Below are 144,179 nucleotides of genomic sequence, written 5' to 3' on the forward strand. Positions count from 1 at the left end.
GTTTGTGCTCACCAGAGGGGAGAAAAAAAAAAGAAAAACTCATCATGATCGATCTTTGGTACGAGAGTCACCATGACCAGCATAAACAAAGACTTGGATAACAATGCTACAAAATCCTCATATAGATATATATATATATATATATATGTACAATAAATATGCAGGTATATATACATATATACAGTACATATATGTATACCATACAGAATGGTCAACAGATACAAACACAGATGCATAGTACAACATGGCGGACAATGGTGTAAAAACTACATAGAGCAAAGCTGTATATTGTTGTTGCTGCTGCTGCTGCTGCTGTACATTCATGTACTTCATCTTTCCCTGCATAAATGTATTTATGTTTAAAATCTATTTATATGTTTATAAAAAAGAGATATTTATAAATATGGATTTTATTTATGTAACATTTTGGAAATGGACGCAAACTGCAGGTCAATTCTGTTTGTTGCCTTTGTTTTTCCATTTGTCTCAAATAGTTGTAAATGTTTTCAAAAATGATAAAAGAACATTCCATGTGCACTTACATCTACGATCTCTGGGTCTTTGTGTTTCAGTGAAACTGGTAAATTCTAGTTAGTGAGCGTTTTCTGTCTGGCTTCTGGGGGGCTTCTCACACTATGAGAGAGCAAGCCTGAGTTTAATAGCTACTGATTATTTTATGCTGTTTAGATTTTGAAAATGGTTTTATTAGTGGATACTTTCCAGACTAAATTTCCCACATGTGAGATTGCAGTTAATATGTTTATATGCAATAATAAGGATTACTTGGGTGTTACATTTATACTCCTGCATTCAGCCTGCATCTCAAAAGGTTGAAGATTGATAAATCACTACCATGATAACTACAATTAATGATTATTTTTTTTACTTACTGTTTCTTACATTTTACTTACATTGTTTTTAACATATAACGCTATACCAAATAGTAGACCAGGCAGTTAAAATGTTAATGAGCACTTAATACCACAGATCTGGGTCACTTTTAAAATAATTTTCTTGCTTACTAAAGAAAAAACATTTACATTTTGCCCTGGCTATATTTAGAATTCACACAATAATGTTGTTATCTCCAAATAACCAATCACGTTAACCACTAATTAAATAGATGCCAGTTCCTCCTCATGTTCCATAGACCAATACCATCCAGTTAAATATAAATGATAAACATAATAAAGGCATAAAATAAAACAATCAAACAAGCAGACCAAGATTATAAGAAGGATTTTTTTAAGACAACAAAACTGTACTCATGAGAAACTACAAGGTTTTATGGTATAGTCACACAAAAGGGCGTGAGAGTCAGTAAAGTACAGAGAGAATACTGTACAGGCTAGTTAGTACAGTGAAGCCAATGTAAAGAGGTAAAAATCCTTTTAAGGATTTCCTTTCTCATACTGCCAAACATGACATTTATAATGTGAGTGCTGTGAGTGTGTGTCTAACTATGTGGTTAAGACCGATTTGCACAAATTTCCTTCCACACTAGAGGGAAGTATAGAGCTGAGAGAAACAAACAGAGTAGACACCTGTTGTGGAAACAATGAACCCCACCATTTACGAGTGATGATATCCTCTGTAAAGCTTAAGTTACTCGACTGCTGATTTTTTTTTCCTTTTTATGAAAACCTGAAAAATTTTGTCAGTTTAAGAAAATGGAGTATAATAATCATCACAATATAACAGCTTTTAACTCATACAAGGTCATAAACTAGATGTGCATGTCTCCTTTGGTGTGAACCCATGTCTTTGAATGTGGGAGGGTCATATTTATAGTGACACCACCTTAAACACACTCACACATTCACACACACAATTAACCTTGAGGTGACTGTTGTCCTGGATTGACGCTACATAAATAAAGCTGAATTAAACTCTATTATTAATTGAAAATAAAGGATCAGATATTCTGTACTTGTTCAGAACAGCGTGCTTACCCAACTGTTGCACAACAGGCTAAGTGCAAAATTCATACTGGAAAACACAAAGGCAACATGCCCACCTCATGTACCTGCTGCTCAAACTGCACAAGCATCAGTCACAAAAATCTCAGAAAAAAACAGAAGCAGAGGTGGGGATTATTATAAGACCTGCCAAAACAGATAAAAGCTTTTCACACCCGCCAGCAACAAAGAACATACTCTTAACAACAAGCAAGCAAGAACTAAATCAACACCGCTGTGTTAAATTCAGTGTGCTTTGTTGCAGTTCTGTAAAAGCTTTATTTGGCTCACATACAGTTCTCTCATAATTGTCTGGTCGATGAGTTGTCATATAAATCTGTGTTGTTATATTTGATCTAAGCATGCAAAATACACTCAATTTTTTAGATACGCCTTTTCAGCTGCTTGTTTACGCAATTATCTAATTATCTAGTCATGTGACATCAACTCAGTGCATTTAAGCATGCAGACATGGTCAAGACAACCTGCCGGAGTTCAAACCGAGCATCAGAATGGGAAGAAAGGTGATTTAAGTGATTTTGATTTTGATTTTGTTGCTGGTATCCAATAGGTTAGTCACAGTATTTCAGAATCTACTGGGATTTTCACACACAATCATCTCTAGGGTTTACAGAGGAAAAAAAAGATAAAATATATCCACTGAGCAGAAGTTCTCTGGATGAAAATGTTTTCTTGACAACAGAGGTCAGGGGAGAATGGCCAGACTGTTTCAAGCTGACAGGAAGGCAACAATAAATCAAATAAACATTTGCTACAACCAAGATATGCAGAAAAGCATCTCTGAACGTGCATCACGTCGAACCTTGAAGCAGATGGACTCAGCAGCAGCTCGGAACAGGAAACTGAGGCTACAGTTCACACGGGGTCAAAATTGGACAAAAGAAGACTGGAGAAATGTTGCCTGGTCTGATGAGTATTCATTCAGATGGTAGGTCAAAATAACATTGAAGCATGGATCCTTCTTGCTTTGTATCAGTGGTTCAGGTTTGTGGTGGTGTAATGCTGCGGGGGATATTTTTAGGGCATACTTTGGGCCCTTTAGTACCAACTGAGTATTCAAATAGTGAATGAAATACAAAGAATGGAAGGGCTCTACAGACAATGGGAAATTATACTCCCGGTTCCTTTGTGATTATGTATTCTTTTCATTTATCCATTCAGCTCATGCAGACAAGTTGCAGCAGTGAATAACTGGTACAGACTCAGATGTATGTACTGTCATTGTCGCTATACACTCTCTATCACTCTTTACGTGAAAACAAAATTTCAGTCATTTTGATGTGGTTTAAAACTCACCAACATTCAATCATAATATTCAACTGTAACGTTCAATCACAGTCAACCACAGTTGTGATCACTGGTCTGGAAATTCACAGGAAGCATAAGAAAAAGGGTAAAAGTCAGACAGAGAGCAAAATATTGTTCTGGCGACAATGACTATGCTGAGAGGTTTCTGGTCAAAAAATATATATATATTCAAGAAAATGGTCAAATTTTAAACACGTTTTATTTTTTTATTTTTTTTTTAGAAGAAAACTAATAAAGTTACATTACCTCTTCCAAAGGTAGCATTATTTCACTGAGACCAGGCTGTGAGAGAGATGTTAAATGCAATACTGCCTCTGTGTGGTGTTCAGGGTTAATTACTCAAATGTGCTCATCATGTTCCCCTGGGAATCAGTTGGCTGACTGTTGGATGAAATTTGTGTTCTTATTAACAATTACTTTGAACATTTATAGCACTGAAGTAAAATTATTGCTTTAGGTGAATGGATGTTTTTGCTACTTTATATTTTAAATAGCAAAATTGGTCTGACAAACAACAATACATAAATAATGATTAAAATATTCATCTGCAACATACATTCCCCTCAAACAGCATTGGAACAGTGAGGCTAATCCCTTTATTTTTTGCTGTAGACTGAAAACATTTGGGTTAGACATCACAAAACCAATATGGGACCAAAAAAAAAAACCATCTCAGCTTTTATTTCCAGGTTTTACATCTGGATCTGATACACAGTTGAGAAGATAGCACCTTTTGCGTAAACCCACCCATTTTTCTTGTGAGCAAACGCAGTGAAACAGATAAACTTTAAATAGGTGAAAGTGAATAAGACTTAATATTTTGTTGCAAATCCTTTGTTTGTAGTAATTGCATCAAGCCTGTGACCCACTGTCATCACTAAACTTTTGCATTCCTTAATAAAAGTTTGTCCCAGAGTTTCCTGAGGCTTGTCTCTGTACTTCTTGGCAAATTCCAGCCCAGCCTTCCTGTTCCTCTTGTTAATTAGTGGTTTGCATTTTCTGGTAAAGCCTCTGTATTTTTGTTCATGAAGTCTTCTGCGGACAGTAGATTGTGATACCTTCACTCCTGATTGTGCAATGTGACTAAAAGTTGTTTTAGAGTCTTTATTTACAGCACTTACAATGTTTCTGTCATCAACTGCTGTTGTTTTCCTTGGTCTACCTGTTTGACATCTGTTACTTATGCCTCTTTTCTATTAGTACCTACTCAGTGCGGCTCGACTCGACACGGTCTTGTTTTGTTTCTATTACAACTGAGTACCACCTCAACATGGGTGGAGTCGAGATAGCAACATGGGCAGTAGTCTCTTGACATAATTTGTATGCGACTCAAACACAACCCAACAATGTGTACACTGCTGTGTTGTGCGATAGTACCTGTGAGCAGCCATCAGCTCGGAGACTTCATGATAAACTTTCTCATTTAGCTTCCTCTGGATTCTCTTGGATCTGCCACCAAGCACAGAAATGTCTGCACCTCATTCAGCCATGGTATTCATTTGCATGCCTCCCTTTGCTTGCTGTTTTAAAAATGGCACGGTTGATTCTGATGAAGGAGTCGCGCTCATGACTCAGCTAGTGACGACACTCCCTGGCCAATCAGTGGCATACTGTTCTTCGACGTCACATTTTTGGATTGCCTCAGATCACTTGGAACCCCCGGCTGAGCGGGTACTAAAAAAGTACCTGGTACCAGGAACTAATGGAAAAGCCTACAAACCGTGCCGAGTCGAGTTGAGCTGTGCTGAGTAGGTACTAGTGGAAATGTGGCATTAAAACACAATGGTGAACTGTGTATTAAATCTGGATGTAAATACCTGGAAATAAGAGCTAAGATGTTGATCTTTTGTCTCATATTCATCTTTTAAAGCCAAACCCAAATGTTTTCAGTCTACAGCAAAAAAAAAACAAAACAAAACAAAAAAAAAAACAGGTATCGGCCTCTCTGTTCCAATACTTTGGAGGGGAGTGTAAGTGATAACTTAGTGGAAACTGAGGGGTACCCCTCATTGAGGAAAATTTTCATAGAGGAAAAAAAGCCAAATTAAATTATCAAAAATAACAAACAACTGCAGACATCCGCCAAAAAAATTATTATATTATAGCTATAGGTATTATAGCTATTGCTAAAAGTGGACAGAAATACTATGTATACCTCTGCTTAGAAGTACTTGAGTTGTGAAACTCAATGGCAGTGACTGTGAAAGTATATCATGTACCTCATGGTGGACTACACGTGCTATAATTTGGCAACTGGCCCTTACCACGTGGTTCATGTAAACAGCTGCATGGGATTATGTGACCATAGGCTGTATATGGCTTATGTAGCTTAAAGTGCGTGAAATTGCCGAAAATTCTAGTTTCCTTAACATTTTAACGTAAAATAAATAAATAAATAAAATGTATAGAAAAAATAAAATAATAATACAATAAAAATAATAATAATAATGATACAATAAAACTGACAAAGTATCTTGTTAAATATAGACTGTGACACCACTGCTTTTAAAGGTTAAATGGCAGCTTTAACAGTGCTACCTCGTATTTATATCATATTTTTGGTGATATAGTAAAACGACAGCAGTCATATTTCCCTTGAAGTACTAAATTTAATGTTGTGTGTGTGGGGAGCGGCGCGGGCACGATTGCAGATAGATTACCTTGTGATTGGTGGATACAGTCATGTGGGCGGGTCGGCGTGAGCGCGCGAAGAAGGGGAGTACCGAGTGCCTCTTCATCGTCTCAGTCTTTCCTGTCTAATGTCTCATCGTGCAGGCAGGTCACGTGCAGACGTTAGCTATTTTTTTTTATTTTTTAAAAGAAAAAGTCGTCTTTAAACGTCCAGTTTCCAGTGTTTCATTGAACACACAACAGCACAATGGTGAAGTTAGCAAAGGTAAGATTAAATGACGTCATTTGATTTTAAAATGGTGCGTGCCTGTGTGATAGAGGATTGTGTTTACGGACGAGGCCTTTAAGCAGAAGTATGTGCGTTTGAAAGAAAAAAAGGGGAACTTGCACTAGAAGAAAATGTCTGCTCAGGTATAGAAGCAAATGCCGTCTTTTCTTAAACTAGAGCGGTTCTTAAATTGTCAGCATGGTAATAGTGTTGCCGCACTTGCTGCGTCTTTTTTCGGTCGAGATCCGCCATGTTTGTGCCTCACTGCTAGGTCGCTGGCCTGCTAATCTAAACCGATGCTCGATGTGGCATTCGTGCGCGCTCTCGAATAAGTATAGAGTTCATAAAGACTTGTAATAAAAATAAGTTCAACGCCAGCCTGACTACCAACCTATACAACCATTTATTAGGAAACTAAAGAACAAAATCCTTGCACGCGGATAGCTTAACTAGCGTTAGCATATTCACAACCAGACTTTATTCTCATTTCCTTCGATTTGTGAAATGGTTTGGGTTCGTGGTGTTTACCTTTATACTATCGCAGTTTAACACCTTTCGTCGTTGAACCGCCTTTCTCGATAGCTATTCAGCATTTTTTTTTTTTTAACGCATGTCAGGTAATGGTAAAATTACACAGCATGCTAGCTGGCCGACCTCTAAAGCTCCACGTGGGTTCTGCGCCTGCTCTTAGTGACACACGAGGTGAGCAACCAAAACCGAGAAAACTCCTCAGCAGGCACAGTTATGAACGGAGCGACTTGTGTTAAACCCACGTAATCATTTGGTACAATGATTAAATCATCAGTGGCAGCAGCAGCCGGCCATTCCCGATTTATATTTTAATTTTGGTATGCCACATGGCCTGAAACTCCTCATGTTTGCGGTCATGCTGCAGCCAGGGTGCCATGATTGCTAGAGCGTTTAAGCGACCTGCGCTGGTGGTTTGCTAGATTCAGGCTGCATTATTATTGGATTTTTTTTTTTTTTTTTTTTTTTTTTTTTTCAATGTTAGTAAAAACTGTTTTTACTTTGTCATTTATTTTAAAGGCAGCAATAAGCAGCTCAGAAGAAAAAGGCTCCTCCACCCCTAAAGAAGTGGAGGAGGAATCCAGTGAAGAGGACAGCAGTGATGAGGAAGAAGAGGTACTGTACTTTGACTCTGTTATACTACAGTATTTTTATGGCCAGATGTCAAGTCATATCAATGTAGTAATGCGTTGTTTTGCTTTTTTAATCTTCTGCAGGCTCCTCCACCTAAAGTGGTGAAAAAAGCTACACAGCTAAAGCCACAAAAGTTGTTGGGAATGGCACTCCTGCTAAAAAAGCAGAAAGTGAAGATGAGATGATGATGATGGTAAACAATTGGGGGGGGGGGGGGGTAGACTGATTAAATAACTCAAGGATGAGTTAGTGTAATTTAGTCATGAGCTTTAAAAAAAAAAAAGGAAATCCACAATCTTTATTAAATGTTTGAACAAGCATCCAAATGTTATTCACACTAGCTTGACTTTATTAATGAATTACACATTAGTCAGTTATGATAAACAATGTGCTTAACAATGTGCTTTTGATGGGTAGTTTTAATATTCTTTAGAAAGATCATGGCTCAATTGCTGATGTTTTCAGTTACTGGGTGAATTATGTGTATCAATTAAATTCAGTTGCACAGTACACAAATTTGAATTTGGCTGACATCCTTCTCAAAATCAGCATATGTCTAAGACAATATTACAATTTATTATTTACAGAGGAGTCATCTGAGGAGGAGGCTCCCCCACCAAAGAAGACACCTGCAAAATCAACTCCAGCTAAACCAACACCAGCTAAGGCCGCTCCAGCAAAAGCAGAGGAGTCTGATGATGATGATGATGATGGTAAGTCCTCTGGTACTGCGTTACTGACAGTAATAGTGGTGCAGGTGTTTTAACCAAATGTTAATGGCTTTATTTTACTCTGAACCAAGCATTTATGCTTTAACAATCTGACAATTAAATGTGAGTCACAAAAGATCCTCCATTTCTTGGCATACATGTGTTGTTAGTACTCGTGTGTGTTATGTACGGAGGAAAAACAAAGGCAGCGCTATGTCTTCGGTACCGGTGGTGTTATTGTCTGCCGGTCCTATCCTCAACGCTGTTACAACCTTATGTTACGGCTTTTGGTGAACTCTAAAGAGGGTTTGTCTGCAATATCACAGATAAAGGGGACTTTATTTTTTTTTCTTTTCTGTCTAGATGAGTCAGAAGAGGAGGCCCCACCACCCAAGAAAGCAGCCAAGCCAGCAGCTAAACCAGCTGCTAAATCTGCAGCCAAGCCACCAGAGAAGGCTCCGCCTGCAAAGGAGCCCTCTGATGATGAGGATGACGACGACGATGAGGAAGATGATTCAGAAAGAGGAAGCCCCACCCCCAAAGAAGGCTACTCCAGCTAAACCAGCTGCAAAGCCTGCTGCCAAGCCAGCAGCAAAGGCTAAGCCTGCTTAAAGAGTCATCTGAAGAAGATGATGATGATGACGAAGATGGTAAGGCCCAAGCCTTGCGTTTGTTTTTGTTTTTTTGTTTTTTTTTTTTTGTTCTTGTTGTTTTTGAACATGTGAAGTATTAGTTTTGAAAGTAGTTACAGCTGAATGATGATCAACAAGGGACTTAATACTGATCATGTATGATGTCACCTTTTGAACTATCTGACACAGGGTAAATCTAGATGTTGATACATTTGAATTTGACCACAGTGACTGTAAGATTTACCTCCCTTGATGATAATTCTGCTTTTTAGACTCTGAAGAGGAAATGGACACTACTCCTGCTCCAGTAGCCACCAAGGCAAAAGAAAGCAGGCATGGTTAAGGCCAAGGAAGAGTCGGAGGAGGAGGAGGACGAGGACGAGGACGATGACGATGAGGAGGAGGAGGAAGACGAGGAAGAAGAAAGTAAGTTTAGGTTATAAATTTCTGTGGGTTTTTTTTTTTTTTTTTTTTTTTCTTTCCCATATCAAACTAAGATAAATAAATTTGACCCTCCCGGTGCTTAGAAATGGATGCATGTGCTTTTCAGAGCATTCATTGTGTACCCCCCAAAAATGTACAGTATGGTTTATGTAACTGATTTATGTGAACTTGTTTCATTTAAGCTTATTGTGAGGGTCTTTATTGATGTCCATAGCATATTTCCTGTGAAAACCAGACAGAATGTTTCTATGTGATGGGCAACCAGGACACGTCAGGTCTACGTGGTTAATGTTTCTGTCTTTATGCTCTAAACAGAAGCACCAGTCACACCTGGAAAGAGGAAGGCAGAGAGCCAAAAAGGACACTCCACTGCCAAAAGGCAAAGTCGGATGGACAGGGTAAGAGTAAAGCACAGACCCTTTAAAACTTGAACTTGATATGTAGATCAACAAGAGACTTGATGGTAATGGCGCCATGTCACCTATGTCACACATATTTACAAACTAATGCAGTTTTACACCAAAAGTAACTGGAACTGTTCTCCTGTTTGCCAGTGTTTTCTCTGTACGTCGGAAACTTGAACTCGAGCAAAGATTTTGACGAGATCAAAACTTCACTGAGGAAGTTTTTCTCCAAGAACAGCCTAGAGATCACTGACGTCCGGTTAGGAGGAACCAAGTAAGAACTGCGTTAAAAGCAGATTGTAAATTAAAACCCCTTCTGTGCAGATTCTTGGATGGTTGCGCGTGTGTGTGCGTGCACACATCTGTGTGGGCTTGCTTAATTAATTAGAGTATTACTGCAGTTGACACTTCTGTTTGACTTTATTTGTATCACTGTGATACAATTAAGGTCTAACCTCTGAAGACAGTTAAGCTGAATTAGGCAATTTACAGCAATATGTTAGTCATTTACTCAGTGATAACTGTCATCATGAGTAAATAATAAGTTAATAGATAACCTTAATTTGGCTGGTTATGGTATCCTGTCATTGTAAATTCAACACCCTGTTTGTTGGTTACATTGTTTAAAAAAAAAAAAAAATCTGTAAATGGCAACAAATACTTCAGTTTTGAACCCCTTGTGTAAATTAATTGAAGGAGGCCTGTCTGATGGGGCTTGCATTCTTCCCGTAACAGGAAATTTGGCTATGTGGACTTTGCGTCTGAGGAGGACCTGCAGAAGGGCCTGGAGCTCAGTGGCAAAAAGGTAATGGGCCAGGAGGTGAAACTGGAAAGGGCCCGGACCAAAGAAGGCTCACAAGACAGCAAAAAAGGTAATGGATGTCTCTCATTAACATTTCTCCACAGATGTGGAAAAGACTTGTTCAAGTACCTGTGCTGACACTGACACATGTCCCACAGAAAAGGATGCTCGGACACTGTTTGTAAAGAACCTTCCCTTCTCCGCGACGGCAGATGACCTGAGAGAGATCTTTAAAGATGCAGTAGAGATCCGGGTACCCCCTGGCCAGAATACTTCAAACAAAGGGTAAGAACAAGTTGGAATGTAATTGTTTTGGACATTAGTTTTTGGAAGAACTTTAATTCAGATCCTATAAGACTTGCCTGAGAATCCCTGATAAACTGACATAGCTACGGGCAATAGCCGTTGAAAATGTAACTGCTGACCACTCTTCATTGCCATCATTCAATTACTGTCTCCTTTTTCTAACTTTCTTTTTTGTTTTTTGCAGTATTGCCTACATAGAGTTCAAAACTGAGGCTGATGCAGAAAGGATGATGGAAGAGGCCCAGGGATCTGAAGTACAGGGGAGGTCATCATCATTGACTACACTGGAGGAGAAGAGCCATATGGGAGCCAGAGTTGCAGGTAAGCTCAAGACATTTTGTAAAATGTCTAAAAACACTGGTTTTTAGACTGCACGTAATGAGCAGTTACAATTATTTCAGTTATATAATGCACCAATATTGCATTCTAACATAAGTGCCTGTGTTTGCATGAATGTACCAGTTATTATGCAAATGTCATTAGCTTTTGTGAACATCTTTAAGATGACTGAAAAATGTTTTGTTTTTTTTCTCTTTTGTAGCATCTGAAGCAGTCAGCAAAAACTGGTCGTGAATAATCTCTCTTCAGCGCAACAGAGGATGTGCCTGCAGTCCACATTTGAGAAAGCCGTCTCTATTAGGGTTCCACAGAGAGATGGCAGACCCAAAGGGTAAGTGTCAGTATAGTAACTGGACTAGTAAAACGTCACGTTTAAGCCCAAGGAGGTTTTCCCATCACTAAAATGCAAACATGTCTAAAACTAGTGCAACTTCTCGAGCTCCTGTTAATCTTACTCATGATTCTGCTTGGATTTGCATGAGAAATAGAGCCAGTTCATACTTAGAACAGGCCTGCCCTACATACATATGGGTATTGCATATGTCTGCTGTGTAAGAAGTACACACAAAAAAAGATACTTGGCTTTAAACTACTCAACAAAATAAGTTTATAATGAAAAGAGGTTGACCCTTTCCTACTGTTGTGTTCTTTCCTTAGTTTTGCTTTTGTAGAGTTTGAGAACGCTGATGATGCTAAGGACGCTCTAGAAAACTTCAACAACACAGAAATTGAAGGCGATCAATCAGACTGAGTATAGCCAGAGCAGAGATTGGAACAGGGGAAACTCAGGTAGGTCTTGAAACTTGTTTGAAACAGTTTGTCTTGTTTGGTTATGATCCCAAATTGACTCTGCCAGCTGTGATGAAAACTTGACCTCCTGAAACTCAGTGAAGATTCAAGATAGTCAAGTCCTGAGCTGATTAGTTAGTTTAGTTTAAATGATTAGACTTCAGTTTGTTTAATCATTTAAGTTTGTCCTGATGATTATTATAGCGGTGGTTTAAATTATACTTCTTTCTACAAGGTCCAACAAAAACCCTGTTTGTTAAGGGTCTGTCTGAGGACACGACGGAAGAGACCCTCAAGGACGCCTTTGATTGTGCTGTAGCAGCCAGGATAGTTACAGACAGAGAAACAGGATCATCTAAAGGGTAAGTTCGGAGAGGTGCAACACTGTTAACTCTTCTCTTGAGCACCGCTCTGTCTAGCAATGACAGTGTACGGTTTCGTATGAGAAGAAGAGCAGAGTCACAGTTAACAGGCAGCTACCTCAGTGGCAGTTGCCCATGTCTGATGTGAAACAAACTCGATGTGGTATGCCTTCAACTATGTTCTTTCCTAGGTGTTAAGTATTGGAAAACCACTACTTAACCTAACCCTTGAAAATTTTAGTTGTAGGACATTAGCAGGGGATTTTATTTCTTAATTAAAATCAGTTGTTTCCATTATCTCTTCCCCTAATCTTACTGTGTCTGGCTCTGCAGCTTTGGCTTTGTCGACTTCAGCAATGAGGACGACTGCAAGCAGCTAAAGAGGCAATGGAGGATGGCGAGATTGATGGCAGCAAGGTGACTCTGGACTACGCCAAGCCTAAGGGTGACGGTGGCTTCCGCGGAGGTCGAGGTGGTGGAGGCTTTGGCGGAGGCTTTGGCGGGCGCGGTGGCGGCAGAGGAGGCCGTGGCGGTTTTGGTGGTCGTGGTGGAAGAGGAAGAGGAGGTCCTCGTGGAGGTGGACGCGGAGGCGGACGTGGTGGTTTTGGAGGTATTGGATTAAATTAAATGACAGTATTAGCCTTAGGTTTACCTAGATAACCATTTTACAGCTTAAAGCAGGATGTGTGTTTTACATTTTTGCTGTTCAAAAAGATTACTCAACACCAAGAAATATGTTGCCAAAAAAATTTACTTACTTTATTGTATATAAATATGACAGTTCAGTGCTTGGATCAGTATGTCCCCTATTTTTGGTTTGTGAAATAACTGATAATGCTGGCTGGTAAACCAAAGTTGTCCTTTTATCTTAGGTGGAAGAGGAGGCGGCGGTGGATTTGGAGGCAAACCCCAGGGGAAGAAATCAAGTTTGATGACTAAAGCTTTAGTCTTTTACATTTTGAAAGGACTCTGGTTGCATCCATTTCAGAGCTTTTGGACATTCCACAAAGCCGTCATTGGTATATATTTAACTCTTAATGGGCATTTTTGCCCTTTATTTAGACCCCTCAGACCTTCCACACCCATTTGTGCCAGAATGGTACTTCTGACCTTTTCAGCTTAATCGAGACGTGTGAGAGTACTGAATGTCCTGAATGCAAACCTGCACCTCTTGCCCTCCTAAAGTATGAGCATTATTTTGGGAGGAGTAAAATGGAATGGGTTGGGTTCGCTGTGAAAAATATGCTTGGTTTTTTTGTCAGATACATTGTGTAAATTTAAACAGTTTTATGATTTCATTTTACCTTTTTGTAAAAAGAAATACACTTGTGTCCACATGTCTTGTTCTTTTTTTTGTCATTTAGTTTACTTTAGATGCTAATTTTTACTGTAATGTGGAAAGCATATTTTGATAAGATATCCATGCTCATAAGCTGGTTGAAATGTTGAGAACGGCAAAAGTTCAGTCATGCTTGTTTGGGATGCTGTTGATGTCTGAGTTGCAGATGAAAGCGCTCTAATCTATGTAACATAAAATATTTGTAGTCATTGACTAATGCGATATTTTTTTTTCCCCCCATCAGATTTTCAGATGATTAAAACCTTGTATGTGGTGATTTTTAAACAACTCTTCTCCTTGCAATGATTTCATCCTCTAAATCATGTCTTAGATCCCTATCTTACAATCAGAGAAGCTGTATCGTTAATTAATGCTGCAGTTTAAAATATGATCATTTTATCTGTCAACAGGATATGTAACACTCTAGCTGACTTAGCTAATCATAGACCAATCTCCAACCTTCCTCTTATTTTAAACATTCTTTAACGACTAACTGATCATTTGCAGAGGAGTCCTGCTTCAGTCAGGATTTTAATGTTCATCAGGCAGAGAACGGCACCAGTGAAGGTTACGAATGATCTTATAGCCTCTGAAAAACAAATTTGAACATTAATTACTTCTGGCTATTATCAGGTGGTTCTAAGAGTTCTCTAAAAATCCTCCAGTTAAAGCAACATACTGCAGCAAGAGTGCCAACAGTGATGAGTTAAGTTCTCCTATATTAGCTTCTCTTCACAGGCTCCCTCTTGTCACAATGTGTTGCATTCTTTGAATGCTGCTTGTGATCTCAATATCAGCTGACAGGTGGAATGAGCAGTTTTTTTTTTTTTTTTTTTTTTTTTTTGTTCCCCCCCTTTCATTTTAAATTAGCTGTAGCCTACGCATTGACACTGGGGCAGTCACATTTTACATTTACATAGCAATCTCCAAAGCCACCTTTGGGCTTTCCATCATAAAACTAAAGTGTTGCAGACTTGATCTCAGAAAAGCTGTCTGTCCATATGAAAGGCTAGTGTGCATGTGGGCCCCTGGGTGGTTAGTGGTGAAGCCGGTGACCACATGCATATGTTGCGTTGTGGTGTGGACGGCACAGTTTGCCTGCATGTTTTCCCCCATTTCCTGTCTCTCTTCACTGCCATTAAAAAAAAAAAAAGCTGCTGTGGCCAAAAATGCAAAAAAAAAAAAAAAAAGGCTAGTGTGGCATGTCAACCTGTTCTCATGTTGCACATTGCCACTATGAAAATCAACAAGCTGCCATGATAAATATGATAAAGTCTAATTCACTGTGCCAGTAGTTTACCTGAGAGTCTGCAGGTCACCTGTTTGCATGTGCTTTTATAAAAAAAAATTTCTTTAATCCAAGCCACACAAACATAAGCTGAACATGTGATGGGAAAGTTACCTTATAAATATTTGTCTCCTAATGATTTGTATTAACTCTGCTCCTTCAAACATGAAGGGAGAGAATTGAGTGAATATTTATCGCTCCAGATACAAAAACAGGTTTGCGGTTGAACTGTTGATCATTATTAGTTTTACTCAGGTTTTGATCCTATAACAAGATCTTAGTGAAAATTAGAAGATTTATTGTTGTTAGTGTCATCATCCCACAGGAATGCGTTTTAATAAAAGTTGAGATTTTGCTATGTTACATAACTCAAGTCAACCACACGGTGTCGCTAAAGCTCAAGCTGACTGAAGCTGTGACGCAATCAAGCCTGATGCATTTGCATTCAATGCTGATTAAGTGGCCAAATGCACTTTGCCACAGAAGAAATGTATCTCTGATTTAAAGCAACAGTTTATACGTATTGCCACAATCATGTATTGTACAACAGGGGCTAACCGTTAAATCAGTGACAACACACAAAGTCATCAAGCAGTTCTGTCCAGGAAGGTAGGTGACAGGTTACAGTGCCTCCATAATTAAATGTATAATTATGTGGTGTGCAGGACATTACTGAGGACCTTTTTTAACATGGTGATGGGCTCTGCAGTCTTTTATGCAGTTGTCTGCTGGGGAGGTGGCAGCACTGAGAGGGACAGGAAACAACTTGGTATACTCCTGTAGAGGGCCAGTCTCTGTCCTGGCGGTCCCCCAGACTCCATAGAAAAGGTGGGTATTAGGAGGAGGATATTAGCCAAGCTAATGTCCATTATGGAAACACCTCTCACTCCCTGCATGAGACTGTGGAGGCCCTGAGCAGCTCCTTCAACAAGCTGTTGTAAGCTGTTACAGCCACTGTGTAGGACAGAGCGCTAATGCAGGTCCTTCATCCCAACAGCAGTCACACTGCACAATGTACACTTTAACTACATAATAAATTCTGTCAGGTGACTTCTAGTGTACTTTATATAGTAACCATTTGTACATACTATAAATTACTCTTGTATTTCTTGATTCTGCTTTTTTTGTATGCTGCTTTTTCTACTTTTCTTTTTCTAATATATCTCTATTTCACTTTTTCTTCCTGTCTCTTGTCCTGCTCTAACAAGTTAATCCCAGTATGGGATTAATAAAGTCTAAGCCTAAAGGTCAACCTACTGCGTTCTCTGTTTTTTTCACTTGTAAGAGGACTCGCTGTGACTTGACACCAGGGTGTCTTTTGTCAGTGACACCACTAGACAGGAGACAGCGGCATGCTGCCATCTGATGGCTTTGCTAGCTGAAGTGGGATCTTTGTTCAGGAAGGTGCCTGGGCAGGAGGCACTGATGATGGCACCACTGAATACCTCCATTGAGAGGCTTGTTGTCCCACCCCCAACTCCTACCTGCCTTTAACACTGACAGAGGTCACGCTGGCTTTTCTCTGTGGCCTTGTGACAGACGTCTGCTGTGACCTGTGTGCTCTCTTTTCTGTTTCAGTATTCACAGAGTTCTGGTTTAAGCATATGTGGACACACACAGGCAGACACATAAAGGCTGTTAGCTATACCATCTGATAAACAGCTGATCTAAATGAGCTCTTTCTAGTTTGAATGAACCTGATTTAGCAGATTAATGAAAATAATGATTTTATGTCCACAATTCTTTATCATTTTAGAGAAGAGAATGCACATTTTTGACAGGAAACGTGTAAGCTGAAGCTCTAACTTATTAACCTATATCCTTTTTATGTAGTGCTTTTTAGAAAAAAATATCTACAGGTTCATAACTAGAATTCACCAAAACAAAGAAAAAAAAAACAGAAGTGTGGTAACACTGATTATCTCTTCATCATGACACCTGTTAATGGGTGGGATATATTAGCCTAGCCAACTTTATTTATATAGCACTTTAAAACAGCATAAGCTGGCCAAAGTACTTAACATTAAGAACAAAATAAAAAATACAAAAAAATAAATAATTAATTAAAAATTAACTCACACTGTGGCCAATGAAAAGTGGTGGGTTTTAAGAAGTGACTTAAAAATGTGATATTATGGAGTAAGTGAACATTGTATCTACAAAGTTTATGATAGAAGCAGGAAAAATGACCAAATGTATGGATTTGAGTGAGTTTGACAAGAACTGGGTCAGAGCATCTGCAAAAGAGCAGCTCCTGTGGGTCAAGGAACCAACAGTGGTCGTCCGATCAACAGACAAGCTAAAAATGTTAAGCTGGTTCTGATAGAAAGGTGCAGTTGTGTATGGGCTGTTTAACCCGTGCTGACACCTGTAACCCACTGAAAGCACTAACAACAGACCACGGAGCAATGGAAGAAGGTGGTCTGGTCTGATAAATCACATTTTCTTTTACATCATGTGGATGACCAGGTTGTGTGGAACACCAGGATGCACTATGGGAAGAAAGCAAGCCAGTGGAGGCAGTGCAATGCTTCGGGTAATGTTCTGCTGGGAAACCTTGGGTCCTGCCATCCATGTGGATGTTACCTTGACACGTACAGCAGACCATGTACACCTTTTCATGGTTGATGGCTGTGGCCTCTTTCAGCAGGATAAAGTGCCCTGCCACAAAGCAAAAATGATTCAGGAATGGTTTGAGGAGCACAGCAATGAGTTTAAGGTGTTGACTTGGCCTCCACATTCCCCCCAACTCAATCTACTCAAGCATCTGTGGGATGTGCTGGACAAACAGATCCAATTCATGGAGGCCCCACCTCACAACTTACAGGACTTAAAGGATCTGTTGCTAACATCTTGGTGCCAGATACCACAGCACACCTTCAGGAGTTTAGTGGAGTCCATGCCTTTACAGATCAGGGCTGAGTGTGCATATGACTACAAATGTATCCTCTTTACATTTCCTGGATGTTTGTAATAGTGAAACGAATGTGCGGGATTTCATCAGTGCTCATTTCCATGCCTGTGTAAAGTTTTATAGCTGCTGTTTCATCCTTATCATCATAATAATTATTATTACCTTTATTTTACCAGGAAGTCCCATTGAGATTGCAATCTGTCTTACAAAAGTGACCTGGCCAAGATAGCAGCCCTATAAACTCAATAGATAAAGGCATGTTTAAATTTAGATCTTTCTGTACATTATTTAATGTCCAAGGTGCATAGTAAGAAAATGCTGTTTTCCCCAGATCTGTTCGAACTCTAGGTACATCAAAAAGCAACCATTTAGAGGAGTGTAGCTGGTAACTATTGGTACTAGGACAAAGAAGGGTACAGAGGTAAACTGGAAGTTTACCTCAAATGGCTTATAGTGTAGAGTATATTGTAAACTGGTTGTATAATCCTTATACAAACACTGTGGTTGCCTGCAGTCTCATAGATTAGGTGGTGATCATATATTTGTGTTTGAAAGGAAAAAAAATCAGCAGACAAAAGCATCACATTTGGACACCAGGTTGTTTGTAGGTGACACCGGTTCTGACGTGTGCCATGATATCCGTATCTGTATTTGCAACCTGTTGGCAGTGATGATAATTTAGTGACTGGTGATCACTGAGATAAAAGAATTTCCTGTGCTAACTGAATAGTTTCTTTGTGTGTCAAGGATACATCAGTTTACATATTTGAGAGAGACCAGGCAGCAGTTTTAATTTATAAATATACTTAAATATGATGGCATGCCTGTTTGGTATGTAATAGTATTGTCCTGATGCCAGACACTTTTTTTTTCAATTTCTAATGTTTCTGTTGATATATATATATATATATATGTATATATATATATATATATATATATATATATATATATATATATATATATATATATATATATATATATGTGTGTGTGTGTGTGTGTGTGTGTGTTGTACAATCACTACCATGTCTGTGCTGATACTCCAAAGGCCTTTGAAGAAAATAGAGGGTTAGTGTGAAGGTTTGCATCCCCATCCACTGACCCCTTGACCATGCAGACATCAAAGCTTCCTCCAATTAGTGTTAGCAAATATATGGCTCCTGCTCTACAGGCAGGCTGGAAAACTGGCTGCGTACTAAGCATACAGCACTCGTTTCCCAGCACAGTGATGATAGTCACTGTGCTGGGAAACTCACTTTACATTAGAGTAAATGTTGGCTGGTTGGCTATTAAGGCAGAGAGGTGCCTCCTCAAACATCTCCACTGACTTGGACTGTGTTGTACAATCACTATTTACTGGCATCTGCGTAACCTAGTTGTCACTGCCCATGCTGCCAGTATCTGACCCCTAATCTCATCCCCCCAAGAAACAGTGGAAATTAAAAGCTTAAAGCTGCTTCTTACTACTGCTGTGTTCCATTGTTCTGGTCAGATGATCTTGGCATATTCATGTAAATGAAAGGTTGACAGATATGTTGTCAGGTACACTGATACAGCAAACCCACAATAGAAATAATTCGGCTCATTTCCTTCACTGGTTTAACTTCCTATCACTCTACACTGTGCTTAACAAAGGGGAAAGAGATCAAGTTTGAGCTGTGCTTTCTGTGTTGGTAAGTGTGCCCTCATGAAACACTAGAAGATAGAAGATAGATTCTGTCTCTGCATGGCTTCTATTGTCTTTGCCCTGAAAGAGATTGTGGAAGACAAGAGGGTATTTGTTTATTTTGGCAATGCCCTCTTTATCTTTTTGGGACAGCTCAAAGTCCCCACAGTGTAACTGCAACAGCCTTAGCAAGCATACTTTTGAAAAGTCATGCAGTATTAAGAAGGGCACACTTAACAGAAACAGTGTGAAATGCCACACTTAGTGCATTTCTGAAGCCAAATGCAACACAGGAAGTAGAAGGACAAAGTTAAGTGAAAGCCTGAAATGTTTATATTTTTTGAGATCCTTTCCACCGTCTGCTGGGGACAGATCCCTTGGGGGTTGTGTCAGGAAGGGCATCCTACGTAAAAATCTGCCACATCAGATATGCGGAGCTACCTGCTATGGTGGTCCCTTGTGACTAAGGGAGCAGCCAAAAGTAACATTTTACCAGCATCCTCATAATCCAGCAGCATAATTTAATTAATGAATTAATTAAATTAGCATAATTTAATTAATGAAGTTATTTAAGTATAATTAAGTTATTTTACTGGAAATAGAAATGGATTGGGATTCATTTAGGGCTGTTCTTGCCTTACTGACCATTCAAAGTGCTTTGAACACAATGGTAGATGATCTAGGACAGATTTTGGAAACACAACTATATTGTCAAGATGTTTATTTACAAGTGGCATTCTCTGTACATGATGATTTTTACATAAATTTACATATCTAGACATAATCACCCGCCCTACCACAATCAGCTTATGGTCATTTTACATTCCTTTAATATCTTTACGTGTTTTAAATGAAACATAAAGCCCCCCCCCCCCCCCCCCCCCCCCCCCCCCCCCCCCCCCCCCCCCCCCCCCCCCCTTTTTCTTGGGAGACAATTAAATTAACATATCACATGGTCGTACCAGCAAGAATTTTAGTTCACAGTGTCATATTAAACCCCTCTACCAAATTCATGTCAAGTATATCAGCACATTCAAATCCAAGGACAGTGTGTGTAATAATGTGCAACAAGTGTTGTTGTTGTTGTTGTTGTTGTTGTTGTTTCCTCTGTAGGTTATGTCTATATGCAGTAGATGTCCAGATCAAGTCAGTAACATTTAAAGCAATGAGTGCAAGGACTTCTACAATACAGACAGTGAATAAAATTTTACTTTAGGAGCATTTACTGCATAGGAAGAAAAAGATACGATGTAATACAAAAGTGACAGTGAAGAAAGAGTTTCTGCCCAAATTACTGAGGTAGAGAGAGTTGCTTCTTCTTTGCATGGCATACGGATGCAAGTGAAAGCAATGTGCAACACTGCCAGAGTCTTAGTAGAACTGCAGGCTGTGCAACAAGTGTAGTGGCTTTCAGACCCCAGCATCCATTAATATTAACTGCCCTTATATTGTCGATATCCACCCAAGCAAACATGATTTCCCATGTTTAATAGAGTAAATAAAACATATTTTTTGTTCACCACTTGGCATCACAACAAATTTTCACATTAGTGGGTTCAGTATCATCTGTGATTTTGTGACAGATCACTGCCACAAGACTTGTCTTCTGCTTCATGAAACTTCGATCTATGAAACTATTAGATCGAGGCAGAATTATAAAGAGGAATAAGTCGCCTATCATTAAAAACTTTCTTTTTTTTTTACAAAAGAATAAAATACCATTAACTTAAAAACTGTCTTCCTTAGTATGCCCATCGGTTTAGAGTGTAATTTGGCTTTCTCAGAGTCTGTGTGCTGAGTGTGTTAGTCCTTAAAAATTCCAATATAAACACACAGTTCTAATTCAGTTTAAAGAAAATAATTTTATAATTTATGTCTGAGGGCACTCTTCCAAAAAATTGCACAACTGCTCAGAAAACTGCAAATTCAAATATTGTCCGGGCCCACACAATATAAACATCCTGGAATAGCTCATAGAGTTACCAGGAACTTCGGCGCTCAAGCGCCTCACTTCCTGTAAGCATTCACCAAGATAAAGCTCAGCTTGTTGGTGCCGGTATTTTCCTGGTGTTCTTGACAAGCTATAGGATCTTGAACCTTTGTGAGCAGACTAGGTCTCTGTTGACCAGATTCCACATGTGCAGGAGGTCTGACGGGAGCAGCTTGTGCACCACAATCATGTTCTTAAGAAGCAAGGTTCCCGGTTCAACTTGCTGCTCTTATTTTTCACCAGGCCAAACGTCTTAAAGGCGTTGTGTTTAATAGGAGTGATCTGAAGCACCTCCAGACACATGCCCAAAAAGACATCATCAATGGGTAAAGCTCCAGAATGTTTGCGGCCCAGTGAAGCCTACTCACAAGACTCCCACTCATCAGAAAACCCCCTCCACCTGCATATGGAGGGTAGTGTGTCTTACTATACAAAGCTTGGGGGACATAGTATTTGTTCTCCTTTTTACGAATGGGCTTAGCGTTGAAAATCACATCCCCAACAAATAGGTTCTTTCCATGCTTGGTGTTTTCCAAGTATTCAAAAATGTTATTCACACTGACAAATACATCATCATCCCCCTTGAAGACATAGTTCACGTTGGGGCAGTAAATATGGAACCACCTAAGGAAATGGGTCTCCTTGAGCGTCAGGTTGAAGAAGCTGTCTAAGAAGTCCCACTGGAGAATATCCTTGTAGATGAAGTCTTCATACTCCACAAGTTTCTGATGGTTTGCTCTTTCTGCCTCATTGGAGGGCTTACCGAGAAGGAAGAGGGTCTTTATCCTTTTGCCGTGCACTGCCTGCTCTTTGCCCCATGTTTTTCGGATGACCTCCCTGCGGTCGTGCTGAGTGGCCACTGATTTGATCACCATCAGCAGATTCACATCCCCTGCACACTTCTCTGGGTGGTTGAGGGTCATAGGGAAATATCGGCAATGTCGATAAAGCAAAAATTGCTTGAAATTTTCCTCCAAGTTCTTGAACCACCCCTGGCTAGAAAAGTTGAAATTGGCACTACAGTTGGAACTGGTTACATCCCAAGTTCTGGGACTCCCGTTTTCAGGGATTCTGAGCTCCCATGGGGCTGTCAGAGCTTTAGGCTGTGACTGATAGTTGCCAGACTTCCAGAAATTTTTTATCCCCTTGTATGAGTCAGTTTTCTCTCCAAGAGCAGCTATAAATCCTTCTCCCTGAGCAGCATTCATAAGAGTTTGCCTCTCCAGCTGAAAAGGAGCCCCATGCTGATGCTCCCTCTCTGGACAACAGTCAGCGCAACCACAGCCAGGAAAAACATGACACTCACCCCTTTATATACCTTCCAACGATCTCTGCTATTCATCCTTGGGGGAAGACAAAAATCACAGGATTCCAGTTAGAAACATTTAAACATTGTTATTGAAGATCATATCCAGTGATATCTCTGGATACAATGTATATCCAGTGATATACATTGTATCCTGAGAAGCCTTCAGGTTATTGTATCAGACAATGAGATTTTTTTTTTCTTGCATGAATTTGTGGATTAAAAAATGACAGATGTATATTTTGGATTATTGATTTAAAAAAAATGTATATTTAAGTATAAAAATTCTCCAAATTATTAAATAACACAGTTGAAATTTATCCACATTACCCACATAGAAAAAAAAAAGACTATCAGCATAACCACACACACATACAAGAGCTCCAGAGATGTATTTGTTGTTTTGTGTATAACCAAATATGGAAAATGTTGTGAAGAAAAGCTGACAGTATAAGCATAAATCCATTATATATCAAGTTTGGTTTCTCTGAAATTATTTGCATTTACAACGCTTTGTACAGCAGGTCAAATAACTCTAGCTGCGTGATAAAATGTAGATCTTCCCTCTTTTAAACCCGTGGAGGCGTCACCTTTATCTTTATTTTCTCGAAAACAAATAAATTCCAACATAGCTATGTACGCTGGTAGCGTGGTTTTAATAAAAGTAACAGTCATTAAAAAAAAGGTACAGTTAACCACCGTAAGTGTTTGTCTAGGTTGGGGAAGGGGGATACTTTGAGTACTTCAGATCTTATGCCATACTAAGGCTCCTCTTATTCAGTGAGACTGTACGAGCCCCTCTACCTTTGAAGAAGATCACACCCTCCCCTCACCCTCAGTCTCCTGGAACTGTAAGTGGACATACAGCTGGAAATTACAAACAGGTGTACATGTTGTTGTTGTTGTTATAATAATAATAATATTAATGTCTTTGAATCTTCATAATCTTCATTTAAAACAATTATGCGACTTGATAACCTCGCCGCGCTTTTACCCGCATCACCTTGAAACTAAACTAAATTAAACGCTTTGCTTTTCTTTTGTTTGGTTTTTTCAAAAGCCATTCCAAGCATTTTCTTAACTTAAACTCGTGCGCAGTAATTTCAAAAGCATTTTTTAAGTTGCCTGACGGGGTTAAATTAGACTATAAAGACACAGAGTCAGTCCAGTGAAAAACTGATACTAGTCTACAATAGTAAATTGTTAAATTATTATTTAAAAGGTGCCACTCACATTTTCCTCTTGTGTTCTGGACGCTCTGCGATTATCTGCGGTTAAAAAAAAGAAAGAAAAAAAAGTGGAACGACTTTGCTTACGTATCTTCCGCTTCTGGACAAAAAGTTAAAATAATCCTTTACAAGCGCCTTAAAGCATTAAGCGCTGTGTGAGGAGCGAGCTTAAAGGTTTTCAGGCACCGTGGGGCAGATGTGCGCTCTGTGATCTGTGTCGGAATCTGCGCTCAAACGCAGAGATCCGCTTTTAAAAGCTCAGCCGCTGTTACGTAGGCTAGACTACATACACAATAGTTAACGAATGAGCGGAGAGAGGGATGCATTGTGTGAGCTACAAAGGCGCGACAGACTACTCAATCGTCAGTCGACAACCCCTGAGACGAATAAATATTACATTTCTTTTTTCTTCTGATGAAATAACTGAACATTTTCTTTTACCTGCGCAGATGTCGCGTCTATGAAGAGGATGAAGAGCAGAAAGGTTGGTCAGATGACATACCTGTAGAAGTATGGAGATGGCTAGGAGAGAGGGCAGTGGAGTGTTTAACAAAATCCTGGAGATCGAGAGGATGCCTGGGGAATGAAGAGGAGGTGTATTGATACCAATTTTCAAGAATAAGGGTGATGCCCAGCAATGAGCCATACCATGAAAATATGGTAAAGGGTTGTTGAAGCGAGGTTAGGAAGAAAGGTGGCAGCAGTATGGCTTCATGTCAAGAAAGAGCACTACAGATGTGGTGTGCTTCGAGAGCACTGATGGAGAAGTATAGAGGTGGTCAGAAGGGGAGGTGTGTTTTTGTGGATCTAGAGAAATCAAATGATAGGGTGCCAAGAGAGAAGTATGTGAGGGTGGTGCAGGACATGTATGAGGAGAGCAAGACAGTGGTGAGGTGTGAGGTAGGACTGACAGATGGGTTCAAAGTGGGGGTGGGATTGCATCAGGGATCATCTCAAAGCCCCTTCTTGTTTGCCTTGATGATGGACAGGTTACATGATGAGGTCAGGGTGTAGTCTCCGTGGACTATGATGACATTGTGATCTGTAGTGAGAGTAGAAAGCAGGTGGAAGGGTGAAGATGCAAGAAGCAGAGAGCTTGAGGGCAGGTGAGTTTAAATACCAGGAGTCAACAAACCAAAGCAAAGCAGTGCACGAGAGAGGTGAAGAAGAGAGTGCAGGCAGGGTGCGGTGGATAGAGACGAGTGTCAGGGGTGATTTGTGATAGAAGGAGAGAAGCAAGAAGGAAAGGGAAGGTAATGAGACCTGCTATGACGAATGGTCTGGAGACGGTGGCACTAATAAACAGCTGAAAATGCTAAGATTTTCATTGGGAGTGACCAGGATGGACAGGATTAGAAAGAAAGCCAGGCATTTGTACTGAAATACTTGGAACCAGTAAATCTATTCTGGTTTTGTTAAACTCTTATATATATATATTTCAGGAAATATTCCTCATTTTGCTCATTATTACAGTGCTTAACTAAGGCATCTTTGAACAACCACAAAACTCATTTGTCAAGGTCTAATCTCCACTTGTGCTATTTTAATGAAATGCCCAAGATATCAAACATCAGACTTCGGTCTTCTATATTACTAGCAATCATTAATTTTGATATTCACATGTTTGAACTTTTGACTTTTTAGCACTTTTTATTTTTAGTCTACTTGCTGTATGACTAAATCTGATACACTCTCCAAAACCATCTCACTCTTTTCCAGATATACACAGAGAACAGCAGAGAGCACTGAGGAGGGCTGGAGCAGGTTATCAGAACTTGATTTCAAATGAATGCTATGTTGCTCCATGTTTCTTGCGTGTTTAGGTAGGTAGGCTGGCAGTTCTTTGGCAGCATATTTCCGATACTGTTATTAATAGGAATGAAGTGATAGGTACACATCTACGGAAGAGGATTAGGGCCACTATAAAAAAAAAATGGGGCATTGGAAAAAAAACAAAAAAACAGCCAGAATTGTGACTTTAATCTCAGAATTCTGACTTTTTTCTCAGAATTCTGACTTTAATCACACAATTCTGACTTTTTTCTCACAATTCTGACTTTAAAGTCAGAATTCTGACTTTAATCTCACAATTCTGACTTTATTCTCAGAATTCTGACTTTAATCTCAGAATTCTGACTTTATTCTCACAATTCTGACTTTAAAGTCAGAATTCTGACTTTAATCTCACAATTCTGACTTTAAAGTCAGAATTCTGACTTTTTTCTCACAATTCTGACTTTAAAGTCAGAATTCTGACTTTAATCTCACAATTCTGACTTTATTCTCAGAATTCTGACTTTAATCTCAGAATTCTGTTTTTTAATCTCACAACTCTGACTTTAAAGTCAGAATTCTGACTTTAATCTCACAATTCTGACTTTTTTCTCACAATTCTGGGTCTTTGAAGTAATCAGCTTAATGACAGAGACATGCAGAGGCGTGCAGTTGGTGAACCAACCTGTGGACGGACAATGGCTGATTTAAGTGAGTTTCTACGTGGGCGAGGGGTGCCAGAAGACACCATATCAATAATGGAAGAGCAGAAGGTGAGTAACAAAGACAGTTTGTCGGCTGGCACTTTTTTCTCAGCAAGTTACCATTTGTTGTTAGCATGTTTGTTAGCTTATAATGTTAGGCAAATAGGCCACGTCTCACATTACTTCAAAGTCGGCGAATTGACGGGTTTTTGAGTATTATTGTATTTCTTTTCAGTTTGAGCTGAGTATGTTTACTACGGCAATTAAGCAGCACATTATGGGCGCTAGCCGTCTGCTAATATCAGTTTAAGACTGTTCAAGACTGAAATCACAATTTATACTCTATGCTAGCCTAACTCTCAGCACGGTTCTAGTCAGCTGCACCGGGCTGAGAATTTCACCGGTTCGCTATTGGAAGTGATCGCTATGACCACAATTACTTATCAAGCGGGGACTAGCGCTTAGCAAGTGGTTGTATCCCGTCCTTCATCAACCGATCAACGTATACCACCGGGGTGTGAAATTCTTCTAACTAGAATTCTGTGTCAGTACTATAGAATATGGAAATAGGAGGCTACACTCACTCTGCACTACAACTAAAAACAAGCTTAATGTTGGCTATGTTTTTAGCACCCTGAACTTTGACCGCGGGGTCATGTGACGTCTATTCGCGCGACCAATGGAAATGTAGAATGACTGTTACCGGGCGTATTGTACACATGAAGACAAATATAAATAAATACATATATAATAATAAATAACAGAATAATTCCGGCCAGCAAACACTAAACCATTTGCTCAATGGAACTCTGTGTACACATGGTTATCTACTGTAGTAAGTAATTGTGGTCATAGCGATCACTTCCAATAGCGAACCGGTGAAATTCTCAGCCCGGTGCAGCTGACTAGAACCGTGCTGAGAGTTAGGCTAGCATAGAGTATAAATTGTGATTTCAGTCTTGAACAGTCTTAAACTGATATTAGCAGACGGCTAGCGCCCATAATGTGCTGCTTAATTGCCGTAGTAAACATACTCAGCTCAAACTGAAAAGAAATACAATAATACTCAAAAACCCGTCAATTCGCCGACTTTGAAGTAATGTGAGACGTGGCCTATTTGCCTAACATTATAAGCTAACAAACATGCTAACAACAAACGGTAACTTGCTGAGAAAAAAGTGCCAGCCGACAAACTGTCTTTGTTACTCACCTTCTGCTCTTCCATTATTGAAATGGTGTCTTCTGGCACCCCTCGCCCACGTAGAAACTCACTTAAATCAGCCATTGTCCGTCCGCAGGTTGGTTCACCAACTGCACGCCTCTGCATGTCTCTGTCATTAAGCTGATTACTTCAAAGACCCAGAATTGTGAGAAAAAAGTCAGAATTTTGAGATTAATGTCAGAATTCTGAGAAAAAAGTCAGAATTCTGAGATTAAAGTCAGAATTCTGAGAAAAAAGTCAGAATTTTGAGATTAATGTCAGAATTCTGAGAAAAAAGTCAGAATTCTGAGATTAATGTCAGAATTCTGAGAAAAAAGTCAGAATTGTGAGATTAAAGTCAGAATTCTGACTTTAAAGTCAGAATTGTGAGAAAAAAGTCAGAATTCTGAGATTAAAGTCAGAATTGTGAGATTAAAGTCACAATTCTGGCTAATTTTTTTGTTTTTTTTCCAATGCCCCATTTTTTTTTATAGTGGCCCTAATCCTCTTCCGTACACATCTGTTAGCTCATTGAACTTTTTATTTTGCCCTCTAGTGGCCACAATCAAAAATGTTGCAGCTTTAAGTAAAAACAAATATAAGGAGAGTGATAATTGCTCCAAACATGAAAGATACAATGCAGAAGATATTTACAACTAGAAGCACTCAGAGAGCGCAAACCTCCGCCAAGGCCATAGGGTCATTGACGCTGTAATACGTGTATCTAAATACTGTGAAATAATCTTTCATCTTTCCCAGACAACAATAACCTCCTATCCTGCAATAGTGAAGAATACTTAAAAAAATTCCTGGATCCAGATCGTGATCCGGATCACCGCCAAAATTTAATCACTTCTTCCTCTTGTCATTTCCAACCACTCCACAAAATTTCATCGAAATCCGTTCATAACTTTTGGAGTAATCCTGCTGACAAACAAACAAACAAACAAACAGACAGACAGACAAACAAACCAATGCGACCGAAAACATAACCTCCTTGGCGGAGGTAACAATTAATAAAAACTGACTTAAACTGTAAATATTTTGGAAAACGTAGCTTTTTTGATGTGTTTTTGGCCTTTTGTGAACGCTGTTTCAGGTCGCTGAAAACTGAGTTTTTTGAAAAGCTCCTTCTAGGGCGATGATTTTCAGGAACAGTTTCTGCATTTACATGTGGACAAGGAAACAAAGACTTTTTTTTTTTCACAGAAAACTGTCTGTTGTGCTCTTGTTTGCATGATGTAGTTTTCTTATGTGGCATTTCAGACCGGTGTTGCGTGAAGAAAAGTGCAATGTCCTGATAAGTTCTCTTATGTTTCTGTAGTTTTTATAATCTTGTGTAACAATGAAGAATGGCTTCTTCATTGTTACACAATGGAAAAAAGGAAGAAGTGAGAAAGACTCACTTCTTCCTTTTTTCCTCTTGGCATCTGATTGGTCAGCATTTCTACAGAATTACGGTTACATCACCACTTGTTGCTTTGGCACGCTCTTGACACTGTCTTTCACGTTTTCATGTGCACAGATATATTGTGGACAGTTCCGGTGTGGAAAGGATTTTTTTTTTAATTAAAAAAAAAACACTGCAGAAAATTCCCTTTTTAAAAAATTATTGTGTAGATATGGATGTAGCTATTAAAAAAAAAAAAAAAAGACAATGAGTTGATGCCCAAAATGTGTTTCAGTTGTCTTTATTTTAGGTTTATATAAACCTTTGACATGTAGCATTAGCTTCCGGGAAGGGTGAAATAAGTAACAGAGCTACAATGATTGACTTAATTATTAGTAATATTGGTTTATGAAATGCCACTGGCATCAGAGGAGGTCTGGGGGTTAATGAGGTGTCACAGACCAAACTGCACAGGTTTTTTTTATCACGTCTGTGGCCTTTGGCAGTCATCGTGTTACAAATAATTTTTGTGTGTCCTACTGTTTAAACCATTCTCGAGGAAGGTTGGCATTTTTCGATAAAAAACATTAAAGCATAATTACTGTGAAACAAAGGGAGAAATCACAAAGCCAGCACATTTTTACAAATTTTCTGCAGAGAAGCTTTTATTGTTGGGGGGGGGGGGGGGGGGGGGGGTGAGTTAGGTTTTATTCTTAATGTCTCTCCCAAAATAAGAACAGTATAAGCAGCTTGCAGAGGTGTCAACATCACAGTCCCACTTAACTGTTGCTGTGGCAAACTGTGTGCTTCCGCCTCGAAAGAACAACAAAATGTCTCTCTCTGTGCTTCAAAACAGGAATTTTTTAATACGAACACAGCTGTGATCCAAAACCTCTCCTTCCTCTCCTTCTCTCCCCATTTCCTGGATCCAAAAGTCATCCTTCTCAGGGCCATGTGCATCCTGTTGCCTGCTGGCTGTGTTTTTTCCGTTCTGATTTTTTTTTTTTTTGTCCCCCCTTTATGTGGATTTAGTCTACAGCAGGTCTGCAGAGGAGTGAGGTGGCCATATAACAGTACCTCATCTTTCCCTTGGCTGCTCAGCTGACAAAATACGGTGTCACAGATTGCAGAGACATCAGAAAAATGCAGCTCAGGGAGAGACAGCGACTCACTGACGTGTGTCAGGTTGACACATTTGTGGTTTCTGTATGGATCACATAGCTACTAATATGTGTAATAACCTGCATGCAGTTATCAGCCCACAGAGAATTATCAAAGAAAACAATATTGCAATAAGCTCAGTAAACCAGTAAATCTAATTCTAGTAAAAGGTGAAAAGATGCTACATGATTAGGATTTAAATCTAATGATCAGCCCAAGTCAGAGAGCCTGTTTCAAACAAGCAAACCTCAAAGCAAACTTAATGTTAAGACCAGTGTTTAAAGGATTAATGATTACTGGAGTAGATGGAATCTATTTCCTGACACACAGGTGCTCATTTATAAGAACACCCTTAAGTTTCATAAGCTAGGAAAGAGTAATCGAGTCGTTAAATATTTGTCCTTATCTATTGCTTAATTTGACCCTCCCTTGTCACACCTGTTCCTCCGGCAGGCAACCCAGCAGCAATAATCTTGAGCTCGACAGCTCTTTTAGCAGCTCATCTGTTGCCGTGCAAAAAAGGAAGCCTGAGGAGATTTTATCTTTCCTTCTTTTGCACTCAGTGATCACTTGAGATTCTTTCTCTTGGAAAGGGGCGATACAAGTAAGAGGGTGTCACCAGGCTGTGTTATGAATGCCCCTTTCAGCCATGGCTACAAGTAAACACCAGACCCCCTTGATAACCAACCAGTTACTCAATGTTTTTTTTTTTTTTCCATGCTTTGCCAATTTTGCTGACAAAAGTTTCCACCGAGACTTTATTAGAGCTGATACACCTCCTGTTTTGGTTCAAATACATGTCTCATTTAGACCTACGGAAGCGTACCAATGGGAAAGTTGAATGAATGACAGGATTTTTTTTTTTTTTTAAACTGCGTTTTCAAGGCCAAGTTTGAGCTAAGACTACAGCTTCACCCCAGACCGTGCCTTCTTACTTTTACTCTCTCATTGTAATTGTGGTGTGATGAGTTAATTCCTGCAGCCAAACAGCTGGAAAAAATAAAATAAAAACACTAAGTGGTACTTGACAGTTTGACCCACTGATCTTGTGTCCCTCCATGAGGTTTGGCTTCTCAGCTGCCTTTATGTTTGTAAATGGGTAAATAAGCCACTCTAAAATGAAGAGAGTGTTTTCTGAAATGGTGTTTGAGGCGGTTAACAATAGATCCTTAAATTCAAACCCAGAAGTGCTGGAGTCACCAACAGACAGGTCCCTTTTAGTGCCTGCAGATATCAGCAGTGACAGTTAAAGTGTCAGTTTTACTGTGTGTTTTTCCTGTGTACACACAATAAAAGTGTAAAAGTGATTTCATTCTGATGGTTAAAGATTAATTCCATGTAACTAAACAGGTGAATTCATTCTTTAGTGTCCACCGCACAAATGTTTCTGTTAATATGCAATGAGAATGATCTTATCTCCCAGAATCCTATGTAATCCAACCGCCCTCCAAAAAAAAAAAAAAAAAAAAAAAACCCCACAGAGCTTCAAGTCTTTGACAGAGCAGCTGTGGAGGTCGACTTCATCTATCTGTTCAACGGGACTGGACAAGAGGAAGCAGGAGGTTTGGGGAGACACTGAAACACAGTCTCTTTTCGGTTGGCGTCACCTTTATCAGAAAAGCACATGGCTCTCTACTGATAAACACAACTAAAGGGGGTGGCAGTGATCCTGATGACATATAGGGCTATTTAGCAACAGAAGCATTTAACCTTTGAGCAGAAAGCTACAAAAATACTTTCTCAAAATATATATAATATTTTTTAAAAGAGACACTGTTGAAGCCAGAGTCTGTTTTAAGCAAGAAAGTCAGAAATGTCTTAATGTTCACCTAAGTATCCATTTGATAGCTTTCCATATCTGTTAGCCCCATCCCCTGGCTGTTATCAGTGCTTTTGTTATGACAAAAAGCAGCAGCTTCCTCTTCATTGCCATTACAGCTGGCCAGTTCCAGCATGACTGAAGCTTTCAGGGTTACATGGACACCTGGCCGAGTGCGTCAGTCTGTCACGTGCGACCTGTTTCCTCACATTGTGATCATCCTCACTGGCAGCTTCCACAATGTTAACTGCTGCATCACTCAGCTGTCTGGAGACAGCATGCAAGCGGTATATTTGTGATCGCAGGAAAAGCGCAGGTGTATGAAAACCACAGTCCTTTGAGGTTAAGGACCCATCCTATTGTACTGTTCACCCAGCTTCATCTCTGTGCTGTTAACACATCCATAGGCCACAAACCAGCATATGGCAACAATGATGCCATTAGTTAATGGTTAACTCAAGTATAGTGACAGATACAAGGCTTAATAATAGGGCTGGGACAGGACGCAATTTCAGGAGGAAACAGACCAACTATCTGGCAGAAATGAGTCATAAGAGTTCTGACAGTGACCTCAAATACTAGATATTTTTTCACAGGACTATATATCTACCATTTGAGGTCACTGTCAGAACTCTTATGACAGTGACCTCAAATGCTAGATATATAGTCCTGTGAAAAAATATCTGACCCCTTCCTGATTTCTTAGTTTTTTGCATATTTGTTACCCTTACACATAGGCGTATTGGAGACAAGCGCATTTGTATGGGGTAAGATACTGCACGCGCAGTATGACGTTCGATAGTTAGAGGTTTGTACTTGTAAATTTGTGATTTGTACTTGTATTGTTGAGAAGTTGTAACTTTGTAACTTGTACTTGTAAATTTGTGATTTGTATTTGTATTGTTGAGAAGTTGTAACTTGTACTTGTAAATTTGTGATTTGTATTTGTATTGTTGCGAAGTTGTAACTTTGTAGATTGCATTCGAAATACAAATCTTATATTTATGCACGTTTATTGACTTACATGTACGAATTTAGACTCCTTACACATACATTCTTTTTGACAGTTATCTTACCCCATACATTTGTCCCACCCAAAAATTACACCGCGGAAGAAGAAAAAAAAAAAAAACTAAATCTGTAACTCGCGTAGTTTTATTTAGCGTCATGTTACTGCGCTCCCCCCGCCCCCTCTCAACAGTGTGTTTGGGAGGTGGGAGACAGCGGCAGGAGTCAGAAACTCTTTTGAATGAGGTAAAACAGTCTGTCGGGAACGTTGCCGTGAATATGGTTGTTTATAACGTCTTGTAGTCAGTTTACTTTCATATATAGAAACCAAATCTTTTTGGTTCAGTCATCTTAATCCTGGGATGGTCACTCGTCCAGTATTTAACTGCTAACTTTGTCTAGAAGTTAGCTACATGAGCCAAAATGTTTTGTTATCTCATTTCAGCACAATGCCACCACCAACTAAAAGGCTGAAACAACACAGGACTCACTTTGTTTTTTTAAAAAGAGTAACGTCAGTGTGAGTAACAGTCACACAACACAAGGGCAACACCTGATCATAATTTATCAAAGTGTATGACAGTATATTAGATATGTGTAATGATATCAGGAGAATTGTAGTACACAGAGTAATGACTCAGTTGAATCAATGAAAGGTGGAGAGGCTGAAGAAGCTCAGACAAGGTCTTAAATTAGTGAAATATGTATTAGCCTCTTATTACTTTTAAATATAAAACTAAACAATCTGATCATAAGAAGAACTGGTTCAGGGAGGAGATAGGAGAACCAAGTGGAGCTTCAGGGCGTGAGGTCAGGATTAAAAACCATATTAATTATAATAGATCCAGAAAGAACAGGTGAGGACTGATGTCAGGTTGAGTTTTTTTTTTCCAAGATAAATTTTCAATAATGTTTTCATTATTTCCACAGTACTTATAAGAGTATGGGTTAGGTTATGTTTAGGTTGCCAGGTGAAGTACAACACCCCACTAGAGTTGGTGAAATGCTTCTCCGTAGTGACCAATAAGTGGATTTTTTCTTATAAAATGAGCCACCTTTAGGTTCAGGAGCTGTACCTCATCTCTGAAACCATTTTGTATGTTTAGGAGCAGCAATGCAGGGGCAGCACAAAGGAGAGGGTGGTACAAGGCTTGAGCTGAGGTTTTAAAATAAATGTTTTACTGTAAGGGTTATAGGTGAACAGAGTTGACAGCGTATGAGGTGTAATGTATACATCTTAGGGCTGGGCAATAAATCAATAGCAATTTGTATTGCGATAGATCAATATAGCATTTTTTTATGCTTTGCTCAGAGTATTTATCGATCTGTTGGGTTTCCGATATGCGTCCCCCCCAATAGTAAACTCATTCCTAAGCCCTTGCCCTTACTTGTTTCAGATCAAACAAATTTTAATATTGCACAAAGATAACCATAGTAAATACAAAATGCAGTTTTTAAATGATGATTTCATTTATTAAGGGAAAAAAGCAATCCAAACCTACCAGGCTTTATGTGAAAAATTTACTGCCCCCTCCCATCCAATTGTTAAATCATGAATTAACTGATTAACCACACTGTCAGAGTTCAGTTTCACTAGCCATACCAGGCCTGATTTAATCAAGAAATCATTTAAACAGAACCTGTCTGACAAAGTGAAGACAACTAAAAGATCTCAAAAAGCAACACAGCATGCCCCAATCTAAAGAAAGCCAATTCTAAGGCTTTGGGACTCCAGTGAACCCCGGTGAGAGCCATCATCTATGAATGGAGAAAACTTGGAACAGTGGTGAACCTTCCCAAGAGTGGACGGCCTACCAAAATTATTCCAAGAGCGCACTGAGGTCACAAAAGAACCCAGAACAGCATCTAAAGAACTGCAGGTCTCACTTGCCTCGTTTAAGATCAGAGTTCATGATTCAACAATTATAAAGAGCCTGGGCAAAAATGGCGTCCATGAGAGAGTTCCAAAGAGAAAACTACAGCTGGCCAAAAAGAACACAAAGTCTCATCTCACAATTACCAAAAAAAAACAAAACATCTCAATGATCCCCAGTGATGATCTTTGGGAAAAATTCTGTGGACTGACAAAAGTTTTACATTTTGGCAGATTTGAGTCCCGTTACATCTGGCATAAAACTAAAAGCATTTTATAAAAAGAATATCATACCAACAGTCAAACATGGTGGTGGTGGTGTGATGGTCTGGGACTGCTTTGGTGCTTCAGGACCTGGGCGACTTGCTGTAATTGATGGAACCATGAATCCTGCCTTCTACCAGAAAATCCAGCCATCAGTTCATGCCTTGAAGCTCAAGTTCACTTGAGTTATGCAGCAGGACAATGATCAGAAACACCCCAGCAAGTCTGCCTCTGACAAGCTCAAACAAGAAATCCAAACAAAAAACAAAAATGAAGGTTTTGGAGTGGCCTAGTCAAAGTTTGGACTTAAATCTGATCAAAATGCTTCACCATAACCTTAAACAGGCCATTCATGCTCAAAAACCCGCCAACGTGGCTGAATTTAAGCAATTCAGCAAAAAATTGTACAATAACTGCAAAAATCTTAGAAACATGGTGTCTAACCAGACACTTACTCTGGATGGCACTACCTTGGCCTCCAGTAACACTGCGAGCAGGATATGTCCTTCAATACACATAATAAACAAATATGTGGGAGCGCTTTTTTGCATTTGCGCAGCATCTCTGAAATTAGAAACATCCTGTCTCACAGCATGATGCTGCAAAGCCAGTTCACACATTTATTACTGCTAGGCTGGACTATTTAATTCATTATTATCAGGCTGTCCTAAAAGCTCCCTGAAAAGCGTTCAGCTGATCCAAAATTCTGCAAGTAGAGTCCTGACAGGGACTAGAAAGAGAGAGCATATTTCTCCCATATTGGCTTCTCTTCATTGGCTGCCTGTTAAATCCAGGATTTAATTTCAAATCCTTCTCCTCACATGCAAGGCCTTGAATACTTTCCTCTCAGACTACTGGCTTACTTGTGGTTCCTAAGATACTTAAATGCAGAATTGGAGGCAGAGCCTTCAACTTTCAGGCCCTTCTTCTGTGAAACCAGCTCACAGTTTGGATTTGGGAGACTGGGGCAGTTTCCATGATGAGTATTTCTTTATCACTGTCTATGTGTTTATACCCCATTCTGCATTTAATCATTATTATTATCATTATTAATCTCTTGCACTCTTCCACAGTGTCTTTTGTCCTGTCTCCCCCCAACCGGTTGCAGCGGATGGCTTCTCCTCCCTGAGCCTGGTTCTGCCAGAGGTTTCTTTTTGTTAAAATTTTTTCTTTCCCACTGTTGCCAAGTGCTTGCTCATATGGCCCTGTTTTAATTATTGGGTTTTCTCTGTAATTATACCTTACGTTATATAAAGCGCCTTGAGGTGACTGCTCGTTGTGATTTGGAGCTATATAAATAAAATTTAACTGAGTTGAATTTAAGAGTGGGCCAAAATTCCTCCACAGCGATGTGATAGAGTCATTGTCAGTTATCATAAATGCCTGATTGCAGTTCTTGCTGTCAAGGGTGGAAATCAGTTTTTGGGTTTAGAGGGCAATTCCTTTTTCACACAGAGCCAGGTAGGATTGGTTAGCTTTTTTCCCTTATTAAATAAAATCATAATTTAAAAATGGCATTTTGTTTTTACTTGGGCTATCCTCGTGTAACATTAAAATTTGTTTGATAATATGAAACATGCCAGTGTGGCAAATATGCACAAAAGGGCGAAATACTTTTTCATAGCACTGCCAATAATAGCAGTCTAATGGTAAGCAATAAAAATCTTGACAAAAATGCTAACACATCATATGTTTATTTAGAACCACCACCCTAACCCTAAAGCATTGCAACAGAAATATCATAAATACACATAACCACACCTGCAGACTGCAGAAACGCAGGGCCAAAGAAGGCTGCCAGGTGCACAGAGTAGCATGACTTGGGGTTGTGATTATTGTTCAAAATCATATCATGTTACATAAGTAGTCTGTGCTGAAGCCGAGGGGGGGTGGGGGCACAATCCTACACGTTGTTCCACCCACTCCTGCTCCTCCTCTTGCCACTGAGCCTCGACCATCCCTGTTTGACCCTGATCGTAACCTAGTGGGATGATGTTACAGGAAGTCCGATTCTCCTGGGAAGATAGTGCTACCCTGTGGTGACAGCTCCCTCCTCACCTCCTCTTTGATTGCTTGCCTGAAGAGAGAGGAAAATGGGAAGGAAGAACGGTTGGTAGGGTGATTAGAGGCAGAGAAATTAGAGGACATTCAGACTTAATTCATCAGTAAAATGTGAAAAAAAATTAAGCCTTGCAGTCATGTATCTATGTATGCAAAAAGTAATCATTAAGTTTCTGCCACTGTGTAAGAAATAGTGCGTTAAAATTAAATATTTTATATAGACCTGTTTGTGTGTGTGTGTGTGTGTGTGTGGGGGGGGGGGGGGGGGGGGGGTGCTGCTGCTGAAAGACGGCTTCTCTGGTTCAATGGAAACATAAACCTCAATCTGGTAGGACAATGCAGCATTTTCCACATTGTGGGTCAGCAGAAACTCCTATCCTTATTTCCACTTGCTAAGTGGGTGGCCCAGTGAGCCACACAAACACGTTTTCTTTACCCAAGGGAGCCTTTCTGTCAGTCACTGCAGATGTGTATACCAAAAACATTTAAAAAAAAAAAAAAAATCAGCCTAAGGAGAATCTTGTCTCAAATACAATACAGGTTATTTTATATAGCATATCTGTTTGCTGTGAGATGAGATATGATTAAGTGACATCCTTGAGTCAACAAATATCTGACATTCTCCAGACCTCAGAAGTACAACACACTGACAGGATGTGGTGGCTTTGAGCAGCTATTAGGTCCCATTACAAACTTTGTGGCAAGGGCACCCAACATAAGAGCCGGAGGTAATCCCTCATAAAATGCAATTAGGATGCATGGACAGATGTTATCAGCCAACTAAGAGCACCAGAACATCCCTGCAGTGACTCCAGCTGTATGTATAAGACATGAAATTGACAACAAATAAAAATGGACCCAATATTAGGTCTGACAGTCCAGTGCCTCTAATAAAAAGCTAAGTCAATTTGCTTTTCCCGATTTTTCTTTCTTTTTTTTCCCACACAGCAATCGGTGCTTGCTGTGTTGTTGCCATGTTTGGTATCTTAAGTTGACTTATGCACACTTAAAAAAAAGCTAATGTACTACTTACAACTGTTGCACGATGTCCACAGAGGAACTTGGTGTCAGCTCCTAAGTTCCTGACATTACAGGCAAAACATTAACCCAGATTTATAAGGGGCAATGGTGTATTTTATTATATAAAGACTTCCAGTAAAGAGTGAAAAGTGAAAGTTCATAGTGTAACTGAAGCTCGCAGAAACTGGAGCAGCATTTTTACAGTAAATTTCACTTAAGCCATTGTGTTTCTTGTTTCAGGAAGTGAGTCTTGGATTTCAGAAAATTAGCACTGCATGAAAGACTGGATTTTCAGCCCTGTGAATACTCACAGACCTAGAAGATTACTGACAACAACCAATTCCTCTGTGAATCGCAGGGAGTGGTGTATGTGTATTATTGTACTGTCACCTAAAACTATGCTAAAGGTTCTCTGCATAGAGTAGGAATAAATGTGAAATTGTTGTGAGATGGAGATTTGGTGACTCTGCCATAGCCAGCCAGTAAAGATTTTACTATACTCTGCATCTTTGGTTGTGTTAGGTCATTATGAATAATGCCACATCTCAATAACAATAATTGTTTTATGGATTAATCCTTTACACAAGATACCCTGATTTCTTTGATTAGTTTACCAATTAAACTTCCAGATATATGCATTTATATCAGTACTGTGTTCTGAAATGAAAATGCATGCTGGAAAATGGAGACACGAAGAAGCAGGGTGGTGCCAGTATATTGGTTGATATTAGTTATTTGCCAATATATTGCTACTGGCCTTTATGACAGCCAATAATTAAAATAAATAAAGGGAAGCCAGGAGAAACATCCTTCAACCAGCTTCCCTGTTGGCTGATCCATTGGGCAGAGCGTAAATGAGTAATCCAAGACTTACTGTGACAACTGCATTGATATGTCATCTTAGTAATTATTTTGAAATAACTACACATGCAAATGTTAGGGAAATCTGTTTATGTTTTGAGTGTCTTAAAGAAAAAAAAAGATCTTGGCTGATATATCAGATTTTTAAATCACCACATATCTGTATCAGTCTTAGAAATCCTTAATCGGTTAGTCTCTGGAAACAAGGAAACATAAACGCTGCTTATGTCAACTCAAACTGAGAGTGCATCTGCAGCAACCTTTCTCCAAGAGGCACTGAACATTCAAATCAAAGCTGGCCATCTTCCAAAGTGGCTGGCAGAGGAGATAAAATAACCAGCTGGGGCCAAAATCTGCCAACACTGGCTGGTGGCTGGTGTTGATTTCCTACCCTTAACATATGCTTACCTCCATTCCCCCCTCCTCCTGTGGAGCTGGCAGAGCCAGGCTGGCTGCTCTGCTGTGGCTCAGACTGTGAGAACTGAGGAGCCAGGGCCAGGCCTCTACCCTGGTGAGCACTGGTCTGGTTGGCTGCAGTGTCAGGTGTACGAGGAATCTTGGGCTGGCTTGCAAATGCATGAATATAATCACCTCTGGTGACAGGAAAAAAAGAGGAAGAATGAAATGATCAGTTTTTGCCTTGTTGTGGTTAAAAAAAAAAAAAATCTGCCACTAAAATCAGTCAAAGCAATTACAATAATACAAAGAAAAGCAAACCTGTAGGACAGAAATAGTTAACAGTTAAATTAGGAGCTCCAGTGCTGCGTGAAAATTTTGTTACCTCTCATTTCTTTATATTTTGCCAGGAAAATGGGAAATAGGTACAGCAATTAAGCGAAATGTGGAACTACAGCATAGAATATGAAAACAGAGTTTTTTTTGTTTTTTTTTTTTACAATTGTAACAAGCTTGAAAGTCAATAGTTGGTATGACCACCATTATTCTTCAGCACAGCCTGTACTCTCTTCAGCAGCTTTCATGTAATTTATTTAAGTAGTCTTCAGGAAAAGTTCTCCAGGCTTCTTGAAGGACAATCAAAGTATGTGTTTGGGATCACCGTGATGTGAAAAAATAAAGTGACTGCCAGTCAGATGCTTTCCAGGTGGTATTGCATGGAGTGATCAAACCCTCTTCTTTTCTGCATTCATAATTCACCAGTATTCCCAACATAACTGGCTAAAATGCAGCCCCAAACCATGACAGAGCTTCCACCGTGTCTTACAGATGGCTGTAAACACTCACTGTTGTACCTCTCTCTTGACCTCCATACATAATGATGATGTTTGATCCAAATATTTGAAATTTGGTTTCATCACACCATTAGACCTGTTGTGTAATTTGGCATACCTCAACCTTTTCTCCGTTTCCCTTCATTAAGAATGGCTTCTTCATAGCCATCCTTCCACTGAGACCAATTCTGATGAGGCTTCAGTGAACAGTAGATGGCTCAGCTGAAGGGTCAGATGCATCTCTCAGGTTCTCTGTCAGATTTTTTTTTCTTAAGAACAGATACTGATCATCTACTGTAGAAACTTCACTTCTTTTGTCCTTCACTTGTCCAGTTTCCTCAAATCTCGATGCTGCACAACACATCAGGATATGCCAAGGTTTTAGCTAATACCTCTTTGGCATTCACTTTGTTGGTGCAAAAAAGCTTTTATAGCTGTCCAACTGTGTTATCTGACTTTTTTTGTAGATTCAGCTAAACAATGGAAACAAATAGTATGCTTTTAGTGGCAAGCTGCTAGTAAAAGTGAAAATACAATTTAAAATTTTTATTTGGTTATTTGTCTGATATGTATAGACAAAACTCTAGTTTATCCCTTGAGTTAGGTGTGCGTTTTATGCTTCATATGTCAGTGTAAAGTTGTTCAGCAAACACAAAATAAAACAAACCAAAAAAAAAATAAACTCTGAAAATTGTCAAAGGTACAAAAACTGGACTGAAAATGTGTGAAAAAGCAGCCAATCTCCAAAGAAAAAAATTGAAAGTCTTGAAAGCAAAATAACAATAAAAAAAAAGGAGCAGTGATTCAAAACCTTTGCACAGCACCATATAACTCATGTTCAGAAAATGACCAAGAAGGGCTTTTGAGACACAACAAAAAACTATCCTTTGTTACGTTAATGTTTTGTTCAAAGCTGTGAAAAAGTTGGGCAGAGCGTTTTTTTGTCAGACCATAAATTTTATCTACAGTAGGGCAAGAGCTCTGACTGGACATGCATCAGTAAATCCCCAGTAGTGTTATCTTTCCTGTGTTTTTCCTTTCTTTAAAGCCTAAACCCTTAAAATCATTGTGACTTCCTTAAAAACAAGAAAGGAGTTACAATCATTCATTTTTAGGTCTATATGGATAATTGAAATAAAAATTTTTTAGAATCTGTCATACTACTTAAAAAGCATGTAAAGCTACCAAATAAAGGCACTGAGATTAAACTTTTCACTTATTCTATTCCAGCACAGTATTACATACAATAATAGAATGTATTTAGACTTCATATCCATTTACCTCTATTCAAATTACACCAATTCAAATTGCATCTAATTTACAATGTGTACCTACTTTATGGTGTACCTGAAAACACAACAGATGTCTCTGTGTCTGAGAAACAGGATCCCAGTGAAGAAACGTCTCTTCTGAGTCCAGTCAGAACCTCTGCTAATGTCCTTATCAGGCAGGAGCCAAACAACCTACATCCTGTGGAGCAATCCTATACCTCATCAAATGGATGGATTTCATTCTGATTTCTGCTCAGGGTGCTCACACTGGCTCCAGCATCTCTGATATAATCTGGTATAACTAAGCGCTACAAACAATGTATTGTATTTCTGTGAAAATGGGTGGAGGTGCTATCCTTACATGTTAAGCCCTTTGGAGTAGCAAACTGAAATTGGTACACATTTTGGAAACATCTGCTCGCTTGGCCTTTGCAAAACTGCTGTGTTGCTAAGACCCTCTTCAGCTCACTATAAAAGTCTTGGTTTCCAAACTTGTGTGAAATGCAGTTACTGAAGTCAGACTCAGCCAGGTTGTATTGTAGTGCTGTTTTACGTTCTGAAGCAGTTTCCTGGGACGCATTACTGTTGGCGGGTTTCAGGAGTCAAGTTCCTCTGGGATTTAAAGGAGAGGAGAAGCAGGGGAGGTTTAATTGAATGGGTCTCTTTGTGGGCACTGCTCGTTTAAACGCATGTCACAGCCTCACAGACCAGCTTGGCAGTGCTGAGTCACCTATCAGTGTTCAGCAACATTTTTGCCAGCTCCCTCCACAGACACACATATCAGGTTCTTACGGGAATACAGTTACTCGGGCTGTTTTTTTTTTTTTTTATTTCTTTGTTTTATCATTCTTAACAGCATTAACTCAGATCTCGTTCTACTTCTCATGGTAATTTGGGACACAATTTTTTTTTTTTTAACCATGCTATTGTTGGCTCATATATTCTGGACACTTGGTTGAAGACAGAAGCTGTCAAATGATCACCACCTGGTGGTGAGTTGTATCAGGTGGTGGGGGACGATGCTTAGATAGACCTGAACGTACAGTGAGGGTGTGCTGAGAACACCTGGAATAGGCCCCAGTCCACGAGATCTTCAACTCCCACCTCCAGCAGAACATCGACAGTGTTACGAGGGAGGCTGAGGACATTATGTCCAAAGGTGAGGGTGAAGCAGCAGGTATGAGAATTAGCACCTTCAAGTCTGAAGCCATGGTCCTTAGCCAGAAAAGAGTGGAGTGCCCACTCCGGGTCAGGGATGAGTTGCTGCCCCAGGTGAAGGAGTTTAAGTATATCGTGGTCTTGCTCACGATTGAGGGGAGCAGGAGAGTGACAGATGGATTAGGGCTGCAGCTGCAGTGATGTGGACTCTGCACCGGTCAGTCATAGTGAAGAGAGAGCTCAGCATAAATGCAAAGCTGTTGATTTACTGGTCAATCTATGTCCCTACCCTCACCTATGGTCACAAGCTTTAGTAACCGAAAGAATGAGACTGTGGATATAAGCAGCAGAAATGAGCTTCCTCCGAAGGGTGGCTGGCCTCTCCCTTAGAAGAGTGCAGTCATTCGGGAGGGGCTCAGAGTAGAGCTGCTACTCCTCCACATTGAAAGGAGCAAGTTGAGGTGGTTTGGGCATCTAACTAGGATGCCTTCTGGCTACCTTTGTCTGTTCTGGGCATCTCCTACCAGGTGTTCCCCTGGATAAGCTGGAAGAGGTGGCTGGGAAGAAGAAGGTTCTGGGCTTATCTGCTTAGGCTGCTGCACCCCGTTACCCGGCCCAGGATAAGTCGAAAATGAATGGATTGTTGACTCAATAACACTTTTTTAAAAATATAAATTTTGCTTTTATGTTTTTTGCTATTTAGAACCCCCCAACGACCCTGAACAGGATAAGCGGAAGAGGATGGATGGATGGATCTTGTTATATTTTACTCACTCAAGTGCTGAGCCACCCCTCATTTCTTTATATTGGCTGCTTTTTTACTCATTTTCAACCACTCAATCAATGCCAAAGATAACACACTTTGGGTATGTTCACACTGCAGCCTGAAGTGACCCAATTCCAATTTTTTGTGAAACCCAATTTTTTTTTGCGTGGTCATTCACATTTCCAAATATATGTGACTTTGACGTGATCTGTGTGTGAACTGCAGATGAACCTAAAAGTGTCCCGCATGCGCAGTAGAGGACGCAATAACGTCACTCGTACCGAGTGTGCTCAGTGTTTACGGAAGTAAGTTTGTTTTCCTTCCCGCGTCCGCGTAACAGGACGGAGAATAGTGACGTTTGTCGAGCATCAATGTGCAGGTCGGATAAATGCAACCTGGCCGTACAGACAGGTCGCATTTGAAAAGATCGGATACGTATCGGATTTAGGACCACATATCCAAGCGGCCTGGGTCGCATTTGAAAAAAATCGGATCTGTGTTGTTCAGATGGTCATGAAAAGATCGGATAAAGGTCTCATGAGGGCAAAAAAATTCGGAATTGGGTCACTTCAGGCTGCAGTGTGAACGTAGCCCTTTGACAGGTATAAAAATTGTATTTATGTAGCAACAAGGCAATTTTCAGAGAGCTGTTTGCTGTACACTTGGAATATCTCATCAAGCGAAAGACGAAAGAAGAGGTGTTAAGCCTAAAAATAACCCACAGATGAAGAATATCTGAAAGTCATGTTCTTAAGAAATAAGAAAAAACAGAACCTGAGAGATGCATCTGGCCCTTCAGTTGATCAATTTACTATATGGTGAAGCCTCATCAGAAATGGTCTCAGTGGAAAGGTGGGAATGAAGAAGATTTTCTTAAAGAAGGAAAACAGGGAGAACAGCTGAGGTATACTATATGACAGTGGTCCCCAACCTTTTTTGAGCCACGGACCGGTTTAGTGTTACAAAATATTTCCACGGACCGGCCTTTATGGTGTGGCGGATAAATAAGCCACAACAATCTCTGGTCGCAATGGTAATGTTTACACACGCCTTCAAAATATGATACACCTTAAAAACATACATATAGTAGAAATCTCAGTAGGGTTTAAATGCCCCATGGAATTTCACCCAGCATTTAAAAAAAAAAAAAAAATTTAAAAATCCGTCACAAGTGTAAGTCAGATAAAATCCATTTCTTCAAAATTTGGGGTCTAATATCGAATTTCGCTGCAATTGCTCCTTCTTCATCTCTGGATTTGCTTCTGCAAATTTTATAATCTCATATTTTTACTTTTAAGTAGGAGTTTGTAGCTTATGCTTGCCTCCTGCGCTGCCATGATTGTCTCCAGTGAAATGAACTGATATAGACACTAAAGCGATCTCCAGGCGTTGTTAGTGTAATTGTGCATGAACGAGCTGATGGATGGAAGTGGGGGGACGGAAGCTGAGGAGGGCTTTAGCGCTAAACTCATCCGACTTATAGATCACATTTAATTGAAAATGCATTACAATGGGAGCAGATTTTTCATCCGAAGTAGGTGAATATCTGACTGATTTAGGTGGTAATTTTATTGGAATGAACATCAGGAAAAACTGAGACCTGCAGAAGCCATCCGACTAGAGCAAAAATCAGATTTTTGCGACTTCGACTGAGGCGATTTCTACTGTATAAAGTGCATGGAAAATACAACTCACCGTAACGCTGAATCAGTGTGAGCCCTGAGCTTGTTTCTCTGCTGCTCATTTTTGCTAGCCTGTGGGTTGGCTGGGTTTGGCCAGAACACACCAATACAAGCTTTGATTTTACAGGGAGAGTGGCTGCAGAGCCGCTGTAGAGTCAGCTTGATGGGTCCTCCTCACTGCTATCCCCGTGCTGCTAAATAAAAATGTAAATGGACTAGTTCTTGTATGGTGCTTTTCTACTCTTGTTGAGCACTCAAATATTTAAACGAGCGCAACGTAGGTCAACCAACCTATTTCGTTAGACAGGTACGGGAACCAGCGAAGCTTTTGGGTTTAATTTTAGCGGTGACTATCACGTGACCGAGAGAAGCGGCTTGACACACGTCAAGAGAGAGTCATAGACGGATGTAGAGGAGAGGATCCGCCAATTTTTCAAAATAAAACGTCATTCAGCCTCAGATAAGGAAAACGGAAATGTAACTTATTTAGTCTTGCGCGGCCCGGTACCAAATGACCCATGGCCCAGTACCGGTCCGGGGCCCGGGGGTTGGGGACCTCTGCTATATGACACAAGAACTGGACTGAAAATCAGGTCTGATGGTGTGATGAATCCAAATGACAAATATTTGGTTCAAATCATCATCAGTATGGTTGGAGGTCAGGAGAAAGGTACAACAGTGAGTGTTTACAGTCATCTGTAAAACACAGTGGAGGCTCTTGTCATACTTTTGGGCTGCCATTCAGCCAGTGGTGTTGGGAATCTTGTCAAAACTGATGGAATTATCCACCATGCAATACCACCTGGAAAGTGTCTGATTGTCAACTGCTTCACTTTTCAGCAGAACAGTGATCCCAAACATAACGCCAATGCAGTAAAAGCATACCTGGATAGAGAAAACAAAACGGAACACCATCAGTCATGCATTGACCTCCAGAGCCTAGACCTCAATATTATCGAAGCAGTGTGGGACCATTTTGACAGAGAACAGACCCAAAAAGCAGCCAACATCCAAAGAAGAGCCTTGAATGTATTTCAAGAAGTCTGGAGAACTATTCCTGAAGACTACTTAAAGAAATTACAAGAAAGCTGCCTAAGAGAGTTGTGTGTGTTACAGAATATAAGTGGTTATACAAAATATTGACTTTCAAGCTCATTTGAACTGTAAAAACTGTTTGTCTTATATACGCCATCGTTCCATGTGTATTTGCATGCATTACATTTCAGTGCTGCACCTCTTTTGCATTTTCCTAGTAAAATATAAGGAAATGAGAGGTTCAGGACTTATGCACACCTGTGTAACATTTTCTGGATAAATAAGTGAAAGTGAGACTGACTGCCCATGATCAAAAATTTGATCCTGTATAAATTTAGCAGTTTTGGTTTTTGTCTTTATGTTACTTTTTTTTTCATAATTCCTGCATTATAATAAAACAATATCACTCCTAATCCTAATGAATGCACTCAGCTTGAACACTGTTATGTAGAACATGAGAAGAGAAAAAGAAAGCGAATTTAAAAACAGCTCAATTCGCTGTTACCTTCTTTCTTCCATCTTTTTCCATCTCTGAGTCAACTTTTCTCTCACTCTTTCCTCTCCCTGGAAATGCAGCAACTGGACCTTTAGCTGTGTGACAAACTGAAGTATTGGAAGTATTTGTACTTCATTACTTCCCACTTCTGAGTCTGAGTGTGAGTGAGCTCAGTTAACATGTATGTGTGTGTCAGTTTACCTGGTAGTATGTCCATTGCTTTCCTCCTGGGAACATCCCTGTTTGGGTCTACCTTTATATGGCCTTTCCAATTCTGACTCCTGGGACAACCGCCCACACTCAGAGTCTGAATGAGTGAAATAAGTGTTCAAAATACTCATTTTAGAAGTATATCAAAACATTAGGCTTTCAAATCTAACAAAAGTAAAAGCTTAAATAACAAAGTAAAAGGACAGTTAAGCACTAGCAAGCTCACAAGCACACCTTGATGCCATCTTTACATCATTTTTATGGAAAGGCAAAATAAGGTCATTAGCCATTTGGTGCTCATTTTGCTGAGTCTTTATCCCTTATGGTTTCTGAGGAATTTGCTGGAACTTCCTTGTTGGAACTGCCTTTTGTTGCTTGTGGACACTGGGCATCACATCAAATAAATCTAATATAAAACCAAATAAAAAGCAGCGGATGGAAGGGAAATTAGAATTTTCCACAAAATGCAGCTCATTTTTATCGCACAGTATCTATTAAGTGTGAGTAATCTGAGTGTGAACATGTGATGTACAAACATGGTCAAAGATGTAATTCTGCTGCTACTTGCAAGTTAATTTTGAAAAACTTTGGAAAGTTCGATCACCCACCAACGCTGTGACGCAGGGACTCTGCAGTGCTGGGGCGACTGCCGGAGCGCGTAGGAGGTCGCGAGTTGTATTGAGAAGGAGGCAGGCTTCCTTCCTCGCTCTTCTGTCTGCTCACAGGGCATTCCCTGTCCCTATTACTCTCACCTCCCCGACTGCTGGGACGATAATCCCTCCATATGACACAAACACAATCTCAGATTAAAAATTTGCATGAGGATCTTCATGTTAGTAAGAGATCTATTCCTTTTAACTTTAAAAAATATATATCTTGACGATTTTCCTGATCTTTATCAGTGCCATTTCTAGTTGGTTATACAACTCTCTCAAAGTTAATATTAAACTGTGTAAATAGAAGGTCAGGATTTCCACTGTCTGTCTCTGAGTTGGTGGACAGAGCAAGCAACTGGCTTTGTCAAGGCCAGGCAAGATGCTTCATAGCTATCATGTTTATTACTTTCAGTCCTCACTGAAAGTAATAAACATGATAGCTATGAAGCATGTTTATTACTTTCTGTCCTCACTGATTCCAGTTCGAGTCAACTGACTCATCCATTTACAAGTTTTGCAATGATAAACAGCAAAATGGATTTAAACCCTTTCTGCCTTTAGCTCATGTAAATAGTTTTAGCAGCTAGAGAAACTTCATTGTCCAAGTATCCAAAAGAAGAGGTGGCACAATTATTGTCCAAACAACTTACAGGTTAGTCTCTAATCTATGTGCTATTATTCTTGAAAGAAATGAGATCAGTGTCTTCAATCTAAAGATCTTTATGATAGCCTGTAAAATACTGCTGGCCACCAGTGCTACCCCTCAGCAGACTCTTTAGATGTCATTTGTCTTACACATTTTATGGCTCCACTGACACCACAAAGAAGTGTATTACCTTAAGAGTGAACTTGAGTTGGGCTTTTCTAGCATCGTTTATTTAACTTACCCCACACCAATATTACGATAGGAACTAGGGGTGACTGGTCGTTGTAGAGGCTCATCAGCAGTTGTTTGTGGGGTTGGTTTCCTCTTCACTTTTGTCATGTTGGTCATAATCTACACAGTCATACACAACAAATGATTAACATACTGACAGAAAAAAGAAAAAAAAATACATTTGGAGCACATTTCCAAAATGTTATAAATTTGTGTTAGTAGGTGAAAGATTGACTGATGTGATAATGTACTGTAACTGTAACATACATCATTTGTCACTGTAAAAGGATTGTTTTCTGTTGGGTATATTGGTGCCAAAAGCATGAGCAGTCTTGAAATCACAGTAACACCCAGGTGAAACAGATCAGTAAAAATAACAAATCAACACTTGGAATGTCAAGGCGCTTTATATTGTAAGTTCAAGACCGCACAATATCAATCAGTGACATAAAGTAAGATGTCCTACATTTACGGAGAGCTTTTTTTTTTTAATAATAGAACAACAAACTTTTTTTTTTCTCTGGCTAAATGAAGATCTTCTAAATGAGTGAGATGCCATTTTCTCTACAGCTTATAGGTTATCTGCTTTAAGCTGTGCGTTTTTGAGTTATACCAGGGAGTCAGGCACTTCTGATTTGAGGCTCTCTTTTTCAGAGGAGCCACAGTATCCAAAGTCGTAAAATGAGGATATATAAAATTTCTTATGAGATAATCTACCTCTGAGAGAGTAGAGTTTAAGTAGCTACTCTGCACTGTGTTAGCACATGGCATTAAAGACCATAATAACGGACGAATTATATCTTTAAACTTAGTTACGTGGATAGGTGCTCACCTCACAACTTGCTGGTTCAAATCCCTGCCTGAGCGCATGCTGTCATTGTGTCCCTGGGCAAGACACTTAACCCACATTGCTTAAGTGTTGGTGTTTGGTGGTGGTTGGAGGGTGTGAATTGGCAGCCACGCTTCTGTCAGCTGTGGCTACATTAGTAGCTTACCACCACAAAGTATGATTGAGGTGTGCATGAAATTGTAAAGTATTTGTATTTGAGTACCTTGAAAAACGCTATATGGGGCTAGGTCGTGGGGGCAGCAGCCTAAGCAGAGAAGCCCTCTCCCTTGTATTTGCAATCTTATTCTTTCGGTCACTACCCAAAGCTCATGACCATAGGTGAGGGTAGGAACATAGATCAACCGGTAAATCGACAGCTTCGACTCAGCTCCCTCTCTACCACAACAGACCAGTGCAGTGTCCACATCACTGCAGACGCAGCCCCGATCCGTCTGTCGATCTCCCGTTCCCTTCTCCCATCACTCGTGAACAAGACCCGAAATACTTGAACTCCTCCACCTGGGGCAGGAACTCGTCCCTGAGGTGGACAGGGCACTCCACCCTTTTCCAGCTGAGAACCATGGCCTCAGACTTCGAGGTGCTTATTCTCATTCCCTCCTGAGTCGTGTGACGGTTTGCCAGAATCGCTTCGATGCCGTCCGAAAGTCTTTTTCCATAGCCTCACCGAACTCCTCTCACACCTGAGTTTTCGCTTTTTGCCACTGCCCAAGCTGTGTTCCGCTTTGACTGCCAATACCCAAAGTCCCACAGGCTAACCAAGCCCCATAATACTCCTTCAGCTTGATGGCTCCCTTCACCTCTGGCGACCACCATCTGGTTCGGGGGTTACCACCACAACAACAGGCACCAACCATCTTGCAGCCACAGCTCTGAGCAGCGGCCTCAACAATGGAAGAGCAGAAGATGGTCCATTAAGACTCAATGTCCTCAGCCTCCCTCAGAATGCTGTCGAAGTTCTACCGGAGGTGGGAGTTGAAGATCTCGCGGACTGGGGCTTCTGCCAGGCATTCCCAGCGCACCCTCACAACACGTTTAGGTGCGCCAGGTCTGTCCAGCATCTTCCCCGCCACCTGATCCAACTCACCACCAGGTGGTGATCAGTTGACAGCTCAGCTCTTCTTTTCACCCAAGTGTCCAGAACATACGGCTGCAGATCTGGTGATGCGATTATAAAATCGATCATTGACGTGTGTCCTAGGGTATCCTGGTTCCACGTGGACTTACGGACATCCTTATGTTTGAACATGGTGTTCATTATGGACAACTGTGGTTTGCACAGAAGTCCAATAACAAGACACCATTCGAGTTCAGATCAGGCCGTTCCTCCTAATCACGCCCCTCCAGGTCTCACTGTCATTGGCCACATGAGTTTTGAAGTCTCCCATCAAGACAATGGAGTCACCAAATGGAGGACCCTCGAGCACCCCGCTCAGCGACTCCAAAAAGGGTGGGTACTCTGAACTGTCATTTGGTGCATAAGCGCAGTCAGGACCTGTTCCCTGGCCTGAAGGCACAGGGAAACAACCCCCTCGTCTACCGGTGAAAACTCTGACGTACAGGCAACAAGCCAGGGGGATACGAGAATACCCACCCCAGCTCGCTGCCTCTCACTGAGGGTAGCTCCAGACTGGAACAGAGTCCAGCCCCTCTCCAGGAGACTGGTTCCGGAGCCCAGGACATGCGCTGAGGTGAGCCCAACAATATATATATATATCTGTGTGTGTGTGTGTGTGTGTGTGTGTGTGTGTGTGTGTGTGTGTGTGTGTGTGTGTGTGTTTGTGTGTTTTGCGCTTACTCCCAGGTACTCGGTGGTGAGCAGGCTCTCCCCAGACAGTTCTTTGTGCTGTGGCTGAAGAACTTCCTCTTTATCTATGTCAATCTCCATTAAATCTTCCTGTCACAATGTCACAAAGATAATAAATCACTTGATAAAGAATTTGTGTGCAGTGCCAGTAATGCATAACATGCACTGAATTAATGTTTTTACAACTTTCAAAAGCCCTTTCAGAATTAAACATTATATAAAAGACTCACAGGGTTGATACAGAATGATTTTTATTGGGTTAATCTGGCATTCCTCAGATTGATAATTAACTTTTTCCCATTAAGTATTTATTTAAAAATCAGTACAATTATTGGCAGCTATTAAAAAAAAAAATACCCAACCCAACATCACAGGCAACAAAACAAGGGCACTCACACTCAGGGAATGTGAACAGGAATGATTAGTATATATACAGACTGTTACACACAAACCCAGGAAACTAATTTGCATCCATTTGGATTTGAACTTACATATATACCTTAAACCAACTTTCCCCCCAAAAATGCTACCTTTTAAGTCCATCACCCCCCTTATACTTGATTTTCATTCATTTTTGTTTTTTTTGATCTGTGCTTGTTGAAATATTTCAGTGGTTGCATTAAATTAATTTATTTATGAGCATTTAATACAATGATGGAAAACAACAACACATCAATGTCTAAAAGGGTGACTTACATCATTTTCATCCACTTCCTCCTCATCATCCGACTCTGAACCCTCCTCCTCAGCTGGGTAGAAAACATTACAAGGATTAAAAAAGTCAACAGATTTTTCCCAAAGTATATTTGATTAAAAAAAAGTCACTTATTACTCTGGTTTGAAGTATAATTTTGAAGATATGAATGATAATATAAAAACTAGTTATTTGAAGAAGGAAATACAAAATATCAAGTTTCATATTTACCTACAGTTCTTTGTGCAGTGTAAGCACTTACCTTTGGACTAACAGTATACTGTACACCATATTGACAAAAGTATTCACTCACCCATCCAGATCATTGAATTCAATCACTTCCATGGGCACAGATGTATAAAATCAAGCACCTAGGCATGCAGACTGCTTCTACAAATGTTTGTGAAAGAATGGGTCGTTCTCAGGAGCTCAGTGAATTCCAGTATGGTAATGTGACAGGATACCACCTGTTCAACAAGTGCAGGCATGAAATTTCCTGCTACTAAATATTCCACAGTCAACTGTTTTAATACCACTAATTGGAAGCAACTGGGAATGACAGAAACTCAGCCATGCAGTGGTAAACCACATAAAATCACAGAGTGGGGTCAGCAGATGCTGAAAGGCACAGTGTGCAGAGGTCACCAACTTTCTGCAGAGCCAATTGGTACAGACCTCCAAACTTCATGTGGCCTTCAGATTAGCTCAAGAACAGTGCATAGAGAGCTTCATGGAATGGGTTTCCATGGCTAAGCAGCTGCATCCAAGTCGGATGCAGTGGTGTAAAACACACTGCTAGAGGATTCTAGAGAAGTGGAGACGTGGTCTCTGGAGTGACAAATCACGCTCATCTGTCTAGCAAGCCAATGGACGAGTCTGGGTTTGGTGGTTGCCAGGAGAAGGGTATATGTTTAAGTGCATTGTGTCAAGTAGAAAGTTTGGTGGGTATGGTGTGGGGTTGTTTTTCAGGAGTTGGGCACTGCCCCTTAATTCTAGTGAAAGGAACTCCTAATGCTTCAGCATAGCAAGACATTTTGGACAATTTCTTATTCTCAACTTTGTGAGAACAGTTTGCGGATGGCCCATTCCTGTTCCAACATGACTGCCCACTAGCACATAAAGCAAGGCCCCATAAAGACATGGAGTAGTGAGTTTGATGTGGAATAACTTGATGGCCTGCACAGAGTCCTCACCTCAATCTGACAGAACACTTTCGGGATGAATTAGAGTGAATCAGTGTTTGATCTCACAAAGGAAAAATGGTCAAAAGCTTTGCAGAAAACCTTTCCAGAAGACTTGTAGCTGTTATAGCTACAAAAGGTGGACCAACATCACATTAAATCCTATGGATTAAGAATGGGATGTCAATCAAGTTCATTTGCGTGTGAAGGCAGGCGAGTGAAAACCATTGGCAATATAGTTTATGTTTTTGTAACTGTTAATTTAACTTCACTAACCTGAGTTTAGCTGCTTAATGATGAATTCAAACTGTCTGTTGAGGTCTGGGTTCTCCTCTTTGCTGTAGCAGTGGAGAATCTCTTCAACACTCTGCCCACAGGAGGGAAAATTGTACAAACCTTTCAAAACAGGTTAAAAAGAAGTATACAACATAACAGTACTGCTCATTATAAGCATAGAGATGATAAAAGTTAAACACAGCAACATGATGTAGTGACATCACCCCCTGGCTTTTGAAGGGTGGGTCTGACTATAAAATTGCACACTCATTGGCTAACAATTCGTTAGACAATGAGAATAGCCTGAATAATCCTCATTTGTGAAGCATAATGTGACTACGGTACTTTAAAAAAATTAAGTCTATTTTGTAAAGTCAGTATGACCCAAAATGAGTTTGATGAGTCCAATAAACTCATCTGGTAACTATTTACAGTTGTCAGGTCAAAGATTCAATTTTTTATAAACCTTTATAGGACCAAAAGTCTTTTTGCAACCACAGGTTATCATCTTTTGTGGTTGTCCATTAAAAAGAATGGAAATTTTAAGGGATTCTGCATTGGCTTCAGGTTTCAGACCTGGAAGCCATGTCCATCTTTTATACAATCTATGAGTTTATGGTGGGCAGCATGGCAGCATAGTAGCATGGTGGTTATCACTGTTGCCTCACAGCTAGAAGGTTCTGATTCGAATCCTCCTTAGCCGGGGAATTTTTTCGAGGAGTTTGCATGTTTTTCCTGTGTGTGCGTGGGTTTTCTGCGGGTACTCTGGTTTCCTCTCACAGTCCTAAGACATGCAATTAGTGGGGTTAGATTAAGTGATGATTCTAAATTAGCTATAGGTGTGAATGTGAGTGTGAAAGGATGACTGTCTCTCTGTTAGCCCTGCGACAGGCTGGCGGCCTGTCCTGGGTATACCCTGCCTCTTGCCCTATGATAGCTGGGATAGGCTGGGAATCCCAAATTCTATTCCCATCTCAAGCCTCGAATCACCCTACAACCCTGAAAAGGATAAGCAGAAGACAATGGATGGATGGATAATTTAAAGGCATGCTAGTGTAATTGTAATGGCTTTATTGTGATTGCGTTGTTTTGTCTTTAAGGTTAAGATATCTGGTCATTTGGAATTATTCAACTCTATTAATATGCAACCCCACATTTTATGGCATAAGGGGAAATTACACTTCCATTTACAACCTGGATAGAGCACAGGCACAAATTCAACCCAATTCAACCCAGTAACTAACTAGCAGCCTGGGGCAGAGTTTCTGTGCCCATTAACTGAACACCTGTTTGCTGAGGAAGGCAAAGAGGAAGAGAAAGAAAACTGCAGAGGAAAACACAAACTGCGTCTGTTTCCTCCAAACAGGCAAATACAGTTGTGCTATCTCACCATCTCTTTGGCTTCCTGTCGCACTGAGGGAATGGACAGGATGCTGTACAGGGCTCCGTTTACATATGGTCGAATCTGAAAGTGACAACGTTCAATTAAAATGACTGAAGTCAGTACTGTTTATGTTTTATGGACATTCCTACAATCATAGCTCATTTCTGTCAAGACTGCCAGACATTTAAGGGACATTTAATTAAAAAGTTCAGCACAACAATTGGTAGCGAGGCTGTATCCATATATTTTTGTGAACGCTGTTAATTAATGGATGGTGGCATGTTGGTGGTTTTAATTTAGCTCTTGTTATCTTCTATCCTTTACCATTAATTCTGTCCAATTGTTGTTTTTATATACTGCATGTCATAAAGACTGTTATACAAGATGTTTCAACTGCTAGGAATGCGTTCTGTCAGCACATTCCATCCACTGTGTATGCAACATCTGTGCCATGTGTTGATAGATATGCGCATCACCTCATGGTTCTCATGTCCAAGGAGGTCAGTCAAAACTTTTAGCACATGCTTGGCATTTTCTGCACACTTCTTTTTTCCTGTAAAGAGACAACCATCCAACACAAACACACACGTAAATTTAGCAACACTTTTTCCTGTGCGGCTGATAATGGGACTTTTTTGTTTGTTATAATATATAACTCTGGTTAATGACTGCTCAACACTTTTTAAAAAAAATTGCTTTAATGTTTGATCTACTTCTGAGTAAGATAATACAACCACGGACAAATCAGATGTGTTGCAACATTTCATTGTGGTATTCTGCAAAAAGCAGACCTCTTTAAAATGTGAAAAAAAAGAGGAGTGTCTCTTTGATCATGGTGCCGCTCATGCAGTATACGGGAGATACACCAGGTGTGCAGTAATAAGCATGTGTACAGAAGATAAAATTTTGCACTGATTGCACACCCTGGCAATAATTAACTTTAGCCTCCCATCATAAAAAATCATCCAACAGGTACAAGCCGAGACAAAATTTCTTTGTGGCATGAAAAGAGACCAATCTGATTTTCATGATAGCGTGGAATATTAATAAGCACATTGAGTGCCAGTTCAAGTATAATAATACGTTGTATGTTTTTGAAGAGCTGTTTGACTTGAAAATTATTCAATTTTCAAGTCAAATAAATTATTAAATTTTCAAGAGAGTTCAGGCTACGTTGAAGAATAAACGTGATTGTACCAAACACTGACTTTCAAGCTTGCTAGAAGTGTATAAACTCTGTTTTTGCCTTATATACTGTATTTTCAGTTAAGTAAATATAAGGCCAGTTATATCATCACGGACTAAAGACCACAAGGAAAGGGGTAGACTGGCCCTGTGAAACAGTGGGAGGGGAAGAAATCAACTTATCAGAACTTCTAAAGATCACACTTATAAAGGAGTAAATCCCCTAAAAAAATCTTTATGCTTCAGTACTGTGCAAAAGTCTTGAAGCTACCCGACACAATTGCTCTCTCTTTTTAATAATTTGCTTCCAAGGAGCCAGAATTTCTTGTAAATATTTTAATTGGTCTTGAGCAGTAGTTCTCCGGGCTTCCTGAAAGGCTTTTAAAAGTTTTAAAAGCTCTTGTCTGCTTTTTCACTCATTTTTAGTCCAGTCTAAGTACCTGGCTATTTTCAGAGGTATGCTTTTTGTTTGTGAAAAACAAAAACTTGGCATATCTCAGCATGGTGTGCAGTGTATTCTCAAAAAAAAAAAAAAATTAGGAAACTGCACAAGTGCAAGACAAAAGAAGTGGCAGGCCTAAAAACAACTCCCCACACCCTACAGCAGATTTGCCTCAGATTCACATCCTTAATAAATAGAAAAATAAATCTACCAAAGACCTAACACAGGACCTGAACTCTTGCCAAAAATGGTCCCAATGAAAAGGTAGATGTCAAGAACCTAAACAGAGAACACAAAATTAGACTGAAAATCAGTGGCAAAAGGCTTCCTGGTGTCATGAATCCAAAACTGAAAATTTGCGTTCAAATCATTGTCAAAATATATGGAAGAGATCAGGAGAGACATACAACTGTGAGTGTCTATAGCCACCTGTAAAATGCTGGAGGCTCTGTCATTGTTTAGGTCACCTATGTAAATACTATTTGGACAGAGTCTGACTGGCAACAACTTCATTTTTCATGACAGTGAACCCAAACACACTGCCAATGAATTAAAAGCATGCCTGGATAGAGAAAACACACAATGGAACACCATCAGTCATGGATTGCCCTCCCCAGAGTTCGAATCTCAATATTATTGAAGCAGCGTGGGATCATCTCGACAGACAACAGAAACAAAAGGCAGCCAACATCCAAAGAAGAGCTTTGAATGTCCTTCAAGAAGCCCGGAGAAATATCTGTGAAGACTACTTAAAGAAATTACAAGAACGGTTGCCTAAGAGAGTTCAGGCTACGTTGAAGAATAAATGTGATTGTACCAAACACTGACTTTCAAGCTTGCTAGAAGTGTGTTTTTGCCTTATTTATTGTATTTTCATGTATGTTTGCAAATTTCAATTAATCTAGGCTCTCAACCTGATATTTTTTTGTTCTTCACTTACCCCTTGTTCGCAAACACAGGTTCATAAGCAGAGCTATGCTGTACTCTAGGGTGTAATCACTGAGGGAGTCAGAGTCCTGGAGCTCATCCACCAACCAACCAATCAAATCATCTGCTATCATGGCTGTCTGCTGGCTCCTCCTAACCAGACATGATATAAGCACAGATATACATGCTTCTTAACAGGGCACAAATTTGAACATTATCCAATGCAATAAATCCCTATAGGATGGTTTTGATAATCTGTAACACTGTTCGGTTCTTTCTCCAAAGTAATGTAGGGTTAAAAATGAAAACAGACTCATCATCAATGGGGATATCCTCAGACAATTAATGAAAATACAAAACAAATTTAGAAATCTGAAAAAAATTACAGCCCCATTTCATAACAGAAAACCCTTCAGCAGACATCCTAAGTTTGGAGGCCTGAAATCTTCACGTTGTTTGCTTTCTACTTTAGATAAATACAGCCAAATTGTACAAACTAAGGGTACTAAACATTCAGGAATATGTATTGCGTGTGCGTGTGTGTGTGTGTGTGTGTCTGCATGTTTAAGTGTGCTACTGAATAAATGTGTGGTTTTAAGCCTTTAAAGGAGCATGCAGAGGCTGCAATAAAGAAAAGCAAGCAAATCTCTGCTCTGATGGCGTTCTGATGGTGTGCATGTTAATAATTAATGTTAATAATAATTCAGTGTCCAACCCAACAGCCCCAGGTCAGTGGCTCAGAGTTTTACTGGCCTGGGAAGAAAAAAAAACTTCTATTTATTTTTAACAAACTTTAATCATAACAAAGTATCGAAGCAAAAAAATCTGTTTTGGGGATTTGTTTAAATAATAGAGCTATTCGAGTTACTCTAATATGAATCATTGCAGCCCTATTTTTCACTTCACAAACTCGGATGTAATCTGGTTTTCATGCATGCTATTTAGGTTAAACATCAACACTAAAAGAAACGAAAGATTTAGAAGCCCCCCGAGTAATTTTAGATATTACCTGAGGCTGAGTTTCTGCAGGGCCACAAGGACATTTTCCCTAGTGAGGGATTCTTTTCCCTCCTTCCTGAGTGTTTCTGTCAGAAGTTTCAGAAGAATGGGAATTTGGGAGAGGTACACACGGCCTGTAATAAATACCAAAATATAATAAAGATTAAAAAAAAAAAACATTTTGAAAGGATTCACAGGCAGCAAGCTCTACTGACACAACATAAAATACACCAGTCTAATAAAAAGCATGGCTTAGATAAAGCCATTCAATTTGACAGTTAATTTTAAGAATAATTCTGAAAACCAGTGGGGACAATACAAGAAAATGTTCTTAACAAAAATTAAAGCTGGCTGGACTCACAACTAAACCTATTGCCTTCTAAAGCCTTAAAATATTCCCTGCTGAAAATGAACTAATTCCTGTCCTACATTCTTACTGTAAGATGGGAAACCACTTATGGTAGCATATGCCTTTACAGCATTGTCTTTTTACAAACTGGCCACCACAGTTGCCTCCATCATTAGCAGTTTTAACCCCCAATGGAAGGCCAGTAAGGTCTAGCCACAAGGTCTCAGCTTACAAAGATGAGATCTAAGGGTAGATCTCAACTTACCGTCTGCAAGCGAAGCAAATGCATTGATGAGCCGAGCCATGTACTGGCAGACAATCTCGTTTGACGATCTCATTAAATGAAGCACAGTTGGCTAAGAAAACACAAAAGGGCAGGTTTAAATACAAAATAAAACAAATAAACGAGCTGATAATGCTGTTATTGTCATTGACACATGCTGAAAGATCAAATTTTAGTGCAGAGAGATTAGAATTATTTATCAAAATAAATGTGCATAACGTTTGATCTGAGCCTCCTGTTGGGTGCTACTTAATCTGAGGCTGGGGACATTTTATCAAGTGCCCACAGTCAGGTTCAAAAATTTTTTAATAAATTAATTCATAAATATTTGAGAAATCACTCGTAAAAAGGAGAGGGTTTGTGTTGTCTCCAAAGTTTCTGGTTCAGAGCAGCAAGATATGGGGGATGCGTTCAAGTTAAAGAACAGTGGATACAGATTCCAGCTTGAATGGTTTATTGGGGTTCAGAGTTCTGATTCATCCAGTTCCGAATTACATGTGGACTGTTAGGCTGTAGTTATCAATTGTGAATTGTGGTCTGAAACAATAATAAACAAATAATCAGCAGTGCAATAACCATTATAACCCATAACTGATTCATAACAGCAAAGCTACAAATAAAGAACTGTCTCCAGTCAACAAAATGTCCCCAAAAGCCACATAATCCTCATATATGCAGCTCCCAATTAACGCTAATGAGCATACTGAATTATACAATGCTCTAATAAAGGAAAAACATCAATGCATACACAATTAAACAAATAAGCTCAAATGTACACGAATGACTCAAGTCGTTAAAACACACCTTCTGGCATTTACACACAATGATAAACAAAGGAATGCAGGTGAACCCATTCTCCAAGTTACTGCACTGAGGGAAAAGAAAAAAGGCAGAAACCTCTGCTGTGTGTTGCATACCTGTGGTGCATTCAAAGGATGTCCGTAAAGCTACAATGAGTTCAATAGCATAGGAAATTCTAAACTTATGATAAACACCAAACATAATGCTATAAGTCAACTAAGTATAAACAGTGAGGGCTTTCTAACAGCTTGTGAACTCAGTAACTGTCATAAAATCATAAAAAAGTTCCTCTGAATGTATACATATGACTTACACATTGCATGCATGTCCCAGCAATTTATCCTAGCCATCTGTTCCAGTAACTGGGACAGATGGCTACTTTTCACACATTTGAATGAAGTAATAAAGACACATTTACAGTGCCCACCTCGTTAGTACTGTAACACTCCAGAAGATCGTTGCTGATGTAGGCCTGAAGCACAGTGTCTCTCTGTTCACCGGGGAGTGAGTGAGTGAGTCTCTAAAACAACATTAGTAACAGACCCAACAATCAGCACTCATAACTCCAATGCAAGTAAATACAAGTGGTACTCTCCTTTTGTTCAGGTTCACAGACTGCCAGGATGGACAAATGCACTGATTGTTAAGTTAGAAGCAAGTGTTGGAGACAAAAAAGTCACAAACTTCTTATGTATCAGCCATAAACACACAAATATAACACATGGCATCAGAGAGTACTGGAGATAATGAATAGAATAGGCTCACCCAGCGCAGTGCCTGAAGCAGTAGAGACTGGAGTCTATCTGACCCTTCAATGAGGTCTTTCTTAAGCTTCTCATAGTCTAACGAAGGCAACATTGGCACCTCCTTAGGTCTCCTGGAGATTTAGAAAAATGAGATGTTTTATCATGTTCTAATCATACTGTATAGATTAGATTAGTACAAACATTATTTCTTCCAAACTAAAACTTACTGTGGTGCAATGGATGCTCGTAGCATAGAAGAGGCCTACAACAAAAAGCAAAAAAAAAAAAAAAGGGGTGGGGGGCAGAGACAATGCGGAGAAGACCAAATGGGAAAAGTAAAAAAACAGCATTTTGGACTATATTTAATCACATTCAAGTGTATAAAACGTAACCCATGCAGCTTTAACCCACTGTCATTCTTACCACCTGGTCCCCCTAACCTAAGATAACCAAGTTAGGTGATGTGGAAATATGTCATTAGTAGTTTTTAAAGACATGCATACATCATGCTTGTGGTACATGCTGAACACTGGGACTTACAGTATCATAGTGTTTGGCAATATTATCCATGCAGTAAGAGGCCAAGAAACAGTACCAGAAAAGGTAGGTTAGTATTTCTGCATTTGTCACACACAAGTGGATCTGTATTTTAGGCCTGTTTGTAGTTCTTTTAGGTAGCTCCACAGTGTAGTGGTTTATACATTCATCTAACATCCAACGAAGAGATTTAGAAAGGGATTTACAAAGTCTGGAGAACTATTCCTGAAGACTACTTAAAGAAATTACAAGAGAGTTCAGGCTTCGCTGAAGAATAAAGATGGCCATACCAAATATGGACTTTTAAGCTCATTAGAATTGTACAAACTCTGTTTTTGATTTATAGAACATCCTCACTTCGATCCCGGCCAGAAGACAAAAAATCCCTTGGTGACAGTGTCAGGAAGGGTATCCAGTGTAAAAAAAAAAAAAAAAATCTACCAAATGAAATAAGCTGAATTATCCGCAATGGTGCCCTTTGTGAACAAGAAGCTTCTGAACAGGAAAGATGTATCACTGAGAAGGTGGTGTGAGTAGGGTGAAACTGATTATTAGGGTTTTTACTGAAGAGGACATTTTGAAATCCCTTGAAATCTAATCTAGAGAAAAAGGGGGCTGGCCCTTTGGTCGGGTCACCATAGGGTCAGAACAGTGATCTGTGTCACCTGAGATATCACTTTGTCAGGCTACATTTTTGCTTTGGTGTGCAGTAATACAGAAAAAGAAGAGAACACAGATACCTGGCTTCTTTCCCAAATTCCTTCCCCCTAAACATTTCTTGCCTATGCTGCCATGACGATATACTTTCTTGGGACATCTGACACTGACGGACCAAAACCCTCCAGGGCAGATTAGAACTGGCATCCAAATGAGGATTAGAACATTAACAAGAGAACCATAAGCCTCAGCTCTCAGAAATTCAGTTGCATAAAAAGCAAGGTCTTAGCTATTTAGATCACAATTACATGAAGTGTTCTTGTTGCTGCTTTTCAAATGCCTGTAATATCACCTATCCTGTTTGAGAACCTGTGCATAAAAGTAATGCTTTTACAACAAAGTGATAGAAAAACCCTCAAACCTAATAACACTGAACAAAAGAGAAGAAAAATGAAACTAACAGGTAAGTGTAAGAAGCAAAAGGAGAGTTGAGAGGAGGAACAAGAACTGTCATCTTTGGGAACAAGTGAATGTGAGGTATGCCCAGAAAGGCACTCGTGTTTTTCCTAATAAGTAACCTGACAAAAGGGGGGTCATTCTTACTGCAAATACAGCCAAACATCCTTTTAAACTGGTACAATCTAGTGAGAATACAAATAAGGTCAGGTGAAGGAATGTTAGGTTATCAAGGTCATAGAGACACTAAAAGGAACAGAGGGAGACACTGAGGCAGAAGCAATATGAGAATTGGGGATCTGAGCAATGACAAAATGAAAAGATCAAAACATATAAAACTTACATAGCCATCATCATAGGGACTCATAGAGTAATATCCCTTTGGGGGACAAAAGCATCACATAAGCAAAAACACAAACACACAGAAAAATGTTGTTCAGTTCAAAACAGAAAGAAACCAGATTTCACAAGCCAGAGGTCAACAGCACAATGAAAGCCACTGACAGCAAGCGTGACTGTCGAGCTTGTAGACGATTTTTGTAGGTCAGTTAGGAGGATTTCTACAGTCTTGATTATCAAAAAAAAAATAAATCAGACTGAAAAATTAACTTAAGAATAGAAACAAGGATGAAAAAGTTACATTTGAACGTTTCCCCCCCTTTGGACGCCTACGACAGTTGTTGTTATGTAAATCTCTGTGACTGGTTATTGGTAACTAATTTTCTCCTGTCCCCCCTGCCAGACACTTTCCATACATTCATTGAAATCACCTTGAGTTGAGGCCTTTTGTGATTATTTTTCGGTCAGTGAGGTGTAAATAGAAAGAGGACTGTGTGCTAACTCACAGTGCCAGGCCTGGTGAAGTCACTGCTCTGCACCACACTCTGTCTCATCTGGCTGCTGAACAGGCGAACATAGACACTCTGCGGGTACTCAGGGGAGATCTGCAAAAAACAAAGCATGTGCCTTAACATACCGTGCATGTGGGAAGAGCAGGGCTACAATTTGCATATTTCTGTTTTACAGTAAAAATGTCTTCAGTCTATTTTGAATCTGTTTTGGGCATCAAATGATTTTTTGTTAGCACCGGAGGGCAAACCTTTGAACTCATTTGTGTGCACTTATTCATTTACATGTGCATGTTTCTGGTGCGTGCAGCACTTCTGTATTTGCTTTGTACCTGTTGCGTGTCTGACAGAATGTGCGCTTGTTTTCTTCCACAGTTAGCCTGACCTACCATTTTTCCGCTGGCAGTGGCCTCCAATGTGTCGACCAATTCAGCAGTGACTCCAATCAGGTTATAGTAGTCGGCCGTCATCTTGTTCAGCTTCCGTTTGTAGCTGGTGCTGCGGCGGTCTGATTCAGCCAGCTGGAGCTGTAACTGCTGCATGGCCTCTGTGCAGTCACATAATCATAGAGAGATTACAGAAATAATAATCACATGCATACCATTAGGTTAAAATTCCTGTTATCCTTTGAGATCTCAAATGCATCAATAAAAGATTAAATATGCTTCTCTTTGCAAACCATCTTAAAGCATCAATCTGAGCACTGATTATTCTTCTAATATTTAACAAGACTTAGCATAATGTCTTTTGTCAAACAATTTGTTATTACAGAAACAACATTTGACACACAGACAGATGAATTAGGCAATAAGTCCAGGTAAACATATGTGTAATTGCATGATGATCTGGAATATTTATTCCCCACTATTCAGTAATGAGCAGGTGTGGCCTTCGGGGACTGTGCTGGAAGCCTTTGCACCTTTCAAGATTACAAAGAGTTGAAGAAAAGCCGAAAAATGACAAGTATTCAAGAAATCACTGAGTAACTGACACTAAGAACCAGATGCTATCTGTATACTCACAACTGCAATACAAAGCACAAAGGTAAATTCTGTGACAGGGTACCTACCTTTAATACCACTTCCACCCTCCTTCTGCATGAAGCCTGTTAAAGATTGCATACTTTGACACAAATCAAACATTTCTGCTTAATTTGTTCCTTTATCAATGGTTTCATCTAGAATTGCATACATAGAAAGAAATAATATGTAAAGATGTTATGATGGGACTGCAGATGAAATTAGCTAATACCAGAAACCCTTATTATACTTTCTGTGTCCACTTGAGTCTGACTGATGCAAATTTCATTTTGTTACATCACACTAACTTTGCATGTGCCCCAGATGGTGGACATGAAACAGTTTACGTCTCCCATTGAGTAAAATGTAGAAATTTGTGCCAAAGTTCATTTAAGTAGCCTGATTATGATCAAATTTCTGCAATAAACTCACCAGGTGTGATGCATGTGCAAAGTTTCATGAGTTTTTGGATATGATAAAGCCCCCAAAAAGCCAATTCATTTGCCTGAATAATAAAAAAAATAATAAAAAGAAACGAAGCAATTACAATAGGGCCTTCGCACGTTTCGTGCTCGGGCCCTAATTAAAGCCGCAAGCGGCGATGATCGTCATAAATGTCATCTAAGCACACCCATCCATCCATCCATCCATCCATTCGCTTCTGCACATCCTGTTAAGGGTTGCGGGGGGGCTGGAGCCTATCCCAGCTGTCATAGGGCGAGAGGCAGGGTACACCCTGAACAGGTCGCCAGCCTGTTGCAGGGCCAACACAGAGTGACAGACAACCTTTCACACTCACATTCACGCACTCAGTCACACCTATGGGCAATTTAGATTAGCCAATTAACCTAACCCCAGTAAGTGCATGTCTTTGGAATGTGGGAGGAAACCGGAGTACCCTCATCTAAGCACACGTGATGCTTTTATTTTAATGTGTATTTAGCAGAGCTAAAAAAGTGTTTGCGCTTTGAAAGGCCATACACGTTTGCATGCAAAATTAATTTTGCATGCAAGTCAGTTTCAGACCAGAGAAGTATACTGTAAAATAAGTTCAAGCAAGTAACTCAGTTTAATTTGAGTTACTTAATACTTGAAACGCTCTCATTGCTGTTGTTTATTTCTAACATGGTGGCTGAACATTAGAGCTCTGAAACTTTAAACTGGATACATTAAAACATTAAAGGTTATTGTCCCGTAGCCTTTTAAAGGAGACATGGAAGTTGCTTTCGTTTGTTGGCAGATCAAAGTGAAATTAATTTTTATTGATTGAACGGGTAATTTCGGTGTGTGTTCTGTGTTCCAGTAGCAGTGCAAAGGACACTTAGGAGCGGATTAAAATAAAGCATGAAAACATTTACATTACATTTTATGCATCACCAACGGAATACACGCACATTCCAGTGACAATGCACTGCACAGTTTGCATTATTGTTACTTTACAGCTGGGCTTCACTGGTATTGTTAGTATGCTGCTCGTTGCCCTGCTAAGAATCTATAGGCCTAGTGCACTTAATGTGGCAATTCCAGAAGACTTTAAATCAAAACCAAAAGCTTGACAACCCATCAATCTTGCGTCGTACTACACAAACCAATGCAAATCCACGGTGATTGGTTTGCAGCATACGAAACAAAAAGCTGTATAACAAGCGTCTGACTGTTGAAGAATTGCTTAGTCACCTATAGAAAGGCTTTTTATTCAACATTTAAATGTGCAGCTAAAGAAGGGAATGTAAACCAGCAGGCGTTTTGCTCCTCTGTGAGTTTATTTTCTATATATATGATGCATTACTTCAACCAAATGTATAAATACATTTATTCCCTATCATTGGTCCACGTCATTTTTTACTGTTTGCTCTGTAAGGGGTGTCAAATCCTGACACGCTTAACCAGTAATAATCTTGTAGAATGCTAGTTGTCAAAAATGCAGCCCACTGATGTGAGACACCTAATCTGAGAATTTCATTGCTAAAAAGTTACATTTTACTTTAAAACCATTTATCTTTTGTGTGGGTTTGTGCAATGAATAAAAATATGAATTTTGTGACTATTAGCACGACACGCCTTCCTGTTAGACCTGTTATCATACCACGTCAGTGAAATCAAAACAAATTCATTTGTACATCTGTACTCTGATGGTTTTCCCAGCAATGACTCAATAGAGACACAGCAGAAGGATACATATAAAGTCAGCAGCCTCGGGCTGTTAGATGGCTTAAGTGTCACTGATAGGAACCGCACCAGCTTGTCTCTTAACTGTGGTATCCAGGAATCCTAAACATATATGACACAAGTTAAATATTAATTTTGTGCTATTCATTCTAACATTAACTGTTTAGCTAAAGTCGCAACTATATTGCAAAAATCAGGGTAATATAACTGTATTACCTGGAATAGATCTTTGAAAGACGGGTGGACAGTAGGGTTGGGAACAAAAGGCAAAGCATAGTAAGGCAGAAACTCTGTGGTCTGGCTCAGAGCTGCCCCTCGAGTTTCCAGGTACTGCTTGAAGAGTAAAATCCTCTCCTCAAACTCAGCTTGGTCCTGGAGGGAAATTTGGGATTTCCATTAAAATAATTCATTTCAAGTCATGAACAAAACGCCAGTTTGGCTGATAGGATCACTTAAAAATACACAATAACTCTTCAGTTGTATTTTATCTTCTGAGTGGCTGAAAAAAAAGAAACTAAAGCATAGAATTGTAAAAGAAAAGAAGAAACAAAACTTCATCTATAGAAATATATGAACTCAACAATGAAAGGTAAATCATTACTGTGAGAGACTATAACATTTTCTTGTCTAGTGGAGCAACAAAAGTGTTTGACAGGCCACAGAGAAAAAAACCCTGTGGCGCGGCTTGGTGGACGGACGGACGGACGGACGGACGGACGGACGGAAGGAAGGACGGACGGACGGACGGACGGACGGACGGACGGACGGAAGGAAGGAAGGACGGACGGACGGACGGACGGATGGATGGATAGATAGATAGATAGATAGATAGATGGATAGATAGATAGATAGATAGATAGATAATACATACATGTCCTACAGGGTGCCTCCTCAGTGGATAGATTGTGAAGTGGATGTGAAGGTAGAACTCCAGTCCCTGGGCCTCTACATCTGTGCCTTTAACTTTGGGAGGAATATTCTCGGTCCACAGTTCAAAAAACACCTTGTGGTCTCCATCATCAAAAGACCCGAGGAGGTCTTTCTAGAAAGGTCACAGTTATTCGTTTATTTTTTTTTGGTTTGCTTGTTTATCACACAGTGGTAACTGATGCATAATACGTGCATGACTATTAAAAGTCTCTACAATTAATGAAGACAGCTCAGTGTTTGTGAAAAGTGTTCTGAGGCTGCATCATCTGCATAATCTTTTCCACTTTTCACCATCACACCTCCACAAATAATCAACCATTTACCTGAATGACACGGGTCTTTGAGTCCCTGAGAGTACTCCCCCGAGGCTTTGAGACAAGTTTGCCTTTGCTTTTGCACTCCTTCTCAAAACTGTGAATTGTCGCTTCAAATTCTTCAAATTTAAGGTACTACAAAAAATAAATAAAAGAAGCACACCATCTCAATCACAGCACAATGCAGCTGTTTTCATTCACCTTAGTATAGTTTAATGTATAAAAGTTATGCATAAACATTGCGCATTTTGATTACTTTCAACTGAATTCTACCGAGGCTCATTTTGACTTCCATATGGCAGTTCACAGCTGAAAGGTGTGTTACCTCCTTGATCATCCCAAGAAGATCGGCTTCATTAGCCAAGATGTCCCCCATCTTGCCTGTTTGCCTGGAACTCATATGACTGCCGAAAACTTTCAAAATACCCGGCAGCAAAGAGTCCCGCTTTCATCCAATAACGCTTTACTCCCAGTTAGGATTTGCAATCTGTAAGTATTGAACAGTACACACACATACACAAATATTTTTTTTCTACAAAGGTTCAACAGATTCCATTTTGGTCAAACAACTGAACCGTACGGGCACGATAAAACTGAAAACACATCCTCTTCAACCCAACAAAGACATCAGCGTCAGCATCGATGTGATAAGCTAGCTAATAAGCTAGCTAAACAATTAATGTTATGTGACATGAAGAGAGCGCATTAACATCATCACCTCATTCGCATATCAGGTACTTGGTGAATTCCGTTTTATGAACATTTCGAGGCGTTCGTCCGTAAAACAGTCCATTTTTTCGCGAGGGCTTGGGATCTTAAGTTGTAACTTTTTTTGGTTCAACCACATTAGCTAGCAACAGTACACAGATAGGACGCTAAAAGACACCTAGCAACTGAATGGGCTGCAAAGTAGAGGTAAACGTCGTGAACACCCACGAAAGGCCGCTGTTATTCTTACCAAATTGTGATTTTATTTTTTCCCTCTAAGAACTGTTATACGGTATAAAAAAATTTTTTTTAAAGCTTTATTTTTTTAAGCTAGTTGTAAAAGAAATGTATAGAATTTTTTTTTAAATATTGAAGCACAGAATAAGCAGACAAATAAATCGTTTACTTTTTCAGAATACTTTTTATTTTCGTCTGGCATGGGTAAATATTTTTCGTTTATCTATCTTCATCTAATTTTGTTATATGTTTACATTTCCGTTTTTTAGTTTAGAATTTAGTTTGTATTTCGAACCGGAAGCACTTGACGTGTCAAAGGTTGCGCACATTGTTCCTGCGCGGTACAGTCGGATTGCGATAATAATGAATGAAATTGTGTCCAAATAAGACGTCTAGCGTATCAATTCAATACTTTCGCTGTTGCAAAGTGAAAACCTGAGTGACCGAGACGCTGCTGTGTTTTCATAATAACATCAAAACGTTTTCTTATTTGAGGTAAGTTTGAGGAAATGTGTGGCCAGTGTGCTAAAGCTAACAACTAGCATGAATGAGAGACCCTGCTGAAGTTAATTGTGTAGTTAAGAAATTATACCTCTGGCTAACTGATTCAGCAACAACAGCTGTCAGATTATTTTTACATGGTCAAGAAGAGGCGCACACTATATTAATTTATGAAGCTTTGTAAGTAATGATACACACTTGTATCATTACACACTTAGTGGTTTGGACTTTTCTAATGTCGCTGTGGACAAAGTAAACTGAAATATACAACAATAGGGCAAGCGAACATGTTTCTATGAGTTTTAACATTTTCTAGATTGCTTATTGTACTGGCAGGTAGGTTTTAAGGTTTAGTAAAGCGTTCACTCAAATTAAAGTGGCTTAATTGTATGTTTTCTTGTCTTTTTTTTTCTCGTTTTAAAGGCTAACAGACTTGGAGCGAGATGGCTGGAATTCTATTTGAGGATATTTTTGATGTAAAAGATATTGATCCAGATGGCAAGAAGTTTGACAGAGGTGTGTGAAATATTATCATGAAAGAAAATGTGACGTTATAATGCCAACCAACATAGAACTGCATGCTTTAAAGTTTCTGGCCTTCATTGCCCAACTAGTAATTTCAGACACCCTAGACAGATTATCAAACATTGGACCACTTGCATGTTTTTTTGTTTTTTTTCAATTATAATCTTGATGTGGATAAAATTAAAATTGCCACCCAAATGCAATTCTTCTTAATGGAAGGGTACTGTGGAAAATGACTGAATGTTAAACTAATCTCTTCATAAGTTTCCAAGAACATGAAATTAATGCTCACAATGCTTCCAGGGGTTAAAGTGGGATTTGGCAGGTGGGAAAACCCTAAGATGAGGTATAACATTGTAGTGTGAGAGAAAGAATCACATAGAAATAAGTAATATAATAATTTATTTTGTGAGTTTCTGTAGATTTTACTTTGTGTACTAGTGATCAGCTGACCTGTGCTGCTGCTCAGATATGCATTGCTCTTTGTTGATTTTGCCAACTGAAGAAGATAGAGAAGATATAAGGATTTGTTTCTTACACTAACATGGCAAATTTCCAACCTCTAGACAGTGTAAAGCTAGTGTAAATGGTAAAATTTAGTGAGTAAATTTAATCAGCATCATCACCTTAAATATATCCATGTATGTTGCCCCGATGTAATACAACACTGACCACACACCTGTTTCTTATTATCTCCATGCCATCAGCTGGAAGCAATCCCAGGCTGCAGCAGATGAAAACAGAACTCTCTTTTAAAGTATTCTGTTTTACCTGCCTATCACATTAACTTATCATTTACTGAAGGTGCCGGAATGCCGTTCCCATTTGTTCCAGCCCACTTTAACCCCTGAATGCCTTTGACCAGTCATTAACAAGTCTAGATTATCAGCATTTCAGTTGTTGATCTTCTTTATTTTCTTTTGCATTGTCAGTTAACATCCTTTAATTAAAAAAATGCAAATGAACTAATAGAAACTCTGCAAATGGTTTTGCTTCAGTGTCTCGTCTGCACTGTGAAAGTGAATCTTTCAAGATGGACCTCATCTTGGATGTGAACATTCAGATCTATCCCGTTGATCTTGGTAAAAAATAAGTTTTTTTTTTTGTCCCTGTGTGTCCTTGTGAAGTTTAATAATTGTTAGTTATTTATTAGTCTGTTTATTAAATACCACAGTGTAACTGTATAACTGTAGTGTATTAGTCATTTTTAATATTTCATTAGAATAAATTGGCACATGTGGAAAGTAAAGTTGTGCCATACTACATTTCATCAAGATACTTGCTTGATTGTTAGTGCACTCCCTGACTCCCTCAATATTTGACTTTATCACATGCGGGTAAATAACATAACAGCTGTGTAATAACACCTTTATTCAACCCAAAAGAAAACAGCTTCATGAGTAAACCTTTAGCAAAGGCCATAAAGAACCATGTGTCAAAATGCGCAATGATATGAGGAAGCATGTTTGTTATAATAAATCTCTTTCATTAAGGTGACAAGTTTAGACTGGTTATTGCCAGCACGTTATATGAAGATGGAACGCCAGATGATGGAGAATACAATCCTCAGGATGACAGACCGTCTAGGTAAGAGAGTTGCTTACAATTTAAATTTTTAATTTGTATAACTTCACCAACAAATGCTACTTGTTTGACATTTAACAATCTAATAGCTTTTTGTTATTTTCTTACTCCTCTAATTTACAAAATGTTTTTTGTTTTGTTTCTCTGAGACTTTCACACTCATTCCATTTTGTTTAAATTTCCAGAGCAGACCAGTTTGATTACGTGATGTACGGGAAAGTTTACAAGATTGAGGGCGATGAAACTTCAACAGAAGCTGCCACACGTCTGTAAGTAAAGTGCTCAGTTTTCAGCAAATGATCACATCTTGTGTTTGCACTGAAAGTCATTACCTGCTGGAATGAAGCTCTGTGTGTCTGTAACAAAGAAGATGACATTTCTATGATCTTGTCTATGAAAATGAGATGCCCTTTGGATTTTGCCTCTGTGATTAGTATTCCAGACTCTGTTGTTGGTGAGCATTAATACACTTCTGTGGATGTGCTCCTTCTTTCAGCTCTGCTTATGTGTCTTATGGAGGCCTCCTCATGAGGCTGCAGGGAGATGCCAACAATCTTCATGGCTTTGAAGTGGACTCCAGGGTCTACCTCCTCATGAAGAAGCTGGCCTTCTAAAATGCACCCTTGATCAACCACCCACGGTGCCACAGTCAACCTTAAAGTTATACTGAACGGAAAACATGCAAGTCTGGAGCATCTACAAGGAGGCTGCAAAAAACATTTTCTTTCTTAAAATTTTCTTGAGTCTCGTTCCTCCAACAAAATGGACTAAAGACTAAACACTGGCACATAAGAACTGCTGCAGCCTCTGTCTGCTGACAAACTGTAAATAAAGATTTTTATACACATTGGCATGTTTATTCTTTTATTTATATACACACACACATATATATATCTCACAGTTTAACAAATCTGATAATAGCTGATCTCTGTCTTTCTGTTGTAGGATATATATTGTAGGATAAATGGATTATTTCATTATATATATATTTTTTAATTTACCATAATTTACAGCTGATCTAATAAAATGTTCTTCTTGAACAGCCCAAATCAATCAATAATTTTTCGATCCTTACACTGATTTATATTCTTCCCATATTGTATTCTGTAATTCAATAATTGTGTGTTATGAACAACATTAAGATGAATTTTTTTATTATATTTTGTCAATGTCACATTCATCTCGACAGCAATTCAGTTCTACAGGAATCAGAAATACTTATATTAATACAGCAAATATTATCATACCGGGAGACTTCAACATTCATGTTGACGCCCCTACTGATTACCTTGCTGCCAAATTTCTCCAACTACTAGATTGCTTTAATTTAAGGCAACATGTCCACGTCCCCACTCATAAAGGGGGTCACACCCTGGACCTTGTTATCACAAGCGCCACACTTCCTATTCATCTGCAGGCCTATGACCTGGGTGTACATAGGCCTGGGCCTATGACCTGGATTACAGCTCAGCATTCAACACCATAGTTCCCTCCAGGCTGGTCTCTAAGCTGCTGGACCTGGGCCTGGGCCCATCCCTGTGCAGGTGGGTTCACAGCTTCCTGACCAGCAGACCACAGGTGGTACGAGTGGGTCACCTCACCTCATCCTCCCTCACCCTCAACACTGGATCCCCCCAAGGCTGTGTGCTCAGCCCTCTGCTGTACTCACTGTACACCCATGACTGCGAGGCCACGTCAGAGTCCAACATCATCATCAAGTTTGCTGACGACACTGCTGTTGTGGGACTAATCTCTCACAATGAGGAGACAGCCTACAGGAGAGAGGTCTCCCGCCTGGAGAACTGGTGCCAGGAGAACCACCTCCTGCTCAACGTCAGCAAAACAAAGGAACTGATCGTGGACTTCAGCAGGAAGCAGCAGAGGGACTACCATCCACTTGTCATCAGTGGTGCTGAGGTGGAAAGAGTGGACACTTTCAAATACCTGGGAGTGACCATCTCACAGGACCTGTCCTGGACTCATCACATAAACATCACTGTGAAGAAGGCCAGACAGCGTCTCTACCTCCTCAGGCGGCTGAGAGACTTCAAGCTCCCACTCAAGGTGCTCAGGAACTTTTACACCTGCACCATCGAGAGCATCATGCGTGGGAGCATCACCACCTGGATGGGAAACTGCACCAAGCAGGACTTCATGGCCCTAAAAAGGGTGGTTCGTTCAGCTGAACGGACCATCAGAACCACCCTCCCCAACCTGCAGGACATTTACACCAAGCAGTGCAGGGCAGGCTGAGGGCCATGAAGATCCTAAAACAGCCCAGCCACCCCGGACACTCTCTCTTCTCCCTGCTCCCATCAGGCCGGCGTTACCGCTGCCTGAGGACTAAGACTGAAAGGTTGAAGAAGAGTTTTTACCCACAAGCCATCCGTCTGCTCAACTCTGAGCCCTAACTGGACCATTATTGCACAATGTAAATATTATAATTTATAAAAGTGTGTATAGTGTATAGTATATAGAGTATAGTGTATAGTGTGAATTACTTTTTTTATTTTTATTCTTCTTATTTATGTGTGTGTATATATGGTTGCAGGTACAAAATACATTTCACTGTGCATTGTACTGTGTATAACTGTGCATGTGACAAATAAACACTATCTTATCTTATCTTATCTTATCTTACAGTATCTGATCACAAGGCAATATCTTTGAAACTGCTCTCCACTGCTCTCACTACCAAGCCTAAACGCCAGATATGTTTTAGAAATATTTAAAACATTGACACATCTGGTTTTGTAGCTGAGCTTCAGTGCCTCTAGAGATTTTACATCAGCTGATGATGCACTCGGTTACTATGACACTCATCTTAGTAACCTCTTGGACACCCATGCGCCAATTAAAACAAGAACTTTTACATTCTCTCGCTCAGCTCCTTGGTATTCAAATGAACTTCGGAAAATGAAGACTGCAGGACGGGTCCAGGAGCGCCGATATATATCTACGGGGCTCACTGTGCATAAACAAATGTACAGAGCACATCAAAGGGCCTATGTTCATTCCTTGAAATTGGCCCGTTCGCAGTTCTTCTCTGACATCATTGGTAGAAATCCTGGTTGTTCCAAACAGCTCTTCAAAACAGTAAACTGTCTTCTTACTATGAAATCTCCTTCTACCATTACCTCTGATGCCGCAGTGGAGCAATGCAACAGGTTTATGGCCTTCTTTACATCCAAGATCTCAATACATACAGCTCTATCAGGTTCAAAAACTGTCATTTCAGATTATAGCCTGAGTGCTACTTCTCACTCTTTCACCTGCTTCCCAATTGTTACATCAGAAGAGATCCAGGACATCATCAGGAAGATGAGGACCACTACATGTCCCCTAGATCCTCTTCCTACCACCTTGGTGAAAACACATCAACCTCCTCTTACCCCCATTATCTGTTCTATTGTCAACCTTTCCAATGCGAAGTGGCCTTGTTCCCTCTTCTTTGAAAAAAGCCATCATCAGACCCATACTAAAAAAACCTACTCTTGATCCGGATAACCTAGTAAACTACAAGCCAATCTCAAACCTCTCATTTATCTCTAAAGTTCTGGAAAAAGTTGTTGCAATGCATCTCCAAAATCATCTTAGTTGCAATAATCTCTACAAAAAATTTCAATCTGGATTTCGCACTGCCCACAGCACAGAAACAGCACTCGTGAGAATCAAGAATGACCTGTTGATGGCAGCTGATAATGGTTTCCCCTCCGTTCTCATCCTCCTGGACCTATCTGCGGCATTCGACACGGTTGATCACGACATTCTATTACACAGTCTTCAATACACCCCTGGGTTTTCCGGCCCAGCCCTTGACTGGTTCAGTTCTTACCTTACAAATCGATCTGAATGTGTTGCATTGGGCGATGCCACATCGGAACCCCAAATTGTCACCTGTGGGGTGCCCCAGGGATCTGTGCTTGGACCAGTTTTGTTTAATCTTTATCTGCTTCCTCTGGGTCAGATCATAAACAAACATGGTGTTTCGTTTCACTGCTATGCTGATGACACGCAGTTCTATGTTAAAACCACTGCTAATGAGCCTCTTCCACCTGCACCTTTGTCATCTCCGTCTCCATCGTTGCCAAAGCTTGCCAAATGTCTGGAGGAGATCAAGGGATGGATGGAAGATAATTTTCTCCAGCTTAACAGCTCTAAAACAGAAGCAATTATGATTGGTACTCCCCACCAGATCAAATCATCACCCATCATTAGTATATCTTTTCTTGGACACAGTATTCCTCTCTCCTCGTCAGTTACCAATCTTGGTGTTAGGATGGATCCCCAACTCAACTTGGAACTCCATATAAACCACCTTAGTAAAATCTCATTCTACCACCTTCGCAATATTGCAAAACTCCGCCCTGCCTTAACTCTTCAAGATGCAGAGAAACTGGTCCATGCATTTGTCTCATCCAGACTGGATTACTGTAATGCACTCTTTGTCGGTATCCCCAACAAGAGTCTTCAGAAACTCCAGTACATTCAAAACGCTGCAGCCCGGATACTGAAGGGAGTTCGCAAATATTATCATATTACACCAACTCTTTAGTCCCTCCACTGGCTTCCTGTTTCTTACAGGATTGACTATAAGGTCGCTCTTCTTACTTATCAATGTGTTTATGGCAATGCCCCTTCCTATCTTAAAGAACTTCTTTCTTTAAAATGTACAGCACACTCCTCCAGATCGGCTCACACAAACTCTCTCATCGTACCAAGGACAAATTTACGGACTATGGGTGACCAGGATTTCTGTGTGGCTGCCCCTCGTCTATGGAACTCGCTTCCATCTGAACTGAGAGCGCCTCAAACTTTGGACAGTTTTAGAAAGGGCTTAAAGACGTTTCTTTTTATAAGAGCTTTTAATCTTTGTGCATAATTTTTTAGCTATTTTATCTACAGCCTGGTGTATTTTAATTTACACCATGGTCTGTTATTTAGTGTGTTTTATATTTTTACTGTTTGTTATGTTTTGTAGCACTTTGAGGTTTTTTTAAAATGTAAAGTGCGTTATAAATTAAAGGTATTATTATTATTAATACAAATACTATTTCTTGGTTTGGGAAGAACAATAAAGTACACATTTCTAATTTTTTCTTCCTGATTTAATATATATTTTCAACACTGGTGGGCGCTCTTAGTCTTTGTTCAGAAATATTTCATCCTTATGACTATTTGTTATGGTATATTCCAGCCATTCAAGTCCAGGGTTAATTAATTAATTTTTTTAATGAGCATTGACAGTTATAGTTTTAGGTGCGACACAGTGCTAAAGTACGCACATACATTTGTTGCAGCTTTCTTACCAAAGGCTTTACATTTTTGTTGGCTTTCAACATGTAAATTAATTTTTTTGTATCCTTTGTCTTTAAATAGAAAAGATAAACTTTGCTCTGTAGGCTGGCATTGACGTAGGAGTCAGCACTCAATGCAGCATCTAGGTATATATGTCTATGGGGCTCAGTGTTGCCAACTTAGTGGCTTTTCAGACCCCTGTAGTGACTGTTTTTTCCAAAAAGCAACTAGCGACAAGTTTAGCGACTTTTTCCGGTGACTTTGGCAACTTTTGGAGAGTTTTGGAGATAGACCTAGGGCCTTTCTGTTCAAACTCTGAGTTTAAAAACATACCCTGAGTTGACCAACTCTGAGATCGGCAACTCTGAGTTTCTCGGTAGAGAACAGCTGATCAGATCCAGAAGCTTTGTGAAGAGAGGCTCTAAGCAGCAAAGCAGGATAAAAAGGAAGGGCTGGGGAGAGAAGAAAAGTGTGTCCATCTCCGCTGAGAGCTGAAGAAAAAAAAAAAGGCTCTGTGTTGGACTGGTGCACACGGCTGTGGTGCTCATGCTCATTGTTAGGTTACATCAGGTGGAGCAGAGATGAGTAGTAGTAGTAGTAGATGGATAGACACTGCGATAAAAATGAGCTGCATTTTTGTGGAAAATTCTAATTTCCCTGCTTTTTGTTTGGTTTTACATTAGATTTATTTGATGTGATGCCCAGTGTCCACAAGCAACAAAATGCAGTTCCAGACAAGGAAGTTCCAGCAACTTCCTCAGAAGTCATAAGGGATAGACTCAGCAAAATGAGCACCAAATGACTAATGACCTTATTTTCGCTTTCTATAAAAATGATGTAAAGATGGCATTAAAGTGTGTTTGTGAGCTTGCTAGTGCTTAACTGTCCTTTTACAACTACCACAGGGATCACCGGTGGCCCCTGCAGTAATAAAAGGGCTTTACTTTTGTTTAGATTTGAAAGCCTGACATTTTGATATACTTCTAAAATGAGTGTTTTGAACTCTTATTTCACTCTCATTCAGACTCTGAGCAGTTGTCCCAGGAGTCAGAATTGGACAGGCCATATGAACAGGGATGTTCCCAGGAAGAACGCAATAGACAAACTACCAGGTAAACTGACACACACATACATGTTAACTGAACTCACTCACACTCAGACTCAGAAGTGGGAAATAATTAAGTACCAATACTTCCGTGCAGGTATCTGTACTTTACTTGAGTACTTATTTTTCTGACAACTTACATTTTCAAAACAGACTCGTTACTTTAGGTTTAACATCTGAGGGAAGATTTTATTTCTGGTGACGGCGCCTTCAAACATCAAATCGATATGAGCCTAAATGGAGGAACAATAACACATAAGGGACAATCGTATTGCATTTCCATCCCCGGGGCACACAACACTGTACTTAAGGGGTTACAGTGGGCTGGAATGATCCGAATGTTTTTGGTCCATAAGTTGTGTTCGCTGTACTTCACCATCTTGCTAGCACTACAAAGGAGGTATGAAAATAAAGGGAGTAACATGTTGTGGGAGGTAATTTTAAATCCAACTTTTCTAACAGCCGAACAAATATCAGTAAAGATAGAAACTTTCTGTGTCCAGTTTGTCACACAGTGAGTCGCTAGCTAAAGGTCCAGTTGCTGCATTTCCAGGGAGAGAAAATTTGACACAGAGCCTACCTGTCAAGTCTTCCGTTTTGGCCGGGAAACTCCCGTAATTTACCCCTCTGTCCCACCATCATCTCGTATTATTTTCTCTATAGACCTAACTCTTTTCTTATTTTTAAGGAAGCCACAATGTTCTTAAGTGTTTAGGCTTTAAAGAAAGGAAAAACACAGGAAAGATAACACTAATGGGGATTTACTGATGCATGTCCAGTCAGAGCTCTTGCCCTACTGTAGATAAAATTCATGGTCTGACAAAAACGCTCTGCCCGACTTTTGCACAGGACCATCAGCATTGATCTGTTCATGATTGCAGCTTATAAGATAAACGATGGCCTTTCTGAATGAGCTTTCTAACCATATGCAAATATGCATTATTATAATGATGTGTAGCAAAGAAAAAGCTTTAACGTAACAAAGGATCGTGTTTGTTGTGTCTCAAAAGCCCTTGTTGGTCATTTTCTGAACATGAGTTATATGGAGTGCTGTGCAAAGGTTTTTACTTTTACAGGCCTGTAAAAACTATCTACAGTAGATGATCAGTATCTGTTCTTAAGAAAAAAAAAAATCAGCAAAGACCTGACAGAGAACCTGAGAGATGCATCTGACCCTTCAGCTGAGCCATCTACTATTCACTGAAGCCTCATCAGAATTGGTCTCAGTGGAAGGATGGCTATGAAAAAGCCATTCTTAATGAAGGCAAATGTAACCCGTGTGTGTTAGGCCCGTTGAAGCCTGCGTTGTGTTCTGGCGTGAAATGACGAAGCGGGAGTCAAGGCTGAATTTCAGGATCATTTAGTGATGGTATATAGGGTTTAATCCCGGGATCCGGGATTCCCGGGAAATGCGATCAGAACCATTTCCCGTTTCCTGGGAAACGTTAGACGGGAAACCGGGAAAAAAGTCGCGCGCGTCGATTTGACTTTCAGAAAGAAAAGAAAGCTTCAGAAAGTTAAATTTAAGGAAATATTGAGAGAAGGGTTCGTTTAATGCGAAAAGCATTAGGGGCTCGACACACGGGGAGCGACGTCGCTCGCTCTCCATTCATTTCCTATGGAGCTTGTGCGATGAGGCGACAATCGCTTGCCCTCCTCCAGCTAAGCGACCGGCGACATTCCTGCATGTGAAATTTCGAGCTCGTACACGTACTGTAGACGTGCACACGCGACCAGGCGACGCGACACAACAAAGTTGGAAAATGTTCTACTTTTGTCGCTGTCGCGTGGCACTAAACCAATCAGCAAGAGTTTCATTGACTGACCAATGAGCGAAGAGTATGCTACACACTGCAGTCTGCAACCACTTTCAGCAGGAAGGAAAGCATCGTTTTAGCTGTGTTTGACTTTCCTATATTATATGACACTTCACGCAGTGATTATCGAGTTAAACATAAAAGGCAGCCATATGAGAACGTGTTGGTGCAAGACTAACGTTAAACAGACGGATAGAGAGGACTTTTGTGCTAATATAGGATGAACCCGAGGTTGTCTTTTTCTTTTGTAGAGGAGACTTAACAGCAAGATTTCTGTCAGTTCAAATAAAATCTTCAGACTCCTCATATTTATTGCCGTGTCTGACACGGACTGCTTTGAAAATGTCTAAATCCCTCCAGTTTCATAACCAATCACATTTCTTGGAGACGAGTGACGTAAGAGCGCGATTCGCAAAGCTGCCGTCGCTATCGCGTCCCGTGTGTTCAGTTTCACCCCAGTGGCGATGCGACCCATTCGTCGCTGTCGTTTGTCGCTCCCCGTGTGTCGAGCCCATTACTCTTCATTTCAGGCACGTTCAGCCTCCGTTTAAGGCTGGCTTCAGCCTTCATCTCAAGCGTTTTAATAGAGGTATTACACAGTTGTGCTTTTTTCCTCTTTAATTTGTTGAAATCGTAGGCAATGTGTTTACCCTAAGGTATTTTGTATTATATAATTTTATATTATAATATATTGTTATATTGCATTATATAGCCTATAAAATATGCCTGCCCTGAACAATAAAGGAATATCTGTTTAACTTCGAGTGTTTCTTTTCCTCGTTTGCAGCCGCTTACTAACAATCATGAATTAGGATACGGGCCTAATGTGTGAAGAAATTATCATGAAATAGATTGCTTTAACATATTTCGCTTTTAAAATGGAGTTGAGTAAAATGTATATTTTTTAGGCTATAAGGATTGGCCAGTTTTTCAATAGACGATTCACAGCGAACCTACTTTAACCCTCAGACACGGTGTTATAAATTTGTTGTTGCCAGAATGGCAATGACCAAGTCGTGGTGCATTACTCAAGGCCCTGTGTTATGCCATATTATAGTGTAGTACAGTAGTTAACTTTTCAATGACTATTACAGCGTTCCACTGGTGGAGATATAGCGCAACAGATGTCGCCACGACAGCGTGGCTGAGCCTTTATCAATGCTGTGGAGATGAACCGTATTGTTTTGCACCAGCAGTTGTAAAATATCTTGGTATAATTCCATGTACAATGGAGGAATATTCGAATTATATTTGTTAAGGGAGTGTTGAGGAACGACACAACACCGCATAGCTCGAGCACTCGAATGTCGAGATGTAGGTTTTATTGCGTTAATCAAGCCGACGTTACCCCCTACTGGGCATAACAGGACATAGCTGGAAAGCTACCTCTACAATATCACAATAGGTTAAGGCCGACACAGGCTACAGAAGGCCTAATTAAAATAAATAAATAAATAAACTTTTTCCCGGGATTCCCGGGAAATGGCTCGTCATTTCCCGGGATTTGATTCATGTCATTTTCGGGAAAAATATTAAACCCTAATGGTATACTGTAACACAAGCATACAAAAGCCCATGAGCTGTGCGTCGTGCATTCTGCCAGACCTGGCTCTCCTCCAGCCATGTTGGAAAGCTCTGAGTCTGTTCAATAACTCAGAATAACATAATAATGTAACAAATAAAAATTTACGAAATGGTCCTTTAAACATCAACTCAGGGTTACCGGGAACATAAAAATAAATACATCACTGTAAATACAACTTAGAAAAAAAAATAACACATAACACAATATACATAACTCCATACCTGTAACACAAGCATACAAAAGCTCATGAGCCGTGTGTATTGTGCATTCTGCCAGACCTGGCTCTCCTGGTGAGAGAAAATGTGCGCCATTAAAACAGAGTGGACATCTCTCCTGCTTGTGACCAAGCTAATTTAGCACGTTAGCATTAGCCTTCTACCCTCGAGATTAAACTTGTTAAAAACTTCAAATAACGAACTCAAACGTCTGCAAAACTTACACAAGACGAGCCAGACAGCAAATAGAACAAGATATAACAGTGTGATCATATACAGATTACAATTAATGGCTTTAACAAACTTCCGTCGATCCGGCCATGTTGGAAAGCTCTGTGACCGGAGCGCACACACACACGTACCTACATCATCACGCAGCGCACGTACACACACACAGACTGTATATTGAGTTATTTTGAGGGAAGAATAAATTTACACTGCTTTATAATCTGCACACAGACTACTTTTCATTGTGTCAAAGTGTCATTTTGTCAGTGTTGTCCCATGAAAAGATATACTTAACCCTTTTACACCTAAGCCTGAATATGTCCACCTGGACTGTTCTGCTTATTTGAACTACAAAAAGGCATTAAAAAGTCCTGTGAGTGAGTGCTTTTGCCCCTTTTTTCAGAACACTTTGAATTTTCAATATCTGTTATTCATCATTTCCTACATGTTAATGACTATATCAACAGCTTTAATTGAAGAAATACCAAAATTCGAAAATTGATTTTAGAAGTTTTTTGTGAAAAAACACACTTCAATTGAACCAAACAACAGATTTGTCACATAAAATATAAAATCTGAACAGTATATAAAACATATTTACAATTGAGTTTTGTGAGTCCTTAGCTCTAAGTATGGTAAAACATACATACAATAAAAAAAACTATATACAGGCGCCCTTTCCTCAGACACAATCCTTATTTGCTTTCCTACTGATGGTACTGCCAGTGGCAGTTTCTATCAGGCTGCAGACAAAGGGGCACATCACAAGTCTGACACTTCCATTTTGTGTTGCGGTGGCAAAGTCTGCAGCGGAGTCACCCCATGCCTTTCTGGGTTGCTTGCTGACCACCTCTAGTGATAACTGGGAGGTGTTTCTCACCTGGAGCCTTCTGAGGCTCAAGTTTCAAAGCAGCTCCCATGAGGGACACAGCAAGCTCCTCTGTGAAGGCCTGCCGTGTCCTTGGCTTCTGCTGCATGATGCTGCATTGTTCTTTGTGAACAACAAAAGAGTTTGTCACAGCAATGTCAATTAGGTGCTGAAACACAGTGGACACAGTGGTGGTCCACCTCATTGTTTTTCTGTGGACTGAGGTTGTTGTTATCATTTGGTCTGAAGTGTCCACTCCTCCCATATGTTTATTGTACTCTGTGACGGTGGTGGGCCTGGGGACAGAAACCTTTTGTTTTGTCCCATCTGAACTTTTCTTCCAACGCTCCACTACGTCCCCACTGTGGTGTGAGAACACGGCTGGTGTGAGAACAACGCACTCCAAATCAACGCCAGCAAGACGAAGGAGATGATCATAGACTTCAGGAGGAAGCCACCCCCTACAGCACTGGTGAACATCCAGGGAAAGGACATTGAGACAGTGGTCTCCTACAAGTACCTGGGTGTTCATCTCAATAACAAGCTGGACTGGAGTACAAACACAGACGTCCTGTATAAGAAGGGCCAGAGTCGACTACACCTGCTGAGAAGACTGAGGTCCTTTGGTGTCTGCAGGACTCTGTTAAAGACTTTTTATGACTCAGTGGTAGCATCTGCCCTTTTCTACGCAGTGGCCTGCTGGGGGGGTGGATGCACCGAAAGGGACAGGAGCAGGATCGACAAACTGGTGCGGAGGTCTAGCTCTGTGTTGGGATGTCCTCTGGAGTCTGTGATGGTGGTGGGTGAGAGGAGGATGTTAGCAAAGCTGACATCCATCATGGACAACCCCCATCACCCTCTGCATGAGACCGTGGGTGAGCTGAGCAGCTCCTTCAGTCAGAGACTGAAACATCCTCGCTGCAGGAAGGAGCGCTTTCGCAGGTCATTCATCCCAACAGTAGTTAGACTGTATAACATATCATAATGTCTTGAGTCACTTGGACACTTTACCTCCACTGCCATCACTTTATCCATACAGTCAGATACATTTTATTTATTACACTCACCCATATAATGCATACCGTGTATGCTGTGTACCTTACCGGCTACAAATGTATATAATATTTTGATATCTTTATATAGTGTTTTGACGTGTGTGTGTATATGTGTGTATATGTAAATGTGGGTATTGACACTGATATATATATTTATGTATATAGTGCTTATGTATATGTGTATAGTTTTTTGCTATTTTATTTTATTCTATTGAATTTTAGTTTTTAGTTTAGTTATTTGTTCTTACTCATCCTTTTCATTTTTTCTCTGTATTGAGCTGCTGTAATGCACAAATTTCCCCGTCGTGGGATTATTAAAGTTTTATCTTATCTTAAACAGAGTGAACAGTGGAGCACATGGAGACCTCCCTTGTGTCCATCCATTTGACACTGCCACGCGGGGGATTTTTTGGTGAGGGCATTTTCATGGGTTGTGGGGACACCGACTCTCCCCTTTCTGTATGTCCCACATGTACCAAAACCCTGCTGCCTGAGATGTCGGAAGAGGAGGGGACTGGTATAAAAACTGTCCATATAGACAATATATCCAGATCCAAGGTAGGACTTCTGCACCAAAGAAGAAACAACATCAAATGAAAGCCCATGTCCTGAAAAGATTTCTGCCTTGCCTGCGTAAAGCTCAAAGTCAATAGTATAGCCGTTTACATCAGCTAACACGAAAAACTTCAGCCCCCACTTTGTGGGCTTGGCCTTCATATACTGTTTAATGCGAAGCCTGGCCTTGGTTGCAACCATCCTTTCATCCACCGAAAGGTGCTGCCTTGGATGGTAAATGGCCTTGCACCTCATGGAAATCAAGTCCATCAGTGGTCTGACGCGGTGGAGACAGTCATAGTCCCCTGTGCCCTTTTTCTCCTCCTGTATTTTGTCCTCCTCAGGGTCACTCATGTGAATGCATGATAAAATGGCCATGAACTGATCTCAAGGCATGATGGTGGTAGGAAATGGAACTTGGAATGCAGTGCCTTTGTGCCAATAATCACTCAGTTTGGGGAGGTGCACAACAGACATGAAAATTAGCATCCCAATAAATTTTCTCATATCTTCTGCAGTTGTATCCCTCCACATGAACCTCTTGCCTTGTGCAATTTTTCCAGCTGCATTTTTATTAGTGTTGTGACACTGGAGACTGCTGTGTCAAAAAACCTGGAGAATATCTCCAGTGGCGAAGGGTTCCCCATATTAAGGGGTGGTTGAACACCAGGTGTTCTTTTTGGGACGAACTTTGGCGGTGGTGGTGCTTCTGTATCAGGTGCCGTTTACACGAAGCCGTTTTCACTGGAAACGGTGTCGTTTTGATGCGTTTCAGCCTTTCGTTTACACGATGGCGTTTCAGAAACGATCCGCGTTTACACGAGGACATGTGAAACGATGAAAACGATGTAGTTCCCATGCCAGGCCACAAGTTGGCGTTGGTTTTCTCTTTGCAAAGTTTGTTTACGCAAGACGCGCATGCGTGGAGTGACACAGTAGGTAGTGCGGCAAATTGGGGCAAATTGTTCATTATGATATAAACGGCCAATGTGAGAGGTTTTGTGTGGACCGATGATGAGGTTGGATCGCTGCTGCACACAACGCTGAATTACAAAACGGTAAAAACACAGGAAAAGCATAAGAAGCACTCGTGAATCCGCGAGTACTGTTTATCAGTTTGCGCGTGCGCGAAAAACTGGCCGTCGCAACCATAGTGCGCATGTGCGAGTCGAGCGTTTTCAAATCACCCCGGTTTCAAGTGTTTACACGAAAACGCAAGCCGGTGCGTTTCTGAAACGCTCCACTCTGGACCCCGTTTCTGAAACACATCGTTTTCACTCTGTTGTCGTGTAAACAGAAGGGCGAAACGCATCAAAACGACACCGTTGTCGTGTAAACGCAAGGCCGAAACGCATCAAAACGACACCGTTTCAAAATGAAAACGGTCTCGTGTAAACGGCACCTCAGACTCAGTCTCACTCCTCCATCTATATTCGTGAGGACAGTGGCTGCGGTCCCTGACTGAGTCACCGGAGCCTCCAGCCTCCTCCTGACCTCTCTCCCTCGCGCTCTGACTGCGCACTCTGCCTCTACTTTTCCTGGCACTGCTACTTGTGGATGGCTGCTCCTCATCAGAAGCCAATCTGAAATTAGTGGAAAAATAAAGTGAGCTAGTCATTCAGCCTAGATATGATTTGGACTGAGAACAAAGGACCTGATTTGTGGGCTGCCTGCAGGCGCCCGGATGCAGTTACCGTAATGATTGTATAATGGGCGCATAGCGCTGTTTCTCCGCTTTCAGGGACACTCGGAATTTTCACGATCCGTCAAACTTTCGCAAAGTTACTGTTGAGTTGTATTTAAAAAGGAAAAAAATTCTGCTACTTATCCATATTATATTTATGTTATATTTATGGTTTGAAATTGAATGAATGGCTGGTATGAGCTTGCAGGCCTCAGGCCTAGGCAGATGAGGAAGTGATTTAACCCTCCTGAATCAGGTGTGCAGGTTTCTTTGTCTAGTCATCATGGCAGACTGTAGCAGCAGAGAGGAGAGCTGTGTGTCAGTGTTTTAGGAGACCCAGAGACGCCACTGGTAGGTGTGGATTTGTTTGATTTTCACTGCTGAATTATGGTGAATATGATTTAAAGTGTGGCATATTTAGTTTCAGGTATACAATTTCCGTCGAATGAATAATTGCTCCACTTGATTTGACTGTGCTGAAAGCTGTTTGGGCCAGTTAAGTAACTGACACACATGCTTGCTTTGACGTGAAACCCATTAGTTTATACGTTTGAATAAATGGATTTAAGTTTGAAATCTTTAAACAGTAAGGATAAAATCATGAACATTCTTCAGTAAAAATGTTTAAATATTAATTACAAGTATGTGTTAAAAAATGATGACATTGGTTTTGTTTATCAAGAGGTACTTTAATGTGAATTTGTGTTTCTCTTCTATAGGTTTTCAACCTGCCTCATTACTTTGCTTTAAAATTTGAAATGCACATGGAACAAATAAAGAAAGTATAATTGAGTGAGTTGGCCAGCGTCCTCTGTGGAATCCAAGCCGGTTCGAGTTACGGCTGACACTGAATCTAGGAACTTTGAAAATAACTCAACAGTTACGGTAATGCAAAGAACGCCTACCCAGATGTGACACATGTGACACGTTCGGTGTTAAATTAAATATCTGCAGAAATGTGAGGGGTGTACTCACTCATCCTATAGTTCAGTTCAAAACTATCTGTAAAACAGATTAAAAGAAGCTGGTAAGGTTGATCAGGCCTCCAACTCTTCTAGAACATATGGGTGCAGCCTACACCCCATTAAACCTGGTCTTTCAACATATCAAACAGTGCCTCAAATTGTCACACATAAAAAAAATATGCCACGAAGTAACTACAAACCGGTCTATGACTAAGCCTTCTGTGGCAGTAACAGACCCCATGCAATGGGTCTCTGGACCATGTTCTCAATGAGTCTATTGACTCACTTGACCACCCTCCCTGCCCTAGTAATTACTCTGCCTCGGACTGTAACATTATCAGAGTCATGTCTTGGCAAGTCTGATGAGCATCTGATTTGTGGTTGACCAGAGGTTTGAGGCATGTCAAGGACAGGAACAGTCTGTGTCATAGTACTGTCTTTGTGACAGTTAGCCAGATAAGGGACAGTGCCAGGCTGTGTCACATCGGAAACAACAGGACAGTCGACTGGATTAGGAACTAGACAAAGCTGAGTCTGGTCAGGAGAAGGGGCTGGGATGGGAACTGTGCGAGTCTCTAAGTCAGGCAAGTCAGCAGTATGTGCATTGTCCATCACATTCACATCATCACAGGCGACACTGACCATCCATGGATGTGAAGCATGTTCCCTTCAACTGAATCCGCATCAGGGTTGAAATCAGATAGGACCCACAAAGAAGTCCTTGCTGTGGAGGACACACTTTCCAAACTAGAAAGTCTTTCCGATCCTCCGCAGACACTGAGGTCGCCAGCTTCAGATGAACTGACCAGGGACTGAGTTTCCAGAGTATCCCGAATAGGGAGAAAACTCACATCCAACAGGAGGTTTCTGTGTACGACCTTACACTGTCCTGAGGCATCACTGATCCTTTATATGAGTCTTGGGGTTCCTCTCCACAACAGTGTAAACATTAGGTTCCCACTTGTCTGCCAGTTTCTTCTTGCCTCGCCCACCCTTATTGGCGAGCAGAACACGATCTTGTGAGAACTCACCTTAGCTGCTGGTAGTGAGCAGGGGGTATCCTCCAGTAAGGCATGCGAAATGGACATTCGTCTATCAGGTAGATGCGGTGCACAAACCCTTTAGCTTTGCCACAGTCAAGTGAGTATCTGGAGAAAATGGCCTCATATTCCTCAACAAACTCAAGAAGCTCTCTCTTGGAATGCAGACTGGTGTGGCATGAGTCAATGACAAAGTCACCCAAACCAATGGAGCAGAGTCTGTCTTTCAAGTCAGCCTCAGCGGAAACTAGCCTGGTGGCTGGGTCCCGTGGCACATTCTCCATCTCACAGGAGCCCTGCTGGATGTCAAAGTCCTCCACTGTAAGGCAAGCTGAAACATTGGCAACCTTAGAGTTGCCCCTTAGAGTGATTGGTTTTGAGCAAAGATTGGTCATCTTCATCGGCACCCACCGATCTCCACACATACATGTTATAACCTGACCAACAAGGATGTCTCTAGGACAAGACTTAGCGATGGAAGGCTCAACAATGATTGTGCTGCCTGGGGACACTGGCACACTACTAGGTAGCCTGCCCCACACCAGATGCTCATGCTGGGGGAGTAGTGTCCCAGCGCGTGGCAGCTTCACAGTGCCGATCTTATCAGGTACCACATCACCCCTCCATCTCGTGGTGCATGACATAATATCCAAGAAATGCTCGTAGTAAAGGAGCGAATATTTGCAGCCCTCAGACATAAGCTTCTAATAGTCATTAGTGTCTTTCATGACACACATTAGGTGCTTGAGGACATTTGAGTCAATGATGAATTCATCACGCTGGCCCGACACCACTAAAACAGGCACAATGCATTTAACACCGTAGACAGTCAGTGTCAGGTCGTAAATGCATTTCGGGTGGGTCTGCTTTCCACCACAGCCAACCAACACAATCTGTTCTGCAGACCGAGGTCCACCCACAAGTACTCCAGCTTCCCTAAGTGAACATTCAGCCTCCTCACTCATCATACAAGCCATGGATCCTGAATCCACCATGCCCTTCAGACCAACTTTGTCATCCACCACAACCTGGGTGTAGAACAACTCACTGAAGGCAGGCACTTCTGCCGATCCTCAAACCACAACACGATAACCATCTGGCATGGCTGAACAGGTATTAACATAGAGAAGCTCAAGATCTGACTCATCAGCATTGAGGGTTTTTGATTCACCTCCCACACTGCCCCTCTCCAAGTGTGGGTCAGGACAATACTTGATGAACATCATTGACACCTCATGTCCTGGGTCCTCAACAGCACGACCATGCCTTCGCAAGCATTCATCAGCAATATCAATAGCATTATTTAGCCTAATCCAATATTCCATCACTCCCTCATGTTGTAGTGGTTTGGTGTTGTAGAAGTCAGCCATCGGCATAGAAGAATATGTCAATTCGCTGAAGTGCTGTTTCAGGACGTCAAAGTTCAGGCTAGTAGTCCAGATGGGGTCAAATGAGAGGTTGTGATGCAGTGTAACTTTCAACACGTCTTTGGCCTTCCCCATGAACCTAGCTAGAATCTCTTGTGACTGCTGATCTGCTGGTGTGTTACGTTTTACAAGATACAATTCCATCATCTCCACCAGTCATGGATAGAGAATTTATCACTGCTGTCGCCCCTGAAGACTGGAGGCTCCTTAATGTCTGACTGCATGACAAGTTTAACTCCAGATAAATTTAACTCAGAGGGTCCCTGGTCTGACTTAGAGACCTCAGGCAAATTTACACTGGCCCCTTTTTCACCTTGCAACTGAGCCACAATGGACTGACCAATCTGACTGGCCAAATCAGAGATAAGAGTGCTCAACTCAACAGGAGAAGCTGCCTGTGGGGTTTGTAAGTCACAAGGGGGAGCCTGAACACAAGTGGAACAAAACCTGGGTGTATGCAACCCACCCACCTTGGGAGTCTGAACCACATCTCTAAGAAACCACCCTCTCCCAATGCCCACATTAGCAGCAGTTTTGTTGGGAATCATTTTAATACTGGTGGAATTACGAATGCAGAAAAGTAAAGAGTTTGATCACTCCATGCAATACCACCTGGAAAGCATCTGATTGTCCTTCAACAAGCCTGGAGAACTTTTCCTGAACACTACTTAAATAAATTACAAGAAAGTTGCTTAAGAGAGTTCAGGCTGTGTTGAAGAATAAAGGTGGTCATACCAATTATTGACTTTCAAGCTTGTTAGAATTGTAAAAAAAATGCTGCATTTCCACGTATGTGTCTATGTTTTACTTAATTGCTGTACCTATTTCCCATTTTCCTGGCAAAATATTAAGAAATGAGAGGTAACACAAAATTTTCACACAGCACTGGAGCTCCTAATTTAACTGTTAAGTATTCCTGTCCTACAAGTTTGCTTTTCTTTGTATTATTGCAATTGCTTTGACTGATTTTAGTGGCAGATTGTTTTTATTTAATATTTTGTTTTAACCACAACAAGGTAAAAACTGATCATTTCCTTCTTCCTCTTTTTTCCTGTCACCAGAAGTGCTCGTGATGTTGTATTTGCAAGACCGCCAAAGATTCCCCGCTCACCTGTCACTGCAACCAACCAGACCAGTGCTCACCAGGGTAGAGGCCTGGCCCTGGCTCCCCAGTTCCCCCAGTGAGTTGCAGCAGAGCAACTCGCTCTGGAGGAGGCATGGAATGGAAGTAAACATATGTTAAGGGTCGGAAATTAACACCAGCCACCAGCCAGTGTTGGCAGATTTTGGCCCCAGCTGGTTATTTTATCTCCTCTGCCAGCCACTTTGGAAGATGGCCAGCTTTGATTTGAACTTAGAGTGCGTCTCAGAAAAAAGGTTGCTGAAGATGCACTCTCAGTTTGAGTTGATATAAGCAACGTTTATGCTTCCTTGTTTCCAGAGCCTAACCGATTAAGGATTTCTAAGAGTGATACAGATATGTGGTGATTTAAAAATCTGATATATCGGCCAAGATCTTTTTTTTTTGTCTTTAAGACACTCAAAATATAAACTGTCAGGATGCAGGGGTTTTGTTGTGGTGGTGCTCTCTCTCTTCTCATTTTCCAGGGGGCAGGTCCTGTGGTGTTTTTCTACCTCCTTGAGGCGGAGCCTGAAGTTGGAGCTGGGCAATCCTGCACACCTGTTTCCTGTTATGCAGTGATTAGCTCTACATTTAAGGTCCAGGTTAAATCCTTGGTCTTCACCAGAGTGTCTTTCTGCCATGGTAGTAACAACCTCCTGCTTAACCACGATGGTCACATTTTGTATTTCTTGTCTGTTTATGTCTCTGTATAACCCCAGGAAGCTCCGACTCACCTCCACCTGCCTGCCCTCTTGGACCCGCCTGTGTGCCACCACATACGGACAAATCCAGTCTTTCGTGCATTGCTAATTTTCTGAAATCCAAGACTCACATCTTGAAAGAACAGCACCACAATGACTGAAGTGAAATTTACTGTAAAAATGCTATGCTATTAACTTTCACTTTTCACTCTTTACTGGAAGTCTTTATATAATAAAATATACCATTGCCCCTTATAAACCTGGGTTAATGTTTTGCCTGTAATGTCAGGAAGCTGACACCAAGTACCTCTGTGGACATCATGCAGCAGATGCAAGTAGCACATTAGCTTTTTAAGTGTGCATAAGTCAACTTAAGATACTGAACATGACAATATTGTCACGCATCTGGAGAAAAAAAATTAGGAAAAGCAAATTAACTTAGCTTTTATTGGAGGCACTGGACTGTCAGACCTAATATTGAGTCCATTTTTATTTGCTGTCAATTTCATGTCTATACATGACTGCATGACTATGTGACTGATACATTGCTACACACATTTTACTGATGAATTAAGTCTGCATGTCCTCTAATTTCTCTGCCTCTAATCCCTTTTATCACCCTACTAACCGTTCTTCCTTCCCGTCTTCCTCTCTCTTCAGGCAAGCAATCTAAGAGGAGGTGAGGAAGGAGCTGTCACCACGGGGTAGCACCATCTTCCCAGGAGAATCGGACTTCCTGTAACATCATCCCACTAGGTTACGATAAGGGTCAAACAGGGATGGTCGAGACTCAGTGGCAAGAGGAAGAGCAGGAGTGGGTGGAACAACGTGTAGGATTGTGCCCCCAACCCCACTCAGCTTCAGCACAGACTACTTATGTAACATGAACTTGAACAATAATCACAACCCTACTCTGTGCACCTGGCAGCTCTTTGAGCTGGCTTATTTGTGACCGGCCCATCACTATTAAGCGGTTAGTATAGAAAAGACAAAGGGAAGAAGAAATGGGGTGCCCCAGGGCTGCACCCAACAGGACAGTTATACTATTCCCAGTGGGACTTTTCTCCACCCACCCTTTGTCCCTAATTAATTTGCATAGATTTCACCCGTTGACCCCCCCCCCCCCCCAAAAATCATCTTTTGGCTATACTACACCTATTCTAAAGTCGCATGCATAAGGCATACACATCACAGTGGTACCTATTGGTTTGTGAAAATTCAAACAGGTGTCACAATGATGAATCTTTTTCACTTAAACATCTGCTAAGATAACACCCCTAGTACCATCCCACTCAGCCAGGTTTTATTCCCCCCCCCCCCCCCCCTCCAACTCATGTTACAAAAACACAGGGGTGGCCTAAGGAACTCCATTTTTGGAACATACCTGTCATAAGACTGTACTGAAATACAACATGGGGTTACAACAGTCATGTGAAGCAAAGATGTGCATACGTCTCACCAGGGTAACAAACATGTATGAGCATCAGCTTAACAGGCCTTACCTTCATCCCAGTAATCTAGAAGCATACAGTGTTCATTACTCCAGTGTGTGTGAGACTAATATACTTTTTATTACATGATATAAAAATAGTGCCAGTAGATATAAGTATAAAGGTGATAAAAAAAAATCCCCAACACACGATATGAACTTGAACAATAATCACAACCCCAAGTCATGCTACTCTGTGCACCTGGCAGCCTTCCTTGGCCCTCCATTTCTGCAGCCTGCAGGTGTAGTTATGTGTATTTATGATACTTCTGTTGCAAGGCTTTAGGGTTAGGGTGGTGGTTCTTTTTTTTTTGTTGCTCCAAGTCTTTTTATTGAATGTGTATGTCAAGATATTACACAGACATGAACATAATGCGAACATAAAATACCCCCCCCCCAGTAGAGCCCCATCCCTCCAGGGAAACTGAAGTAAACATATATTCAGAATTACCATAGCATTGAAATTACCATAATAAAAACTATAAAGTCACTAAAGCAAAAAAAGGGTATATATAGTTAAATTAAATTGAATAAAAGCTCTCTCAATCTATTAGATTCTTTTTGGCTATGGTCAGTCATCTCGGCGAGGTCAGAAATGGTGATTTCTAATTTCTCTATATAGACTAAAAGAGGTGTCCATATGGCATAGAATTTTTGAGCACACCCTCTTGTAGAGTGCCGGATCTTCTCTAATACTAAATGGTGAAGAAGGTCGTTAATCCACATCTTGAAGGCTGGGGGGAGTTTGTCTTTCCACTTAAAACGTATTTGCCTTCTGGCTATAAGTGTTGCAAAAGCTATCATGTGCCTTGCCTGATGGTTAAGGTAAGTGTCTTGTGAAGTTATTCCAGATATAGAGACAATGGCAGAAAGCTCTATTGGCATTTGTAGAACATCTGAAAGCGTTTTGGATATTAGTTGCTAGAAATTATTTAATTACAGGCAAAACTAAAACATGTGAAAAGGTAGCTGGCATTGCCCTACATGGATCACAAATAGTTTCAATGTTAGGCGTGAACTTTACTAGTCTCACTTTAGACCAATGACCACTTTAGCCCACTTTAATCCAGTTTCACAGAAAGAACATAAACAGTTAATGTTAAGTTTAAATCTCTCCAATGTTATTTTTTTTAACTGGGTACATATTATGTAAGATTTTAAAAGAAACTTTATTAACCTTGTTTAAGCAAAATTTCCCTCCATGCAGCCAAATGTTGTTCCAGCTTATTTCTCCATATAAAGAAGACTAGTATGATCTTACAGATGGCAGCGCTACACTGTAAAAAAAGAAAAAAAGTTGAATTTACGATAAAATACTGGCAGCTGAGGTTGCCAGTACTTCATTGTAAACTGGTCTATGGTAAATACTGTAAACAGGGTAAATGGTAAAATACTGGCAACTACAGCTGCCAGTATTTTACCTTAAACAGGTCCACAGTAAAATATCGGCAACCATGTCTGCCAGTATTTTACTGTAAACAGGTCCACAGTAAAATATCAGCAACCACAGCTGCCAGTATTTTATTGTAAATAGGTTCAAAGCAAAATACCATAAAACAGGTACACGGTAAAATACCAGCAACCACAGCTGCCAGTATTTTACTGTAAACAGATTCACAGCAAAATACTGTAAAATGGGTTCACGGTGAAATACCATAAACCAGGTTCACGGTAAAATACAGTGAACCAGGTTCATGGTAAAATACCATTAACAGGTTCACAGTTAAATATCAGCAACCACAGCTGCCAGTATTTTACCATAAACAGGTTCACGGTAAAATACCGGCAACCACAGCAGCCAATATTTTACTGTAAACCAGGTTCAAGGTAAAATACCGTAACCAGGTCCACAGTAAAATACCATAAACCGGGTTCACGGTTTTCCGCTGTATTTTTTACAAACTTTTTTTGCAGTGCAGGAAAAAAGATCTTTACAGTAAAAATGTGTGATTCCAACATATTATGACAGTAAACATGACATTTATGTATTGTTTTTGAATTTAAGCCAATCATGTTTCTGCTATGGAGATACACCCTTTTCACTTTTACAGTCTATTACTGTTGCCATTTCACAGTTTTCCACTGTCATTTTTACGGAATTTTTTTACAGTGTTTCTTTTGCAAATTTGTTCTCATTACTGTCATGTAACGCTGTGCAGCAGGCAGAATGAGGACCCCAATGCAGGACACTTACTCGGGTGTAAACTCAAAAAACTCAGCTTTATTGCTGGAAACCACAAGGAACACACAGTGACTGATGACTACAAGGACACAATAAGCAGGGGAAAACACAGGACCTAAATACACAAGGGCTGATGAAGGTAGCAGACACATCAGGGAAACAGGTGAACATCATGAACAACACAACGACACACACAGGTGAAACTAAATACAAGTTAAAATGCTGGATCAAAGGTATGGAGGACCAAAACTGACATAATTAGAAATTGGCAGAAATATATATAATGTAGGGGTGGGACTTTAACGCGTTAATTTCGATTAATTAATTACAGGGAAATTAACGCGTTAAAATTTTTAACGCATTTTAATTGCACTTTGCACCCCGGAACGTTTCTCAGTGCACGTTCCAGGCATACAGATTATATCGACGCACAATGTCCAAATTAGGGGCTGCATCCTGCGAAGGACCCGGCCCACGTCTTTCGCAACCCACAAAGGCCGGAAGTGAGTGGCTAGCCTTCATATCAGCGTCGCCTGCCGTCACCTCTGCGTAGCTCATGTCACCTAGCAACCGTGAGTGCGAAGCACAGCTGTGTAAAAGCAGCTGGTTAAACGGAGAACGAACTTTTTCTCCTTTTTGTGGTTTAATTTTAAGTCTTTAATTCAAAATAAGCTGTTAAAACAAGCATAACACATTTCAACATCAAGGAATACAGCTGAGAGAATGATTAATTTCCAACTATATTAAGTGAGACATTAATGTTGAATAAAACTATCCAGTTATGATGCTTAACTTTAATTTCAGGAGTTTATCACAGGAGCACTTCCACCCTTCGTTGGTCTGTGTAGCAGACTGGTGGGAAAATAAACAAAATCTTGAAGTTTAAGCTTATGTATATTGATTCATTCATCAACCAAACTTAAATTAATATTTATCATGTTAAATATTGAAATGCGATTAAAATGCAATTAATTTCGATTAATTAATTACAAAGCTTGTAATTAATTCGATTAATTTTTTTAATCGAGTCCCACCCCTAATATATTGTATATATTTTGTTTTTCCTTTTCCTTATACATGCATATGTAGCCAGGTGAAATTGGAAGCGATTAAATAGAGGGTTAAACAGCCCCACCTGGTGGAGCATTGTTGTCATTCTCACTGAAGCTGGTTAGTCTCGCGAGAATGCGGAAATCCCGCGAGATTTCAGATCGAGGCTAGAGGCCAGACTAATGTCCCGTACGCCATCAGATCGCCGCAAAGCTGCTTGAGAAACCGATTGTTTGCCGCATGGTGTGGAAAAGCCAGAGCAGTGGAGCAGCGTAAGTGACTAAAGGCACAACATATACGTGTGATCCAGCGTGCATGGTGTGTGCGCTATTTTCAGAGACTGAGCTTATGTTTGCTCTTGCTGGTTTCAGAGGGGAGAAATCCAGTGATAGGCTGAGGTGGTGTGTTATAGCACAGGCTGACCACTGGAGTCAGAGTAAGTCACCGACTATTCCCTGGTGTTATGATGTGAAGTGTTATGTACTGTTTTGCTGTAAAACACTGTTTAGATTAACTTTATTGAGGGTATAGAGTTTAGTCGTGTTGTAATATTGTGAATGTGTTTGATTGGTTTATTCCTTTTCTTCTTGTCTTTGTTTTCTTTATCAGAAAAGTGAGGCCACTGCTGTTGTCTGTATAGGGAATCTGATTTGTACACAGTAGGAAAGCTTAGGCCTCCATTTTGTTTTCAATCTACAGCCGTTGATCAGTTCTGTGTCCATGAGCGGTGTTGAGACTGGAGGAGGCAGGGGCACAGTGTATTGTTAAAGTTGAGACATTTGTTAATTAACCTCAAAACAAAGAATTAACGCTGTTCTTATTCTTTATTATGAGTTCAGTCGGGGAATAAAGACCCATTTTAAATTTTATTTGGTGTCAGTCCTGTCCTTTGCTGACCGGGCCACACTAATTTTGGTGTCAGAAGTGGGATTCCTCTTTAAGTTTTGAGGTCATTGTACTGAGAGTGAGCACGAACATATTGTACAGAGACAACAGTAGTGGCCAGAGGAGGTCCAGCTCCAGAGAGCCAGAGAGGGTGACGGCTGTGGCGCGGTGTCTTGGAGGCAACTGTGCGTGTTGCTGGTGTTCTGGAGGAGAGCCGACTTCGTCATCAGAGGCTGCTGGAGAGGACTAATTTCGACTGGTTTGGGACTGTTCGGTGGAGATACATAACGGCTAGAACTGTGATAATTGACTTCACTAAGGACATAGAAACAGAGACTCCTGAGAATGTCCGAAGAGGAAGTGGGGGCAGCTGCTCCCACGGCAGGAACCAGCCATGGAGATGATGCAGGTTTTCTGTTCAGTGATGGAGGTAACCCAGTTGCACAGCTACAGTCACAGGTCCTAGAGCTGGGCAGGAAGCATGATGAGATAATGTCAAGTATTGCTAATCTAGGTAATGTTCAAACACGGTCTGTTGTTTACATCCCAAGAGAAAAACATGTTGTACCTTTCTGTGGTGAGGTTGGAAAAGATGTGTACACTGTAGATGAGTTCATAGAAGAAATGCAGCGAATAATGAGGGTGAGGGGCCTACAGAGAGAGGAACAGGTAGACTTTATCTTGTCACATCTAAAGGGTCCAGCACTAGAGGAGGTCAAATTACGGATGGGAGGGCAGCCTAAGCATCCTAGTGACCTATTTTCATATTTGACTGAAGCCTTCAGAGAGAAGCGCACCACACCACAGCTATTACATGCTTTCTATTCTCGCAGACAAGTGGATGGGGAAGACTTTCGTGAGTATTCACATGCCCTCTCTCAGCTGCTAAATCTAGCTCTCCAACAATCCCCTAATGCTGTAGCTGACGCACAACTGGCTTTGAGAGACCAGTTCATTGAGGGGGTTCGGGACTCAGCCCTGAGACGCGGATTGCGTAAACTAGTTAGAGAGAAACCCGACTCTAACCTATTTGATGTCAGAGATGAAGCAATAATGTGGTCACTTGAAGACAGGCCCCGTAACATTAATGTAGCACGAAACCGAAACTTGGTAGGAGACAGCAGAGATGAGACTTTAGAGAAACCAGACTCAACCAGTAAAATACAAGCTGATCTGGCCATAACTCTGCAGGAAGTTGTTAAAATGATTGCACAGCAGGGTAGGGCGATCACTGAGCTAACTGATGCAGTTCGGGGGCTCACTGAGCAGAATATCAGCTCAGGGAGTGTTAATCAGGGAGGTAGGCCTAAGGTCCAGCCCAAGTACACAAGTGATGGTCAGCCTATATGTCTGCGTTGTGAGAGTGTGGGACACATGGCCAGGCAGTGTACTGCCCCGCGGAAGACAGAAAGTCAGTCACCTGCTGCACCTAGCTCCACGGTGCCGGGAAACAGGAACCCTCCATTGCTGTGAGCCGAGCAATGCGAGGAAGGTCAGAAGGCTCAGAGAGCATTTTAACCAAAGAACGTTTTCTGGAAAAGGCTGTTGGCAAGTGTCCTGAATTAGATGTTCAGATAGGGGGTGTCCCCCTTAGGTGTATACTGGACACAGGAAGTAACGTAAGCACTTTGACTGAGGGTTTCTTCAGAAACCACCTCCATGGAGGAGACGAGGACATGCACTGTACTGCTAAATGGCTCAAACTGACTGCAGCCAATAAACTGCCGCTCCCCTACTTGGGCTATGTCGAGCTAGACATACAAGTTCTTGGGGTAGCTCTCCCTGAGTGTGGTTTCTTGATAATCAAAGATGGGGACAATGAGGAGCCAGACCCTTCGGTACCTGGCATAATTGGAATGAACATTGCTAAGAGATGCCGGCAGCTGATACACACAGAGTTTGATGTAGCTCTGGATGGGAAGTTGGATCCCATCTGGAGGGAAGCTTGCCGTAGGGTACAAGAGGCGGAGCTAGTTGGAAAGACATCCATGGCCCGGCTTGCTAGTAAGCACAGGGTGCGTGTACCTGCCATGTCTGTTGCCACACTCCGTGCAAGGGGGCGCAAGGGACAGTCCAGCGGCAACTCCACTATGCTGCTCGAGCAAGGAGACTCACCACTGCCTTGTGGGTTGATGGTTGTTCCAACTGCCGTCTCATCCAACAGATCTGTGTTTCCGGTTCAGGTTATTAACCTCTCACAGGAGGATATCTGGTTGTCCCCAAAAACCAGGCTAGGCATTCTCAGCCAGTGCCATCATGTGGAAGATGACCCCTATGAGGTTAAGTTTCAGCGGATTTCTGCTGACCTGGAGGAAGTTAGCATTAGTCCGAGGGACAGTCAAAAATCAGCCAGTGACATACAGAGCTTTCTAGATCGGCTGCACTGTGGCGGCAGCCCAGAGCAGAAAGTAGAGCTTGAGTCGCTCTTGAAGAGATATGCAGATGTGTTTGCTGTGCATGATGAGGACCTGGGGTTCACTGATCGAGTGAAACATGAGATCCCGGTGGTTGAGGAGACGCCTGTCTCCCAGCCCTACCGCCGTATACCACCCAACCAGTACCAGGAAGTTAGGGAGCATATTTCAGAGCTACTTAGGAAAGGGGTAATCCAGGAGAGTTCAAGCTCCTATGCTTCACCTGTTGTTCTGGTACGCAAGTCGGATGGTAGTCTAAGACTTTGCGTAGACTACAGGAGGCTAAACGCGAAGACCAGGCGGGATGCGTTTCCGCTCCCACGCATCGACGAAAGTCTGGATGCACTCTGTGGCGCCAGATTCTTTTCAACGATTGACCTGGCTAGCGGATATCACCAAGTTGCAGTACATGAGAAAGATAGGCACAAAACTGCATTTACCACACCCTTTGGCCTGTATGAATATAAGAGAATGCCCTTTGGATTATGCAATGCGCCTGCCACATTTCAGAGGCTCATGCAGGCAACAATGAGTGACTTGGTGTTTCAGACTGTACTGATTTACCTGGATGACTTGCTGGTGTTCTCATCAACATTCCAGGACCACCTGGTGAGGTTAGAGAGGGTCCTGAAAAGGTTGAGGGAGACAGGGTTGAAGGTCAAAATGGTGAAGTGTCACTTCCTTCAACCTGAGGTCAGGTTCCTTGGTCACTCAGTCTCAGCCCAAGGCATAGGCCCGGACCCTGACAAGATAAGTGTTGTAAAACGGTGGCCCATCCCCAGTACTGTAGGGGAGCTCCGTGCCTTCCTAGGCCTTTGCAGTTACTACAGGAGGTTTATTGAAGGTTTCTCCAAGATCGCAGGGCCCCTTCATGATGCTGTGAATGCATGCATCAGGGAGACTAGCCAGATGAGGGCTAACAAGATGTTCAGGTCAGTCTGGACACAAATGTGTCAAGAAGCTTTCGAGCTGCTGAGGGACAGACTAACCAGTGCTCCCACACTAGGCTATGCAGACTTCACCTTACCTTTTATCCTTGAGACAGATGCAAGCAGCCTAGGATTAGGTGCTGTTCTGTACCAGGAACAGGCAGGTGGGAAGAAGGTGATAGCCTATGCGAGCCGGAGGCTCAGAGGGGCTGAGAAGAATGATCGAAATTACAGCAGCATGAAACTCGAGCTGCTAGCACTCAAGTGGGCAGTTACGGAGAAGTTCAGGAGCTACCTGTTGGGGTCCAAATTTACTGTCATCACAGACAACAACCCCCTGTGTCATCTCTCCACTGCCAATTTGGGGGCTATCCAGCAGCGATGGGTCGCTCAGCTAGCTGTGTTTGACTTTGATGTGAAATACCGGCCTGGACGGTGCAATACAGCAGCTGATGCCCTCTCCCGGCATCCGCCAGCTGATGAGCCCGAGCCAGATAGTGAAGATGCAGAATTTGATCACTGTGTAGCCATATGCAGCTCACTCAAGACAGGGACATCTTTGGATATGAGTTTGGTAGCAGCAGGGATTGAACAGGGTAACATCAGGCAGTTGCAGGCATCTGAAGTAATTCCAGATAACATACCTGTGTTGCCTGGGTACTCTAAAGCAGAACTACAGTGTTTTCAAACATCTGACCCAGTGTTGGGGGTGCTGAGAAAGGTCTGGGGCCGCCAAAGAAAACCTACTTACCACGAGAGAGCAGGCTTATCCAAACCAGTACGCTCCTTGTTGAAACAGTGGTCCCGACTGAGAGAAAGAGATGGGCTTTTGTACAGAGTGATTGAGGATACTCACCTTGGAGAATGCTATCAGCTGTTGCTACCTGCATGCCTCAAAGAGCAAGTCCTCAAGAGTGTGCATGACCAGATGGGACATCAGGGCATTGAACGAACTTTAGGACTGTTGAGACAGAGGTGTTTCTGGAGTGGTATGCATGAGGATGTTGAACAGTGGGTTAAAGAGTGCCAGAGATGTGTCCTAACAAAGATGCCGCACCCAAGAATCCAGGCTCCATATACCCCTTTTTTAGCTACTCGACCACTTGAAGTGGTGGCTGTGGACTACACAGTGCTGGAGCGAGCCACAGATGGTCGTGAGAATGTGCTGGTGATCACAGACGTGTTCACAAAGTTCAGTCAGGCCATTGCCACAAGAGATCAGAAGGCAGATACGACAGCAAAGGCCCTTCTCAGGGAATGGTTTTTGAAGTATGGAGTGCCCGAGCGCCTGCACTCTGATCAGGGCAGAAATTTCGAAAGTGCTGTGGTTGCAGAGCTATGCAAGTTGTATGGAGTAAAGAAAACCAGGACCACACCCCACCATCCACAGGGTAACCCCCAGTGTGAGAGGTTCAACAGAACTTTACATGACCTCCTGCGCACGCTTCCCCCTGAAAAGAAGCGGCGTTGGCCTGAGCATCTGTCAGAACTTGTGTACGCTTACAATGTCACACCACATTCAACCACAGGGTATTCACCTTACTACCTGCTGTTCGGGGTCCATCCACACCTCCCGGTTGATGCCCTGTTGGGCCAAGAGCAAATGAGGGATGATCAGCCTGACTGGTTAATTACCCACCAAGAGAGGCTGCGGGATGCGCACGCACGAGCAAGAGAGTGCGCCGAGAGAAAGGCTGCTGGAAGAGTGGTGCAGCAACAGGAGAAAGTGTACTGCCCACCTGTTGGGGTGGGGCAGGAGGTGTACCTCCGACATAGGCCTCCTGGGAGGAATAAGATCCAGGATGCATGGGCAATTCCAGTGTACAAGGTTGTCGAGGTCCATGGGACTACCTATACCGTGGAACCTTTGGAGGGAGGCCCGAAGAAGAGGGTCCATAGGTCCAACCTTCGGCCATGTGTGGGGCCCGTACCAGTGCAAACCAAGCGTCACTGTTTGGCTGCCCCCACTGTTGAAGGGATGTTAGTTTCGGAGTCGGAGTCGGAGTCTGACATGGAGCCAGACTTTGTGTTGATGGAGGAAGTCAGGTGTTCTCAAGCTGGGCAAGAGGCCATCGTGGGGCCTGACAACTTGAACCTGCTGGCAGACAGAGCAGGAGGCCATCAAGTAATAGAGTGTGAGGATGTGCCTGAGCAAAGGAGGAGCGAGACACCTAATAGTGATGTGGGGGCCAACTCCATGGACCATGCCCCACCATCAGGGCGTTTCAGCTGCCCTGAGGAGAAAGGGGGACCGCAGCCTGTACTCGCTCCGAGAGGAAGGAAGGAGAGGAAGGCCCAGGTGGAGCCACCCGTTCCCCCTCCACGTCGAAGTGAGAGAGAGACTGCAGGGAGACATAGAAATATGTTTCACCTACCCAGATCAGCATGTAATTCTGTGTCCTTTAGCCCAGATGTGTTCTCTCAGATACTAGCAGGGGTGGCCCTTTATACATCCAACCTTAGAGAAGGGATGGGGGAGTAGGAAGTCACCGAGGACGTTGACTTTTAGCAGGGGAGAATGTAGCCAGGTGAAATTGGAAGCGATTAAATAGAGGGTTAAACAGCCCCACCTGGTGGAGCATTGTTGTCATTCTCACTGAAGCTGGTTAGTCTCGCGAGAATGCGGAAATCCCGCGAGATTTCAGATCGAGGCTAGAGGCCAGACTAATGTCCCGTACGCCATCAGATCGCCGCAAAGCTGCTTGAGAAACCGATTGTTTGCCGCATGGTGTGGAAAAGCCAGAGCAGTGGAGCAGCGTAAGTGACTAAAGGCACAACATATACGTGTGATCCAGCGTGCATGGTGTGTGCGCTATTTTCAGAGACTGAGCTTATGTTTGCTCTTGCTGGTTTCAGAGGGGAGAAATCCAGTGATAGGCTGAGGTGGTGTGTTATAGCACAGGCTGACCACTGGAGTCAGAGTAAGTCACCGACTATTCCCTGGTGTTATGATGTGAAGTGTTATGTACTGTTTTGCTGTAAAACACTGTTTAGATTAACTTTATTGAGGGTATAGAGTTTAGTCGTGTTGTAATATTGTGAATGTGTTTGATTGTTTTATTCCTTTTCTTCTTGTCTTTGTTTTCTTTATCAGAAAAGTGAGGCCACTGCTGTTGTCTGTATAGGGAATCTGATTTGTACACAGTAGGAAAGCTTAGGCCTCCATTTTGTTTTCAATCTACAGCCGTTGATCAGTTCTGTGTCCATGAGCGGTGTTGAGACTGGAGGAGGCAGGGGCACAGTGTATTGTTAAAGTTGAGACATTTGTTAATTAACCTCAAAACAAAGAATTAACGCTGTTCTTATTCTTTATTATGAGTTCAGTCGGGGAATAAAGACCCATTTTAAATTTTATTTGGTGTCAGTCCTGTCCTTTGCTGACCGGGCCACACATATAAGGAAAAACAAAATGTATACTATATATATATATATATATATATATATATATATATATATATATATATATATATATATATATATATATATATATATATATATGAAATTAACGAATTAAAAATTTTAACGCACTTTGCACCGTGGAACGTTTCTCAGTGCACGAGTTCCCGGCATACAGATTATATCAACGCACAATGTCCAAATTCAGGGGCCGCATCCTGCGAAGGACCCGGCCCACGTCCTTCAGAGCCCACGAAGACCGCAAAGGGAGGACGTGAGCGGCTAGCCTTCATATCAGCGTCACCTGTCCTCACCTGTAGCTCATGTCGCCTAGCAACCGTGAGTGTGAAGCCCAGCTGTGTAAAAGCAGCTGGTTAAACGGAGAATGAACTTTTTCTCCTTTTTGTGGTTTAATTTTAATTATTTTATTCAAAATAAGCTGTTAAAACAAGCATGACACATTTCAACATCAAGGAATACAGCTGAGAGAATGATTAATTTTCAACTATATTAAGTGAGACATTAATGTTGAATAAAACTATCCAGTTAGGATGCTTAACTTTAATTTCAGGAGTTTGCTTATCACAGGAGCACTGCCACCCTTCGTTGGTCTGTGTAGTAGACTGGTGGGAAAATAAACAAAATTTTGAAGTTTAAGCTTATGTATATTGATTTATTCATCAACCAAACTTAAATTAATATTTCTCATGTCAAATATTGAAATGCGATTAAAATGCGATTAATTTCGATTAATTAATTACAAAGCTTGTAATTAATTCGATTAATTTTTTTAATCGAGTCCCACCCCTAATATATATATATATATATATATATATATATATATATATATATATATATATATATATATATATATATATATATAAAATTCTGCTTCATTTCTAATTATGTCAGTTTTGGTCCTCCATACAAAGGGCCATGACAATTACTTTACTGGAACATCTTTTTTGACTGACATCAATGTCACCAATCAGGATGCTGCTATCGAGTGAATCAATAATTGAAATGTTAGATACTGAGCCCTGAAAAAGTTGCAGCACACCTCTCGGTAAAGCATCAGACAGAACAGCATATTCTTTGGGAGTAACAGGCAGGTTAAACTCAGATAAAAATTCACCATATGTGAAGAGATTCCCTTGAGCATTGAAGAGCTGTTTAACCAGGATAATGCCTCTTTCCACACAGTTTTTATAATAAAGCGAGTTATTCTAATAAAGAATATTCCCGTTATTCCAATTTGCTGGAGAATAATTATGCTTATATGTTTCCATGCCAGAAGGGTTTGCTTATGAATATTAGACAATTTAAAACTTTCAGACCACCATATTTTTGGCATTACATAAAATGGCCTTTTTTAGTAATGATCTTATTTCTCCATAGCATGGTTGCATGGCTGCGTGGGGGGGGTGATACTGTGTTTTAATTATTGTACAGCGCTTTTCTGTCTGTGAAAAATGCTATATAAATAAACTTTACTTACTTACAACAATAACTATCACCTGAATCCTGTTGCTTCTGTGTGAGAAGGTTGGCTTATGGCATGTTGCAAATTTCATTAGGGCTGCAACTATCGATTATTTCAGCAATGGTGTATTCTATTTATATTGATTACCCAAGTAACTGGATAAGAAATACTTTTTTTCATATTAACAGTTCATCTGCATATTTTAACTTCTGTACTGCAGTTTTTCCCTGTGTGAAACAAACAGGGTGGATGGAGCAGCTACAAAGTTCTCTTTTCTTCACTTACTGATCAGGTGGTTGATGAAGGATCTCCAGCTGTTTCCCAGTAAAGGTTTAATGGAGGTTACAGGGACGAAAAGGCTTCTTTTGGACACTAGAAAAACATTTCCTTCTGCTCCATCTGAGCGCGCCGACTCCGCCTCTTTCCGCTTGTGCAGACAGACTGCACGTAAATCAGCTGACTGCTGCTGTTGCGTCATCAGTGTTCACGTGAAAAACTAGGGGCTGCGTGAGCGCAGTCTTGTAATGCTTTATATTTACAAGCATTCTCCTAAATACGTTTCTACTGCAGGTCTATATTTAGTCACAAATCAGGGATTAAAGTATCAAAAATATTTTGACGGGGAAGGGGTTCTTCCGGTACCAGACGGTCACCAGTGCTAATAGTGGCACTCGCTAGCAGTATGTCCGGGAGCTGAAGTAGAGAAAAAAATAACAGCTGATTCTCAGCACAGCAAGCACAACACACAAACAAGGCAGAGAGCGGCGGAGGCGAAAAAACATGTCAGCGGTGATCGCTCAGTGTCAAAGGGAATCCGTCGCAGCGACGGAGGATCTGAGGGGGTTGTTTTCTAACTCCTGATCCACTCCATTCCAGTAGGTGGTGGTAATGCAGCTCTAAGCTGGTTTGGTCAACCGCAAACCCACAAGAAGAAGAAGACGACTGAGCCCTGTAATGCAGCTAATGTGAGCGAAACATTATTTAATGTATCGGATTACATTTTTTTATTTCTTTCCGATATCCGATTCCAGTAATTTAGCCCAGTATCGGACCGATACCGATACTGAATATCGGATCTGCACAACTTCACACTGCCCCGCCTCTCTTCGCTTCACTCGTTTCAGAGTTTTTTGGTCCAGGATGAAAACTTCAAACTACTATGCTCGAGACTACATTTCAGCTTTAATTGCACATTTATAACAAGTGTTGTTTTAATGGATTTCAGTGATTCTTCTAACCCTGGCGCGTCTGCTCTTTGCCAGACTCCATTCAGATATATTTTGGTTTACTTTTCCAGTTTCATCCTAAAACATTACCAATTTTGAAAAATTATTTACTTTTTATTATCCACTATGTGTAACACAACCTTTCGGCTGTGGTCACAGCTGTATAACAGGTTTGATTTAAATGGTTTTCAGTGGTTCAAATCAATACATAATACATGGTGGTAAAAATTGTAATGTTACCTAAATGCACCCTTGCAGCTAGATAAATGACTTAATTAACTACAGATATAACAGGGGTGCAAAACGTGTGGCCCAAGGCCCAGAACTGGACCCTCAAAAGTGTGAAAACTGCAGTTAAGTCATCACATGCATTTCTGTTCTGAGTGTGATGATGATGCATTTTGATCTGGACAAGCTGATGGAATCACAAAAAAATACTTTGTAGCCTTTTTTTCAAAGTGGGGTTTAACATACATTTTGTTGATAAGGAGAAATTCATAAAATACAGTTTTGTTTATTAAATTGCCAGAAATAACAGGAAATGCAACAGCATCTGTTAAGATAACACTCACTCTTTGCCTCAGCTACAGTACCAGTCAAAGGCTTGTTCACACATAAACCTCTCTCGGCTTCAAGACCAGCCTTTGAAGCTACTACCAATGATGCCACATGATGCCACTGATGACAGGGTAAGAAAATACATTAGAAGGTTTTGTAGGCAACTGGTACCTGGGAGATCTGCTAGCAACCGACTGTCAGCTTCAAATCACATGAGCTCATAAAAAAAAAGCCCTGTGTATTAAAAATAAAATGATTTTGAATGGAAAGTATCTCCAAACAAACCCAGACCCCCACAGTTAAAGGGAGCCTGCGCTTTTTATAAAAACAATAAATCTTCCTATTTTATAAATATTAGCTCTTGGCTTAATAAAAAATGTCAGCATTGCTCTTTAATGTACAGTATTAGTCTTTCACCACTTCTAATGTGGCTCAACAGGCAAAAATGCACGTTGTATTTAAAAATATCTACAATAATATTTGTGACACTTTGAGTTGTCGCCAGGATGTTTTGTGATACGTTTCTAAAAATCTCTGAACCAGAGAGATGAACCTACAGAGCAGAATGTCCACTTTCTGTTTCCATGTTGAAGCCAGATTTTCACAGTAAAAGCCCACCCTGTTACATGATTAAACTCTCAACAGAAATTAGTGATACTTTGCACTCGTAACTGGTAATAACAAATTTACCCTGAAAACTCAGTGCTCAGTCAGGCTGTTAGAGCCTGAAGGAAATGAGTTTTTATGAAGTTTCAAATATACTCATGGTATATGTTTGCTCTTACCATCTATACATTTATTTGCCTGAGAAATCTGTCTTAGACTGGAAAATAAACATAACTGATTAATGACACAGAAGCACATAATGTTTGGTGTCAGCCAGGCACAGTGTGTTCTTGGTGGGTATGTGTTTATCAATCTCAGATATTCGGGGCTCTGGTGATGGTCAGACGCAGACGTGGAGGAGACAACAAGGAAACCAAAACAAGTGATAAGGAGAAACTCTGAGGCCTCTGAGAAGTGGTTTAAAATGTGTTTTTCAGCAGTGAGAATGCAGCATCAAATCAGATCATTGCTGCCTGGATATTAAAAACGAGCAAGTTTGTTTGGCTGCACTATAAACAGCCACACTGGCATCAAGCACCTCTTTCATGTCACATTAAACTGAGCTCTGCTGTTACCACAAATGCTGGAGAGCAAACCAAAATCTTTGGAAGTACAGCATGGTTGCAGTGTGTGTCTGATACCTCTGCGCTGTGGGGACCATCTTATCTCAAAGACCTCATAGTACCATATCACCCCAACAGAGCACTTCGCTCTCAGACTGCTGGCTTACTTGTGGTTCCTCGGATACTTAAGAGTAGAATGGGAGGCAGAGCCTTCAGCTTTCAGGCGCCTCTTCTGTGGAACCAGCTTCCAGCTTGGATTCGGGAGACAGACACCCTCTCTATTTTTAAGATTAGGCTTAAAACTTTCCTTTATGATAAAGCTTATAGTTAGGGCTGGATCAGGTGACCCTGAACCATCCCTTAGTTATGCTGCTATAGGCCTAGTCTGCTGGGGCGTTCACATAATGCACTGTTTCTCATTCACCTTATTTACTTTGTTTATACTCCACTCTGCATTTAATCATTAATTGATATTAATCTCTGGCTCTCTTCCACAGCATGTCTTTCTCTCCCCTCAGCCCAACCGGTCGCGGCAGATGACTGCCCCTCCCTGAGCCTGGTTCTGCTGGAGGTTTCTTCCTGTTAAAAGGGAGTTTTTTCTTTCCACTGTCGCCAAGTGCTGCTCATAGGGGGTCGTTTTGACTGTTGGGTTTTCTCTGTATTATTGTAGGGTCTTTACCCACAATACAAAGCGCCTTGAGGCGACAGTTTGTTGTGATTTGGCACTATATAAATAAAATTGAATTGAATTGAATTGAATTGAAAATTGAATTGAATTGAATGTCATCAGCTTTGAAGATGTAAAACAGTGTGTTTTTGTGATACAGCTTAAACTGCAGCTTCTGAGCTGGCCCGTTCTTCTCCTCTCTCAGGAAGAAGCCCAGCAAAGGTTGGCTCTCTAACGCCGCCACATCCTAGAAGGAAAAGGAAGCATTTAATACGTCTGGAAAAACTGCACAGTCTATAGGAAACCACAAGATGGCTCAGTGTGAGTACTTCGCTGGCAGCGTAGGTGTACAGGACTTTATTCTTTATGACAAACCACAGCCTCTTCCACTGCTTCTTGTTGCCTTTTGACCTGTTTAGATAGCCGCTCATGGAGGAGTTCTCTGTGTTGGCAGACACCTGGATAAACAACATCAGATAAATGAATCCTCCCAGTGCCAAAGATGCAAACTATCACACGGCTGACACATATTTAGCCAGTTTACCTCTTTCAGTGCAGCAGGAATCTTCTTCTGTTTTCTGGTGAAGGAGAAAGCTCCAGATTTGATGGGAGAAATTGATGTCGAAGCACAGCGGTCACCTAAAACATGGTAGAAAGTCGATATATAGAATAAAACATTACACCAAAAGTAAATAAACTACAACGTAATAAAGGACAAGGTTGTGTTTTTCATACTATAAAACCCTCGGCTTTCACATCTTTGCTGCTGTGGGCCTTTTCATGTCCTTCCACGACAGCAACTCTTAAAATGTGACATCCTGCTGCTGACTCTCCAGTGCAACCTTCCTCTTTACTTACTGTTCTCCTGCAGCTTTGCAAAGCAGTGATCACACACGCGAGCTGGTTGATTCTTTAAGTACTCCAGCTAGTATTTGTTGGTGGAGCACGCCTGACACACCACCTGTGGGATGGACATGGAGCTCCCGTGAGACGGGCCTCGTATAACACAAAAGGTGAAGGAGTAGCAGTTGTTATGGTGGTGCAGACCTTTCCACAGGCGCGACAGTGGTGCCTCCTCCAAGTGAGGGTGAACTCGCAGGTGCAGATCATGCACATGGTGGCCCTCAGGTCCGGGATCCAGATGGGAGCCTTTGAACCTAACGGGGCCCCGCTGTCAACAACGCCCTCCGCCTGAGGGCAGAAAGGCTTAAGGTTTATATGGAGGTGAAAGGTGAAATCTTCACACCTAACACCCACACAGACTTTGTGCTTTTACCTCCTCCTGACTTCGACTCGATATGAAGGTGATTTTCTTCTTCGTGTAGTCGTCTATGGCTTTGGCGATGGCCTCCAGCCAGTCGTCTCTCTCGGTAGCTGAGCTGTGAACACAATCAGTACTTTTTTTGAGTTTACAGCTCACGACGCACAAAATCTGATGCAGTACTCGCCCGAGTGCTGACCTTGCAGACAAGATGAAAGAGCGCTCGACGCTTTCGATGTTCAGCTCGTTCTGATAGGCCTCCTGGCTGGGCTTACTCACCTGAAACACCAGGAAGCTGAAACTGCTGCTGCACACTCAGCCCGGGCGCATCAATAATTAACTACAGTCAATATTTCAGTGTAGATAAAACATCAAAACACACATTCAATGATTTTAGGTGTGTCAAACTCAAGACCTGCAGGCCACATACACCTCATAATAGAAAGACACTTTAAAAATGGTGGGAAAAAACACATCAGTCTCTAACCTTCATCCCAGCCAGCGAGAGGACACTGTTGAGTTTATACTGGGCAGACTGGACTGGAGTGGTGTACATGAGAGCGTCATTAAACTGAAGAAATGAAAAGAAACACAAAAAAATGAAGCAGCCAAGTGCAAGTGCAGTGGTGAAGGTAGATTTCATTTCCTCGGCTGTGAGGAGGAAATCTGAGCTGTGGTGAATTCACCGGCTGCTCACCAGGAAGAACATCCGTGGCTGCATGACTTTCCTGGACAGCTTCATCAGAGTGCCCTCCTTCAGAAACACCTGCACACATGGACACATGCGGGGTGTGTGTTTGAGTGTGAGTTCAGGGGCCGATCGGTAACTTTATAATGTCACAAAGGTGTGACACACCTGCACAGTCACAGCCATTATAATAACCTCAGCTGACTGGATTGTGTTTAATCTCATTGAGAACATACAGCACTATTAAATAACAGGCCAGGCACACTTTAGTTCAACTGCTAATTATTATGTAGAGATGGTGCTCTAATTTTGATTACTACATGCCATGTTAACACTGCTTGTGTTACTTATTTGTGTTAATGTTCCTTAACCAAGTGTGCGCTGGTACGTTGGCATATGTGCACTTCTTTATGTGTGGCTTTTATCCAAATTGTGAAGCACTTTCTCACTGTGTTTTATGCTGTTATATTATTACTGTTAATGGTCCTTATATAATCTACAACAATAAAACTCTGAATGCAACAGTGCGATTGTCGGGGCCTTTTGAGACGCACCCTGCCCGGCTGGACGATCTCATGGTGCCCGTTGAGGCTGTACTGAATCTGCATCAGCTTCTGAAAGTTATCCTGCAAAACAAACCAACAAACAGCTCAAACGCTTTTCCTTCACCGCAAAACGCTGAAAGGCTTTAAAGGGAGCCAGGTGTTACCCCGTGTTTCATGATGTCACGATGCTGAGGGCAGCTGCGTGGAGAGCAAAGATAAACCGTCACTGTTACTGTGTCCGGCACAAAGGCGGAAAACAGGGAGCACGTTTTATTTTATTGTTGTGACTGAGGCGGCTTCATGCTGGTGAATCCGCACCGTGTTTCCGAACTTCCGGCTGTTGTTTCTTTCGCTCCCCGCTGATCTGTGGAAAATACCAGATTTCTCTACAAAAAGGCATTTTTAATACCAGTAGCAGTTTTCACTTGGATAAATAAAATATATGTAAAAGTCACTTTTCCGAAATCTGATTTCAGCTCTTACAGCTTCAGTCGTTCGTGGTTTTTTTTGTTTGTTTGTTTTTTTTCGGATTTCAACTTTAATCGCCGCTTCACAGATGTGCGCATGCGCGCGCTAGTGGTTTTGATGACGTGTCACAGAACGCCGCCGGGAATTCCATTGAAGGTTTTTTATGTCAAACTGACGTCACGCTTGGCTCAAACAGAGGCTTTAAGACCGCACGGCTCAGAATGTTTCTCAGCTACGGAAATAAAACTGAAGCAATAATCATGAACCGCGGAACGGAAGATCACCGAGTAACTGTAGAAGCGATTTCTCCTGCCATCAATAAATTTTATAAAAAGCTCACTGATATTCAATGGGCTATGATTAAAACAGGAGTCTGGGACGCTGATCTGCAGGCTACCTGTGCTGACATGATTGCAGAAATCATTCAGACGGTTTCTGTACATGTCCTTAAAACGGGACTCCCGGCTGTTCAGCGCCAGATGACGACGGATCAGGAGTCCCAAACAGATCATGGCACAGCTTTGGGAAAAGTTAACCTGGGAGACGCTCTCTCAGCCGGCATCGCCAGAGCTCTCAACATCCCCCAGGAAGCATGTGACTGCACCGAGGAGCTGACACAGATGATCGAGGAGGAGATCATTAATAAAGTCAACTCAGCTGTGTCTCTGCTTGTAGAGAACCCAGAATTGCGGCCAGCTCCTGCTGTTTATGTCAGCATAAAAGTGGCAGATATTAAAAAGCTTGGATGCATGGTTTCTCAAACTGTTTCATATCTGAAAAGATGTGCAGGTAAAATGAGCAGCCTTTTTTCCATGCAGGAAATAGGAATGCCACTCACTGCTAAACACATGCTGATTATAGACGAGGCCCTGAAGGCAATAAAAAACAACCTGCCTTATTTACATGTTGAAGATGAGCAGTGCACCGAAGCTGAGAACACACAGAGGCACCAGCGTTACCAGCCAGAAGAAATTGCAGTTGATGTTATCAATATAATAATTGATCAGCTGAATAAGCTATGCATTGAAGCTACTGCAGAATCAGAGCGGTGTGCAAAAGATGAAGCTGTCCAGTGTCCCTGCACCCTAGCTGAAATGATTGCAACTGAGGCTGTCATTGCGATCATTGATAAACTGGATGCGAAGAAGCGCGTTCAATCTGAGGAGAAAGATGATGTTGATGTGGGGTTACTCATCGAAAAGGTGAGAGACTCTTTCTCCTCATTGACCTCACTCACAACAATTAATGAGGAAGAAATATATAGAAGCCACTTCTTAAGATATGCCAGAAAGCAATTTAAAAAACTCACCAGAGGGCTGAAACGGCAAGTGGTGAAAAGTATAAGGTTCCTCATCTGTCTTGAAGAACCAGACAAATCTTCAGGCTCCACAGAAAGTGTAGTGAATGGAAATTCAACAGGTGAAGTCCCAGAAATTCGTCATTCAGAGTCTCCCAGGTCTTCCAGTCAGTCCCTAAAAATACCAGCTATGGAATCATTGGGTTTTAAAACCATCAAACCTGATCTTTATCAGCTGTTTGATAAATTAAACAGAAAAGATCTTGGCAGTACGAAAAAAACCCTGGAAAACAGGCACACCCTGGAATGTAAGATGTTTTCAAGGCAGGTGACAGATAAAATTTGTGACCACCTCCAGAGGCTTCATGCATATCCCATCCCAGCAATGGCACAGGAAGGAAGTCTCTTAGATTCTGTCATCTCTAGAACTCCACACCCAACAGGAGAGGTGCCCTTTTCTCCTGAGGTCCTCTACGCGTCTGTAGAAGACGCAGTGGAAAAGTTCTTACAGAAGATTCTTCTGTGGTTGGAGAACGAAGAATGGGATCAAACTGTACAAAGCGACAAAATTGTTGGTGCCGTGAAAAAGATCCAAAAAGCATTTGTAATAGCGATGAAGGCAACAGAGGAAAAAGAAAGTGACAAACTGTCTACATCTTTCCCACATTCAAGTGAGATTTCTGTTCCCCAAAATGAGCCCACCTCCTGTGTGAGTGCAGTAGAGCAGGACCTGTCTGCAGAAAGGTCTGAGACTGCACCAGTTGCTCACACAAAGCCTACAGAGGGTCAAAGACCTCCATCCAGCTCCACAAACGGAGAGAAGGAACCCTCAGAAATGTCACCTTCTGCTGCTAGGAGAACTGTCAGACGTTTCATGTTCCTTCTTTTCATCAGAGCCTTTGAAAGACTGAAGAAAAGCTTCAAAAAGGTTCAGAATGGTGAAAAAATCCTGGACACGGTGTACTCACTAATAGACTTGGTGCTGTACAAATTTACAAGTGCAGAATCCTTAAGAGTCCTACAGAATAACATGGATGACATTAACAAGGCCTTGATCTACAGGCTTTTTAAGAAGTATGGCTCTCCAAAAAAACTATTGACGGCTGCACTTAAACAGGATTCCTCGTTTGGGAAAAGCCTTCTCAAACATTTAAAAATTGTTATTGACATCTACCTTCCGCCAAAGAAGCCCAAAGTTGGAAGCTGTTTTTCAGCACTGAAAAAAGCTTTTATGAAGCTCTTCAGGTGCTGCTGTAAAAGCACAGAAAATCAGGACCTGTCTGAACAAAGACACAAGACTGTGCCAAGGCCTACAGAGGGTCAGAGTTGGTCATCGAGCCCTGAAACCTCACAGGAATCCTTAGAAATTACACCTTATGCTGCTGAGGAAATTCTTACAGATTTCATTTTCCTCCTGTTCCTGAGGGCCTTTGAGAAATCCAAAATAATAATAAGGGCTCAGAATGGGGAGAAAATCCTAGGTGCCATGGATTCTCTAATAGACTTGATGCACAAAGTGACAAGCGCAGAATCTTTGAGAGTCCTTGATAAACACATGGATGGTATTAACAAGGCCATCAGTAACAGGCTCTTCAAGGAGTTTGGATCTCCAGAACAGCTTTTAAACGCTGCGCTTACAGAAAATTCATCTTTTGTCAACAGTCTCGTGAAACACTTGGACATCGTTCTGGATGCTTACAGTCCTCCAAAGAAGTCCAGAATTGCAGCATTTTTATCAGCAGTGGGGAAAGCTTTCAGGCAGCCCTTCAGCTGCTGCTGTTAGGGCTAAATGATCATGTTGCCATGCTTCTTTTTTTTTTCTTTTTTTTTCCAAGATGGCGCCACGGTAGGCAGCCTGTTACTGCAGCTCCAGGTTACTTCCCTTTCTTGTGTGTTTTTCTTGTGTTTTTAGTTTTTCTTTCAGACTCTTAGTTTAGTAGTTATATTAGATATCAAACCCGTCATGGACCTGCGAAGTTTCATTAGAGTAGTGGCATTCCTTATACTCTTTTTGGGACTTTTCACCACTTCATCTGGAGAACCGGTGAGCCACTCTATTGTTTACAGCCGGGATCAGCTGTTAGCCCTGTGCAACAGGAGCGTACTCCCGGAGGAGAGACCCGAGATTCCGAAGGAATTACGGCGTCGGAGGAGGGGATGCAGAGCTGGAGCGAAGTACCGGGAGAGGAGGAGACGGTACAAACCGAGCATTCCATCTATTCTCATGGGTAACGTAAGATCTTTACCCAACAAGATGGAAGAGCTGGCGGCGCTAACCAGACTGCAGTGGGAGTACCAGCAGAGCAGCCTCCTGCTGTTCACGGAGACTTGGCTCACGGATCACACACCGGACTCCGTAGTAACATTGGAGGGCTTTCAACTGGTGAGAGCGGACCGGAGCATGCGGGAGAGTGGTAAGAGGAGAGGTGGGGGACTGGCGATGTACGTTAATGAGAGATGGTGTAACCCAGGACACATCACTGTGAAGGAGCAGCGCTGTACCAAAGACATTGAACTGTTAGCGGTTAGCGTTCGGCCATACCACCTGGCCCGGGAGTTTTCACATGTTATTGTGTTAACTGTTTACATCCCGCCGTCGGCCGACGCTACAGCAGCCTGTGAGGACATCCACACCACCGTCTCTCAGTTACAGACGGCACATCCGCAGTCCCTGATTATCATCTCTGGGGACTTCAACCATGCCTCACCTTCTTCCACTCTCCCTAACTTCACCCAATATGTTGACTGCCACACAAGGGACAATAAAACTCTAGACCTGCTGTTTGCTAACACAAAGGAGGCTTACAGCTCATCACCTCTACCCCCGCTTGGCCACTCAGACCACAACCTGGTCATTCTTCACCCCACCTACACCCCCATTGTGAAGAGGAAACCCCCCACCAAGAAGACAATAAGACTGTGGTCTGAGGACTGCAGTGAGGCCCTGAGAGACTGTTTTGAATGTACAGACTGGCAGGAACTCTGCAGGCCTCACGGTGAGGACATCGACGCCCTCACCCACTGCATCACAGACTACATGAACTTCTGTGTGGAGAACACTGTGCCAACCAAGAAGGTACGGTGCTTCTCCAACAATAAACCGTGGGTGACCCCAGAGCTGAAGGCCCTGCTGAACGTGAAGAAGAGGGCCTTCAGATCTGGAGACAAGGAGGAACTGAGGAGAGTGCAAAAGGATGTAAAATACAAGATCCGGAGAGGCAAAGAGAGCTTCAGGAGGAAGATGGAGGAACAGCTCCAACATAACAAAGTCCGAGAAGTCTGGAGAAACATGAAAAAAATCTCTGGCCACTTTGAGGACAATGGAGGAGCCACAGTGTCTGCTGACCGGGGGTGGGCTAACAACTTGAATCTGTTTTTCAATAGATTTGACTCTGGGTCGTTGACCACCTCCCCCACCCCTCAGCTCCCATCTGCCCCCTTCTCTATGCTGACCCCCCTCTCTCCTGGTGCAATGCTATCATTGCCTGCACTCTCCTCACCCTCACCCACAGCGGAGCCAGCCCCATCACCCACCCCAACCCAGCCTCACATCCACCTCACAGCTGATCAGGTGAGAAGTCAGCTCAGGAAGACGAAGATCAGGAAGGCAGCGGGTCCAGATGGAATCAGCCCCAGAGTGCTCAGGGATTGTGCAGACCAGCTCTGTCAGGTGGTCCTGCACATCTTCAACCTGAGCCTGAATCTGGAGAGGGTCCCTGAACTGTGGAAGACTTCCTGCATAGTTCCAGTGCCAAAGATCGCACAGCCCAGGGAGTCCAACCACTACAGACCTGTGGCCTTGACTTCTCACCTGATGAAGACCATGGAGAGGCTCATCCTGCACCACCTCCGCCCACTGGTGAGCTCAGCGCTGGACCCCCTGCAGTTCGCCTACCAGCCTGGCATCGGGGTGGACGATGCCGTCATCTACCTGCTGCACAGATCCCTCTCTCACCTAGAGCAGGCAGGGAACACTGTGAGGGTCATGTTCTTTGACTTCTCCAGTGCTTTCAACACCATCCAGCCTGCACTGTTGAGAGGGAAGATGGAGGGAGCCGGAGTGGACAGGCAGCTGACGGCATGGATCATCGACTACCTCACCAACAGACCACAGTATGTGAGGTGCCATGACTGTGTGTCTGATGTAGTAGTCTGCAGCACGGGGGCGCCACAGGGCACTGTCCTCTCACCCTTCCTGTTCAGTCTGTACACCTCAGATTTCAGGTACAATTCAGACCATTGCCACCTACAGAAGTTCTCAGATGATACGGCCATCATCGGATGCGTATCAGATGGGAACGACCAGGAATACAGGGGTGTCATCAGTGACTTTGTCGGCTGGTGTGAGAACAACGCACTCCAAATCAACGCCAGCAAGACGAAGGAGATGATCATAGACTTCAGGAGGAAGCCACCCCCTACAGCACTGGTGAACATCCAGGGAAAGGACATTGAGACAGTGGTCTCCTACAAGTACCTGGGTGTTCATCTCAATAACAAGCTGGACTGGAGTACAAACACAGACGTCCTGTATAAGAAGGGCCAGAGTCGACTACACCTGCTGAGAAGACTGAGGTCCTTTGGTGTCTGCAGGACTCTGTTAAAGACTTTTTATGACTCAGTGGTAGCATCTGCCCTTTTCTACGCAGTGGCCTGCTGGGGGGGTGGATGCACCGAAAGGGACAGGAGCAGGATCGACAAACTGGTGCGGAGGTCTAGCTCTGTGTTGGGATGTCCTCTGGAGTCTGTGATGGTGATGGGTGAGAGGAGGATGTTAGCAAAGCTGACATCCATCATGGACAACCCCCATCACCCTCTGCATGAGACCGTGGGTGAGCTGAGCAGCTCCTTCAGTCAGAGACTGAAACATCCTCGCTGCAGGAAGGAGCGCTTTCGCAGGTCATTCATCCCAACAGTAGTTAGACTGTACAACACATCATAATGTCTTGAGTCACTTGGACACTTTACCTCCACTGCCATCACTTTATCCATACAGTCAGATACATTTTATTTATTACACTCACCCATATAATGCATACCGTGTATGCTGTGTACCTTACCTTACCGGCTACAAATGTATATAATATTTTGATATCTTTATATAGTGTTTTGACGTGTGTGTGTATATGTGTGTATATGTAAATGTGGGTATTGACACTGATATATATATTTATGTATATAGTGCTTATGTATATGTGTATAGTTTTTTGCTATTTTATTCTATTTTATTTTATTCTATTGAATTTTAGTTTTTAGTTTAGTTATTTGTTCTTACTCATCCTTTTCATTTTTTCTCTGTATTGAGCTGCTGTAATGCACAAATTTCCCCGTCGTGGGATTATTAAAGTTTTATCTTATCTTATCTTATCTTATCTTCTTGAAGCATATAATAATTTATTTAAAAAATTAGAAGTTTGCCATAACAAATACCCCCAACTGGTCACAGCAGATGGCCGCCCTTTCCTGAGCCTGGTTCTGCTGGAGGTTTCTTCCTTTTAAAATGGAGTTTTTTAAAATGGAGTCGCCTAGTGCTTGCTCATAAGGGATTTTTTTTTTTATCTTATCTTATCTTTTTTTTTTTCTTGAAAAAAGTTTTATTATATGTCTTCAAACATATAATAATTTGTAAAAGACAGTCTTTTATAAATTATTATAAATTATTATATGTAATATAAGAAAATCAATATCAAATAAAATCCAAATTAACTATATATTCAGAGTTTTTGTTGTGTTTTATTGTGCTGTCAAATGGGAAAAAAAGTGTTGAATTTGTGCGCTCTGGTCAACAGTGCTGGTATTTTAAGGCACTAGAGCAGAATTTGATGTGGAGCTGGATGTGTGTGTGTGTGTGTGTGTGTGTGTGTGGGGGGGGCATTTATGGCAAGGTGTTTCAGAGTTTTTTGGTCCAGGATGAAAACTTCAAACTAACACTAAAGACTACATTTCAGCTTTAATTGCACATTTATAACAAGTCTTACTTTAATAGATTCAGTGGTTCTTCTAACCCTGGTGCGTGGAACCTGAAATGTTACCAAACGTGTGCGTTAGATACAAGTGTGAAGATTCTCTCTGCCATTTGCCAAACATGTGGCCCGAGGCCCAGAACAGGCCAATCAAAAGTGTGAAAACTGCAGTTAAGTCATCACATGCATTTCTATTCTGAGTGTGATGATCGCAGCTTGATCACGAGCCTATTCCAGGAAGCAGGTTTAGTTAACAACTCTGGGTTTGTTAACCCTAAAATGAGGGAAACTCTGGTTTTCAATTCCAGTCAGAGAGCTAACGCCAACTCTGAGTCAGTTACAGGGGTAGCAGACCAGTTACCATGTGGTTTCTAAAATGACTGGCAGGCAGCAGCCAGGCAGTTAGAAAATAGATGTTTCTAGTGTCTGCTGTATGGTTACTATGGTTAGGTTACTATACTTATCAATACTACACTTATTTTAATAAGTGTAGTATTGATAAGTATAGTATAGGAACATGCTCACCTGTGGAGCCCACTGAAGCTGCTGTATTCTTTTGTTAAATAATCACATCAGATTGCTTATGGACCACACACTCGAACTCATACCTCATGCCAGTGCAGTGCAGTTCTCATTTATTAACACATGGGGGCAGTGTTGTCATGTCAAATCTAAAAACAAATAAATGCTCCACAGTGACAAACGCATCATGACAGTTCAGTTTACGGCCATTTAATTGTTTAAATAATCATACAGTAAAAATGGAATCTATTGATGGAATAGCACCCTCACTTTATTCATTTATTAATGGATAATTTCATTATTTCTGTCATTACTGGATAAAACTGAGTAACGAGATTTACAGAAAAACTATTTTAATGTTTCCAGTTTAGGGTTCTAATCTGATCTAAGATCAGCTTCACTGATAGATGATGACTTTGACAGCCACACCAGAGATGTTTCACTGAGTTACTGTTAAAGGTCAGAGGTCAGTCACAGTTCCATATTTAGCTGAAAACATGCAGGGCAGCTTTCCAAGTCTGTGATGAATATAAAGTTTTATCAATAAAGGCAAAATTATAATAATGAATGTCTCAGCTTTACAGGTTTTAAATATTTCAGTACAGTTTTGGGAGGATGAGACATTTTACGTTAAGAATGCAGATCATGTTGGGAAAATGAATCCATTACAGGGTTTATACAGGAATCCTAGAGTTCAATTTACTACCTTATACTCCCTATTTTTACTACCAGCACGAAATCGAGCAGCAGTCTTTTTTGGGGTGGCAGTGGATTCACAGCACTAAGCCATGTAAGACGATAGCCCATCTCTCACCGAAGACACAACTTTATCCCACTTACTTGAAGGTGTAACTGTGACTTTTGTCTTGACTAAGACCTCATACACATTAATATTCCAAACACATTTCAAGAAGACTTAGGAAATTTGTTTTTTTTAAGAATATAAACAAAATTCAATGAAATTCAAGTTCCACAAGCTGATGATTTATACTGGTTTGCTGCTGAAGTGTGATGGCAATACTTGTGCTTGTAGCTGACCTTGAGGTTGCAGTTGCAGTGCTTTGTGTAGCACCAAAAAAAAAAAAGAAATAATGATCTGTTCCCCACGCGCACGAATCCACTGCTGGTGAATGGTGGATGCTCGGTGTGTAAAAGCTTCATGTTATGTACAAAAATAAGGAACTAACGTCTAACTGGGATTTCAATGCTTGTAGAAACAAACGTCCGCAGATGAATTCGCTCCTCTGATCGCTTTGCAGGGACTTTATGAATGAGGAAATGTATGGGAGTGTGAGACAGGTGGTTCAGGTGCAGCAGGAGGGGAGGAGTCAGAGAGATACTCAGTTTCTTAGATAAAACCTCCCAACTAGCAGGTTAGGTTCACAGAGTCTGTTACCCCCGGATCTCTGGAAAATGTGGTGGAACTCCTCCTCTCACCAGATTTCTGTACAAAAAGACTTCTTTTTTTTTTTTAGATATTTTTTAATAGTGCCAAACAACCAGATTACAACAAATGTTTAATTCTTATTGGGCATATGCACCTATTGACACATTAAACAATATAATACTGACAAAATGGTACATCAAAATGTGCCATACACTGTACACATGACAGCCCCCCTTCCCTTCCCCTTTTCCGCCCTTATAACAGGGAAAAAAGAAGTTTTCGTACCCCCAACCCCCCTTCACATCTCAGCTCACTAAAGTCAACAAATACATAGAAAAAAACAAAAACAGCCTCATCAGATATATACAAAGATACACATAACCAAAGCAAAAGATGACAATAACAGGCACATTCAGTTGGGCAAAACCTCCAGGTTAGAAAAATAGTAAAGAAAACATTGCCATTTTTGGTAAAACCTTTGTGTACAACCACGTATCATATTTAATTTTCTTGAGCTTTAAAATAAAAAAAAACAAAAAAAAAAACATGTCTTTAACCCAGATACTGACAGACATTTATCAGACTTCCAGTGTAACAATAAAGAACGTCTAGCAATTAAGGTTGTAAAGGCAATAATATCCCTTTGAGCTGAATTTAGTACTACAGAAGAGTTGAGGATACCAAATATAGCAAGAAGCAGACAAGGCTGCAGATTCAGTCTGAAAAAAGAACATATAACTGAAAAGTAACTTGACCAAAAATGATACAATTAATGACAGAAAAAGAACATGTGGTTGACATGGAGAGCCTTTACATTTATCACATATATCCTCCATATCTGGGTAAATCTCAGAAAGCCTAGATTTGGAGAAATGAACCCTATGTACCGCTTTAAACTGAATCAGGTTAAGACAAGCACAAGCAAGAGGAAGATCATATTTTGCCAATGGCGTCTTGCCAAAGCTATTTAATCAGTTATATTCCCACGTCTTTATCTCATGCATTTTTATATTTTACACTTGAATCAGAACATAAAGTTAAAATAAAATGATAGATCATTGACATCAGACCTTTCTGATGTGGGTTACAGGAGAGCATTTTTTCCCCAGGGCTGTTCAGGGGGTACAGCAGGGAAATTTGGGAAACATTTAGAGGCAAAATTCTGAATTTGTAAATTGGCAAAACTATTAAATACACCAGATGCGAACAGGTTTCTTGTTTGTTTTATTCCTCTCTGATACCAAAGTGAAAATGAAGGATCACAAAGAGACGGAGGAAAAAAATGATTGTTAGTCAAAGGGAATCAAGAAGAGGCAGCAACAAATTTAAAATGTCTCCTAAACTGACAACAGTTTTCCAATGTATTAAAAACAACTTGATTATTAGCGTATAAAGAACATTTTATAGGTAAAGAAGAAAATATTAGACCAGATAATGAAGACCCAGTACAAGGATGATAGTTCCACCAAGCGGAACTGGATGATTTTTAACCAGTAAATTTTTTGTACATTTGCGGCCCAATAGTATGACTGAAAATCAGGCAATGCCAGTCCTCCACTGAGTTTACATCTTTGCAGTAACTTTTTACAAATGTGAAGAGGTCCTAAATGAAACCACACATAAATCATTCTGAAGAATAAAAAAAAAAAAAAAAGTATTTTGGCAGGAATAGCCTGAAATAGAAAAGAAATTTAAGATATTGATCTTGACAACATTAATCCTACCCAGAAGGGAGAGAAGAAGATTACTTAAATCTTATTAAACACAAGAAACTCAATAATTGCATTAGAAATAAAGTCGCAAAATTCTTTATCTGCCAATAAAAGTGAACTGAATTGCCATAAAGGATGGTTATGATTGTGGGAAGTTAACTGGATACCCAATAATAATGGTGCATGATCAGATATTACTATACTCAAATAATCACATGAAACTACAGATGAATCGAGAGTCTTGTCAAAAAAATTAAAAAAAAAACTACGACACCTCCTGCAGGCCCACCACCCGCAGGAGGTGTCGTAGGGGTCGGGTGCAGTGTGTGTCGGGCGGTGGCCGAGGGCGGAGGCCCTGGCGGACTGATCCCCGGCTATCGAAACTGGCTATTGGGACATGGAATGTCACCTCTCTGGTGGGGAAGGAGCCTGAGCTAGTGCGTGAGGTTGACAGATACCAACTAGATATAGTTGGGCTCACCTCAACGCATGGCCTGGGCTCTGGAACCAGTCTCCTGGAGAAGGGCTGGACTCTGTTCCAGTCTGGAGTTGCCCTCGGTGAGAGGCGGCGAGCTGGGGTGGGTATTCTTGTATCCCCCCGGCTTGCTGCCTGTACGTCGGAGTTTTCACCAGTGGACGAGAGGGTAGTTTCCCTGCGCCTTCGGGCTGGGGAACGGGTCCTGACTGTTGTTTGCGCTTATGCGCCGAATGACAGTTCAGGGTACCCACCCTTTTTGGAGTTGCTGGGTGGGGTGCTGGAGAGTGCTCCATCTGGTGACTCCATAGTCTTGCTGGGAGACTTCAACGCTCATGTGGGCAATGACAGTGAGACCTGGAGGGGCGTGATTGGGAGGAACGGCCTGCCCGATCTGAACCCGAATGGTGTTTTGTTATTGGACTTCTGTGCAAACCACAGTTTGTCCATAACAAACACCGTGTTCGAACACAAGGATGTCCATAAGTGCACATGGCACCAGGACACCCTAGGTCGCAGGTCGATGATCGATTTTGTAATCGTATCATCAGATCTGCGGCCGTATGTTCTGGACACTCGGGTGAAGAGAGGAGCTGAGCTGTCAACTGATCACCACCTGGTGGTGAGTTGGATCAGGTGGCGGGGGAAGATGCTGGACAGACCTGGCACACCTAAACGTATTGTGAGGGTGCGCTGGGAACGCCTGGCAGAAGCCCCAGTCCGGGAGATCTTCAACTCCCACCTCCGGCAGAACTTCGACAGCATTCCGAGGGAGGCTGAGGACATTGAGTCCGAATGGACCATGTTCCGCACCTCCATTGTTGAGGCTGCTGCTCAGAGCTGTGGCTGCAAGGTGGTTGGTGCCTGTCGTGGTGGTAACCCCCGAACCAGATGGTGGTCACCGGAGGTGAAGGGAGCCATCAAGCTGAAGAAAGAGTCCTATCGTGCTTGGTTAGCCTGTGGAACTCCGGAGGCAGCTGACAGGTATCGACAGGCCAAGCGGAATGCAGCTCGGGTAGTGGCCAAAGCAAAAACTCGGGCGTGGGAGGAGTTCGGTGAGGCTATGGAAAAAGACTTTCGGACGGCATCGAAGCGATTCTGGCAAACCGTCAGGCGACTCAGGAGGGGAAAGCAGTGCTTCACTCACACTGTTTATAGTGCGGGGGGGGGTGCTGCTGACTTCAACTGAGGCTATAGTCGGACGGTGGAAGGAATACTTCGAGGACCTTCTGAATCCCACTGACACGCCTTCTGTAGCGGAAGCAGAGTCTGGGGATGAGGGGGATGACTTGACCATCACTGGGGGTGAGGTCACTGAGGTAGTTAAACAACTCCTTGGTGGCAGAGCCCCTGGGGTGGACGAGATTCGCCCTGAGTTCCTGAAGGCTCTGGATGTTGTAGGGCTGTCTTGGTTGACACGCCTCTGCAACATCGCGTGGAGATCTGGGGCAGTGCCATTGGATTGGCAGACCGGCGTGGTCGTCCCCATCTTTAAGAAGGGAGACCGGAGGGTGTGCTCCAACTTTCGGGGGATCACACTACTCAGCCTCCCCGGTAAGGTCTATGCCAGGGTGCTGGAAAGGAGGGTGCGTCCGTTAGTCGAACCTCGGATTCAGGAGGAACAATGCGGTTTTCGTCCTGGTCGTGGAACGCTGGACCAGCTCTTTATCCTCTCAAGGATATTCGAGTGTGCGTGGGAGTTTGCCCAACCAGTCTGCATGTGCTTTGTGGACTTGGAGAAGGCATTCGACCGTGTCCCTCGGGGTGTCCTTTGGGAGGTTCCGCGGGAGTATGGGGTGTCTGGCCCATTGTTGCGGGCCATTCAGTCCTTGTACAACCACAGTGAGAGCTTGGTCCGTATAGCCGGTAATAAGTCGGATTCGTTTCCTGTGGGTGTTGGACTCCGTCAGGGCTGCCCTTTGTCACCGATTCTGTTCATAATTTTTATGGACAGAATTTCTAGGCGTAGCCAGGTGGCGGAAGGCTTCTTCCTTGGTGGCCTCAGAGTCTCATCTCTGCTTTTTGCAGATGATGTGGTTCTGTTGGCTTCATCAGGGGGGGGCCTCCAGCTCGCAGTGGAACGGTTCGCAGCCGAGTGTGAAGCGGCTGGCATGAGAATCAGCACCTCTAAGTCTGAGGCCATGGTCCTCAGCCGGAAAAGGGTGGAGTGCCATCTCCGGCTCAGGAACGAGTTCTTGCCTCAAGTGGAGGAGTTCAAGTATCTCGGGGTCTTGTTCACGAGTGATGGGAGAAGGGAACGGGAGATCGACAGGCGGATCGGGGCTGCTTCTGCAGTGATGCGGACGCTGCACCGGTCCGTCGTGGTGAAGAGGGAGCTTAGCGTAAAAGCGAAGCTCTTGATTTACCGGTCGATCTACGTTCCTACCCTCACCTATGGTCACGAGCTTTGGGTAGTGACCGAAAGAATAAGATCGCGAATACAAGCGGCAGAAATGAGTTTCCTTCGAAGGGTGGCTGGCCTCTCCCTTAGAGATAAGGTGAGGAGTGCGGCCATCCAGGAGGGGCTCAGAGTAGAGCCGCTGCTCCTCCACATTGAAAGGAGCCAGTTGAGGTGGCTCGGGCATCTGATTAGGATGCCTCCTGGCCGCCTCCTGGGTGAGGTGTTCCGGGCATGTCCCACCGGGAAGAGGCCCCGTGGTAGACCCAGGACACGCTGGAGAGATTATGTATCTCGGCTGGCCTGGGAACGCCTTGGGGTCCCTCTGGATGAGCTGGAGGAGGTGGCTGGGGAGAGGGAAGCCTGGGCTTCTCTGCTTAGGCTTCTGCCCCCGCGACCCGGCCCCGGATAAGCGGAAGAAAATGGATGGATTGATGGATAAAAAAAAAATTCTGGAATAGGAGTCATGCATCTTGGAAAAAAAAGAAAATTATTTATTGGTAGGGTTTCGGGGTCTCCACGGGTCAAAAAGACCATTCCGTATTGTTTTATGACTTTTTATACGATCTTATATTATTTTACTTAGCATTAATTGATTTATTTTATTGGATCATATTTTATGTATGTTTTAAACAATACGTGGGTCTTAACCAAAACAAATTTCTATGAACTTCTCGATATGTCAATAAATTATTGAATATTGAATTTGATTCTTGAATTCTGAAACACTTACAAATCGTTCTTGATGCTTATCGTCCTCCAAAGGTTTTAAATATTTCAAAGCAGTTTTGGGAGGACGAGACATTTTAATTAAAGAATGCAGATGAGAAAATGAATCCACTATGAACGGATCTGGACTGGATGAGCTGGGAAATGACTGGAGCATGAAAATCCTGGACACGGTATACTCGCTAATAGACTTGGTACTGTACAAATTTACAAGTGCAGAATCCTTGAGAGTCCTACAGAATAACATGGACGACATTAACAAGGCCTTTATTTACAGGCTTTTTAAGAAGTACGGCTCTCCAAAAAAACTACTGACGGCTGCACTTAAACAGGATTCCTCGTTTGGGAAAAGCCTTCTCAAACATTTAAAAATTGTTATTGAGATCTACCTTCCGCCAAAGAGCCCAAAGTTGGAAGCTGTTTTTCAGCACTGAAAAAAGCTTTCATGAAGCTCTTCAGGTGCTGCTGTAAAAGCACAGAAAATCAGGACCTGTCTGAACAAAGATACAAGACTGTGCCAAGGCCTACAGAGGGTCAGAGTTGGTCATCGAGCTCTGAAAACTCACAGGAACCCTTAGAAATAACATCTTATCTTGCTGAGGAAATTCTCACAGATTTCATTTTCCTCCTGTTCCTGAGGGCCTTTGAGAAATCCAAAAAAATAATAATAATAAGGGCTCAGAATGGGGAGAAAATCTTAGATGCCATGGATTCTCTAATAGACTTGGTGATGCGCAAAGTGACAAGCGCAGAATCCTTCAGAGTCCTTGATAAACACATGAATGATATTAACAAGGCCTTGATTTACAGGCTTTTAAAGAAGTATGGCTCTCCAAAAAAGCTATTGAAGGCTGCACTTAAAGAGGATTTCTCTTTTGGGAAAAGTCTTCTCAAACATTTAAAAATTGTTATTGATATATACCTTCCTTCCTCCCAAGAAGTCCAAAGTTGCAAGGTGTTTTTCAGCAGTGGGAAAAGCTTTTACGAAGGCCTTCAGGTGCTGCTTTAACCCCCAGAATGTTTATTAGGCCAGTCCGTTTGTAAACAGATGTCTGACACTCCACACTTTCTAAACTCTGAAAAGAAAACATTCTTCAGGGATTCATTTGGCATTTGCCAAGAATGTTTTCATTAATCAAGAACGAAAGTCGGAGGTTCGAAGACATTGAGATAGTGTCGTAGTTTCGACCATAAACGACGCCAACCAGCGAACCCTGGAAAATATGCACACACTGGAAATCAAGATGTTTTCAACCTACGTTATTTACACGTTGAAGATGAGCAGTGCACCGAAGCTGAGAACACTCAGAGGCACCAGCGTTACCAGCCAGAAGAAATTGCAGTTGATGTTATCAATATAATTGATCAGCTGAATAAGTTATGCTTTGAAGCTACTGCAGAATCAGAGCGGTGTGCAAAAGATGAAGCTTCCTTCTGTTCCTGAGGGCTTTTGAAAAATCAAAAAAAAATCATAAGGGCTTTTCGGGGAGTTTAGATCTCCAGAACAGGTTTAAAATCCTGCACTTACAGAAGATTCATCTTTTGGCAAAAGTCTTGTGAAACATTTGGACATGGTTCTTGAAGATCACAGTCCTCCAAAGAAGTCCAAAATTGCAATGTTTTTTTCAGCAGTGGGAAAAGCTTTTACGAAGGCCTTCAGCTGAAGCTGTAAGGGCAGCAGTGACGACTAAGGTACCACGTTGCCATGCTTCTTTTAAAATCTTGAAGCATATAAAAATTTATAAAAGACCGTAATATAAAAAACATCAATATCAAATAAAAATTAAACTTATATATTCTGATTTTTTGCGTGTGTTTTCTCGTGCTGTCAAATGTGAAATGGATGGAGGGAGGTTGAACATTTATGGCATGTTTCAGCGTTTTCAGCACAGAGATTGGTCTAGGATGAAAACTTCAAACTACTATGCTCCAGACTACTTTTAAGCTTTAACCGCACATTTATAACAAGTGTTGTTTGTATTTTATTTTTAAGTGTTATTCTGAGTAATGAGATTTACACAAAAACTCTTTTAATGTTTCCAGTTTAAGCGTTTGTAATCTGATCTTAGATCAGCTTCACTGATAGATGATGGCTCTCTGACAGCCACAGCAGAGATGTTTCATTAAGTTACTGTTAAAAGGTCAGAGGTCAGTCACAGTTTCATTTTTAGCTGAAAACATGCAGGGCAGCTTTTCAAGTCTGTAATGAATATAAAGTTTTATCAATAAAGCTAAAGATGTTATCAGAAATCTCTCAGCTTTAGAGGTTTTATATATTTCAAAGCAGTTTTGGGAGGACGAGACATTTTAATTAAAGAATGCAGATCAGAAAAAGAATCCACTATGAACGGATCTGGACTGGATGAGCTGGGAAATGACTGGAGCATGAACTGGATCTGACCTGGCACAAGGCCTCTCAAAGACATCAAGCAAATTTGAGGTTTGTCTCAAGTGGCAATCACTTTTTGGCAGCCCAGAAAACTGATTTTTTTCATTTGTAAAGTCCATTTTCAGTAATTTATTACTTACCCTTTACAGTTATATTTGGAAGATAAAATACCCCCGATGCCTCTAGGTTTCTTATTTGTTTTACTCCTCTGTATGTATTAAGAACAACTTGATTTTGATCATCTTCCAAACATAAATTACCCAGTACGCATTGGTATTTACAAACTCAGAAATTGCCTCTAAACGTTTCCCAAATTTTCCTTCTGTACGCCCTGAACAGCCCTGGGAAAAATGCTCTTCCATAACTCACATCAGAAAGGTCTGATATCAAAGATGTATCATTTTATTTTAACTTTAAGTTCTCATTCAAGTGGCAAATATAAAAATGCATATTAGATATTAAATATTAGACCAGATAATGAAGGCCCAGATAATGAAGGCTCTTTGAATAATTCTGGTGAGGGATTTATGGCATTTCTTTGATCAAGATTAGTAATGTCAGCTGTCAGTTCAGTCAACCATGAGTATTAGCTTTCATTAGAAAGTGCTGCATAGTAAATTATTTGTCCTCTGAGGTAGTATTTAAATGTCTCCCATAACAATGAGTGAGCGATAGTCATTCTTATTAAACATCAGAAACTCATCGATTGCAGTAGAAATGAAGTCGCAAAACACTTGATCTGCCAATAAAAGAGAATTGAACCACCATAAAGGATAGTTATGAGCGTGGGAAGCTAACTGGATATCCAGTAATAATGTGCGTGATCAGACATCATACTCAAATAATCAGAAGAAACTACAGATGAACTGAGAGTCTGGTCAATTTACAAAAAAAAAATTTATTCTGGAATAAGAGTGATGCACCTTGGAAAAACAAGAAAATGGATTACTGGTAGAGTTTCGGGATCTCCACGGGTCAATATCACAGAAAGATTTATTTAGGCTACGTTCACACTGCAGCCTGATGCGAAAAATCGGGAAAAAAATTCAGATTTTTTGTGAAATCCAATTTTTTTTTTGCATGGACGTTCACATTTCAAAATATATGCGACTTGTATGTGGATCTGTGTGTGAACTGCAGACGAACATAAAAGTGTCCCGCATGAGCAGCAGAGGACGCGATAACGTCACACGTAGTGAGCGCGCTCAGTGTTTGCGGAAGTAAGTTTGTTTTCCTTCCCGCGACCGTGTAACGGGACACAGAATAGTGACGTTTCTTGAGTATCGATGATGTGCAGGTCAGATAAATGCGACCTGTGTCTGTATGATACATATCCAATCTGAAAAGATCGGATATGTATCAGATTTAGGACCACATATCCAAGTGGCCTGGGTTGCATTTGAAAGAAAATCGGATCTGTGTTGTTCAGACTGTTGTGAAAAGATCAGATACAGGTTGCATAAAGGCAAAAAAAAAAAAAAAAAATCGGAATTGGGTCACTTCAGGCTGCAGTGTGAACATAGTCTTAGATCATGGGGATTGGAGCAATCTAGTGCTGGGTCAATGACACAGGTCGCCTCCTAAAAGCAAATGAGAATTCAAAAATGGGAGGCTGCTCAATAGTCTATTTGTAAACTCAATATCATTAGTGTTTGGAGCATATATGTTGACCCAGAAAACCTTTTTCTGCATTAACATTTCAACTACCACCACGTCTACTGTATTTATCAGCTATAACATCAGTGGGTGAAAACTGTACTGTTTTACTAATCAAAACTGCAACTTCTCTTGATTTGGAGTTAAAGTCTGAATCAAAGACTTGACGTAAGTGTGTAGAAACCAAAAAATTACCATAATACAAATTGTGGATTTAAAGCAAAAACTTGTAGTACTTCAACAAACAGTCCACAAAGCAACAACTTGAAGTACCTTTTCAATGAACAGTCAGAGGCCACAGAGAGAGTCCTTATTTAGGTGTCACACCACTGGTGATCAGCCAGTTCCTGTATCAGGGTGAGGACTTGAGGGTTCACGGTGAGACGACGCTTTGAGTTTCCCCTTAGTTCCTTTTTCTGGGCCTAAAAAGCACCTGTATTATTCAGCCTGGCACCCCCCCCCCCCCCCCCCCCCTTTCTGGTGTGCGTGTGTGTGAGAGAGAGAGATGCTAATGCTGTTAAATGTTGCTCCTGCTTGTTAATTAAGTGACGGGGCCTCCATATGTAACCATAAAGCACGTATGAAGCCTAGACAGTAATCACAGGCTTTATGGACATATAGTTACATTTCTCAAGGTGCATGTTGGTTATGTACGTAGGACCGTTGCAGAACTCTAAATGAGGCCTTATTAGATTGATAAAATGATCATTTCTGCATATGATTAAGAAGAGTTACACTTATATCATGCATTTAATGTGTCCCAGAGTGCAGTTTCCTTCCACTAATGGCCTTGCAGAAATCATGTAAAAAGCATACAAAAAACCTCCCAAAAAACAGATGTTTTATCTAGGGCTGCAACGAGTCATCGATTAACTCGATTCTAAAAAATTATCGACACAAATTTACTGTGTCGATGCTTCGTTTAAACTCTGCAGCGCTCAGCTGTCTCGGTGTAAGCGGCGCTCCTCACTAGCATTAGTAGCGTTGGTGCTCCGTCGTCTTTTTGTGGGTTTATTGGTGGCTGGCAAACCAACATAGAACTGCATTACCGCCACCTACTGGACTGGAGTGTGAATCACGCACGCGCGCACACAGATTCTAAAAAGCTCTCCGTCGCTGCAATGGATTTCCTTTAACACAGAGTGGATCATCGCTAGAGTTGCCACCTGTCTCGTAAAATACAGAACCCCGTATGTTACGGGACTCCGTGGAATACGGCTCCGTAACATGCGGGGTTCCGTACTTTACGGGACGGGTGGCAACTATTGCTGACATGCATTTCCACGCCTCCGCTGCTCTCTGAGTGTCTGTGTGTGTTGTGCTCGCTGAGAATGTGACTATCTATATTTAGTGACTAAATATAGACCTGCAGCAGAAACGTATTTTCGAGAATGCTTGTCAATACAACATTACTCACACATGCGCCATGGCTCCCGCAGCTACTAGTTTTTCAAAAACACTCGTAGCAGGCAGCGGTTTTAACTGCGCAGCTGTTACAGAGATGGTGAGCTCAAGTAGTGCAAAAGGAAATGTTTTTCCAGCGTCCAAAACAGCAGCTTTTTCTTTCAGTAACCACCATTAAAATCTTTACTGGAAACAGCTGGAGGTCCTTCATCAAGCACCTGATCAGCAAGTGTTAAGGTGAAGAAAAGACAACTTTGTAGCTGCTCCATCCACCGCTGTTTGTTCACAGGCGGAAAAACTGCAGTACGGAAGTTAAAATATGCAGATAAACTGTTAATAAAAAAGTATTTCTTATCCGATTACTCGATTAATCGTTGGAATAATCGATAGAATACTCGATTACTAAAATAATCGATTTATGCAGCCCCAGTTTTATCCATCAGCTGCTAAAAGCATTTCCTACATTCGAATATCAGCCACCTGTAGTTTTTTTCTTGAAGCCCTTTCATAGCGCCACTGCTGCTGAAATTTAATGTTTGACTATGGCTTTCTGAATACAAGTAGGGCTGCAACTATCGATTAGTGGCAGCCCCCCGCTAGCGAACTGGTTATAGCAATCCTTTCTGGTGGCTACAGTTCAAGTAAAGAAAAAAAAAACAACAGCTGACGTTCTCTGCATAGTGAGCAAAACACACGTGCACACAGCACAGAGCAGTGGAAAAACTTGTCAGCAATCCACTTGTGTTAAAGTGTCCAAATCAAGGATACTCACAACCGTAGCGAGATCACGCGTGCACACTGTGAATGAAACTGCGCGTGCTCTGTGGTAGATGGCATTTTGCTGTGAAATGATACAGGCGCAAGCGGAAATAATAGCAGCAACCTAGCCGGGCGGGGTGCAATCCTGTTTGCTAAATGCAGTGACAGCAGAGTTCCGAAAACGAAGCAGTGAAATCCTCAGCTCGGCGTAAGAGCGCCTCAGCAAGGCGCAACACCTGGCGATCAACCGCTAGCTAGAACACTGTTAATGTTTCAGTTTAAAGTAAAATATATATTACTTTACAGTATGGCTTTCTTGAGTTTCTTCACGAGGCAGAAATTTTGCATTGCATTTAAAGGGCACATATGATGTTTTTAAATTCTTCCTTTTTGTATGTAAATCACACACTTGTGGTCTATATAAAGTAGAACTGCATTCTTTGGTCTGAATTCCTCATTATTGTAGCTCCACAGACCCCTTATTTAAAGAGACAACCATCTGACTCAAACACGTAAATTTAGCAACACTTTTTCTCTGATGATGGGACTTTTTTGTTTGTTATAATATATAACTCAGGATAACACTTAAATTTTTTTGAAAATTTGCTTTATGTTTGATCTACTTTGGTGTGGGATAATACAACCATGGACATGCGGGGGGGGGGGGTGATACACCCGAGATATGGTGTAAGTGAGAACAGGTGTGGAGTCATAAGCATGTGTACAGAAGATAAAATTTTGCACTGATTGCACACCCTGGCAATAATTAACTTTAGCCTACCATTAAAATAAAATCATCCAACAGGTACAAACCTAGACAAAAATTCTTTGTGGCATGAAAAGAGACCAGTCTGATTTTCATGATAGCGTGGACTATTAATAAGCACATTGAGTGCCAGTTGAGTGCCTCCAATCTCATTGTACATCCTGTATAATGACAATAAAGGCATTCTATTCTATTCTATTCTATTCTATTCAGTTCAAGTATAATAATATGTTGTATGTTTGTGAAGAGTTATTTGACTTGAAAATTATTCAGGGGTAGTGAAATGAAAAGACCAATGCTAGTCTCAATAAAGTAAATATAAGGCCAGTGATATCATCATGGACTAAAGACTAAGTGGTAGACTGGCCCTGTGAAACAGTGGGGGAAAAAGAAATCAATTCATCAGAACTTCTAAAGATCACACTTATAAGGCAGTAAATCCCCTAAAAAAATCTTTATGCTTAAGTACTGTGCAAAAGTCTTGAATCCACCCAACACACTCGCTCTCTCTCTCTTTTACAATTGTACCAAATATTGATTTTCAAGCTTGCTAGAATTGTATGAACTTTGTTTTTGCCTTATATACTGTATTTTCATGTACCGTATTTTTCGGACTATAAGTCGCTCCGGAGTATAAGTCGCACCAGCCAAAAAATGCATAATAAAGAAGAAAAAAACATATATAAGTCGCATTTTTTGGGGGGGGAATTTGATAGAGTCCGAGACCAAGAACAGACATTCCATCTTGAAAGGCAATTTAGAATAATAACAGGCGAATAACAGGCCGAATAGGGTTACGCCTACGGTATGCTAACGTAGCACATTCGGCTACATGACGCACAACAAACTGAGTACACGTCTGAGATGTTAACATAACATTAACAGTTATTCAGCTAACCATAGCATTAAGAACATGCTAACAAGTTTACCAAACGATCAATCCATTGTATTCATCCTCGGTGTTACTTCTAAACAACTCTTCACACTCCGTAGGTAGACGAAGCGCCGCTTCCTCTTCTGTAACACTTCCGTCAGACTCTTCGTCAGCTGCAGTTCCAATTATTCTAGCCTTTCTGAATCCCGACAGGATGGTTTCGGTTGTCGCTGAAGCCCATGCTTTGTTGATCCGTCCAATGACTTCCAGGAAAGTTGGGTGGCGCATTCTCCCGGTTGCAATGAGGCTGTGCTCTCATCCACTGCTCCCACAGGTTACGCAAGACTGCCTTAACGCTCCGGTTCATGGAGATGTCAAGTGTCTGAGTATTTTGGTTAATGTGTTAATAATTTCACATATAAGTCGCTCTGGAGTATAAGTTGCACCCCTGGCCAAACGATGAAAAAAAGTGCGACTTATAGTCCGGAAAATACGGTATGTTTGCACATTTCAATTAATCTATGCTCTCATTTCCCATTTTCTGAGAAAATGAGGGGTCATTCAAGACTTTTTGCACAGTACTTCATGGCATGTGCAATTAACTACCTGAGTTTCTTGGAATGGATCAGGCACTTGATATTTTTTTGTTCTTCACTTACCCTTTGTTTGCAAACACAGGTTCATAAGCAGAGCTATGCTGTACTCTAGGGTGGAATCATTGAGGGAGTCAGAGTCCTGGAGCTCATCCACCAACCAACCAATCAAGACATCTGCTATCATGGCTGTCTGCTGAGTATCAGTTCAAATATCCAATGCAATAAATCCCTATAGGATGGTTTTGATAATCTGTAACACTGTTCGGTTCTTTTTCCAAAGTAATGTAGGGTTAAAAATGAAAACAGACTCATCATCGATGGGGATATCCTCCCACAATTAATGAAAATACAAAACAAGTTTAGAAGTCTGAAAAACATTACAGCCCCATTTCATAACAGAAAACCCTTCAGCAGCCATCCTAAGTTTGGAGGCCTAAAATCTCCACGTTGTTTGCTTTCTACTTTAGATAAATACAGCCAAGCTGTACAAACTAAGGGTACTAAACATTCAGGAATATGCAGAAAACAGACATTCTGATGGTGTGCATGTTAATAATTAATGTTAATAATAATTTAGTGTCCAACCCAACAGCCCCAGGTCAGTGGCTCAGAGTTTTACTGGCCTGGGTAGAAAAAAAAAACTGTTATTTTTTTTTAAACAAACTTTTATTTTAACAAAATATCAAAGCAAAACATTTGTGTTGGGATTTTTTATTTTTTTTTATTTTTATAGTAGAGCTATTCAAGTTACTCTACTATGAATCGCTGCAGCCCTATTGTTCACTTCACAAACTCGGATGTAATCTGGTTTTTACGCATGCTATTTAGGTTAAATGTCACCACTAAAAAGAATGGAAAAGAAAGATTTAGAAGACCCCTGGGTAATTTTAGATATTACCTGAGGCTGAGTTTCTGCAGGGCCACAAGGACATTTTCCCTAGTGAGGGATTCTTTTTTTCTCCTTCCTGAGTGTTTCTGTCAGAAGTTTCCGAAGAATGGGAATTTGGGAGAGGTACACACGGCCTGTAATAAATACCAAAACATAATAAAGATAAAAAAAAAAACAAAAAAACATCTTGAAAGGATTCACAGCCATTCAAAAGTCTCACTGGGCAACAAGCTCTTCTAATACAACATAAAATACACTAGTTTAATGAAAAGTATGGCTTAGATAATGCCATTCAATTTGACAGTTAATTTCAAGAATAATTCTGAAAACCAGTGGGGACAATACAAGAAAATTATATGTTAAAATTAAAGCTGGCTGGACTCACAACTAAACCTATTGCCTTCTAAAGCCTTAAAATGTTCCCTGCTGAAAATGAACTAATTCCTGTCCTACATTCTTACTGTAAGATGGGAAACCACTTATGGTAGCATATGCCTTTACAGCATTGTCTTTTTACAAACTGGCCACCACAGTTGCCTCCATCATTAGCAGTTTTAACCCCCAGTGGAAGGCCAGTAAGGTCTAGCCACAAGGTCTCAGCTTACAAAGAAATGATTAATCCTGATGAGATCTAACGGTAGTTCTCAACTTACCATCTGCAAGCGAAGCAAATGCATTGATGAGACGAGCCACGTATTGGTGATCTCATTAAATGAAGCGCAGTTTTCTAAAGAAACACAAATGTAGGGCAGGTTTAAATACAAAACAAAACAAAAAAACAAGCTGATAATGCTGTTATTGTCATTGGCACATGCTGAAAGATCAAATTTTAGTGCAGAGAGATTAGAATTATTTATCAAAATAAATGTGCACAACGTTTGAGCTGAGCTTCCTGTTGTGGCCTTAAGTAAGTGAGTTGCCTAAAAGGGGTGCTGCTTAATCTGAGGCTGGGGACATTTTATCAGGTGCCCACAGTTTGTTTTAATATATTAATTAACTAATAAATATTTGAGAAATCACTCTTGAACTCAGTAATTGTCATAAAATCATAAAAAAGTTCCTTTGAATGTATACATATGACTTACACATAGCATGCATGTCCCATCAGTTTCACCTAGCCATCTGTTCCAGTAAGTGGGACAGATGGCTACTTTTCACACATTTGAATGAAGTAATAAAGACACATTTACAGTGCAGACTACAGCCCCACCTCTTTAGTACTGTAACACTCCAGTAGATCTTTGCTGATGTAGGCCTGAAGCACAGTGTCTTTCTGTTCACCGGGGAGTGAGTGAGTCTCTAAAACAACATTAGTAACAGACCCAACAATCAGCACTCATAACTCCAATGCAAGTAAATACAAGTGGTACTCTCCTTTTGTTCAGGTTCACAAACTGCCAGGGTGGACAAATGCACTGATTAAGTTAGAAGGAATGTTTTGGTCTTTTCCCAGAGCTCTTCAGCACATTTACATGTATTTGTAAAGAGAAGATTGATCCAGAGCCTATTACTGCCATATTTGGGATAGTGCATACTAATAGCAGGTTCTCCAAAAGTCAATCTCAGTTGATAGCATTTTCTACATTAGTAGCAGGTCGATTAATTCTTTCTAACTGGAAAGCCCCCCCAAACATTCACTTTGGGTACGTGACGTCATGTCTTTCCTCCAGCTTTAAGCAATAAGAAGTACAGTCCAAAATCCAGCTGAAAACATTCAGAAGATGTGGTAGCCTTTCCTAGTATTCTACAACAAAATATTTGATGCAAAGTCTTTAGAGTAGAATTAACTTGTCCTCATCTATGCCCCGTCCGTCCCCTCCGCTTTTTTTTTTTTTTAAACTTTTCTGATGTTTGTGTCTGTCCTTTTAGTAATTCTTTAGGCGCCACCTTGTGGTGGTAATGTGGAAGGTAAAACTTTGTTATAAGAAATTCAGCTGGAAAATGTTGCCCCTGTGTGACAGAAGAACATGTGGATTTGCTGTTTTTTGTTTGTTTTTGTGGTTGTTTCCTATAATTAAAACAGTAGAAATACTTTGAAATAAGACATTTAGGAGTATTTCTGCAGACTTGATTATCTGTAGCACAAAAAAAAGATCAGACTGAAAAATTAATTTAAGAATGGCAACAAGGTTGAAAAAGTTACATTTGAACTTTTTCCCCCTTTGGACGCCTACGACAGTTGTTGTTATGTAAATCTCTGTGACTGGTTATTGGTAACTGTAATTTTCCAACTGTGCCATGCTTATCTGACTTTACAGCAATGACTGTATTGACTCAACAGCATGATCCAGGAACCGCTTTTTTAGGATGCATACAATGGAAGGACTGCATAGCTTACAGTTAAAATGCTCGTTATCCTTTGAGATCTCAGATGCATCAATAAAAGATTAAATGTGCTTAAATTTCTCTTTGCAAACCATCTTAAAGCATCAATCTAAGCACTGATTTTTCTTCTAATCTTTAACAAGACTTCGCATAATGTCTTTTGTCAAACATATTATCTTTTGGGTGGCTAAAATAAATAAATAAATGAAGCATAAAAAAAAAACTTAATCCATAGAAATATATGAACCCAACAACGAAAGGTATATCATTACTGTGAAAGTGATGACAGGCCACAGAGAAATAAACCTGTGGTGCAGCTTAGTGGACATATGAAAAACAGCATATAATGAGATATGTATACACACAGAAAAACACACACAGAAACATATATACATGCTTGCTCCATGTTAATCTTGGATTTATTTATTTATTTTTGGTATGTGTTTATGTTTATGTGTATCTATGTGTCGTGGGCCTGCAATTGAGTCCTCTTGGTCAGGTCATGTTTGTAAATGAGAACTGGTTCTCAAACATTTTACCTGGTAAAATAAAGGTTAAATAAATAAATAGAATACATACATGTCCTACAGGGTGCCTCCTCAGTGGATAGATTGTGAAGTGGATGTGAAGGTAGAACTCCAGTCCCTGGGCCTCTACATCTGTGCCTTTAAGTTTGGGAGGAATATTGTTGTCCACAGTTCAAAAAACACCTTGTGGTCTCCATCATCAAAAGACGTGAGGAAGTCTTTCTAGAAAAGTCACAGTTTTTCATTTATTTATTTTTGGTGTGCTTGCTTGTTTATCACCCAGTGATAACTGATGCATAATACGTGCATGACTATTAAAAGTCTTTACAGTTAATGAAGACAGCTCAGTGTTTTTGAAGTCTTCTGAGGCTGCATCATCTGCATGTTACTTAGCTTTTTGTAGTCAAATAATCTTTTCCACTTTTCACCATCACACCTCCACAAATAATCAACCATTTACCTGAATGACACATGTCTTTGAGTCTCCAATTTACAAAATGTTTTTTGTTTTGTTTCTCTGAGACTTTCACACTCATTCCATTTTGTTTAAATTTCCAGAACAGACCAGTTTGATTACGTGATGTACGGGAAAGTTTACAAGATTGAGGGCAATGAAACTTCAACAGAAGCTGCCACACGTCTGTAAGTAAAGTGCTCAGTTTCCTGCAAATGATCACATCTTGTGTTTGCACTGAAAGTCATTACCTGCTGGAATGAAGCTCTGTGTGTCTGTAACAAAGAAGATGACATTTCTATGATCTTGTCTATGAAAATGAGATGCCCTTTGGATTTTGCCTCTGTGATTAGTATTCCAGACTCTGTTGTTGGTGAGCGTTAATACACTTCTGTGGATGTGCTCCTTCTTTCAGATCTGCTTATGTGTCTTATGGAGGCCTCCTCATGAGGCTGCAGGGAGATGCCAACAATCTTCATGGCTTTGAAGTGGACTCCAGGGTCTACCTCCTCATGAAGAAGCTGGCCTTCTAAAATGCACCCTTGATCAACCACCCACGGTGCCACAGTCAACCTTAAAGTTATACTGAACGGAAAACATGCAAGTCTGGAGCATCTACAAGGAGGCTGCAAAAAACATTTTCTTTTTAAAAATTTTATTGAATCTCATTCCTCCAACAAAATGGACTAAAGACTAAACACTGGCACATAAGAACTGCTGCAGCCTCTGTCTGCTGACACACTGTAAATAAAGACTTTTATACACATTGGCATGTTTATTCTTTTAGATAGAACCTGTTTGCTGTTTTTGGCTCCCCTCACTCCTCCCAGCAGACCCAACATGGGTGATTTAACCTCAGCCTTCTCACAACAGCCAGTTTGGGACAAACAATATATTATTATTGGTTCACAATAACAGGCAACCTAGTGAGTGCTGAGAGGCATTTCCTGAGCCTAAGTGCCATCCTCCTTGGAGTAATGTCTACACCCTTTTCTTTCTTCCAGAATAAGCCAACAAGGGCTCCACAACCACAGAGGAAAACTTTATGTAAAATGAACAACGTGCATAACTACTGCCTAAAACTCCAGATATCTCTTCTACTATCCTTTCTTAACATTTTAGAAACTTTAAATAATCAAATCCTGTCTCATGTGTAGTGCTTCCCAGCAAGGCGGGCAAATGTTCTAGATGCAAACAAACTAAAATGTGAACACGCAAACAGAAAATTGAATCTAGTGAACAGAGGCAGTTTTGTACACATAATGGGTTTTTCTTCTAATGGATGTCACAAGATGGAGGAACAATTTTGACTGACTCACATTTGAGTTTGTGATGCAATAATAGAAGGCTGTAGCTGCATAAAAGGGGAGGGGGGGGGGGTGATCTGATTATCAAGGGTGTCTTTGGCTGCTCCCTTTACGAGCTGCTGCAGTGGATCATTTGCCTCCAGCTCACCCTATCCCTAGCACCCGCCTCTGTCACACCAACCCTCTGCATCTTCTTCACTACATCCATGAATCATCTCTGTTATCTTCCTTTTTTTCCCCAACATATCCACTATCCCTCCTCTGCACGTGTCAAAATCATTGCAGCCTTGCCTCTCTAACTTTGTCTCCAAAACACTCAACCTTAGCTTACTAGCTGATGTACTCATTTCTGATCTTGTCCATCCTGGTCACTCCTAACAAATTTTTTTAGCATCTTCAGTTCTGCCACCTCCAGCTCCACCTCTTGCCTTTTTGTCAGTGCCACCATCTCCAAAACATACATCATAGCAGGTCTCACCACCATCTTGTAAACCGTCCCTTTCTCACTTGCTGCTATCCTTCTGTCACAAATCAGTCCTGATCATACTGATTATACTAGATTATAATATTTTTATAATATTTTTATTTTCATTTTAGAGAGTTTGATTTTCTGTTACATGGCACTGAACAGGAGTGGCCCTCCAATCTCATTGTACATCCTGTATAATGACAATAAAGGCATTCTATTCTATTCTATTCTATTCTCTATCTCCACCCACTCCACCCTGCCTGCACTCTCTTCTTCACCTGAACAGCATTAATCAGCATGACTGAATTCACATTGATTAGTGAATCTGCAGACTCTGTGGGCTTTTCGTCCACTGGCTTCAAGCTCAGGATTTTCAGTGCAAACTATTATTATTATTATTGTTTTTTGTTTGTTTGTTTGTTTGTTTGTTTTGTTTTTTGCAGTGGTGATCCTTGTCTGGATATGCATGTATAAGAAAGTAGTGCAGCTGTATCCTGTACATCTATACCTATAAAAAGCTTTATTTGGCAGGTGTCTCTATGACAAAATAAAGAAGATAACCAGAGCTTTGATTTACTCTGAGACTTAGAACAAAACTCACCATCATTTATCTTGTTGAATATTTCTGAAACAAAAAACTTTTAATCTAATGTGTGCATGCATTATTCAGTCTATGAGGGGAGATGGAGCATCAGTTGTTCTGGCTATCAAGGTCCGGACAACCGGAAGTTGTGTATGTTGGCGTCAAACTGCGCACTGTGGTGATTGGTTGTGTCGCCTCTGCCTCGGTTTTCGGTCGGTAAGCTAACCATTGCAGCGCATTCGACCAGACGGTTTGAGTAAAGACATTTTATAAATGAATGGACTTTAATGAAGCCGGAAATGAGTTTTCCACGTGTTTGTTGATATCAAGTGATATCAGGCTGGCAGTCGCTGTTAAGGCAGCAGAGCAATGTGCGCTGCTGCGTAAGCATTTTCCAGCTGTTTCTGGCAGTCTTGGCATACCATCACACTGGGCTGTAATTGGAAGCACTGCACTCGAGATTATTATGTCGGCGGGGTTTGGTTGGGAGACGAAAAGGGACCTTTAAAGTCCCATAGAAAGAAGATTTTAGCAGCCAGACAGGATGGATAATAGACGGGAAAAGAAGCTGACATTCATCACTATTGGACTCATTTTTCTTCTAAGCGGTGTGGAGTATGGTAAGATCTCTTATGCTATTAAATTTTAGTATTGGAACAGGACCATAGGACGCGTTGGAGTAAACATGGGTAGATAACCACGCGAAAGTATAAGTAATAAGTTATATTAGTGTTACACGCAGGGCGTGAGGGGGACTCCTTGAACCAAAAACTAAAAAGCTTTATTTATTAATTTTTTTGTAACTACACATTTCACACAATCACTTTCAATAATTCATTATAAGCACATTCGTGACTGTATAAATGTCTATACATGTAAGGATTCCATTATATATAAACGACAATGTGCTGACTATTTTAAGTGGTGGACATCATGTGTTATAAGTTTCATTGTGTTTATATACCATACTCGCAGTGGCTTTATAAGTACCAGAAGTTTGGCTGGTTATAAGGGCACACAGAAAACTGTAACATAAAGTAACACAGAGATGCAAGATTGAATTATTATTGCTCAAACTTACACGTAGGGCTGTGCCATATGGTATCATATCGGTATAAACTTTTTCCGTGACATAAATATATTAGATATCATTAGTATAGCAACGCCATGCGTTTATGTTCCCTATGTGCAATAATGAGACAACCCAGGCCAGGTCTGTGAGTAAGATCCGCGTGTGTCAGCCTCCAATGATGGTTTAGTACCTGAAAAGGGAATTACTTTATTTAGTTTATGGACTAAAATGGAAATAAGTGTTTTCACTTTCTTGCGTCATCCATTTATTTTTAATGTAAGATTTAGTAATGTAAGATTTGGAATTGTTAGTATATATGTACGGTGGCCCAGAGGTGTCAGGTCAAATACAAAAGCCGCAACACAAATACAAAAGCCGCAACACAAATACAAAAGCCACAAAAGAAATACAAAAGCCGCAACACAAATACAAAAGCCGCAACACAAATACAAAAGCCGCAAAACAAATACAAAACCCGCAACACAAATACAAAAGCCGCAACACAAATACAAAAGCTACAACACAAATACAAAAGCTACAACACAAATACAAAAGCCGCAACACAAATACAAAAGCCGCAACACAAATACAAAACCCGCAACACAAATACAAAAGCCACAAAAGAAATACAAAAGCCGCAACACAAATACAAAAGCCGCAACACAAATACAAAAGCCGCAACACAAATACAAAAGCTACAACACAAATGCAAATGCCGCAACACAAATACAAAAGCTGCAAAACAAATACAAAACCGCAACACAAATACAAAAGCCGCAACACAAATACAAAAGCTACAACACAAATGCAAATGCCGCAACACAAATACAAAAGCCGCAACACAAATACAAAAGCCACAAAACAAATACAAAAGCCGCAACACAAATACAAAAGCCGCAACACAAATATAAAAGCTACAACACAAATACAAAAGCTACAACACAAATACAAAAGCCGCAACACAAATACAAAAGCCGCAACACAAATACAAACCCGCAACACAAATACAAAAGCCACAAAACAAATACAAAAGCCGCAACACAAATACAAAAGCCGCAACACAAATACAAAAGCCGCAACACAAATACAAAAGCCGCAAAACAAATACAAACCCCGCAACACAAATACAAAAGCTGCAACACAAATACAAAAGCCGCAACACAAATACAAAAGCTACAACACAAATGCAAATGCCGCAACACAAATACAAAAGCCGCAACACAAATACAAAAGCCACAAAACAAATACAAAAGCCGCAACACAAATACAAAAGCCGCAACACAAATACAAAAGCTACACCACAAATACAAAAGCTGCAACACAAATACAAAAGCCGCAAAACAAATACAAAAGCTACAACACAAATACAAAACCCGCAACACAAATACAAAAGCTGCAACACAAATACAAAACCCACAACGGATATAGAAAACCAAATATGTCATTGAATTTACTAAATATAATCAATCAATCAACCTCCAACACAACATGGTACTCTGCAAAATATGGAAGAAAACTATTCGTGCTAAACAGCAAACGTGCACGCCATCGAGTATGACCAGGTATGAGAAGATAGTAGCAACTGCTGATGTTAGACCTAAATGTAAACAAATGACTCAGTCCAGCATGATAGCTGCACTCCACATGACAGCAAGAGCAAACAGAGGATGGAAATTACTGAATTACTTACTGAAAATACAATATTCCAGTTAGAAAACATTTTTGTTTTATCACGTGACAATACTGTGCAGCCCCTGAACAGTTACAAGGTTAAGTTACTTTGATTCTTGTTAAACTAAAATGTTAGGTAGTTTTTTGTTCTTAAAATTTTCATGGAAAACACTTCCTAGGCTACTTTTGTGGTGACATTTGACTTATGCTGTGTCACTGCATTACATTGAATTACCATGCTGCTGCTGCTGCTGGCACCTTGTTTAAACAGATTCACACTTTGAATTAGGTTGTGTGTCATCAGTGACAGCAGCTCACTTGAAAAGAAGGATGGAAACTGCCTTTTATTTACTTATAAATGCTGCAAGCTGTAGGCATTAATAAAATGTTCAGTATTTCTTTTTCTATATCATCAGAAATACAGTTTTTGCAAACTTTCTTGAAATATCGTGGCATAATTTTGAGGTTGCGCACCCCTACTCACAGGACAGGTGTGAATGTGCAACAGAGTGCGAAGTGGTGGTGGTGGGGGTTCCTTAAGGACCCAGCTTCCCACCAGTTATTAACTTGACCTTTCCTAATGGGATTAACCAGCAAGCCAATAACTCAGTGATAGCAGTATTTTGATACCAGTACTTAGAATATCTGAATCGTTCACATTTTCCACCATATTCCGCAAAGTGACTGTAAGCCATGATATGTACATAAGTGTGAAAATCAGTAGCAGCAAAAAACTGACACTGATTTTCACACATATGTGACCTTTGTTACAATTTGACTCTTAATATTTAACTTAACTAGTTGGACATTTTTATTGTCTTCATGCAAACATCGCTTAAGCCATTATTACTACTAGGTCACAGTCACAGTCAAAAGAAGAGCTGACAACAGGCATGAATACAGGTGTGCCTTGAAATTTTTAGCTTGCCCTCTGGTGTGCTTTGGGGGAACTGTTGCTCAAACCAAACCTGTTTGATTCCACTGTGATGGTGTGCAGAGGCAAAACTACAGAAATTATGTTATTGTCCAAAAATTTATTGACCTAATTGTATGTGGAAAAGGCTTTATACCCATATATCTTATACACTGTCAAT

At 41.1% G+C, this 144,179-nt stretch overlaps 7 protein-coding genes and 2 non-coding genes across 15 annotated transcripts in view; 6 read left to right on the forward strand and 3 right to left on the reverse strand.

The window, feature by feature from the left end:
• Positions 1–245, forward strand: part of nppc (natriuretic peptide C) — a 3,025-nt gene extending 2,780 nt beyond the window's left edge. Inside the window, exon 3 of the mRNA XM_030727320.1 lies at positions 1–245. This exon is cut by the window's left edge and continues 39 nt beyond it. The gene's annotated coding sequence lies outside the window, so the exon portion shown is untranslated.
• A 5,755-nt stretch (positions 246–6,000) lies between these two features.
• ncl (nucleolin) lies at positions 6,001–13,762 on the forward strand. The gene is given in 25 exon segments (XM_030727319.1): positions 6,001–6,183; positions 7,234–7,329; positions 7,431–7,460; positions 7,463–7,523; positions 7,526–7,540; positions 7,935–8,060; positions 8,421–8,566; positions 8,568–8,666; positions 8,668–8,707; positions 8,962–9,002; positions 9,004–9,115; positions 9,449–9,490; positions 9,493–9,531; positions 9,688–9,811; positions 10,273–10,409; positions 10,498–10,624; positions 10,830–10,966; positions 11,187–11,204; positions 11,207–11,315; positions 11,642–11,725; positions 11,727–11,773; positions 12,009–12,135; positions 12,469–12,506; positions 12,509–12,745; positions 13,008–13,762. Coding segments are annotated over 25 exon segments (2,301 nt in total). The 5' UTR covers positions 6,001–6,165; the 3' UTR covers positions 13,259–13,762.
• LOC115779669 (small nucleolar RNA SNORA57) lies at positions 8,197–8,330 on the forward strand. The gene has a single exon (XR_004019920.1). It is a non-coding gene; the product is annotated as a small nucleolar RNA SNORA57 (small nucleolar RNA).
• Positions 12,165–12,290, forward strand: LOC115779667 (small nucleolar RNA SNORA75). Its single transcript, XR_004019918.1, has one exon. It is a non-coding gene; the product is annotated as a small nucleolar RNA SNORA75 (small nucleolar RNA).
• A 6,510-nt stretch (positions 13,763–20,272) lies between the features above and the next one.
• Positions 20,273–22,671, reverse strand: b3gnt7 (UDP-GlcNAc:betaGal beta-1,3-N-acetylglucosaminyltransferase 7). The gene is given in 4 exon segments (XM_030727828.1): positions 20,273–21,527; positions 21,530–21,652; positions 21,655–22,561; positions 22,564–22,671. Coding segments are annotated over 4 exon segments (1,245 nt in total). The 3' UTR covers positions 20,273–21,420.
• Positions 22,672–36,735: 14,064 nt separating this feature from the next.
• On the reverse strand, positions 36,736–67,698 carry armc9 (armadillo repeat containing 9). Of its 6 annotated transcripts, none has more exons than XM_030727220.1 (25): positions 67,556–67,698; positions 67,240–67,365; positions 66,858–67,028; positions 66,203–66,358; positions 65,996–66,088; positions 63,868–63,892; positions 63,188–63,345; positions 62,796–62,894; positions 62,294–62,329; positions 60,528–60,562; positions 60,320–60,431; positions 59,982–60,074; positions 58,736–58,826; positions 58,132–58,255; positions 57,136–57,275; positions 55,045–55,121; positions 54,575–54,649; positions 53,185–53,275; positions 51,730–51,782; positions 51,025–51,123; positions 48,390–48,499; positions 47,455–47,624; positions 46,838–46,943; positions 39,408–39,592; positions 36,736–37,134 (listed from the first exon to the last, which is right to left on the reverse strand). In XM_030727220.1, the coding sequence occupies exons 1-25, from the start codon at positions 67,628–67,630 to the stop codon at positions 37,112–37,114; spliced, it is 2,523 nt and encodes an 840-aa protein (XP_030583080.1). In that variant the 5' UTR covers positions 67,631–67,698; the 3' UTR covers positions 36,736–37,111. The 6 variants fall into 6 exon arrangements, 3 of the variants coding, with proteins under 3 accessions (XP_030583080.1, XP_030583081.1, XP_030583083.1); XR_004019872.1 differs by lacking the exon at positions 36,736–37,134 and adding an exon at positions 46,646–46,743 and having other exon boundaries at positions 39,457–39,592; XM_030727223.1 differs by lacking the exon at positions 36,736–37,134 and adding an exon at positions 46,646–46,704 and having other exon boundaries at positions 39,457–39,592.
• On the forward strand, positions 67,586–71,620 carry polr2h (RNA polymerase II, I and III subunit H). 2 transcript variants are annotated; one of them, XM_030727225.1, is made up of 6 exons: positions 67,586–67,719; positions 69,100–69,192; positions 70,200–70,283; positions 70,695–70,788; positions 70,971–71,054; positions 71,282–71,620. In XM_030727225.1, exons 2-6 carry the CDS (start codon positions 69,120–69,122, stop codon positions 71,397–71,399), a joined length of 453 nt encoding a protein of 150 aa, XP_030583085.1. In that variant the 5' UTR covers positions 67,586–67,719; positions 69,100–69,119; the 3' UTR covers positions 71,400–71,620. The 2 variants fall into 2 exon arrangements, with proteins under 2 accessions (XP_030583085.1, XP_030583084.1); XM_030727224.1 differs by lacking the exon at positions 67,586–67,719 and adding an exon at positions 68,485–68,670.
• Positions 71,621–108,014: 36,394 nt separating this feature from the next.
• Positions 108,015–110,693, reverse strand: LOC115778855 (FYVE, RhoGEF and PH domain-containing protein 6-like; the record flags this gene model as incomplete). Its single annotated transcript, XM_030727209.1, is given in 11 exon segments — positions 108,015–108,146; positions 108,229–108,357; positions 108,444–108,538; positions 108,701–108,860; positions 108,947–109,070; positions 109,153–109,278; positions 109,360–109,439; positions 109,648–109,731; positions 109,858–109,926; positions 110,403–110,474; positions 110,558–110,693. Coding segments are annotated over 11 exon segments (1,083 nt in total), but the record flags the coding sequence as incomplete, so codon positions are not given.
• Positions 110,694–140,569: 29,876 nt separating this feature from the next.
• mfsd8l1 (major facilitator superfamily domain containing 8-like 1) overlaps positions 140,570–144,179 on the forward strand; it is a 10,450-nt gene continuing 6,840 nt past the window's right edge. The window contains exon 1 of the mRNA XM_030727381.1: positions 140,570–140,962. Within this exon, the coding sequence (XP_030583241.1) occupies positions 140,887–140,962 (76 nt within the window). The 5' untranslated portion in view covers positions 140,570–140,886. The remainder of the gene's footprint in view (positions 140,963–144,179) is intronic.

The sequence above is a fragment of the Archocentrus centrarchus genome, chromosome 4, assembly GCF_007364275.1.
Source record: "Archocentrus centrarchus isolate MPI-CPG fArcCen1 chromosome 4, fArcCen1, whole genome shotgun sequence".
Lineage (NCBI taxonomy): Eukaryota > Metazoa > Chordata > Actinopteri > Cichliformes > Cichlidae > Archocentrus > Archocentrus centrarchus.

What these genes read in the sequence shown, in the direction of transcription:
- armc9 (XM_030727220.1), bottom strand. Translation starts at nt 67,630, where the DNA reads ATGAGTTCCAGGCAAACAGGCAAGATGGGGGACATCTTGGCTAATGAA. An exon ending in GGGTGGAAGTGGTATTAAAG is followed by an intron (nt 63,346 to 63,867) that starts GTAGGTACCCTG and finishes GTGACTGCACAG; the next exon opens with AGGCCATGCAGCAGTTACAG. An exon ending in GACAGGAAGCCAAAGAGATG is followed by an intron (nt 53,276 to 54,574) that starts GTGAGATAGCAC and finishes TCCTGTGGGCAG; the next exon opens with AGTGTTGAAGAGATTCTCCA.
- polr2h (XM_030727225.1), top strand. Translation starts at nt 69,120, where the DNA reads ATGGCTGGAATTCTATTTGAGGATATTTTTGATGTAAAAGATATTGAT. An exon ending in CAGGATGACAGACCGTCTAG is followed by an intron (nt 70,789 to 70,970) that starts GTAAGAGAGTTG and finishes TTAAATTTCCAG; the next exon opens with AGCAGACCAGTTTGATTACG. An exon ending in ACAGAAGCTGCCACACGTCT is followed by an intron (nt 71,055 to 71,281) that starts GTAAGTAAAGTG and finishes TCCTTCTTTCAG; the next exon opens with CTCTGCTTATGTGTCTTATG.